At 37.7% G+C, this 144179-nt stretch overlaps 1 protein-coding gene across 6 annotated transcripts; it reads right to left on the bottom strand.

The window, feature by feature from the left end:
- Positions 1 to 42898: 42898 nt before the first annotated feature.
- On the bottom strand, positions 42899 to 114280 carry LOC131036591 (uncharacterized). 6 transcript variants are annotated; one of them, XM_059213793.1, is made up of 12 exons: positions 113917 to 114270; positions 93129 to 93201; positions 92535 to 92592; positions 92130 to 92220; positions 67588 to 67647; positions 67421 to 67484; positions 67220 to 67276; positions 66938 to 66990; positions 66710 to 66799; positions 43726 to 43796; positions 43204 to 43284; positions 42899 to 43104 (listed from the first exon to the last, which is right to left on the bottom strand). In XM_059213793.1, the coding sequence occupies exons 1-11, from the start codon at positions 114004 to 114006 to the stop codon at positions 43233 to 43235; spliced, it is 759 nt and encodes a 252-aa protein (XP_059069776.1). In that variant the 5' UTR covers positions 114007 to 114270; the 3' UTR covers positions 42899 to 43104; positions 43204 to 43232. The 6 variants fall into 6 exon arrangements, with proteins under 6 accessions (XP_059069776.1, XP_057824475.2, XP_059069777.1 ...); XM_057968492.2 differs by lacking the exon at positions 92130 to 92220 and having other exon boundaries at positions 92534 to 92592; positions 113917 to 114280; XM_059213794.1 differs by having other exon boundaries at positions 42899 to 43284.
- Positions 114281 to 144179: the final 29899 nt, after the last annotated feature.

Below are 144179 nucleotides of genomic sequence, written 5' to 3'. Positions count from 1 at the left end.
TTCAACCCTTAGGGCTTTTAGGTCTTCGAAAAATGTGGCATTTGTTCTTCAAAGATAGCAACACTTTCCCTTAATTATAGTCTTCTTTGAATATCTTTTTGAAGTAAAGAGATATTCAATGAATATCTTTGCACTGTTCCATTTTACTTATTTCTTCATCAATATGGGAGTTATGTTAATTGAGCAACAAGGTTATAGATTTCATGGAAAATCTAAGTGAACATCTTTCTTTCAATTTGCTACAAATTTGCTCTTTACTCTATCTCAATGATTGTGCCTAAGGCTTATTATACTCACATATGGATACAAAAATGTTTGTGAATAAAAACTAGAAGCATTTAATTTGACGTGTTTGTGACGCTTAAATGCATTAAAAAAAAAAAAAATTATTATTATAAATTTTTAATTTAATTTAATTTAATTTAATTTCTTCTCCCGTGCACTCAACTAACTAAATTTTACCTTTAATACTAATTATATCTTCACTTCCACCTCTCAACTGCCACTCACTTTTAGTTTAAGTGATCAATCAATTTGTCTATAATAATAATTTGGTAATATAAAAATAATAATATTAATTAAAATATCACAATATTATAATAATTTTTTATTTGGAATAATGAACAAATATGATATCTTTCAGTGTACTTTATGTATGTTCCTTTAAAGATAGTTATGCTAGTATATATGAGAATTCATATGACAAGTGCAAACAAAGATGAAAGTTGAGTTTTGTCCATGGCATGACACAAATTTTAGTGATACCTAGAGTTCCACCACTAACAAAATTAATAACACATGTTGCCTTTTAACTAGGTACATCCTAGGTAAGGATATAGATGATATTTAACATTACATTCTCAAGATTTGTAAACATAGAGTTCATTGCCCAAATACACCACATAATTATATTGTCTATCAAGTCTATGAGTTGAATCACATTGTTGCGAGATTTGAAACTAGGCCATCACCTATATGCTCCCACATCCACATAAGATTGCAATTTTTACATGTGCTTGACAATTTATAGTTTTCAAGTTTTATTTTGATTTGCTCAACATATCTATGCGGATTACAAAAGTTCTACAAATTTTGATACGATGCAAATGTTATAATTGAAATGCCCTTGGAAATATTTTCCACTCATTACATGTATCTAATTTTATTGATTCTATTATTAGGTAAAATGAGGGTTCATAGGGGTTCTCATTCGTAAAAATTCATAAACACAAATCCATTAAGGTGTTGGAAAACTTGGAGACTACAAAAACCAAGAAAGCTCAAGCAAACACTACCAAACCAATAGGTCAAGCACAAGTTACAAGCAAAAACCAACCACAACCTTAATGCTTATACCAACTATATAGCTGAAAAAGGCCAACTTAATAGTTTAATGGACTCAAGGATTAGTAGTAGTATCAAGGACAAAGGATGCTACAATTGCAGTAGCAAGAGGGTCAATTGAAGCATTAGTAGTAGTATCATCTTGAGAGGGGACATCCTCCTCCTGAGAGGAGCCCATAGAGTCAAAGCCCGAAGCATTGACCATCAAGTGGTCAACAATAGCATCTTTCCACTAGGTAGCAACACCTTTGTGTCGAGACAATAGACATTCTGAAGCAAGATGACCCATTGCAAAGCATCTCCAACAACGAAAGGGGATGCCCTCAAAATCCAACGGTTGAGTCCAAGGACTGTCCCCAACCATTAAAACCACACACCCAGGGAGGTGCAAAAATGTCAATATCGATTCAGATGTGAGCAAAGGTGGAGTGGCCCATAGAACACATGGCATCAACCTCCAAGAAACGACTGATAGAGTTACCAATGGCCCCATAAATACTCCCAAAAATGAAGGGGGAGATTGGGAAGGCGAACCCAAACAAGAAACACATTACGAGGTTTAGTAAGAGTGTTAAATGAAGTTGTCCAGGGTTTGACAGAGAGAGAGTGATCCCCCCAAGCCCACAACTTGCCCAAGATCAAATCTCGATCATGAGAGGAAGCAAAGCAAGCAATAAAAAAACCTTTCGCACAAGGAAAAATCTCAATGCTATGCGCGACCAAAGGCTTCCAAGAGTCACTTACCCAACAATGAAGGTCTAAGAGAGAACTTGGCCAAAAACCAACAAATCTGCACACTAGGGCACAACCTTGGTAGAAGTTGATGTTATCCACAACATCTTGTCCACAAACCACCACTGAGGAGGATTTGGCATAGGGAAGAGGTCAGATCCTCTTGGGGGGATGCACCACACATCTAGCCACATGAGCAAAGCTACGTCAACTAGCAAAGGAAGTTTTGGGAGCACGCACAACATGATCGCTAGTAGCATCAACAAAGGTAGGGGCCCTAACGATTAACGTAGGGGTACCCAACCTGTCCGCTTCAACAACGCCAAAAGCCGCAACACCCATGGTTGCACCCAAAGAAGGGAGAAGTGGGGAGGGAGGGGGTGGGGGTGAACCACTCAACACAAAAGTCTTGGCAGGGATAACTTGGGAATTCAAATGCACTTGGGCTGGAGAACCAGTGGCAAAGCGAGTCATAGCTTATACTGAAAAATAACATGTTAGCCATCTAAGTACAATGTCAACTCCTAGTGATAAGTGACTATCAGTTCATCATGCTTCTTACAGAGGGATTTTTAACATGCCTACTAAAGGCTTTGATGTAGAGGACTCTTGTATTTCTCAATTCATCAACCTTTAGGATTTCTTTAAGAAATTGTAGTGTGGCATCATTGAGGATTACAAGAGTTATACACAGATGTGAATCCAAAACATTATAGGGAGAATCCCTGGAAGATTGTCCAGACTACATCTTGGGTGTATTCTCAAGATTGTCTTGTGAAAAATTGAACACAAAAAGGGCAAAGGGCAAGGAAGTCACTACACCGGTTTCATTCTACAAAGCATGCTAGCACAAAACAAACAATTAGGACAAATAATTAAAGCACATAGGAGTGTTCCCACCCTAAAGACAAGTGGTGCACTATCAAACCAAATCACTTCACATAAGTCAAACATCACTTAAATGTTTTATCAAGGGAGTAGAAATCAAGAGAGGTCGCTTTTGTGGGAGGAGGAACGTCTACAAGAAGCATAGTCGAGAGGTTCTTCCATTAAGGTTAGCTTCCCAAGGATATTGTTGAGCCTCTAGTCTTTAGAAGTCTTTAACCAAACCACCAATAACAACTTAGGAGTCCCTTCAACAATTAACTTCTTACAAACCAAAGTAGAGGCCATCGTGAAGCTTTGCAGTAATGTCAAAAGTTTTTCCTCGTTATTTATTTTAGCTTCCAAAAAGAAAGACCCCCCTTCCTAGAAAATGCTTGAATGAGAGTGCACAACCCTTGCATCAATTGAGCTTGAGTTTCTTCTAACAACAATATAAAAAATCAATTTTATAGAAGCTTTCAAAAGAGAATTGCTATGAAGTAATTTTTTAAAGGCAAAAAATTATATGAAAACAACAAATTACAAAGCAAGTTTGTGAATAATAAAAAGACTCATAGCATATGAGTCCTAAAATTAAAAAAACAAAAAACAAATTGGTTGAATATAAACAACTAACATAAGAAATTCTACAATGGCTCTTACTCACATTTCAATTGCTCTCACTCTTTCTCCAATGAAAATCTCATTTTTGAATCAATTTCTCACTGCTGCGACTCTTACTACCCTTGTCATTGCTAAGCCTTTGCTTACACTTGGTGTCATTGTCAGGTCTACCTTGGCTTCTTTGATGGGTTTGGTGGCAGTTAGTGGTGATTCAAAAACTACTTTTCTCTAATAGTTGTGAGGGGTTTTTTCCCTGTGTCCATTCTCTTGTTGGTCGACCTCTCATGGTTGGTGTTGGGGTTCTCCCTCCAAGGCCTTTTTAATTTTTGGTGGGTGGAACTTTGCACGCATCTCCAAATCTGTCGTTGCCCTTCCTCTTAAGGGGAAATCTCATCCTCTTGCTTGTGTCGAGACCTTGATGTAGAGCAGGCCACCAACCTCACATAACAACCTAAATCAAACACCTACAAGGGCACATGTGACTCTTGATAGGAGATCTTTCTCCCAATTCACCAATCTTGCTCACTAGGTCTCTTAGACATAGACCAGTTTGGCTCAACTTGGTGTGGACTTCCTGATTGACTCACTACTTCAAGGGCAGACTTGCAAGGCATCTCAGGGCACTTGGACAACCATCTTACATGCATTGATTAGGGTCTCTAACAAGTTTTTAGATGAGTTGCTTCACAACCAACCAAATCTCCTAGTAGCCCTACTCAGAGCGTTTTCAAGGCATAACTTTTCGTACATAAAGGATCAAGATAAAACAAAGGCATTTATGGATACACATTCGACTTGTCTACAACATATCCACTTGGATCTAGGTGTTGTTTTAGAAAGTAACCCTCTGTTTTTGACTGGTAATCCACTAAGTAGGCCTAATTAGACCACTTTTACAAAACAAGTGCCAACAATTCAATTACCAAACTCCAAAGGTTGAGACACATCACTTAGGGTCCAAAGTTGCATATTCCAACACCTACATGCACCACCCAAGTATCAAACATCAAACTCTCACCTCTACATATGTTCACTAGGCCTAACACATGGAGATGTTAGCCTAATTTCTCCTAATAAATGCTTCAAACCCCACTTCCTGCAAAAATTATCCAAAACCCACTTGTAGAACCCTTAGGCCTTCTATTCCACCAAGTTTGGCAATTCACAGAGGTGGAATAGAGGTTTTATTTACATTTTTCTCTTCAAACCCTCAAAACTAGGTTTAAGGGCGGTTTTAAGAAAAAATGCCTATAAAATGCTTCAAATTTATGGAATTTAATGAGACCAGTGCCAAATGAAAGGGGAATTAGATAAATTTCAAACGCATCTAGTCTGGGGGTACAATTCGTTTGTACAAGAAAATACGAAACACTACAATAAGACCATTACTGGAAAAATTTGGAAATAGCAGTCATTAAGATGACCATAAATCCCTCAAATATTAACCAAATTTGATGCCACCAGATGAAAATAAAGGCAATTCAATAAAAATTCATTTCTAATCACTTTCAGACCACCATTAATCCGTACAGGCACATGGGAAGCAAAAGAGCAGCAAAAACCAATTCAGGTTGCAGGAATGCTTTATTGATTGCTTCTTCTTCAAACTTATCAAATCCACCAACCGACCCCATGGTCGATGAAACAAGGATATTTATATGTCTTCTCAACCCTCCAACATCCATAACTGATATTTGAACATGAACTAACCCCAAACTTAACAATTTTGCTCAATATGACAATTTGTTAAAAAGTTGCAATGGCAACTTTTGGCAAGACTTGTTAAAGGACCCTAAAAGGACCTCCTATGCCTCTAAACCATTACAACCAATCTTAAAGAGGTAAAATGGATCTTATTACATGACGAAGAGTTGATAAAAATAATATTGACAACTTTTATGCTCATATGACAACTTTTGGCATCAACATGTGAATATGCCAATCAACCTACTTCCTAATGCACCGATGTGACTCAAACAACTACCAAATGGTCCAAGGGACCTTATCCAATTCTCACAACATAAAAAACCAACATAGACTTTGAAAATGTTTGCGTCATGGAGGCATGCATCCATTAGGCGCTCCTACACTAGACCTCCCCTATTGTGTTTTGTGGCCAAGATGTAGTGAAAAATGTGGATTTCGACCAACATGGCAATTTGGTGTGTAGATTTGCTAGTCTCTGGCCTTCTCTCCTAGATCTATATCGTTGTACGATAGATCCTTGGAAGCCCTTGATTTCCAATAACATTGAGCTCTTCCCTTGCTTCATTCACTTCTTTTGATGGTCGTGACTTGGTGTTGAGCAAGTTGTGGGCTTGGGGAGTTAACTTTCTCTTGATCAAACCTTGGACAACTTCTTTTAACTCTCTTATTGAAACACTCACTATGTGTTTGGTGTGGGTTTGTCTTCCCAATCATCCCCTTCATTTTTGGGAGAATTCTTGTTATGAGGCCATTGGCAACTTTATCAGCCACTTCTTGAAGCTTGATGCTACAACTTCATTCATGGGTTAGTCTACTTTTTCTCACATTTTGATCAACATTGACATCTGTACGCCTCTCCCTGGGATGTGATTCTCATGGTTGGGGATAGGCCATGGACTCGATCGTTGAACTATGAGGGCCTCCCCTTTTGATATCTTAGATGCTTCTCAGATGGTGACTTAACTATGAGTTGTTCTCTCTCACGTTGTAAAGGTGTTGCTACTTTGTGGAAGGATGCCAATGGTGATCACTTGACTGTCAAGGCTTCAATTTCTTCTTCTGATGGCTCTTCATTGGCTAGTGATGATTCCTCCCAAGATGATTTTGAGCCTCTTACTGCTAGTGTGCTCTCCTCAAACCACATGGACTAGTGTGGCCTTCTCTGGTCATGTGCATTTTATTCTTGATGTTTTGGTTTTGTTCCAATCTTTGGTGATTGGTTGTCAACAATCTTCTTCAAGTGTTGACAAACCCTCTAAGGGGCTTTCCCCTCTTGATCCCAGTTGTAATTATGCTCTTAAGAATAGAATTGTCTGGACTATTGTTAGTTGTTGGCAGATTGGTAGTTTTTCCTCCCAAACACTTCCTTGAGTTGTGGGTGAAATTTCTTCCCACCCTTGAGGTGGGTTCTTAGTTGTACTACTAGTGTGTTGTTAAAGGGTTGTTTTGGCTTTTGTTTTGGTGACAATGGTTTGTTCGATACATGTTGTGAAAGGCCTATTTGACCTAATTTTGTAAAGGGCCAACAACCTTATTTTGCTATTTTTATAATAAAAAACCAATAAACATGAGAAGAACTCTCTAAATCCCATAGACAAGGCATAAACACTCGTTCCCTTAAACATTGTATATACTCCAAAAATTGGAAGTAATCTTTGCCTTTATGTTAACAAACTAGAGCAACACAAGCACTAGAATATCAACATACCAATAGGAATCAAGAATCAATAGAAATAATTGTAATCAGCATTAACAAAGAAACTAATGTTTCTACTCAAGTTGCTGACAAGACATTCCTTACTATTTTTAGTATCAAACTTAATGTAATGTTAATTAGAAGTTGATTTAGCCAAAAAAAATCAACAACCTCACTTCTTGTTTTCTAGCATGGTTTAACTTAACTTCATTGAAACAATGAATGAGGATGTTGATCTCTTTCTTACATGTGTTGATCAACCACTGTTGAAAGTGAGAAGGATCTTCTTTTAAAGTGATCAACCAAGATTTAAATTTAGATTTTAGAAATAATATTGATGAAATGCTTTAGCTTAGCTTCTAGAAGCACTTGGTGAATGCTCATATCCTCTAAAATTATTCAAACCAATACCAACAATAAAAGTAAATTCAAACTTAATACTACTATCATGATCACAAGAAACCTCTCCCACACCATTAACAAAGCTTTTCAATTGTATTGTTACGGTTGTAATAAGTTTCAAAACTTTGTGAATGCACATAGCTTCAGTTAAATATACAAATATTAAAACTCCATCTAGATTGGATTTGAAGATTATCGATCACACTATTTTATTGATTTTTGTTACCGATTTGATGCGATTGTACTAGCACACACCTTTTGTGGATCACAATTCTATAAATTGAAATATATGGTGCTTATCTAAGTCTTCGCATATATTTTTATATTTTTCTATGATTATTTAATTCTAAAAATACTAAATATTATTGTATTTGAGTTACTTATAGTGTTTCAATAATTCTCTATAATTTTTTCTTACCATCTTTTAAATATTTTGATATTATTTTTTATTATTAACTAGGATAATCAACTGCTATATAATTTCAAAGTGTTTCTATGTTGAAAGATATATGGTATTTTTGAAAGGAATAATGATTGAAGTCCTGATGGGATCCACTTAAAGGGGTTTGACTGAAGAAGGTTAGGTGAAACCCCCTTGGTAAAATTTCCTTAGATAGAACCCACTATTTAGCTTTGTATGATACATATAAAAAAAAACGATCTCTATTCAAAACATTAAGAAAAATAATAAATATAATTAGAAAAATCTTTTTAAATTCATTACACTTCATATAGATGTTCTTTCTTTAATGAAAAATGTTAAGAGAAATTTATTATAAAATAATATACATTCAATTTTTTTGTTTTTGATTATGACAAAAACAGGTTTTGAAGGGACTCAAAACCCTTTACATAAAAAAAGCTCCTTGAAGTCTCAACCAACAGTTAAGCCACCAAAGAACATAACAAAAAAAAAACTCCATTATAGAGATAAACCTCAAAATAACAAATGGGGCACAAACCAGAGAACCCTCAACCAGAAAGTTGTCCTAACATAATGAACATGAAAGCACCAGACAACCTAAAACGAAGCTGCAAAAAGAACAACCAACAACCAGCCAAAAACCAGCCCCCAACCAAGAACCATCAAGAGTTACATTTAGAGATACTCTTGTGGGAACAAAGAGTCATGTCAAAAGAAGGCTTAGAGAGCTTAGCTTTCTTGCCCTTGACAAAAATACAACTCTCTTCCACTTCCATTGCCTTATCATGCCAGTCTAGCGCACCATTATCCTGAGAAAGAATGCTTGTAGCCACTGTCTCAGAGATATAATCAATATTCCTCCCTATAGGCATAGCCTTATCAAAAAAACCACCAGATTTGATAGCCGGAATGTTATCACTTGAAATAGCACCCGAAGTAGCAACCTGAGACCCAATCACTCTCTCTTTAGGGGTATCAACATGAAAATCTTGCATAACTTCAACACCCCCACCATTTATGACATCCAAAGAGGATGCCTCAAGACCCTGTGATTCCATCGCAACCACCTCAGAAAAAATCCCATGGTGCTCTGATTTCTTCTCAATCATATAATGATGTTGAGAAGCACCTTTCCACCATGTAGCCATCAATGCCTTTTTCTCAAATCCATATTGTGCAGCCACATGACCTGTTTTAAAACATCTTCTACATCAGAAGTGAATCCCTTCATAATCCAAAGACTAAACCCAAGAACCCTTAGAAGATTTGAGTAAAATCTCAACAGGCAACCCTTTTAAAACATCTATTTCAACCAAAATACAGGCAAAGGTGGAGTGAAAAATATTAGAGGATTCATCATCCACCATTAAGAAATCTCCAAGGGCATCACCCACTTCCTCTAAAACGGGATTGACCCATAACTGAAGGGGAAGATTAGGAAGTAGAACCTAAATCGGGATTTTATTAAACGTTTCTGAAGAAGGGTTGAAATCAGAATGCCAAGGCTTAACAAACATATATCCTCCCAACTAAAATAATGATCACATAAGATTTTGTTTCCGTCCTGAGTATTATCAAACTTAGCAATAAAAAAACCCCTTAGCAATTGGAAAATATGAACTTTACCAATAATAAGAGGCTCCCACTGTTCTAAGATCCAGGTTGGCAGCTGAGGGAGGCTAGGCCATAAGCCCCTAAACCGACATATCACACCATGTAAAGATAGAACATAAGCGTTATGATTTATTTCCTCTCCAGTCTCTTCTTTCAAATTACCGGAAATCGCATTTTCAACAGGAATGAATCCACCATCAAATGGTCGTTTCCCTTGTTGGGATCTCGAAGCTTCTCGAGATTGCCTCTGCCTAGCAACAATGGGAGCACCCCCGGGAAGGGCATCCATGGGTTGAGGGAAATCCACTGATAAGGGAGGTGGGACAACACAGCCAGAGGAATGAGGAGGGCGAGTGAGGTCGTTACCATTCAAACTTGAGCGGGTAGGAAACTTCGTAAACAACCCCATCGTAGAGGTCACGTTCAAAATTTTTGTTGTACAATTTTTAAAATAAAAAATTAATAATAAATAATAAAACATATCAAAAAATATAACTATGCACTAGACATTGGATTTAACTATCTAATTCCTAAACATCATGGATTTTTTTTTAATGTGTAGTGAATGTTAGGTATTATGGAATAATGTCACCTAATAAAATTTAAAAAATTAGTGATAGAAAGTGTGAGGCATGTAATTTTTACCATTACATTTTCCCTCCACTTTGACTTGCAGGAGAATTACAATGAAGATATGGGTTAAAGTATAACACCCTCAACAAACATTATGATAGGCATGCAAAATATTATTAAAGGATAACAAACAAATGAACTACAGTAAGAGATGCCCCATAAATGAGGAAAGATAACATATTCTTGTCAAGCCTTGGGCAACCTCCTTTGACCCTCTTACCGAGCCACCAAATGTATGTTCGGTGTGGGCTAGACTTCCAAACTTCTTCTACAGTTTTTGGTAGTTTCATGTTATAAGACCATTCATAAACTCTATTCGTGACTTCTTGAAAGTTGATGATTCTATTTCATACATGGGGCATTCCACATTTTCCCACATTCTAGTGGATATTGATATCTCCATGCCTCTTCACAAAGATGTCGTTTCGATGGCTAGGGTTAACCTTGGCTATGATGGCCTCCCCTTCAAATGTTGTTCGTGCATCTTCATCAATCACCTTGCTACTAATTTTCCTTTCTTGCATTGCAAAGGCTCTGCTATGTGGTGGAAGGATATGATAATGAAAACCACTTAACTATCTATGCTCTTGATTCTTGGTTGTTGCTTTAGGTGTGAATTTGACACTCTCATACCCTATTGTAGAACCTCCTACCTTCACCTTGCAATACAACTTGCACTTGGCTCTAAACTAGCTCCAATCTCATGATGTGGATGGCCTCCTTTCTCCTCATTTTTCTTCTTCTGTTGATAGACTCCTCATAAGAGAATCCCCTTTCACTTGCATGGTTCTATGCATGTGGATGCTCCCTTTTTGTGTGTTGATGTGCACTCTATAGGGATTTCTCATCATCTTTCCCCTTGTAATTAGAATTTTGATGATAGTATTGCGCGAACTATTGTTATTAAGAGGAAAGGTTTTTCTTCTTCCTCTTCATACTCAAGTTGTGGGTGAAAGGACAACTTTCTCTTGACTTGGATTTGTCTTTTGGGACACTGGTGGTCCCTTCTCTCTCGTTTGTTTATAGTCTTGTTTGATAGCTAGGTTACAATTTTTTCTCTCTCTCTTGCTTGTGATGTTTATTTGTTATTTTTGACTTGTTTGGGCCTCTTTCATCCAATCTTTGAATAGGGTCAGGACACTTTTTTCCTACTTCTTTTTCTCTACTTCTTGATTTTTTACAAGTTATGAAACATAATATACTTTTATGAATAATAAAAAGAAACCCAAAACAACCAAAATAAAAATATAAGAGAATAAGAGACATGAAAGAGGAACACAACAAATATGTATCAATAAAAAAGGCTAAGCATGATCACTTAACTATCCAAGCTCCCGACTATTTGATGAATGGATCCTCTTAGGCTATTGATGATCACCTTCATTCTGAAGTGGTTTCATCTTGTTATATGGGCCCTACTGGGGTTCCTCCTTCTTTGACCTCACTACCTATTTTCTCAATTCCTTCTTTTCAGCTACAAACTCCTCTCATTGTGATGAGAGCTTCTTGTTGAAGTCTTGAGTCTTTTGAGAACCAAAGATAGGTCTCCTAAGTTGAGGATAAATCACAATTGTGGTGATTGGTACTAACATGTTGATTCCATTGTCATTAGAATATATGGGTGTATGGTTCACTCACATGTCCTACCAAATTTTGTCACCAAGAGGTTGGCATACTTAGAATTTATGTGTCAGTTGAATGAAACAAAGAAATTGCATTTAAAGGGTCAAAAGAAGGGATCATTTTTGGCTGCTAGCATGGTGCTCTATGACTTTGCTACAAATAGAGAAAGAGTGGATCAAATTCATTCAATTCTTAAAAATTATAAAATGAAGTTACAGAAAGTCAAAAACTTTGATTGTCAAAGGTTCATACATTAGGTGAGGTTGCAAATAAGGAGGTATGTCTCTGTATACTAAGTGTACATTGATGAAGATTTAATTAGAAATTGTCTCTCCTTAGGTGATTTGTGATAGGAGGAGAAAATGGGAGATAATACAAAGAAGAGAAGAACAAAGAAAAAAGAAAAAATTCAGATATAAGGGGACTTTTAATGATATTACTAATCCAATTGCATAAATTAATAAAGCATTGGAAAATTTTGAGAAGTTAGCTAGCAAGGCCCCTATCACCCACCCCCGGTACAATATGTGCAAAAGGAAAAGGGAATAAAGATTGTGGAGCTCCAATGTTCCCCTACACCGGCAAAGTCCCTGAACCAACAACCTAAGAGAAGAAAAGTTGAGCAACCAAGATTAGTTCACTATTCAATTGTTGAGGGTGAAGAATCTGAGGTAGTAGGAGAGAGGAATGTTCCTAAAGAACAAGAAGTGAATCAACCTCTACCCTCACCTTCAAGAGGCAAAGCTTCTCCACAACTAAAAAACAAAGTGGATATGAAGATGGAGGGAAGTAGGGATCACATTGGTGATATTGGAACTTTCGCTTGTGCACAATTCCTTGCATGTGATAATTTTGTGAAAACTCCTTAATTTTAACGTTTTATTATGAGAATAAAGGCAAACGTGTTTTTAACAAAATTGGACAAAGTCAAGATGGGTGTGGGTACCTCTAAGTATGAGGAGGTGACTACTATAGTATTGAAGCAAATGAATTTTGATACAAAGACTATCAATCCCGAGGAAGGAAAAAGTGGTATTCTCATTCTACCTGATTGGGATATAGCGTCTGCATTGGCCCTAGATGCAATCAGGAGGCATAATGATGAGGTTTTCACGACTAATGATGAACTTGAAAAGGCAATATGTGGAACTAGCTTCAATGCAAAACTAAAAAATCTGGCATCTAGGTGATGGCCCCTATTACAAATAAGCCACCTATGACAGAGGTCACTTAAGAGATGAGAGGGGAACTTAATAGTGAAAAAATTGTCTAACACTCAACTCCCCAAGCAACAACATTAGCAGTCCATGTTGTAATGTTTAGCTAAGCTGCCACCAAGAGTTTGCAAGAAAGACATGATAAATTACTAGAAGAGCATATCAAGTTGACATATGAATATAATAAATGTTATAAAAAATGTTGCTTCCACTTTAGATCCATGGCCTCTTAGTCTTGTGGTGTATAGTCCCCCCTCCCCTACAACCTTAATGGAGAATTGGAGGAATATTTGAGGACTTGGAAGAAGAAGTGTAAAAGGTCAAAAAGAGAGTAAAATGTAACTACTAATTGTACTTGAAAAAGTCCTCAATCATAGAATCAAAAGGCCAACTAACAGGCTCGAGCACACATATGCAAATTTCAAAGCATTATGTATAGCTCAGGAAAAATGCCAACACCATGCCCTAATGCTTAAGCTAGTAGTTGAAAGGTGGGAATGGAGGAACAACACATTGACATTAATGGGCAAATTTTCCCAATATGATCCCAACATTCCTCCCAGGCTTAAACTACATCACAAATGACATCAATAGTGTTGGATGCGAGTGCTTCTTACAACATATAAAGCAACAAATAAATTAAAATTAAAATTATTTCAAGGCATTTGACACATAATTGTTCCTAACATTCTTGATTAAAAAAAAAGAAAAAAGATTATAATCGATGGAGTTTTGATTTTGATTTATTGATTCCCACTATTCTTTCATTCATTGATTTAGATGAGGGCGTTGATATTGATATATTTAACAATGTTGTGGACAAAATTGTTGTAGTTGAGTTTGGTTTTGATAGATTTATTATAAAGTCAATTCTAGATGTTAGATATCAAAAGCACTTGCATAAGCTACAACACATATCAACATTTCAATGGCGACAAGCGATCTCGTACATATAGTGGCAAGAAAATTACTCCAATTCAATTCAACAAACATTGTAATACTTGGTATAGTCAACATTTTTGGCCATGTCATTAACTCATGAGTGCATTTTGAATTTTGAAATGAATGCAAATTTGATTTGTATTTAAAGTGGTCATCAAGAAAGAGTTTCTATGCCACATCATCATTACAAGGAGTCACATGTGTTTCAAGGTAGTTTTAACAATATTATGACTAGTAAAATTCTATTTTGTGACCAATGTATTTTCACATTGTCATGGATTTATCATTAACATCTCCAATGTCATTTTGGGACGAAGATCAAATGTTTATTTTCAATGGGTGCAACAAAGATGCCTTTTGACATATTACATTACAAAAAAAAATTGTCAAATGAAAATGCCACACATTTACATGGCTCTAACCTTGTTGTTCCCTTGTTTTATTAAAGAGAATTCCGAGCCATTTTCAAGGAATCAAATTCTAAAGTTTTTGAGGTCAAGTCTTGTCTTGTGAACTATTAGTTTAGATATTATAGTTGGAAGTATATTAGTTTGTCATTTGATGTTTGTATAGCTAGTCTTCTATTAGAATGAACAATGAATTCAAATAATTATATTACAATTGTCTCCAAAACATTGCACTGAAAAATATTTTGAAATTTAATGATCAAGTTTTGTTGGTTTCATCTATGTATTATTTGCGTGGTGTGTATCTTATTTTTTGCATCTTTACAAGGAAAGGATTAAATTTCTTGAAAAAGATATAAGGATTTAAGTAGAGTATTAGGGATCTAAAAAAAAATTATTGAGTAAATTTGGGGGTACTAGTGTAAGACATTAATACTTTGATCCCTATAATCAAAATCAATTTGCTATGTATGTGTTGTGTGCTTCTAATATTGGTTTTGTAACCTTGGATAAGCATCAAACAAGAATACTTGTCTCCATCAGATAGAATCATATTCTAAAGTGGAAAAAGCTCAATTTACTTTCAATACTTTCTTTTGTTTGAAGTAGGCATATATGTTCTCAAGACCAACAATTAGTATCCACCAAGAATTGAGCCACAATTGTTGAATAAACTATACTTTAATGGTCCATTTGAATGAGAATATTTTTGTTAAGCAAGACCTCATTTGTTAGTTGATGATCTATCTCTAGGTATTGTATAAGATCACCCTCATTGGTCTTGCATAGGAATTCAATCTTATATTGATTCCTATTTGTTGGCAACTACCTTGAAATATATAAGCATAAGAATTTGACAAAATCTTTAGAGGATTTCAAGTAATTTGTTTGAAAAACCAACACTTAGATTATCCTCTCTATGGATGTATCATGGAGGCTTTCTTGATAAAAAGTCTAAAAATAAATTCAAACATGTCCTTAAATACAACCACCTCATATGCAATTTGAAATGTTTTGCTGCCTCAAGTCAACATATAATGGCTAATAAGAAAGGATTGACTTGAGCCCAATTGGGAATTTGAATTTTAAAAGTCAAGGGTTTCATTACATATTGCAATTAAAAATAAAGTGAATATGTCAATTGAAGATCAAACCAACCCCTAGGGAAGTGAATACAAAATTAGGTAGGATTAAGACATATGATAGCTTTTTGTGTATAGACACACCACTTATATACTAGCCATTACATAAAAGATAACCTAGTGAAGTGAGCCCAAAGCTAATGGGAAAAGAACATTATATGCAATTTTACCCATTACAATTTTGTTGTACTTCAGGTAGAAAGTTTAGAGATAATTGAACGAGTTCTTCTAATCCCGTGTTTCAAGTTATCTTACTAGACTTAATCATAAAAAAAGGAATCCTTTAGATTCACACTATTGATTTTATTGAAAAATGACATTTATGCACTATCATGTATTGTGAGTTAAGTAGTGATCCAAATTATGTTGGAAATTTAGAGCACAATACACAATTCAAAGTGTATTAAAAGCAACGATTGACAACGCAAGTAGAGTACAATTTGACCATTAATAAAGTTGAACAAAATAGTTTTATTTTAAATGAGATCTCATAAAAAATTAGAAAACTTTATCACAGACATGCATTCCTTTTTCCTTATTCTAATGCTTCAAATTCACCTAGCTTATATACTTACAAATAAAAACCAAAAGACTTATCGAAACTAGTAAACTAGGTATCCCAACAAAAACCAAAAAGTCACCATAGTTGGTGATTAAATGTATGTGCTCCTTACAAGCTGATATGAATAGTTAGATAACAAAAAATTTAAAACAGACGCAAGTTTCATTATAGGAATTATTTCATTTTGGTGCTAAACTTTGCAAGGTCATAACTCCTAGCCCATTGGGAAAAAATTCAACCAGTTCAATGCATTAGAAATACCTCACAGACTACGACCTTGAGTTACCTAGAGAAACAACATTCAACTCTTTGCTAGACATAGGAAAAACTCTTATCCCATGTGCGAGATAGATAATACCTTTGACTTTGGGATCTATTAGGCCAAAGGGGACTTCATGAAGGTGTTGTGCTAGATACAACTAGAGAAAAATAATGTATACCTTAATATAAACTATACCTAATGCATAGTACCATAAAAGGTAAAATTTAATCTACTTTAAATTTATGTATTCATTATTATATGTTGGGAATGAAAAACTTTATATTACTAGAATCTAAAATACAAAATTGACAAATTAAGTTTAGAAACATAAATAGCAAAAAATAAGGAACTTGCCTTTGAATGTGGAAGGTTATCACTTAGAATGTCAACACATTATGCAAATTGTACGACCAAATTATCAAAAAACTTCTAAAAGATGCTTGAGTCTCAACTAGTAGTTCACTCAATCTACAAAACTAGAAAAGGTAATACACCAACAATATACCAAATAAAGAAGTAAAATAAATTGAAAGAATTAAATTGCATCTAATAAGAAATAAAATGAATAATAAATAAGAAAACACTTCCAAACCTCAAAGTAGTAAAGTACTATAGAAATATCAATAAACAAAAAGAAAAGGAAAATTGTAGCCAATGATAGAGAAATAAAAATAGTGTATGTATACTCCTATCCCTGCGTTTGCAAGTGTCAAAGTTGTGACTATGCAAGAAGTGAGCTTCAATGCGTGAGATTTTAAAAATGAAAAGTATATATTGAAATAAGGAGGCAAAATGAAGAGGCTAACAAGCACCTATGAAGATGACTAGAGGCAAAAACTCAGAACTAGTCATTGAATGAAAAATTGTCATGTGATGCTAGCAAAATACACAAAACTCCACATAGCACTAGTGTCTAGACATAGACCCATAACTTCTTATGTCAATCTATAAAAAAACACCTTAAGAAGCATTTACAATAATTTTAAAGACTAATCAAAGTTAACATTCAAATCACTAAAATGTGATTTAAAAGACCTATGAAATCTTCATTAACATACACAATACACATGTAGACATTCACTAGATACTAATCTACCCATCTTACTCATTCTTCGATGATTATACAATAAGTCACACATTTGGGACAAAACGTAGACCATTATAACACAAAATGTCTTTTACACTTAAAAAAATAGGACCCCAACAATCCAAAACTTCTTATCTTATTATTGTCTCTACAACCCCATTTTCTATTTCTTGAGTAGCAAAAATTTGTAAATATATCATTTGATGCCAAAGAGGAACCTTAGGCGAAGAGTCTTTGTTAGTTGCAACTATAGCAATTACACAAGTTTGCTTAAATCATAATTGCATTCATTTATACCAGTAAATGTCCAATAGTCATCTCTCTTCTAGTCACATCCATATCGATCCCTTTAATGGCCTCTTGGGTCACACAAGAAAACAACCTTGCAATTTTTTGCATGCAAGAATTTGACATAGATGTGGATGTTGTAACCTTTGACTAAATTGCAATATTACACCTTCAAAAGCTATGAGATGAACAATTAGGATCAAGCTAGAAGATTCTTTAAAGTAAAAAATCATCACCTCATTAATTGCAACATGGTCACAGTCATCCACCATCATTCAATTGTATTTGAATCCATGCCCCTAAAATAACTAATGGTTCTCCACAAGAAAATAATGATAAGGTATTTGCAAAGTCAAATCTAGGAATTGATGACATTCTAGGGGGAACTAGGGAGTGCAAGAAGCGACCTAGAGAAAAATGTAGAACTTTAATAGATTTGACAAGTCAATAAGAGGATGCAATACTTTTATGTAGAACCAATCATGGGAACATGATGAAATCGAGATCTTAAAATCAAGAACTCTCTAAAATTCCACAAGACGAGAAGAAATTAGCTACAAAGCATTGTAGGAATTTTGTAAAAAAAACATGCAAAATTAGACATTAGAAATGGATATGTGGGAGAAATTCAAGGCAATAATGTAACTTTGCAAGATGAGAAAAAACAGATGCAATAAGACTTTGCAAGAGTGGATGGGAGAAGTGGATCTTGTTGTGGGGGTCTAGGTGTTTGTATGTGCAATGAGATTTTGCAAGAATGCAAAGAAAGCTTGTGTAATAGGACCAACTTTTCATTTCTTTCCATATCTCATTCTTGACTTCCAAGTTGTTTTTGTATCTAAAATTGAAAAAAACCACCTCTCCTCACTTGGGAGAGACTAACATTCTTTGCCAAAAATGTCAATCAAATGAGATGCTCCCCAAAAATAACATCAAGATGTAGTTCTCAATGTTGTTGGTTCCAAATACCTTGTCAAACTCAGGATGAAAGAATTCACATGTATGATCAAGCAAGGAAACTATGCACCAATTTATGAAGGTGATAAGATATTGTTCGAATTTAGACTAAGCTAGGCCAAGGAGGTCTTCCTCAAAGTGTTAAGCTAAAGACAAGTAGAGAAAATGGGCATATTCCTTAATGAAAATTGTACCTAGAGTGCATAGTGCACCCCTATTTATTTGTTTCCAAGTGTTAGTGTTTCCCAATGTAAGGCTCTACAACTTCATAGAGCAAGCAAAACAACATGTAAAATGTCTAAGAATGTGATCATGGAAACTCCCAATGTTATTGTGTACATCTATACATGGTGGTGGATGAAATTGAATAAACACAAATATGGAACGAAGTTTACAATTTCATTGTTTTTAATATGTTGGTGATGGGAAGTTTAGCTTGAAGTAGATGGGTGTCTTATATCTAAGTGGGCAACAAAGTGACAAGTTTCATATTCTAAAAAATGGAAAAACTAAATCCTACTTTGTAACACTTTAATCAAGATGCTATTGAAAATTATATCTTTCAAACTGCGTGCACAAGCTAGCCTCTATACATGCAAGTAAATAGAGAGGTAAAAAATTGTAAAATATCAAAATGAATAGAACTTAGTAATCCATTAACATGAACATATATTTCTTATGTCAATCTCAAAAAAATAACTTGCAAGGGCTCTATAAGTATTTTACAACCACCTAGATGACAACCTAATTAGAGTTAGCATTCAAATCATTTAAATATGAATAGGAAGACCTATAAAATCAAACATACATAGCACATGAAAACATTTAATTGATACCTAATGTACAATTTTTAATTGTTCTTTGGGGATTAAGAAAATAAATAATGCATTTCAAACAAAACCTACATCATTGTAACAAAAAATGTCTTTCATGCTTTACTGGAAAGTACCCTAATGATCTTAAACTTCTCTTATTTTTGGCTTTGCAACTTATTTTTTCAGTTTCTAAATAATGAAAATCTATAAATACATATCATTCATTGTCAAAAAGGAGCATTGGAAGAAGATATATGATTGTTTGCAACTATATAAGTCGCTCGCTCCTATTCGCATGGCCTTGTACTAGAAAACATGTAGAATTCATCTATTTCCAAGTCGCATCCATATCAAGCATGGCCTTGTACCTTGCAATAGTTTGTTTGTCAAAACTCAACATAAAAGTGAACTTTTCCACCTTTGATCACACTAAAAAGAGTAACCCCATTAAACTATGAGATGAATAATTATAATCAAGCAAGAAGATTATTGGGCGATGAAAATCACTTACCTCATTAAAGGCAATATGTCCACCCTAATCCTTCATTGTTGAATTGCATTTGGATCCATGTGCTTAGAATAAATAAGGTTTAAGGGGGAGAAAAACATCATTGGGTAGCTGTAAGGTCAAATATGTGCATTAATGGGATTCAAGGAGGTTTTGGGAAGTGTAGGAAGTGACCTCGAGCGAAACACAAAAGTTTGATAGAATTTCAGAGGTCAAGAAGAAAACAGATTTTGATGCAAAATTGGTCAAGGAAACATGATGAAACAAAGGTCTTGAAGTTGGGAGCTCTAATGAAATTCCACAAGATCATAAGGAATGAGTGGCAACCACTATAGGAAATTTGTAGGAAAACCACGTAGAAATAGCCATTAAAAATGGGCAATTAGGGAAGTCCAAGACTCCAATTTCACTTTGCAACATAGGTCGAATGATGTAGGAAGACTTCATAGGAGTGGATGAGAGAACTATACTTTGGGATGAAGATCTAGGTGTTTGGATGTGCGGTGGAATTTCACAAAGGACGTAGGGAAACCTTGCAAAACATGATAGATAAAGTCAATGAGGTGAAGGAGGAAAAGGTTTGGATCTATTTTGATAGGTTACAAAGACAAAGAGAGATATCTAGATGACAACTGAAATCTAGCGTATAGGAAATAATGGAGTAAAGGAGAGAAAAGAGAATCCCAAGAGTTAATGGAAAGCATTAATTCAAACATGGATACCAAGACTATATTTTTTATCAAGTAAGAAATATCCAATCCCACAATATAGTGCAATAGAAAGGATCAAACCACTGCCAAAATTAGGACTTTTTTGGTACCAAGATTAGATTTTTTATCAAGTAAGAAATATCCAATCCCACAATATCGTGGCTTCAATAGAAAGGATCAAACAATTGCAAAAATTAGGATTTTTTGAATCCCACGATATTGTGACTTCAATAGAAAGGGATCAAAACATTGCCATATTTCAGGAAAATGTTGACGTTACAAATAAAATTCCTATAAAATCTTATCAATCTATGGAAACTAAAAACCTTCGTTGTGTTCTTTAGTTCTGGCCAAATAATAATTGTGCACATTTTCTCCAAATCCATATGCAACCCATCTTCAAATATCATAAATCTTGAGTATGTTAAATTAATCTTTTGAAGCTTCATTTCTCTAGTTTCACATGCAACTTCACTCCTTGAGCATGCAAAAATCTATTGCAAGTGCACAAGGAGTTCCCTCCTCATGTTGGAGAACTTCAAAATATAATCCACATATATTGTTGGTGTGAATTATCTCTTTTATCTATCTAGTTCATTTCTCTAGTTTAACATGGAACTTTATTTCTCAAGCATGCAAAGACCTATTAAAAATGCAAATGACCTTCCCTACTCGTCTTTGAAAACTTTAAAATATAATCCACATATATTGTTGGTGTGGATATGATATTGTCCAATCTTATGCTCCTACCTTGCATATATCAAGCAGGCACCCCTCTAGTATTGTAAAACATCCTACAATATCATCATCATGTTAATTATTGATTTGGTGGAATAATATTTTATATTGTTGCTTACTTTCTATATCTGTGGAGGTCATTTGGTGATGCAAATTAATGATCGTGCATGCTTACTTCAACATGCTATCAGTGTGAGTGATTCATGCTTTTCCAACATAATATCAAATCTTTCCATTTGCCAAGCCCCTTCCTTTTTAAGAGAGTTTCCATCATCGAGTTTTTTTCATTGTGATTTCAGATTCTATTATAGTCTTGTGAATACCTATTATGTTCTTCTCTTGCATTTTCATATAATATTGAGAATAAAAAATAGTTTACATAGAATTGTTGATTCTATATTGCATGTATGTTTTCAGTGAGATCTAATGATTGCAAAACTTTTGGCTATAGTGGCAATATTTTACGTTGTCCCATAACTTTCACGGGGCTTCAAAAAATCAGATTTCACTTTTTTTTTACTCAATTTGACCACCATTTGCAACATTGGCAAATAAGGGTTTGAAGCTTACATCTAGTGAACAACTCTTTTTCGAAACATTTTTGGCACAAATGAACCTTGTCATTGCGTTCAACAAACCTAAGAGACAAATCTTGACTATAAATTTGTCTATTTTCAGTAAATCTGTTTGAGGAAAAAAAATTGGCCGACCACGTCATATGCCCTCCCAAGAGCACAAGTATAATGTCATTATTTTCACTGGAAAAATAATAATTTATATTTCATCATTTATTATTTCTCGTCGAGCCAAATAATTTTGTTGTATCATCCAAAAACTTCCAAAACAATTTAAATCAAAAAATCTTGTTCAATTCACACCAATTTGTCTGGCATCGTTTTCTATTAACACACCTACCTTCTTAGAACCATTGCATGCAAAAATTGTTGATGATTTTCTTGAGCATTTAATTTCATTATTGGACAAGTTTCACTAATTTGAATGTTGTTTTATGTGGTCGACCTGTATGGGATGAGCTTTTCGTTGGCACTTAGTACCATTAGCCCTTGGCACTTTTTCTCATAGCTTCACTCAACCTTAGCTATGATCACTGCCCAATGGCCATCATCAACAGTGGTAGGCCTTCTTTCTGCTAGCCGCAACTCAAAGTCATATGGGTGTTCAAGGGCTTGGCCATTACGTGCTTAATTCATTTTTTTTGCCAACTTGGTCTAATTGAGAAAATGGCCATAATTTTTGCATATGATGTCATTTTTATTCAAATGAGATATTGTCCAAAAGTTGGTCCTGACCAATGGTGTAGGTATTTTCACAAAATAATTGTTGGTGCATTTTATAGTCTATTGAAGTCAAAAGTGTCTTTTTAGCTTCTGAGCTCATAACTTTTGATTAGATTCTCTATTTTTCATGATTCTTACCACCTGGGAAAGGTCTTCCAAAGCTCTTTGAATCTATCTACATTTTTCCATATTTTGCTCCAAGTATAATTAATACAATATTTTGTGTTTTAACACTTCAATTGATGACTTTGATGTTTTGGCACTTAGAAACCTTTTGTTTGCATGGGATAGTTAATTTAGGTTGATTCATGTGTATATACAACATTTTGTCCTTTGTGGACTCTTTGATCATTTTTTTTGTTAAGCACTTCTCATATCTAGACACACTAAAATAAAGTGCCACAGTCTTGTACATGTATTTTGGAAGGTTGTGCACATATGTTGTCGCATATTATTATACTTGCACTATTTTACAAAGTGTCATGGGGGTTTGAGTAGTACTTTTATTTTTTTCAATCACAAATTTGTCAACTAAGTATCCCTCCATGACAATAATGGATCTTAGTGATTCTTGCTTCATGCAAATGCGCCCTGTTTTTGCACACATTTTTTTCAATTGCAGATACTCTCTTCGTCATTTAAAATGTATCTTCTCGTTCATGCATTACTTGGTGAAAAGGAGTTTCAGTGGACTTTTCAAGCCTCTCCCTAATCAACATTACTGGGGGCATTATATTGTTCATGCGAATGCTTCCTTTGGTTCACTTTGGAGTAAGTTATGCATTTAGATACTCTTGCATTCCTATTTTGTGGCGGCAACCTTTCATCCTCTTTGATCAATGTCCTTTAGAATATTGGCACCTTTATTTTCAACTTGCATTGGTTAAATAGTGTCATTGAAATCACTCATGCAAATTCATGTGTCATTTATATTTTCAACTATAAAATGTTATTGCCTTTATTTTCCATTTATATAGAGTAGTGTTGTTGGGGGCTCTCATGTAGATCGGTGTCTTCTTGATCCTAATCATCATCATGGTCTCATATGAGCTTCGATTACAACACTATGTCAATTATCCTTGGACCAACAACTTCTTTGTGCTTTAGTGTTCTTCATGTTCCTATTGTTTTTAGGACATTGTTTTGGAGGGTTTTTTAGTCCACTTGTTTTCTTTCTTTTGAATAAAGCCTTGTTGTTGGAGGGTTTTATCTCATTTTCTTCATTTGTGAGAACGTGTTTCTACATGGGTACCTCATTAAGCCTTGTAAAGGACCCATCTTGCATCTTTGTATTTTTCCATTGGTTTTCATTCCTCCCTAAGTTGCACATAAGAGGGAGTGTTGCTATGAATAAGGTCGTTTACCCATCTATTTCACCTAGTGGGGCCTAATCACATGTTTTTTAATTCAAAATAGCAACAAAACAAGGGTGTTAACCCTATACAAACTCAAGCCAAACAAGCCATTAACAACAAGTCACGAAAAACTAGATCTCCCTTTTTTTTTCGCGATGTTGTCTGCCGCTCTAAGGACGTCTACCGCCCTAAGGCCGTCTGCGACTGTTGCTGCCGCCGTCGCTGCCCTAAGGGCGTCCACTGTTGCGAAGTCGTCTACCCTTAGATCGGCTGGTGATGTCGTCCAGTTCCCCGTTTCCCCCGGTGCGGCTGGTCAGCTTGGTGCTGTGTATGGGAGCTTTGTGGGGGTTTCGGATGGTGATACGATGCTTCCAGCGCCCTCTGCTGCTGATCGGGGTATCCGTGGCTCGGGGCCTATGGCTGTTTCTGTTTGCAAACCTCTGGTTTTCAAGGTGTCTGTTGATACTGACATGGAGATCCTCCACACTTCCTCTGTGTTTGAAGCTCATGGTCTGATCTGCAGGTTTCGGGGTTTTTGGCCAAGCCTTCCTCAACTACACACTTGGATTTCCCAAAGCTGGGAACCGATCATGAAAGGTTTAGTTAACATCTTTCCCTCAGCCAAGGTTTTTTTCATTGCTAAATTTGAATATGCAGAGGACAAATAAAAAATCTTAAGGATTAATCCTTTCAGCTGGGAGGACAAATATGTTTTGATGGTTAAACCTTGGTTCTCAAGCTTTAATCCATCTACTGATTCATTTAATGAGATTCCTATTTGGGTTAGGCTCCCCAACCTTCCCCTTCATCTTTGGGCGGATTCTCTGCTAGAGGAAGTGGGGGAGGCCTTAGGCGAATTCCTAATGATTGATAAGGAATCTTACCCAATTTATCATTCTACTTATGCTCATATTTTGGTTAACATTGATGTCTCTAAAGGGCTTCCAGTTGAGTTAGAGATTGAATCTTCCTTGGGATCTTGGGTCCAACCACTCGACTTTGAAGGTATCCCCTTTAGATGTCGAAAGTGCTTCCAGACTAGACATGTTGTTGCAGGGTGTGAAACAGATAAAAAGAAAAAAAGATCTGCTTCTTGGTGGAAAGGTGCATCCTCTGAACACTATTTTGTTAAAAAGAAAAGCTTCTCCCAAGTGGTGGCACAGGTTCCTCAGACTGAGGGTACGCCTCTTGTTTCTGGTGTTTCCTTGCCTCAGGAATGTGTGGATGCCTGCGGTGGCATCCCGAGTGATCGTTTGAAAAATGATGGATCTTCTTCTTCGATGGATGACCCTCCCGCATCTCAGATTGTTGTTGGATATTATGTTGTCTCTGCCTCTCAAGATGTTGGCTTTGTTCCTCCTGATGATGGGAGGTCCTCTATTCTGGACCCATCCTCTTGGCAAAAGACTGTTGCTAGGGTTGAGGAGGGATCGATTACTGTTAAAAGTAAAAAATCTAAATTGTCACAGTCCTCTTTTGATATGACCCTTCGATCCCATAAGGGTAGGTCAAATTCTTGATCCTTCCTGGTTGGGTTAGGGCTGATGGTTTTTTGCACCCTGTTGGTTCTTGGTGGGGGTTAATGTTGTTCCCTTTCTTTTGATTGGTTGGGCCAAATCTCTTTTATGTTCTGTTTCTTTGAGTGGTCTTTCAAGTTTATCTTTCGGTTCGGGTTGCAGGTCCTTCTAAAACATGTCTTGTATAGGGTTTCTAGTCCCTTAAAAAATTATTTTTACTTAATCAAAAACAAGTCACGAGACCACTGTTAGCAAAACAAAGGTCAAAATAGACCTTCAACGACAAACTAGCAGCGCAACTAAGAACCTAACTCAAGAGTGGGAAGAAATTTCAAACACAACTTGGGGAAGAATTCAGGGGGAGGAAGAATTACCTTTTTGCCTACGATAAACAACAATCCAGGCAATAATATTGTTAGGAACATCATTACAAGAGGGATCAAGAGGGGAAATCCCCTTAGAGTGTTTGTCAACACCTAGAAATGACTGATAACCAACCATAAAAGGTTGTTGCAAAAGAAGCACAACATAGGCAACAGTCTTCCCATAGGCAACAATATTCGATGGGGGTTCTACAATATCAATCTGCTTCCAGTGTTGTTTTGTTGGTGTTCTGCAACAACACTCTACTACTAATGTTGGTTGAAACTTTGAGGGGATTTCCTTGCTTGATCCTACTTGCAATGATGATCCTAACAATAGTATTGCCAGAAGTGTTGTTTTTCGTAGGCAGAAGGGTAAGCCTCCCCCCCCCCGAAAAAAAAACTCTTTTGTGTCAAGTTATGGGTGATTCTCCCCTCTTGAGTCGAGGTTATAGATTTTTGCTATTGTGTTGTTGTTGGTTTGGTCGACCTTTTACAATGGTCTTCTGACTTCTTGTTAATGGCCTCTTAAACCTAAGCATGTATAGGGCCAACACCCTAGTTTTGTTGCCTTTCATTTTTGCCACCTACAGACTGTTGTATACAGGGTCAACACTCTTGTTTTGGTGTTTATTTTAATAAAAAAGGAGTAAAATCTATACGGCCGGAGGAGGTCAGGCAAATAACAAGAAGTAGGATCCATGAGGATTGAGCAGACCACAACAACAGTAAGAGCCACAACCTCATCCTAGGAGAAGTCGTCATCAACATGTGAAGAGTAATCAAAATCGAAAGCATCAACAATGTTGTCCTCATTTTTGAATTTTCTAAAATGTGACAACCTATACAATTTTTTGCTTTAAATGTGCCATTTTCATGTCCAAGGCACGTTTTACGAGGTGCAAAAATCACATTTGTTAGTGTCAAATCATTGGGGGGTTCTTTGCCATCATTTTCCAAGTTTTCGTGAGTTTGGGTCTTCTTTTTCCTAGCTTTTTGTGCAATTTCGGGTTTCAAAGCAATCACTGCAGGTTGAAGATTTTACTCTTAAGGCATGCTTCCCAAGGTAAACTTTGTGCTTCTTGCTGGACTAAACTAATCTTCGGTCCATCCTTGATTCACGTTTCAAATTTCATCATATTTCAAATTTGTTTTCTATGTCTTTCCTACAATTTCGGATTTTTTCTTTCTTCCTAATTGCAGGTGGGAAATTTTCCTTTGATTGCAAGTTTTAATTCTTTGTTTTAGTGTTGTAGGGAAATTTTAAAACAATTACAAGTGCACTTCATTTAAAACTTGTCACTTGTAACTTCTTTTTATTTCCCAATTGCTTTTTATGTCTTTTAAGTCATTATAGAAACTTTTTGGACAAATTGCAAGTGAATTTAAAATTATAAGTTTAAAAAGAAATTGTAATTTCTTTTAGAAGTTCCTACTTAAGTGATTTTAAGTTGTAATAGGGATTTTATTTCCCTATTACAAGTTTTTATGTGTTGATTTTAGTTGTAATAGGGATTTTATTTCCCTATTACAAGTCTTTTTGAGTTTTTTAAGTCTTTCTTTTAAGTTGTGTTATTTTTACACTTGTAATGGAGATTTTATTTCCCTATTACAAGTCTCTATGTTCCTTTATGTTTTTTTAAACTTGTAATGGGAATTTTATTTCCCTATTACAAGTTGTTTTGCTCTTTCTTTTTGTCGTTTTTTTCCCTAAAACCCAAATTTGCCTTAGGATTTGAAAAACTGAAACAATTAAAACTTGTAAAAGGGTTTTTAAAACCCGATTACATGTCTTTTGCAAGCATTTTAAACTTGTTCCTTCTCTCCAAGAACCCGACCTGAGTTTTTCCCAAGAATTTCAAATTTGAATCCATTTCTTTTGCTTTGAATTCGGATTTGATGGTGCCAAGTGTTGAGAGAAAGAGGCGTGGGAGTTTTTGCTTCCATTTTTTGTGATTTTCTTGCCACATTTTTGCCCTTTCTTAGGTGTTTTGAAACAAGTACTTGTGGCCCTTTTTGCCACGTTTTGGACACCCTATCAATCCATATTTACAACATTAATGGAGGAGTTTTCCATTCCCTTGCTTCCATACGTGATTTGTTAGGCATATCGACCCGATTTTCTTCCTCTTTGGATGTCATTTTTGAAGGAGGAGGTTGAATGAAAATCCGTTTTTGGTTGCCAAGGGTTTTTAGCATGTCTATTTATGGAGCATTTCAATTCTTCCCAAGCTTATTTGTTTTGGTCTAGGGCCTTTGACCAAGCAAGGATTTGGGTTTCTAAGTGATCTTCCCAAATGGATAAGTTCTTTGAATGCAATTTGTAAATTTGTATGGTTTTACCCTCTTTCAGATTTTTCTCATTCATTTGATTTTGGGTTTTACAAATCTGATTGCAAACAAGATTTTTTCCCATTTTCCAAGTTTGCCATTACCGGTTGGTATCATCCTTTCCATTTTCCCCTCATGCCAAAACCCCATTTCATCCATTCATTTCACCTTCATTCATTTTTCCCACTTAAAGTCTACTTGCAGTTGGAATTTTAAAAACCGATTGCAGCTGTGTCTTCACTTGTAGTCAGCCATCCAGAACCCAAAATTGGTCCAAAATGCACTCAAAAAACAATTGAAAATGAGTTTTAAAGGTCCAAATACAAGTGCAAACTTGTAGTTACCCATTACACATGAAGTTGCATGTTTGTTCTCCATAATTGCAAGTTAATGCTCTTGTTTTACCACACATGTAATGTAGTTTCCCAAACCCAAAATTCACTTGTGAGCCAATTTTTGCATCAATTTATCCCTTCCCTTGCCAGTCTTGTTTGCACACATGGCCTACCAAATTCATGGTTGAGAGCATAGAATGCTTTCAAGACAGAGATAGGATTCTTATTTCAGTCTTGGAAAAGACTTCCCTCCCGAAAAGCTAGTACTACACCAAACAAGATCACAAAGATCACTAAGGATGCAAATTCTCATTCCGGTTCAAGATGTCTTCATCAATCCAAAATACTTCAAGCGACATGAAAATCATCACTGACAAAGGATGATGCAATTGGAGTCGTGTCTTTGGACACTTAAATTAATTATGCATTTGTAATTTTGTTTTGACAAATTACATGTAATGTCAAATTTGTAATTGCAAGTGTCACTTTACTTGCATTTTTGTAAAATGTATTTACATGCAAAGCAACTACAAGATGAGTTCAATTAGGACTATAGTTGGGATAAGTCATGGTGGTTGAGAGAATTTCTCTAGTTACTTAGGATCATCCTACCTTTTTCTCAAGGTTCCTCTCCTATAAATACTTGAGCGGATCTATTGTAATTTTTAATCTTTTGGCAATTCAACAAAATTTTGTCAAATTGTATGTGCACTCTAAGACTTTGAGCTTGGATGTAAATCAGATTGCTTTCAATAAAAAAGGCAAGTTGTGTTGAAGCTTTGTGCCAATTCAAGTTGTTATGTGAAGACATTTTCTGGAGTTGGTTGTGATTTTTGTTCTATTGTTCAAGAGGGATTTAAATTCAATCTTGCATACTTTGAGCTGCTCATTGCATTTGGAGATATAGGTTTGGTTTCCACACTTGGTCTTGCAGACTTTGAGTTGTTTATCACGTTTGAAGCTAGTGTAGAAAGCTCAAGCAAAGGGGGTAACTTGCAGACTTTGTGTTGCTTTTATTTTCTATGTTTGTGCATAAGAGCTTCATCATGTAGTTAGACTTTGAGCTCCTAATACTGTGCTTGGTTACGAGAAAATCATCTAAAAAGGTACATAGGAGAATAGATAGTTGAAAACATTGAGCGGAGGTCTTTGTGCCTTCATGGAAACTTTGCTTCCCTTTGTAACCCAAAAATCTTACAAAAAAGTCAATTTTTTGTATATGCTGTTATTTATTTCCAATTGCTATTACTTTTTTGTGAAAAGAAAAGAGTATAGTTTTTTCTTGAAAGAAGAAGAAAGATTGTTGTCCCACCCATATTAGATTAGCTTAGTTTGTAGATAGGGGGAGTCTTTCTTGAATAAGGAGAGTATCATACTCACACATTGTGGCTGAAACCACAATTTTGCACATCCCCCAGGTATGCAAAATTTTCACCAAACAGACAATTAAATGATCACTATTATCGTCCTTCCAAAAACTAGCAACACCCTTACAACATGACAGAGAACAATTTGTAGCTAAGTAACTAGTTGAGAAGCATCTACCATTATAGAAGGGGAGGCACTCATAATCCAATGATTCAATTGGCTTATCCCCAACCATAAGAACCACATACCCAAGGATAGACATAGAGATGTCAACGTCGATTAAAATGCAGACAAAAGTAAAATGGCCCATGAAGGAACTTGTATCGTCATTTTTCAAGAAGCTATCAATAGAGTTGCCAATGGTCTCATAACAAGAATACTCCCAAAAATGAAGAGGAAGATTGGGAAGACCTACCTACACCAGACACACACAGAGTCGTTTAGTAAGAGGGATAAAAGAAGTTGTCAAGGGTTTGACTAAGAGAGACTCAACTCCCCAAGCCCAAAACTTGCTCAACACCAAATCATGATCATCAAAAGAAGCAAAGGATGAAATAGAATAACCTTTAGCACAAGGGAAAAGCTCAATGATACTAGCAACCATAGGCTTATTTGTATTCCCAAAGGAACCTCAATGATATTTGCATGTTAAGTTCAGTTCTAGGAATCTTTTTAGAAAACTTATTTGTCCAAATAAGATCTTATCTCATTTGCTTCTTGTGTCCTAGGTCATTTAATATTTGATATGCTAGTTGTCTCACGTGATAGGATTAAGACGCATGTCATGATTTTATCTAATAGTATGCCCTTACCTTGCCTATATAAGGAAGGTACCTCTAGTATTGTAAAACATCCTACAATATCATCATGTTGTATTCTTGATTTGGTGGAATAACATCTTCTATTCTTGCTTCTCTCATCTTTGTGGATATTATTTGGTGTTGCAAATTAATGATCTTCGATGCTCACTTGAAAATGGTATAAATGTGTGTGATTCCTATATTTCTAACATATGCAACCACATGTTTTCCCTAAAAATGATTTTAAAATCTTGTCCATCAACCCCATCAATGGCATTGGTAAGTTGGTTCAACCTGTTGGCAACTTCGAGGAATTGATTATGTGTTGCATCGATGTTTGTCATTGATGTCAACACTAGTTGCTTTGGCTGTTTACCGGTATCCGGTTGGTCCCACTAGGATGTTTGGTTTCTGGTTGATAAGATCTTGTTGATCCAGTATGCTTTGATCTATGGAATTGGTTTGGATTGGTTATTCTTGTGTTCTCGAAGTGTATCACATTCAGTTGGTTTGGGATTTGATGATTCAAATGCTATCACTTGTTCTAGTAAGTGTTTTGTTACCGGTAAGGGTTTTACTGACAATGCTTTGTTGAAGATCTTTTGATATTATGCATAAGTGGTGTTGGTACGGCTTCTAGAAGGTTATCCAGATGATGTTGGTTATCATATTCATGTTCCAGTTGTTGGTGGTGTTTCAATTGGCTTATGGCAACCTATTATAGGTCCGGTGGTTATATTACTAGGTTATGGACCGGTTTCTGTAATGTGTTAAAAGATGTTCCTGATGTGTTACCGACGAGATTTAATGATTGGTTTACATTGTTTTCGACTTAAGCCGACTTGGTTGATCATTTGATTGCGGATTTAAGTTATGAATTTATTGTATCATCTTTTAGGTGGCCAACCTAATTGTTTACATCACGGGTTGGTATAAATATGATGTAAGATTTCTTTGTAGATCATGTATGGTATGGGTTATGGGATTATTTGTATGCGAACAATATTGTAACCATATGCAAAGGATTTGGTCGATTATGGGTGATGATATTGGGTTTGTGGAAGAGGTTTAAGTCCTCTGGTATTGAGCTTCATCGAAACTGTACTCAGGCATGGGAGATGCTATATTTGCAGTTCAATCTTCATTCTGGATTGTTGTCCCATGTTTTATGTTTTCAGTGAGACTCCTTTTTTTATTAGCAGTGTGCTCTACGTTGTTGGCCTTCCTGCATGTGCAACCCCCTTATTGTAATATTTATTCATCTCATCACTGGATAGATATTGTGGGTCTCCAATCCCCTCGTGGTTTTTCCTCCTTGAGGTTTTCCACGTATAAATCTATGGTGTTATGGTGTTCATCTTTGTGGTTGCATTGTTGCTTATTGTTATATGTTTTTATGTGTACCAATTGTTGAGTTGTATTAATAAGGTTAAATTTATCCGTTCCGGCATAACACTAATTCACACCCACCTCTCCTCCCCCATCTCGGTGTTCTTAGATCCCAACACAACCAAATGGAAATATCAACAATTCATGCAAACCCTCATTCATTTTAAATACCATCAACCAATGTACAAAAAGTCCATCCAATGTCTTTCTCATGAAACCTAACCAAATATATTAATGTGCATGTGTATTATTTTAATGTACAATAATTTCTTAAGTTTTATTTATTAATAGAATTAATAATAAATAGATAAGCATGTATCTTACAATTTTATTATTATTAAGATATTAAAAAAATCATCCGCCTTTCGCCTACAACAAACAACCATCCAGACAACATTGTCATTAGGAATATTCAAAGGAGACCATGTTTCAACAATTCTTCCATACTTTACCAAATGAGTCCATGTTTCAATAATTCTTCACTTGCATATTCAATTATGTCTTCTTATCAAGGCCCATCTTGTGTGTCACTTAAGTAATTGGAACCTAGAATATAATCCATACAATGAGTTATGTTATCTATTGGTCACAACTATATCGATATTCCCCCATCTATGACATCAACAAATTATTCAAAAGGCTTTATGAAACCAATGCATTCAAATGTAAAAATCAATGAGACAAAAAAATCGATATATTATTTTCATTATTGCTTGCAATGATATTGTGATTTGTGTGTATTTGCTCTACCAAATTCAACACTTACTTGTGCACTTTTCCTTGCCTTTTTTGCCTAATTTTAAGAGAAGACATTAAAATCCTACTTTACCGAAGTGTTGACATTTAGAGGACATTTAGTGTAGTTTCATATCATGGCCTAACTCCTATGTCGAATGCCATTTACAAGAAATCACTCCATTATGCATAGCATCACCAAAATACAATTCTTTGTTTGTATGCTCAATCAATGTGCAAAAAGTCCATCCAATGTCTTTCTCATGAAACGTGACCAAATATATTAATGTGCATGTGTATTATTTTAATGTACAATAATTTTTTAAGTTTTATTTATTAGTAGAATTAATAATAAATAAATAAACATGTATCTTACAATTTTATTATTATTAAGACATTAAAAAAAAATTATTATTTTTTAAATCAAGTTTTGTATCCTAGAATTATTATTTTTGTTTTGTTATTGAATGTAACCTTCAAATAATTTAATAAAAAATAAATAATAATCCATTAAAATGATTAAAGATAAATAACTATCTATGAGAAAAAAGAAGACCCTTGGGGCATATTGACCCATTATTAATGTCATTACATAGACAAATGTTGGTTATGTTTGAAATACCAACCACCTCATTAACAAGGGGCAAGCTATCAGTCAACGATTAATAGTGGTTGTGTTGGCCATGTGCACTATGCAAGTGATGTGTTGGATCTACCTTCAATTCTCCTTATTAATGGAAAATTACTCTTTAAAAAAATAAAATATCTTTAAAATGCTCACAAATTAAATGATGTTGAATTGGCACCCAAATTAATTGAAAGTGATGTAAGATTATTTTTGAGTTACAAATATTAGGCCAATAACCTACAAAACCTATCGTAATTTAATGGAATTGTTGACATGAAAAAGTTAAATGCAATTGCTAAAGTGTAAGTGAATGTAAAAGCATGCATATACTTGAAAACACATTGAAAAAATCATCATTTTGCAAAACTCAAACTATCAAACTTCCTAAAGAAATAGGTCCAAATGTGAAAAAGCGATAATCTCTACATTTTTTTGGAAAACGACATGATTTTTTCAACAAAATAGCAATTGCCTTAATAAGACCTAACAAAATATGGTTTATCACTACTACTCAAACCAACCTCCCATATTTCATCAAGACCTTATGATCCAAGATGTCTTTTTCAAGATATGTCGCTCACTTCCAAAATTCACTTGTATATGCCTAGATAATTTGTCCTTACCTTAAATAACTCAAGTAATGGCATTACATCACCTTTTCTTCTTCATTGCAAATAAGGTAGAAATACTTATGAAAAGCCACCTTGAAATCCTCCCACTTGGCAATTGGTAGCACTTTTTATAGTTCAAAAGAGTGCACATAACTATCATGCTATATAAGTGTGAGCCTAGACATTTTCAACCTTGCAAAAGAGATTTTTCGATTCATAAACATTTTGTGAAAGCTAAAGTAAACCTCAATTTGAGAAATACATCGACCAAGCTTTTCTACACTAATATCACCATCATATATTTAAATATCAATCCCTACTTCAACTTGAAAAACCTCTCCAATATCAACTTTTGTTGACCAAACTCAATCTTTTTCCTACACTCTTTTGGAAATCTCATCTTTCCTATTATCTCAATTCTATCAATCTTCTCTTTAACACTAGAAAACCTGCCCAAATCTACTTCCAACCTTCTAAAATCTACTTTCTTTGTTCCGCTCAATTTGGGCTCAAACGACAACAATTTCAACAACCACTTGCTCCAGTTAATGATAGAAACCATATTATCAACAACTAATACATCCCTCAATCACAAGTCATTCAAACCTATTATGGTACCTCTTGATCTATAAATAGGGAGGATGCTCCTCACACATGTTCACTAGCAATGGATATCACTTGAGAAAACCCTAAAAGCACCTTTGAACATTATCTTCACGGCTAACAATAATTAAACCTACCATGTACCTAGTTCAATCAAACTTGCAACATTCCTAAAAAAGCATAACAAAGTTAAACAAAGATGCAATAAGACAACACAATTTAAAACACATTGATTATAGATGAAAAAAACCCTCCAACAATGAGAAAAGTCAACTAAGATTGAGCAAAGCTCCTCTTGCCCTTATATTTTAGTATTTTTATGAGTGATGTAATGCCCTAAGGGATATATAGAGCTCAATGATGGTCTACACTAGCTCCCAACACATGTATTCAATCTCAACAGCTTTAGAACATTGCTCTTTCAGAAGTTAGTTATTAGAAAATGAACTCAATGAGGTTTTCAATGAGGATTCAAGAAACTTATGTATTACACAAGTAATTGGTAAAAAATTGAATGAATTAACAATGAGCAAACGCTCAATAAATAGGATTACAAAGAATTACAAGAGGGCAAGTTTCTAAAAAGAAACTGCCAATACGATCGAGCAAGATCTTATTAAGATATTTACACTAAGTTTACAATATTGAGCATTAATAATAAAATAATAAAGTATTATTCTAATACCCTCCCTTAATGCTCAATCTATCAACTACACCAATAGACCCCCTGAATTTTATTAACTTATCTGGACTGAGAGGTTTGGTGAAAATATCTGTCGACTACTCCTAGGTAGGAACATACAGCAACTGAATGGATCCGTCTTCAACCAATTGCCGAATGTAGTGACAATGAAGTTCTATATGTTTGGTTCTTTCATGGAAGACTGGATTCTTGGCAAGTTTGAGAACTCTCTGATTGTCCGAAAACAAGCGAGTCAGACCTACTTGAGATATTTGCATATCTCCAAGCATCCGGCGAAGCCAAACTGCCTCACAAGCTGCCTTAACAACTCCTCTATACTCTGCTTTTGTCGAAGAGAAAGCCACTGCCTGCTGCTTCTTACTAGTACAGGTAACTGCACTAGATCCCAAACTGAACACATATCCAGAGGTTGATTTCATGTCATCAACTGAACCTGCCCAATCTAAATCTATGAACCCACTGAGTCTAGGATCATCACTCCTAGTGTAAAGAAGTCCATAGTCCGAGGTGCCTTTCACATAGCGTAGGACACACTTCGTTGCTACCCAATGATTAGCCCTAGTGGTCGTCATGAAGTATGAGATGTAGCTCACTGCAAAACTGAGGTCAAGTCTAGTGCCAATGAGATAGATGAGACTACCCACTAGTTGCCTGAATTGTGTTTTATCTACTAGAGGAGAATCGGACTTGGCTCACAATTTCAAACCAATCTCCATAGGTGTGAAAGCAGGTTTGCAATCCTATATTTGAAACCTGTCAAGCAAGCTTCTGGCGTACTTAGACTGAGAAAGGAAGATGCTGCTATCAGTCTGCCAAACCTCAACACCCAAACAATAATGAATAAGTCCTAAATCTGTCATATCAAAAGTGTTGCACAAATCCTGTTTGATTTCTGAAATCGAATGTGCTAAATTCCCAATAATGATCAAGTCATCCACATAGACAACAAGAAAGAGAATGTCATTACCAGAGTGTTTGATATACAAATTATTGTCTAATGGACTACACTGAAAGCCATGAGCAACCAAGTATTGATCAATTTTTATGTAACATGCTTGAGGAGCCTGTTTAAGTCCATAGAGTGCTTTCCGGAGTCTACACATGTGCGGTTCTGAACCGACAACCTTGAAACCAGGAGGCTGCGTCATGTAGACTTCTTCCTACAATTCACCATTGAAGAAGGCACTCTTCACGTCCATCTGATGGACTTTCCAACCATACTAAGCTACAATGGTGAGAAGAAGACGAATAGTACTCATCTTGGCAGTAGGAGCAAAAGTCTCCTCATAGTCAATGCCTTCTCGTTGTGTGAATCTTCGAGCAACTAATCTAGCCTTATAATTATCTAAGGTACCATCTGCATGATACTTGACCTTATATACCCATTTATAGCTAATGTGTTTCTTCCCTGGAGGAAGATCTGAAAGAACCCAGGTGTGATTCTTCTAAAGACTTTGGAACTCAGCATCCATTGCCTGTTCCCACTCTGGAATCCCTTTGGCCTCTACATATGTTTGAGGCTCATAGATATTGTGGATGTTAGCCATAAGAGCAAAATTAATTGTGTTTTGTTGTTTGACCTTATTTCTGGAAGGTCTACCCTCAATGAGCTCATCAGGATGAAGAGCACTGATGGTCTTAGCCCACCATGTAGGCCGAAGAGTAGATGTGCCAACATCATGAGCTGGAGGAATAACTAGAAGAGGAAGCGGATCAAGATCAGGAGTAGGAGGAAGATTAGCATCTTCCGAAGGAAACTCAGGTAGTGCATCATCAAATACAAAATCTGCATCATCCCTCCCATCAGGTGAACAGAATGGAAGATAGATACCTAAGTCGAAAGCCTTCAAAGATTGATCCTCATAATGTTGTTGAGACGAGGAAAGCTGAAATGGTCCTCGTTCTTCATCAAAGACAACATCACGACTAAAGATAAGACGATCAAAGTCTACATCAATCAGTCGGTAAGCCTTATGGTTGTCATTGTACCCTGTAAACATGATCTTCTGACTCTTGGAATCCAACTTAGTGCGCTCGGCATCAAGAATCCACATATAAGCTAAACAGCCAAAAACTTTCAAATGGCAGATCCTAGGTTTGTGACCAGACTATGCTTCCTCTAGAGTCTTATTTTTAACAACATGAGTGGGTGACCTATTAAGAAGATAGACTGTTGTGAACACTGCTTCTACCCAATATTTCTTAGGAACGTTTCTATGTTCCATCATAGACCTAGCCATTTCTGTAATGGTGCAGTTACAACGTTCTACAATGTCATTTTGCTGAGGGGTGTATAGTGTGGTTAACTAACGTTTTATGCCATGTGTATCACAGAAAGTAGAGAAAGCAGAAGAACCCCCCGCCCCCATTATCACACCTAAGAGTAATAATAGAAGAACTAGACTCTTTTCTACTAAGGCCTTAAATTTCTGAAATACAGTAAACACATCTAATTTTTTCTTAAGGAAATACACCCACATTTTACGACTGAAATCATCAACAAAAAGAAAGAAATACCTGCACCCAGTAACAGAAGTAGTATTCATAGGACCACATACATCAGCGTGGACCAGCTGTAGTACCTTAGAGGCTCGTCATGAGTCACCATCCTTGAACGGTGTCTGGTGCTGCTCCCCAGCCTGGCAAGCTTCACAAACGCAATGATTCTGACTCTGAATATCAAGTAGACCATGTACTAAGTCTTCCCGAACAAGCTATGAAAGATAATGAATGCTCAGGTGACCATATCACTGATGTCAGAGACTATTGATAGATGAAGATTTAGCTGGGAAGGCATGCTCAAGAGAATCGCCTGTATCCACAAGTCTATATAGACCATGATCCTTAGTGCCATCAACTACAGTAGTGCTAGAAGTACGATCAACAATCGAGCACTTATGTGTATCGAAAACGACATCCAGCTAAGGAGAATGCCGCATAATCTGACTGACAGAAAGGAGGTTAAGTTCCATACCAAGAACATAGTACACATTGAGGAATATGAGATTCCTCCCTCCAAACTGTATCTGAACGTTGCCCTTGCCGACAACAGTGTACTCTTCACCACCTCCAAAAATAACTGAATCAGTGTAGGGAGAGTACTCAACAAACCAGTCACGCCTATGAGTGAAATGACGAGAAGCACCAGAATTAATGTACCAGGTAGAAGACTCCACATGATCTGCAGGTCTTTTAGCCATGAAGGCATAAAAGGTACTCTTTTTGCTCTGTGTGCTCAGCAACCTTGGCTTTAGGCTGAGACCCTCCCTACTTCTGTTGCTCGGAAGCCAATCTGGTACGGCAATCTTTGAACATATGACCAAATTTGTGACAGTAATTGCATTGCATCTTCTTTTTCTTGGAACCATCCTAAGATTGAGAAGAGCCCTTCTGCTGAAAGGACTGGGATGATTGGGATTTGTCTTTATCCTTGTGAAAGGATTTGGCAACAAAGGCATGTTCTGAGGAGGTTGAAGTAGCACTGCTACCAAACTGTTGTTTCCAACGATCCTGCTGCAGAAGTTTGGTGCATAACTATGGAAATTTTAGATCAACATTACTAGAAGTAATGTTGAGAGTCTCTATAAAGTGCTCCTATAGTTTGGTAGACTTTTCAGAGTGATGACTACCATATCCTCTTCCTCCATTTTCCGACCAATAGCTTCGAGCTGATCTCGAATGTCCTTAATCTTTGTAAGATGCTCCTATAAGGACATGCGTTCATCCATCATAATGGAGAACAGCTGATTCTTCAGAAAGAAAAAAAAAAGCTCGACTCTTGTCGGATGTCTCATGCAACTCCTTCAGATGCTTCCAGATTTTTGCAACTGACTTGCTAGAAGGAATTTGAGGTAGCTGGTCATCTGTAACTGAGAGCTTGAGAAGCATAACAGCTTCTCGATTGCGGTCATCAAACTTGTCTTGGTCAGCTCCAGGTGTTTGAGGATGGGACTCCTCATTAGTAGAAGTAATGTTGAGAGTCTCTATAAAGTGCTCATACAGTTTTGGTAGACTTTCAGAGTGATGACTACAATATCCTCTTCCTCCATTTTCTGACCAATAGCTTCGAGCTGATCTCGAATGTCCTTAATCTTTGTAAGATGCTCCTGTAAGGACATGTGTTCATCCATCATAATGGACAACAACTAATTCTTCAAAAAAAAAGCTCGACTCTTGTCGTAGGTCATGCAACTCCTTCAAATGCTTCCAGATTTCTGCAACTGACTTGCCAGAAGGAATCTGAGGTACTTGGTCATTTGTAACAGAGAACTTGAGAAGCATAACAGCTTCTCGATTGCAATCATCAAACTTGTCCTGGTCAGCTCCAGGTGTTTGAGGACGGGACTCCTTATCTAAAACAAGATTACCCAGGCGGCGATATTCGAAAATAGTCAGCATGAGCTGCTTCCAAGTATTATAATTTTTCCCATTAAATTGTTGACTGCCTTCCAACATCAAGTTGGTCAATGACACCATCTTGCACGTTTCCCAATGCACAGAAAACGAAAAAACTAAGAGATACTGGCACGAAATTCAAAAAAATTGAATCCCAATGCAAAAATAGAGGTAGATGCAGGTACAAACTTCAAAAAAATGAAGTACGGTGGGCACGAATTTCAAAAAAAATCCAACTGACCCAAAAAAATCTGAAAACAACCCAGTTGAGGTCTCGAAAAAACCCACCAAGAATCTGAAGTCGAAATTTGGATCCGGTAAAAAAATCCAAAGTTTTCGTAAAAACCCTAGCCGTAGGAAAAAAATTCTGGGAAAAAATCATAACGCCACCATTGATGTAAAAACACAAAAAAAAATGCCACCTTATTCTTGACGCAGGGCAAAAGTGGAGCCCGAAGCAACAGTTGCAGAGGCAGCAAGGGACCCGCATAACAGAACGCGATGCGGCGGAAAACAAAGCTCGGCGACGACGGGGAAACAAAACACGGCGGCGGAGTGAAGACAGAACTTCGGCGGCGGCAGCAAAGACCAGAGAACAATAACATCCGCCACCAATTAAAAACGACGCGATTTTCTGCAAGTCACGATTTTCTTCAAAAAATCCCCCTGCAATTTTCTTCACAAAAAATGATCTGTGAATTTTTGTTGAAGAAAAACTCGAAAAAATCTAAAAATTTTCAAAAGGAGAAAAAATTCAATACAGATTTTTTTTCGAATTTTTCTTTAGACGGCTCTGATACCATATTACGCAAGTAATTGATAAAAAAATTGAATGAATTAACAATGAGAAACACTCAATAAATAGGATTACAAAGAATTAAAAGAGGGCAAGTTTCTAAAAAGAAACTGCCTATAAAATCGAGCAAGATCTTATTAAGATATTTACACTAAGTTTATAATATTGAGCATTAATAATAAAATAATAAAGTATTATTCTAATATTATGGCTCTTCAATAACCTCCATGCACTAAGAATGGAATATCAAATGCCAAAAGAAGGATTTGAAACACGCCCTATTCTAAATTTTGTTTATACGATTATGTTTCTTCCCCTTCCACCAAAATAACAATTACACATCCATGAGGGTGATCTTGTGTTCACCACAATATTCGAGCATTCATAGTGATAACCAATCATTCACCATAATATATTTCAAATTGTCAAGGCGATCACACTTTCATACTTATACAAAGTAGTGATTTTTACCACAAGTTTTAAAGTTGACTTTCATCACAAATTTCATCACAACCCCACATGCAACTTAGCACATCACAAGTGATGAAATACATGAAGTTAATGGATAAGATTACTCAAAATATAATGGTAAAAAGGACCTTTGTGATCCTTCAACTTGACTCGAATTTTTGGATTGACCTAAAAAACACAAAGCAATAAGAAGTTTTGTTATGTCAACACCTAAAATGAAGATGGTTATACCATATTTTGATGTAAAATAATTGGTGGATGCAATTAAACTTGTTAGAATAGTGAGATATTTAACTCAATCCTATGTGTAATATATGTACTTGAACAACATGCCCCTACACACACAACTACCTCTCTAATTAAAAGTTGAAGGTTTTGCAAAGGGTCAAGGGGTTCAAGCAAAAGTGGGGAGGTACTATAAAGTCAACAAAGATTCCAAAACAAAGACTCAAAAACACTCTTTTAGGTTTATTAATAGACACACATGCATGAGGAGTTGAACTAATGAGTTTTATAGGGATTTTACAAGTCTATAGGGATTGCCAAAATGCTAAAGCGAGAAAGTGTGTTCCACATGTACTTGTGTTGAAGATTACTACATACTTGTGCCTCTCTTTGATGGTGCAATTTTTTTTCTTGCCAAGGTTTCCTCTCATATATTTGATGTTGTGTGTTTATTTATCATGATTTGTTTATTCTATTTGCTTCTATATAAATCTCTTGATGATCTATTGTTGCATTAATATTATTAGATTTGCATATTTTAGAAATACTAACAATTGCAACAGTTTGTCGTGTTTTAACAACAAACCTATTGTGCATGAACTATGCCTTTTGTTTCAAGATAGTGCTAACTAGGCATATCATTTAGTCCCTTGTGATTCATTAGTTTGCCTTTCCTATTATGAATACACTTACAATTCATACACAGGTTGATTTGTTGTAATACTTTGCATGAGAAGAGGTTTTGTCTTCTAATTTCATTTTATCAACAAACGGATATAGACAACCCACCACAAGCAAGTTAGAGTTAGGTAGTCCTTGTTAGAGAAGCTGACAAAAGCACATAGCTTTTGGTTTTTGACATCCATGCTGGATAATGTGCCAAAAACTTATTCTAATGCTGTTTATAGATTTGCTCCTCCCTTAAATAATAAAAGAAAGTTTAAATGAAATGTGTCCTCTCAAGCCCATTTATAAAGTTGCAAACCTAGCACGTGTGTGCTAAAATTTCAGTTGCCACAAACAATCTCAATTCTAATAAATGGTAGTAAAACCAATCACTAAATTGTACTCAAACTAAAAATTTAACTTAAGGCCTCAAATAAAAATGATTAGTTTACTCTTAGATGTAGTTTCATCTTGAAATCGGATATTATAGATAGCAAACAAGGAAAGAAGTCTACTCCATTCCAAAGAGAAAATCACAAAAAGTTGAACTATACTAGTGTGTTGATAATGATGATTTCTGAGGTCCAAGTCTAATAAGTGGTTTAAGTTCTAATATATCAGGAGCATGCTCCTCCAGAGATGAGGGATATCAATATGAAGATGAAGAAATCATTTAGAAATAGAATAGGAGACTAAATGAATAAGGGTGTGACTATATTACATATACTACACGTGGAAATGGAGATATAGTATCTATACCTAATTTCTCTGCTAACCATAAGATTTGAGTATATCATCTGGTCAAATTGTGGCCAGGGGCATCTGTATATCAATGACCTGAGTATGTTCTACTTGACATATATACCATATTGGTTAGATATCTACCATTCAACTATTCAACAAAAGGAATGATTGAGCAATTGCAATTTGTTTCAATTTTTTAAAATGAGGTTTATAGGAATACTTTTCACTCAAACTAAAGAAATGAAATGCATAGATGATAGGCAATATATAAAGAAGTGACTGGTAGAATTGCTTGTTTTGCTGGAGAAAATATTATTTTACAATCACAAATCAGTACACCCACTACAAAGTTTGAATCACATTTCAGGTACAAAATGAGGCAGCTTTAGCTGCCTCAACAAATATGAAATGCACAAAGCTCGCTACTCTGAAACAGTTCCAGCTTTAACTAGCTAATTAATTTCAACTGCAAACCTATTACCAGCAGCAGGAAAGAATGAATCATGAATTGGTGTGTCTGATACAAATCTTGAAACACATTAACTCTGAACAAGATAATGCAGCTTTACTTGCCTCGGTGAACAGGGAGCACATAAAGCTTGCTAATCCGCAAAAGCCCCAGCTTTGACTAGTTGATCTATTTCAGCTGCAAACCTATTCAGAAGCCAAAAGCCAAAAAAACAGAAGGAGGATGATATGTTTAGAATTTTAGTGTAAATTTTAGAGTTTTAGTATAAGTTCCATTAAAAAAAATTGAATCATCAAGAGATATACCTGGAAGTTCAATTAACTCCGAGTTCACAATTTCTCTTAATTAAAATTTAAGATTATACTAAATGAAATATATCATAGAACATGCTTTTACAGTCAATGCATCTGTTCCTTGCTAACACTCATTTCAGCATCAAATTATTGTGTTCTAAGCTCCTCTGAAAACATAGATGAATGTTTCAGAGAAGCTCTTGTGCTTTCCTACATTCTCTATCAATCTATGTAATATCAATTTTATAATTATTATCAATTTCTTTGACTACGGCCATATGTCTCATGTTAGATACTTCAGTGATATCATGTCAGGTTAGTAAGAACACTTGCCTGTGAATGGGAAATCCCATTACATTGAAAAAACACCCAAAGATGGACTTTACAAATGTTCCCCCGATTCCCTGTGAAATGTCACAGACAAAGGTATCTTAGTTTTCTCATTTATTTTACAACTTACAATTTCAAAGAGTTCCAGAAAGATAGCACCAAAAGTACTACTAACAATCAAAATGTGTGCAGCCAAGAACCTAATAATGAAATAAATAACCATAAAAGCTCAGAAAAATGATTATTATACTGATACATATGTTAGTCTTGAAATAGAATAAACAGACAATGAAAAATATATTGATTTTAACTTAATACAAAGTCGTGTTCATTAAAAAGGCATAGAAACCACCCTCCTTAAACTGCCAACCAATGAGTATCCTGTCATTTGCCTGAAATTGGCATATAGCGACTTAAGGTCATTGCAAGAAAGTAGTTTACAAGGTCCAAGCAGACAGTCAGTAAAAAGAATCATGATTGATTGCTAAGAAAGTTCCCAAACGAGAATCTTTAGATGAGAGCAGGAACATTAGGGAGAAAAGCAATATAAATATCAAAATGGAGAGTAATTAAGACTCTTGTCTAAATGACAATGGGGGTGCAACATATGTATTTGAGGAAGAACCATAAATTTGGAATTTCATATCGAAAGGGACAAATCTGCAATAAACAACTCCAACCAAAAAATTGATTTTGCAGCACATGCATTCTAGAATGCAAATATTCCTTGGAGAGAAAATGAATGGATTTGAAAACTCGAGAACAAGCCTTGAATGCAAATATTTCTTGGAGAGAAAATGAATGGATTACAGAACTTGAGGACAAGCTTGCACAGACCCCAATAAAATTCTGAAACATGTAAAAGACCACAACAAATCTACAAGATAATTGCGGCAAACACTATTTTTGTCCCTTAGGGCTGAAACTCAATCCCACACCTATCAGGATACCCAAGTTCAAAACCTAGCAATGGTGTTTGTTGTGTTGTAAACACACACGCCCCATTGCAAATGGGAACCCCCTTGTTTTAATTTTGCTTAGTTGTTAGTCTTAGGTGTTTGCTCAGTTTAGCTTAGCTTGGTAATAATTTCAAAGTCTCTAGCCTTAGAGTGAGGAGGGTTTAGTCCTGTCAGGCCTTGATGTTGGTTGACGAGCGAAATTGTGCAATGAACTCTTGTATAGAAGTGAACATCTAGGATGAAAATCATGAAATTCCGATTTGGAAAGTGACAACACATGACTTGAGGATTAAAATGAATGAATGAAAGAAGAAAATTTCCATTAAGTAATGACAAGTGAAATTTGGAAATTGCAAGTTTGAGATGAGGATAATGGGAAATTCCAAAGTGAAGATAAAATATGAAAAAATTCCAAGGAATGAAAGTATGAAGAGGGGATTTATCCAAAACTTAACAAAGGAAAGTGCTTAATTTTTCATGGAATTTGATGGTGGAAATCCAAGCACGAAGTGGATTTCCGCTAGGAAATCCACATCTAACATGAAATCCCGCCACAAAATCCATGGTCAAACCCAAATCCCACCCAAGAATCCTTCTCTAAGTCAAAATAACAACCAACAATCCATGTGCAAAAGGAATTTCCGCTTGGAAATCCTAGCATGAGGTGAAAATCCGCTCAAGAATCCATGACTACATGCAAATTCTGCCTTGGAATCCACAAGCAAGGTCAATTCCCGCTGGAAAACCCAGACCTAGGACAGAAATTCGCATGGAAGAAATCCACATACATGCAAGGTCAATCCCCGCTGAAAAGAATGAGCACTCGAATTGTCTATATAGCGCCTTAAAACGTGTGAAACGTGTGAAAACAAGAAAGAGGCCAACCTGGATTGAGAAACAAGAAATTCCCTCCAAAATGCGATTTTAAGATGCAAGAATTCATCACCAAGAAGGCCAACCTGAAGTGGAGAGGGTTTGGAATTCAAAAAATGAAATAAAACAAAACCTAGCTGATCCCTTGTCAAGAATAAGTGATTACACAAGAGGCATATAAAAAGTGAGATTCAAACAATCATTTCTACATCATTCAAAACAGATTCAAGAACAAATTAAAGGAGCAAAAGTCAGCAAAAAAAGTGCAGAAGTAGAAGTGAATAAGGAACAGAAAATCAAGTTTGTAAAAGAAAAATCATTGAGAGCGTGAATTTGTGCAATAAAATTGCAAGTGCAGGGTCCAAAATTGCAAGACAACCTCAAACTTCCACCCCACATTGCAAGGCACCCTAGTATTTTCGCTTAACAATGCATGAAGAGGTGAAATCCGTGCTCAGCAATGCATGTATACCCCTTATTCCCACTCAACATTGCAAGAGGACCTTCTAATCCTGCTCAAGGTGAGTAAGAGCAAGTGAAGGCAAGATGAAAACAATCCCAGCAAATTTAACAGCAGAGCAGAAGTGAATAATAGCAAACAAGTGCAAATTTGAACATGGGAATCCTGATTTCAAAGCCAAATGGTGAAAGAAAAAGAGAGCAGTGCTTAAGGAGCGAAGTCAAGCAGAAATAGGTGTGGATTCAGTGCTTGAAAATCAGATTCAAGGCCAAGTTTCTAATGTGGAGAGGGAAAACTTTGTCAAAGAAAAACCAGAACTGGAAGGGCTGTGCTTGGTTTTTGAAGGAGAAAGAAAGAAAAGTTGACATTGAAAGCTGGAGCAGGTTGATATTGTGAAAAAAAAGGACATCATCTTTGGAACATAATACAAGTTAATCACATACAGATCTAGGCGATTCCTCATCATTTTTAAGCATCTTTCAGACCTGAAACATCATTTTCAAAGAAAATAAATGTGTTACTTCCAGATTATGGGAAGGATTTGTGAAGCAAATTTCTGTGAATTATTGATGTTGTTTCACAATTTTCCATTGAAGATTAATTTTCATGCAATATCCTTTAATTCTTGAATCGAATTAGGAATCCAAGGATATAAAACTTTCATTCTTCACTTTAGGAATTCCAGAATTAACATAAGGTTTCATTCATAACTTTGATCCAAGGAATTTTCTTTATTTTCAGGTATGATTGCAAGGAGGACGACGGAGAATGATAAAAAGATATCTCAACAATGCAAGTGAAGTCAAAGTCAAGGATTGTCATGAAGAAGCATGTTAAATGCAAGGAATGGGCATGCAAAAGATAGGACAAGAAAAGCATTTTGAGAAAACTACAAGTTTTCACTCTTGAGCAGATAGTTTCAGACTAGTTAATCAAAGTTAGAAACTCATGAGGCGAAGATGGAGAGACTTCTTTATGATGATATAGAAGTGGAGTTCAAACAAAGAGCTAAGTGAAAAAAGAAGAAAGTCTATGAGGCATGTCAGAGCTGAGGTGGCGCCTACTCACCTTCACCAATCAAGCAATCTGAGGTCAACATGTCTTGATTCATCAAACCTGACTCATCCAAAGAAGAAGAGATGGACGTGTAGAAAGACATTAAATGAAATAATACAACTCATTTTCTCATTGGTTGACATTAAATGTATGAGAAGTTAGTTATAACTAACCCCACCTTAGGGTTTTATTGTTTAAGCTTGCTCTTGACTTGGAATCAATCTGGGTCTTTCATTTTGTAACTCAAGGTCTGTAAAAGGCTTGGCCTTTTTATTTGTAAATAGGAGCAACGTCACCTACTACCACCATATTGCTTGGCAGCATTCCTACCTATTGCCCTACTATTCTATAGCGAGAATTGAATAGGATAGTGCCAGGAATAGTAGTAGAAGTAGTAGGAGAGGAGATTAGAAATTGTTGCCAAGACTATGTTGAAATCGATATATAATTTTCATTGAAGATATGGTGGATCTTTGTATGGGTTTCAACATTTTGCATGGTTTCTACTTCTCAATATTTAGTTAAAGTTCATTTATTTTAATGGAGAAATGTGAAGATATTTGATATATTCCTTGGTTCATACCATTTGTAGTTAGTTGATTGCGAATCGCAATGTATGGTTAGTCTGAACCTCATTTTGGCAATAGTTCGATTGTGGACGTTCATTTGGATTGCGCAATAGTTCGATTGTGGATGTTCATTTGGATTGCGCCAGCATTGGGTATTTGGATGGATGTTTACAATATGAAAATCTTTCACTATCCTTAGAAGATTGCACTCTTTCTATGGGATTGTGAGCTATATCTGGTTAAATAGAAAGTAGTTCCATAAAGAATTCATCTATCCGAAGAACTATCGATTATAATCATTGTTCATAGGTCTAAGATTAGTTTCCCTAACCCTGATCCTTTGATCTTTGTTTGGTAGAAGTTTAAGTTAGTTTGGGAAGGAAGCATCACTTCAATTGCTAAGTTCCAGTTGCTTTGTAGAAGTGTCAAGCATAAGTCCCTTTGTGAGAACAGAAAATCACATCATTTCACTGAGTCTATCCATTGCAACGTCAAGACCTGACAGTAGGGACCTTGGGGTGATCTCATTTGATCATATCTTTAGCATTTTGAGGTTTTGTTGTTCAAGAGAGGATAGAATACAAAGTGTATTTTATTCTGTGTTGGAGAGTCACACTTACCAAATTACAGAGTTGCCGGAAACTCCTTTGTCCCTCCCTGGGAACGCGTTTCCCCTTATCCGTTCCCGTTTCTGAAACGGATATGTATCCGATACAGCCCAAATACACGTCGAATATTGTACCCACGCATGCCCAAAAATACTTGATTTCCAACCATGCTAAATACTAATGTGATTTGATTTTTAAACAAAATTGATGTAAATCTTCCTAAATTTAATTTTTTTAAACTTCATCATTTTTTTTAAAAAAAAATGGTATTAACAAAACCTACACCAAATGAGAAAGACAAATGAAATGTTTTTCTATTTCAGTGACCCATTTTTTGGGTTATCTTCCAATGCAACTCTTCTATTTTTGCATATTGTAAAATGTTAAATCTACTTATCATTATTTATGTAGCAATTATGTGTCTATATTGCTTTTGAAGTAATGAAAATCTCCTTGAATAACTTAGAAAATTGTGTTAAATATGTGTATGTGTTTTTTATGAATGACGTGTCCAGCCGTGTATCCATATCCAATACCGTATTCGTATCGGATACCATAACCGTGTCCATGCAACTTTGCCAAATTATCCTGGTGACATAGAGATTACACCTAATTGCAATGGGAATCACCAACCTAAATGAATAAACAAAATCCTATTAGTCTAAGCAAAACTAGAACATCTTATCTCAAGCTAAAACCTTAGAGCAGCAACCTAGCACATTTTATATTTCCTTACCAATTCAGTTCCATTTATCTACTGTCTGTAGAAAAACAAATTGAGAGACAGATTTCCCTTGTGCAAGCCTGGTTGTATTCCACTAATGCTATATCTTGACACAAGAATCTTGAAATTGTCATGCTTTACACGCCTAATCAATTGCTCTAAGCCATTTAGATTTCTTGGGAGAAGTTATGGTTGGTGAAAATCCTATGTCTTGCTTCAGCGCCACTGAAATTTCCAAACCCTTAGTAGGCTTCATTGCATACGAGCCAAAGGAATTGACGGAAACAAAAATACAATATCAAAAGAAAGAAAAGATAAATATATATATATATATATATCAAATTATTGGCTTGGGAATATGTGGCGGATAACTCCACTGGGGCTATGAACGCTCGGCTGGCAGTGGAGCAATATTCGTGGGAATTTCAAAGACAACCTCGTTGGAGCTATGGATGCTTGACTGGCAATGAGGCAATGGCTCAGATGCTTTTGAAGTAGACATACCATTAGCTTGCCATGACTGATTCTAAAAGTCTAGATGGTCTTGTGAGATGGCATTAATCCACATGCACACACTTGAGCAATCTCAGATGAATGCACTTTAATCTAGGTTCTCACCCTGAAGTGTTTTTCAACACTTCCCCCATGGATTGGTTTTTTTATCTTTGAAATGTTTGGGAACATTTATTCGGGTGGGGGCTAGATGTTGTGACGTTTTCACACATCGCCCCATTGCAAATGGGTACCCCCTACTTTTTAGGTCCTCTTGGTCTTTTGGTTTTGGTTTATTGGGTCTTTTCATGGCAGTCTCTTCGGTCTCCTCAATTTGCAAGTGTTTTGGGTGAATTTGAGAAAATTTGGCTAAGTTTGGAACTTGTTTTGCCTATTTTAGGGTTTCACCCTTCAGACTTAGATTTGAGGACTTTTCCTTAGGGTTTTGGAAAAACTTAGCATTGCATTGGAATCAGGACCCTTCAAGGAACCTGCCAGTGAAATTTGAGCGAATTCTAAGCAACTTTCTATTTTTAGAAAGTTCCTATTTTTTAGGGATTTCACTGCCTCCCGGATTGTCTTTATTTTGCCAAAACAAAACTTACTATTTTTAGCAATGTCTATTTTTAGTAAGTGTCATCCCACCCTGATTTGCCCTAATATTAATGTTTTGAAGTAATTACTATTTTTGGTAAGTCTATTTTTGGTAGGTTCTTCCCAAGCAAGGGTCCTGACACTAAAGACTAAGTATTCCTGAACATTTGTCTATATCCGAAAAGTGTGAAAAGGCAGCCAGGTGATCGAAAAATGATTGTCTGAATTCATTCCGTAAGTGGAAAGGCATTGAAAAATCTTCCAAGTCTGGCAAAGAAATCCACTTCAATCCAAGATAGCATCCCAAGTCTGGAAAAGGGTAAAATTGGCCAAGTCTGGCAAAATCCAAGAGAATCCTTACCTTGGCAGTGAATGGCTTTAAAAAGTAGGTGGGCGCCAGATTGAGGTCATGGAGGATTTTTCCTCCATCCCCAAAATTCTATGACTAGGTAGTTTTGGCGCTCATGTCAAGGATTGGGCGCTAGATTTGATCAAATTTCCTTCTCTGTGTGCTTTTAGCGCCCAAGCATCAAGGGGAGCGCTAGAGCTAGGTGTTGGAGGAATTTTCCTCCACACCACATTTTCCTGCACTATATGGATTCAGTGCCCAATTCAAGCAATTGGGCGCCAAACTGAGGGTCAGGAGGAATTTTCCTCCTTGGCCAATTTTCCTTCATCATATGGTTTCAACGCCCAAATCAGAGGAAGAGCACTGGAATGGGGTCATTTAGGAAACGCAACTAAAAGTGAAATTCCTCCAAGGCATGCAATTAGCACCCAGATCAGAGGGGGAGTGCTGGATAAGGGTAAGGAAGTAATTTTCCTTCCAGATAGACTTTACTTCACAAGGTCAAATCCACGCCCAAGGAAGGAAAAGGGGTGCCAAAACAGAGGTATGGAGGAATATTTCCAAAGATAAAAAAATCCTCCATGGGGTCAAGATAGCGCTCTAGCAAGCTGAACGGCACTAGGCAAGGGCAGGGAAAGAATTCCTTCTAAGCATGAATTCCTCCAGGACATGAGAATCGCACCCAAGGATGAGAAAGGAAAATCCCCTCAAGAAAGAAGATCGAAAAATCCTCCTTAGGCGTGGAAATTTCACCCATGATGAAGGAATTTCAAGGCAAAGGTAAAAATTGATCAAGGGCAAAGAATTTTCTCTCCTGAACCCCAGAACACAAATTTGAAAAAATTCCTAAAAAATAGGGAATGTTGAAAATTGATGAAAAATCTCCATTGGAACATGAAAAATTCAAAAACTCAATAAAATTCCTCTCAGATAAAAATCTCTCTGAAAAAATTTTCCCTCTCCAAAATTTCCAAGCATACAGGTATCCTTCAAAAGTGGAATAGATTGTTAAAATTCTTCCAAGGCAGGAAAATCTTCCAAAATGTCTTTTGTGAGCCCAGACTGGAAAGATTCTTGCAAAGGATGAGTTGGCGACATGCAAAGAGAATATTCCATATTGTCGATTATAATTAGGTAGGAAAGGCGGATTCCAATTGCCTTAGGCAACATTGGAATCCGCCCAAAGGTCTAGCCCCTCCTTCAGCGTGTAGGGTTGGGCCCTCTCTCACGGCACTTAATAAATCTTCACGCCACACCCAAGATAGCATGCTCCAACAAATAGGGTCGACCCTATTCTAACAAGGCATTTCGGTAAAAAGAAATATTAATAATTAAAAGCCACCAATTAAGTAAAAGCCGACTCAATTAGTCTTTGCACTCCATATAAATAAAGGGCATCTTCACCTCATTACACACACAATCAGTACATCCTTCATGTGAAATATCCATCTGCTAATGATGCGAAATACACATATGCCTAATGATGCGAAGTACATTTGGTTAATGCGAAGGCTGAAGAAGGAACTTATGCGAATCATACCTGCCATTAAAGGAACAAACATCAAGTTCATACTGTCACAAAGGAGTGCGAACTGTCCCAGAATCAAGGTGCTAGGGTTACTGATCAGTTTCAAGCATAAGTGCAGACCTAAGATGCACTAAAAGTGCAAATCTAGGGTATGAGCCTGAGTGTTGGTTGGTGTGTTTAAGGGGTAGACCTGATGCACATGAAAGAGCAGACCTATTGGTGATTTCATCAGCCCTAAGAGCAAACAATTTAGACATCTTCAAGTACTTGAGATAAGTGTTGTAACCATTATATGAATATAATCCATAATCAGATATGAGGATCTTTTCTAGCTGGGTTTTTCCTCCTAGGAGGTTTTCCCAAGGTAATTGTGTTTTGTTCTTATTTGTTCATTTCTATGCTATGCCTAAATCTAGAAATTTCTAAGTTTTACAACAACCAATTTAATTAGAAATTTTGATTTCTAAGTTTTACATTAATCTAAAAGTATAAAATCTACATGGTATCAGAGCAATAGGATAGATCAACTTTCAGATTTCAAAATTTAGTACTCCTTTATTTCTAGATTGTTGTCTCATTCACAGGTCAGGTCAATGGGGCTGAAAGTTGAAGATAGGCTTGATGAAAATCTCAATTTTGCTGCATGGAAGGTTTGGATCATGTTGGCTCTAAAGGAAGAAGATCTTCTTCACTTCATAGAAGCGAAAGAGCTAACTGAACCTACGAATGCAGCTGAGCTAAAACAATTCAAAAGGATGCAGTCAAGGCCAGGAAGCTTCTCATTGATTCAGTTAAATACCACCTAGTCACCTCCATTGCCTCATTCACTACTGCAAGGGAAATGTTCAGTCATCTACAAGGTACCTATGAAATTAACAATCTCAGTAGGGCAATTACTTTAAGACAGCAACTACTTAATATCAAAATGTCAAAAAAAGATTCTGTTATTTCCTATTTTATGAGAATTTCATAACTAAAGAATCAGCTAGGTACAATTGGACATAACATGGAAGACAAGGACCTTGTTATGATTGCCCTAAATGGTTTACCACACTCATGGGAATCTTTTATTCAAACCATAAATGGTAGAACTGAGTTACCTACCCTTGATCGCCTTAAGAATGATTGCATTCAAGAAGAATCATGCCTTATCACAAGAGGGCAAACCAAAAGTCCTCATGTAGATGACCAACACATGCTTGCAACCCAATGCAAGAAAAGTGGAAGTTGGAAGAAGCATTATCCAAAAAGAAATAGAGAATTCAGACCACCTACTTCTTAGCACTCTTGGAAAAAGCCAAGAGATATCTCTCGTGTTTGATGTTTCAGATGTAACAAATTTGGTCACCATGCTAAAGAATGTCAGAATGATCCTATTCAAAGAGAAGCCAACCTAAATGAAGTCTCAGGACAAAATGATGACTTCTTATTCATCTCTGCCCTGTCAAGCAACATACCCACAAACATTAATACATGGTTGATTGACAGTGGTGCTTCCAGACACATCACAGGCTACCGTGATCATCTTTCAGACTTAGTAGAAAAGGATATCAGTCTTCACGTGGTAATTGGTGACGATGCTCAATCTTCGGTAAGAGGTTCTGGCACTACTTTAAATTTAGACTCTGATATTTCACTTCACCTTAGTGACATATTATTTGTTCCTAGAATTAAAAGAAACTTAATTTCCATTTCTGCTCTAGAAGATAAAGGTTATCAAATTGCATTTTCTGAGGGAAAAGTACTTGCTTGGCCTAAAAAATCTAGTTTTAAATCTACTCGTGTAATTGGTAATAGATATGATAGTTTATATAAGCTCTCCACTAACCCTGTTCAAGCCCTCATTAATGAGGCTCCCGAATCCTGTGAGCTATGGCACAGAAGACTTGGACACTTACACTATCAAGCACTTCCCTCTCTTGAAAAGTTAGTCAAAGGTATGCCTAAACTCAGTCAAACTCATGATAATACTTGCAAAGGTTGTGCTATGGATAAAAATGTTAAAAGCCCTTTTCATAAAAGTGAAAATAGAGCTAAAGATAAACTAAAAACTTGTTCACTCTGATTTATGTGGTCCTATGTCTATAGCATCTCCTAGTGGATTTCTTTATTATGTAATCTTCATAGATGATTTCTCTAGGAAAACTTGGATCTACTTCCTAAAATCTAAAGAATCTGATGAAGTCTTAAGTAAATTTAAAGAGTTTATGGCATTGACTAAAAACTCCTCTAGTAAAAGAATTAAATGCTTAAGATCTGACAAAGGAGGTGAGTATACCTCTGGTAGTTTTTATGATTTCTGTATTGAGTCGGGAATTAATAGGGATTTTTGTGTTTCATACAATCCTCAGCAAAACGGAGTTGCTGAAAGAAAGAATAGAACTATTGTTGAGGCTGCAAAGGCTATGATTCATGATCAAGACTTGCAAACCTTTCTATGGGCTGAGGCTTCTAGAACAACCGTATATATTCAGAATAGATGTCCACATCATGTTCTAAAGAACATGACTCCTGAAGAAGCCTTCACAGGATCCAAACCGAACATCAGTCACCTCAGAATTTTTGGAAGTCCTGTTTATGTTCATGTGCCCAAGAAAAAGCGAACCAAGTTGGAGCCCTCCAGGAAGAAAGGCATGCTCGTCAGATACAGTGAATCCTCCAAGGCCTTCAGGATCTATATTCTTGGGCAAAGGTATCTTGAGGTAAGTAGGGATGTTACGTTTGAAGAAGATATTGCTTTTAAGAAATCAAAAGGTTCTTCTATTATTGATGAAGCTAATGACAATCAAGATATGAATGTTGATACTAACCCTGAGATTCAGAGGAAGCCTGTTGAACCTCCACCTCAAGAAGAACATAATAATCCACTAGAGCCTATGAATCCCCCTAACATACCTAGTGACATTGTTGTTACCAAAAAGAGGCCATTTGGGCAAGAAACACCATTCAAGAAGCCGAAAGATTTGCTGCTCCCAGTGGCACCTTCCGAAAAACCAAGAGACCTCAAGTATTCTCCAACTACGTTGCATTGATGTGCAATCTCATTGAATTTGAACCTTGCAATGTTGAAGAAGCCTTGAACCATCATGCCTGGAAGCTTGCTATGGATGAAGAGTATCAATCAATCATCAAGAATGATGTTTGGGACATTGTGCCCAGACCCAAAGGTAAATCTGTTGTTTCCTCTAAATGGTTATTTAAAATTAAAAATAATGTTGATGCTAGTATTGAAAAATATAAGGCTAGATTTGTAGCTCGTGGTTTTTTCTCAAAAGGAAGGCATAGATTATGAAGAAACATTTGCTCATGTTGCTAGATATACCTCTATTAGAACTATAATAGCTATTGTTGCTGTTAAAGGTTGGAAGCTACATCAAATGGATGTTAAGACTGCCTTCCTTAATAGTGTCATTGAAGAAGAAGTCTATATTGAACAACCTGAGGGTTATGAGATTCAGGATAGAGTAACTCATGTGTGCAGATTGAAGAAAGCCTTGTATGGTCTCATACAGGCTCCTTGTGCTTGGTATGAAAGAATTGATAAATACTTGTTAAGTTTAGGATTTTGTAAAAATGATGCTGACTCTAACATCTACTTTAAGCTATCCAATGATGAAATGCTAATTCTAGTTCTATATGTGGATGATTTATTTCTTACTGGTAAAGATGAACTTATCATTAGATGTAAGAAGAACTAGCTTCAGAATTTGAAATGAAAGACTTAGGTCTAATGCATTATTTTCTAGGTCTAGAAGTATGGCAAAGGTCTAACGAAATTTTCCTAGTCAAGGAAAGTATACTATTGATATTTTGAAAAGATTTAGAATGATGGATTGTAAACCTATGTCTACTCCTATGGAATCGAACTTAAAGAAGTTAAGTGTTTCTGCAACTAATTCTGATTTTGAAGATCCATCAAAGTACAGGCAATTGATTCGATCACTAGTGTATCTAGTTAACACTAGACCAGACATATGCTTTGCAGTGAATGCTTAGCCAATTCATGAGCATGCCCAAACATGTTCATCTTGTTGCAGTCAAGCATATCCTAAGATACCTGCGAGGCACAATTGGTTATGGGCTCAAGTATCCACTTAACACTTCAATAACCTTGGAAGGTTATTCAGATGCAGATTGGGTTGGAAGCATCAAAGACAAGAAAAGCACTTACGGTATTTGTTTCAGCTTAGGATCCGCAGTGATCTCTTGGGCTTGCAGAAAACAATCCTCAGTTGCACTAAGTACTGTTGAAGCTAAGTATATTGCAGCAAACGTAGATTCTAGAGAAGCAGCGTGGCTTCGTAAGCTTCTTGCTAGGCTGTTTGGTCAGCCTTGGGATCCTACAGTTATTCATTGTGATAATCAGAGTTGTATCAAAATGTCCATCAACCCAGTGTTTCATGACAGGTCAAAACATGTGAAAACTCATTATCACTTCATTCGAGATATGGTGCAAAGAGGCGCCATTCAGCTGAAGTATGTCAACACTGATGAGCAGGTTGCAGATATTCTTACCAAGCCTCTGTCCAAAGCGAAGTTTGTGTACTTCAGGGACAGACTCGGTGTTTTGGAAAATGAAAGCCTAATTAAGAGGGAGTCTCAACCTCAATGATACATTGTGTTGTATCAAACCACCCTCTGTGGGCAATGCAAGGTGGTATTGTAATCTTCTCAGGGAGAAGAGTAATTGTTAACCATCCTCTGCGAGCAATTTAAGATGGTAGAAAAGTTCCTCTCCACCCTCTGCGGGCAATGTAAGATGGTAGAAAAGATCCTCTCCACCTTCTGCGGGCAATGTAAGGTGGATCCAGTCTATCCTTGTGTGCGAGCTGGAAGATTATATTATGTAGTTCCATTATATGCTCGTGTGCAAGATGGAAGACTACAATATTCTGATTATGTAATCCATTCTTTGCTTGTGTGCAAGATGGAAGATTATGGTTATGTTTCTCCTCCCTAATTAAGAGGGAGTGTTGATTATGATTAGGTAGGAATGGCGGATTCCAATTGCCTTAGGCAACATTGGAATCCGCCCAAAGGTCTGGCCCCTCCTTCAGCATGTAGGGTTGGGCCCTCTCTCACGGCACTTAATAAATCTTCACGCCACACCCAAGATAGCATGCTCCCACAAATAGGGTCGACCCTATTCTAACAAGGCATTTCGGTAAAAGGAAATATTAATAATTAAAAGCCACCAATTAAGTAAAAGTCGACTCAATTAGTCTTTGCACTCCATATAAATAAAGGGCATCTTCACCTCATTACACACACAATCAATACATCCTTCATGCGAAATATCAATTTGCTAATGATGCGAAATACACATATGCCTAATGATGCGAAGCATACATTTGGTTAATGCGAAGGCTGAAGAAGGAACTTATGCGAATCATACCTGCCATTAAAGGAGCAAACATCAAGTTCATCCTATCACAAAGGAGTGCGAACTATCCCAGAATCAAGGTGCTAGGGTTACTGATCAGTTTCAGGCATAAGTGCAGACCTAAGATGCACTAAAAGTGCAAATCTAGGGTATGAACTTGAGTGCTGGTTGGTGTGTTTAAGGCGCAGACCTGATGCTCATGAAAGTGCAGACTTGTTGGTGATTTCATCAGCCCTAAGAGCAAAAAATTCAGACATCTTCAAGTACTTGAGATAAGTGTTGTAACCATTATATGAATATAATCCATAATCAGATCTGAGGATCTTTTCTGGCTGGGTTTTTCCTCCTAGGAGGTTTTCCCAGGGTAATTGTGTTTTGTTCTTATTTGTTCATTTCTATGCTATGCCTAAATCTAGAAATTTCTAAGTTTTACAACAAACAATTTAATTAGAAACTAAATTTTGATTTCTAAGTTTTACATTAATCTGAAAGTATAAAATCTACAAATATTAATGAAACACAACCAGGTAAATTATAAATGACAGCGAGGTCCACTTGCATGGCGAGAATCTATTGAATGCATGGCAACATGGTGGCACATTCATTGTTGGAATATTTGACCAAGTTGCGGCTGGGTCAACGCATGTAGAAGTACTGGAGCATCTTTTTGCATGTAGCCGTCGCATTTAGGAGATGATGGAAAGTGGTGCATTTAATGCACAGTGGGCACCATTTTGGGCAAGAAAGAATTTATTGTAAATGGGCATGATGGGCATTTTATGTTTATTCCCACCTTGTTGCATCATGTGTGTGGAATCTTTTGGGTCAAACCCTAATTAGGGTTTGCGTGTAATCAAGGCTAGAGGTCTATATAAGGGGATGACCCCTCCATTTGTAAAGCAAGGAGATTTGTATGAAATTGTTGCGATAAGCTTTTTGATATAATAACAGTGATGCATTGTTCTCTGATGGTGTTCACTTAAGTTATTTTTCAAAACTTGGATGGTTTCACCTTCCTTAGTAGGAGAGTAGTGCTTTGATTTCAATGAGAATGTAATGGTGTTTGATGAATTTCCATTGTTCATACTTTTTGCATCTTGTTGATTATAAGTTGCAGTGTAAAGTTAGCTTGAGCAACTAAATTTGTGCTAAGTTCGATTGTGGATAGTCTTTTGGATTGCGTTGTTTTGGGTATTCAAATGCACTTTCTCGATGTGAAAATCCTTCAACATCCTTGGAAGATTGCACCAGTTCTTGTGGAGTTTTAGTTAATCTTGGCGAAGCAAAACTTGATTATTTGGAATTCATCCATTAGAGCATTATCTATTGATATCACTACCCTTAGGAGTAGATCTAGATCCTTCTAACCCTTTCCCCTTTAATTTCAGTCCATTCCAGTTCAGTTCGTTCGAAGTAGAAGCATCACAAAATTGCTATATCCGATGATGAAGTCCAACCATAGCAAAGAAGTAAAAGAACGATCCAAAAATAAGTCCCCTTGGATTACTAGCATATCATATCAAGCCAACTGAGTCGCATCCATTGCATAATCAGAACCTTGGAGTCAATTGTTTGAACTTATTGCAATCTTAGCATACAATTGAACTTTGATCAAGAGAGAGTAAAGTGACCGTTGGAAATCTTTATTTTGTGTTGTGCGTGGACACAAAATGCACGTCAACAGGCGCCATTCACCACCAGTCTAGGCTTTTGGAGCAAGGCCATCACTGCGCCAAAAGCCTAGACTAGTGGTGAATGGAACCCAGTGGCATTAAGAGTGGGGTTTTCCGTCCCACCAAAGTGCTAGTGCAGGCCAACCCCCTCGTGGACACGTGGCTGCCCGAACATGGGCGGGTCCCAGCCTTGGGCACACGCCCACCGGGAATCCGCACCACCGCAGCATTTAAGTTGGGAGATCACAACCCACCACGCTCCGCAGGGCTTGTCCTCGAGACCTTAGCTCTGATACCAAGCAAGGCCACCACTATGCCAAAAGCCTACACTGGTGGTGAATGGCACCTAGTAGCATTAAGAGTGGGGTTTTCCATCCCACCAGAGTGCCAGCACAGCCCAGTCCCATCGTGGTCATGCGGCTGCCCAATCGTGGATGGGTTCCAGCCCTGGGTACACACCCAGCGGAAATCTGCACCACCGCAGCATTTAGGCTGGAGCATCACAATATATCAGCTTAGCAGAAAGGCAGTTTCTGGGAAGAAGCTCAATGGAGAAGACCAGTTGGCTATTGGCAAGCTGAACAGTCTTTTTCTTTTCAAAATGGATTTCTGAATCTTCCCAATTCAGTTTCTACTGTTCAATGGGTTTTTAAGAAGTGCAAAAACTGCTATTCCATTCCACATGCAATGATTTCTGCCAGTGACAAATCTCTATTGAAAAGGGAATTTCTTCTCCTATCAATGTCAAGGTTTTTGCCTTCTTTGTGAAAGTGTACAGAAAGAGCTTTTGCTGAAGTAGAGCAGCATGAAGATTACAATGCAGAGAAGTTTGTAATATAGAACCTAGTCTAGGTAACCTTGTTCCAATTGATAAATGGAATCATGACCCAGTTTTTTTTTCCCTGGAAGACATTCCACTTAGCTGGGCAGATGTTCAGGATATACACCTTTCAGATGACTGCACTGATTCAATTTCAAAGGATCTTGGCAGCAGGTCCCTTGTTGATCTGATTAGGATCTATGACGATTACAGACGAATGCTTATAGCAATTACATAAGTTAATTCAAAGCTTTAATTTGAGCGAATTAACATAATAATGCTTAAATGAACAAAGCATAATAAAAGTAATGAACTGAAAGAAAGAGAGTAGAAAGATAGAAGACAAAACACAATTGATAACGGAGTTTGTCCGCGGGTCGGACTACGTCTCCGGGTCCTGCTCCAATAGGGGCACCGATCCAATTAGCTCCAAAATCAATTACAAGTGTTACAAGATATTCCCTTCAAGCACAATGGCAACATTATTCTCCAATGTGCAGGAATAATCAACAAGCCTTCAAGTTCATAATCTCCTTCTCCACACCTGGATGATTTTCAAGGGCCTAATACCCCCTTTTATACATAAAATTAGCCATAATTGAGCTAAAACCACCAAAACCAAAAAATAATCCCCCTTGGGAAAATAATCCCGTACATATCCTCTTTCCATTTTATGGTTTGGATTTTACTCCATTATTAGGGTTTTGTTTTTAACAAATAACCTTATTTAAATAAGGTTAGCGGTTTAACATAATGTTTAAATACAAAATATGCCAATATGGTTTCAAATGCTATACATAGCACAACGGCCGCCCGAAATTTTAGGAGGCCAATGGTCAAGGGTTCAAACCCCACTGGCTTCCTTTTAAGTAAAAGGCGATTCGGATAAAGATTAAAACAAAACTGCCGCCTATAATTAGAATGTTCAAGTTGAGGTTTAGCGGTTAAGCTGGGGAATTAGTTCCAAGTTGTTATGGGTTCGAATATCTCCACCCATTATCCATTTTTTTTAATAAAACAACATGCAAACTGCCACGTCAGCATGATGACGTCATGCTGACGTCATCAAAAGCATGCTCTTCCCTTCAACCTTCGAACTGCCATAACTTCCTGTTGACGTGTATTTTGTACACAGCCTAACACAGAATAAAATACCTAAGGGTATCTTATCCTCTCTTGAGAAAATAGTCTCTAACTGCTGAAGATTCGCGTAAAGGATCAGTTAGGTAGACTCCAAGGTTCTTTGATGTAGGGTCTCTACGTGTGGACAAGCTCCAGTGGTATGATGTGATTTGCTGGGATCACAAGGGGACTTACATGTGATGATTGAACTTCCGATCTGCTTTGCTGGACACAGGCTCTGACTAACTTAGATTTGAAAAAAATGAAAAAAGGATAAGGGCGAAGAGAGGATCTAATCCTAATACTAAGAATGTAGGAGCAATGACTTGATTTTTGATGAAACTCTAACTAGATCTTGTTTTGACATCAATGGAACATCTACACAAGGCTAGTGCGATCTTCTAAGGGAAGCTTTATGATGTTCAAATCATCGCCGCAGGCATAGACACCATCCAAGTTGATGCATATCAATGAAGAGGCAACAAATTGAAATTGAGCTTAAGCTGAACGATTCCAGTTGACTACACAAGGCAAGTCTGCAATCAACAAACTGCTAGTAGTATGGATATACGAATTCCACCATCAATCAATCACATTTCCTCCATTCATCTAATCATCTACCATCTAAGATTGAAGACTCAACAAGAAACCATGCAAATTGCAAGAAACGACACACTTCACCATTACTTCAATGAAAATGGAGTTTGTTTACAATCAATGGCAACAATTTCTTGCCTTGTCCTCCTATTCTACTCTAATTACTATTCTATCAACTATATTCTAACTCTTCCAACTATTTACATGCTATCTCTAACTTATTGCTAATTAACCTTTACAAATGAAATGCCTGGGCTTATATAGTGCCCACAATACAATTTGATGGCTTAGATCAATTCGAGATCAATGGCCCAGATTCAACAATGAAAACCCTAATTAGGGTTTGTTACAACCATTACATAACATTTAATGCTTGACCAATGAAATAATTGTATTGCTTGGACACATGTCCCTTCTAGAAAAATTGACCAATGGATAGCCGGGGTAGGTACATCGGAGTTTGTGCCACCTTCCATGAGTTAAGTACATTGAATCTAGACATGCTGAGGTGGACCTCACTGATTGGAGAAATGATGACTAGGACGCCACCTCATTTGACACTTGTAACTTGGTAGATATTCAACTTGATGTCGTTGAGAGGCTATCTTTAATTAACTCTTGTTCTAACTCCTTTTGTCTTTGATGTGCAAGATGATGATGTACCTCGCCTTGGAACGCTGGATTGAAAGAGGTCGCCCATGTCCTGGCTTGATCGCCTGGCGAAGACCGTCCTTGATCCGGCTTGATTTTCCTTGATGAGATCTCCATTTGATGCCTACACAACATTTCAAAATTAGTAACATGATTTTGCAATACATAACATAAATTAGAGAGCAAATTTAGGAAACCTAATGATAAGTCCTTTATTAATCATTTCCTAAAAACGACTATTGAGCTATGAATTCAAAATTTCAAAATTTAAGGCTATGACGATCAAAATTCAAAATCAATAAAACAAATATCGCCATACCTCAGTTGAGAGCTAACTCTAGAATGCAAAACAAGGAATTTGCCTAGGCAAAATCAAAATTAGATGGCTTCAACGTGATCTTCTTTAAATGAACAATCCCTTTATCAATTCATCACCCTTGAGGATATCTTTGACGTGGTCTTTGGCAAGTTCGCCCAACTTGAGACTAAGCTCGCACTCCTTTGATGATGTCTGCGCCCTCCTCTTTTATGACAATTTCGCACCTCCTTTGTATTCTCCAAATCGCATGCTAATGAAGGATGTTAAATGATGATTTGAAATGAATAAACCACCTTCCCTTTATAGGCGCTTACCTTCATATTGATCTTAGGCCGACTTTGGTAAATAAGACAAATTTAAAATAAACTTAAAAGGCCGACCCTTGTAAAATGAAACAAATTTTAAATCAAGCGCCCCATTTGATTTTTTATTAATTAATAATTAATTATTAAATGCCTTTATTATTTAAATTAATAAATTTCGATTTTTATAAAGGCAAAAATAATTAATAAATATCAAGCGCAAATTTTAAATGCCATTTTTAATTAAATTTGCAATCCATCGATTTTAGCATTTAAAATAAATTTAAAGAAATGTGTTTGAGCGCCAAATTTTTGAAAATGAAATAATACGTACCTCATCGCCCTGGTCCCTGACTGAGGGACAGGAGCGATCCATCAACTTGGTCTTGATCCTTGCATTTTTGACGTCCAAAATCTTGATCCTTACGTTCAAATCGGCATTTTAGTTGGGTCCTTCGAGTTTGAGTGTCTTGCTTGTGCGAACAAATGCCTTTTGTGGTGATATCGCCCTGGTCCCTTGGAGAGGGACAGGAGCGATCCAAATATTTTCACTTGAAATTCTCCATTTTTTATATCAACTCCTCCTTCATCACCTTTTAGAAGACGTTTCGAACCTTGTGCAACTTTATTTTGCCGTGATCTTTAAAGGATAACATGTGTCTTGGCAAATATCGCCCTGGTCCCTTGGAAAGGGACAGGAGCGGTCCTCATAATTTCTCCTTAATCTTGCATCTTTGATCTTTAATCTTCATTGTAGGGCGAATAATAACATTGTTTGTTCATTCTATGCTGGTTCCATTTGATTTTCACAAGGCATTTTGATGTTTAAAGGATCATCGCCCTTGTCCCTTGGAGAGGGACAGGAGCGATCTTGAAGCTCTAGCCAAAATGCGTCACCTTCCAACCTTTGTTCCTCGTTCATTATCTTTCAAATGGCGTCCTCGATCTTGCCCACCCTTGCATTGTCTTGATTTTGAAGGAGCATGAGTGTTTTAATAGAAATCGCTTTGGTCCTTGTCCAAAGGACAGGAGCGATATAGGCTCTTTATACAAATTGGTGATCGTTTAACGTTTGAAGCCTTTGTATATCATCTTCTAATCATGCCTCGGACCTTTTACCACCTTGCAAAACCTTAACTTCACGTGATTTTTGAGAGATTTGGCCAATATGATAAACATCGCTCTGGTCCCTTGGAGAGGGACAGGAGCGAACTTCAAGGTTTTGGGCTTGTTCTTGCGTTCTTCAACTTGCCATTGCTTTCGATGCGTAAAATGAAGTCCCTTGATTCTCCTTAATCACTTAACACTTGATAAACTTTCCAAATCTTGGCCTTTATGGAAATATCGCTCTGGTCCCTTCCTGAGGGACAGGAGCGAATTTAAGCATTTCGGTCCTTTGATGGCATTTGGTAATCTTCAATTTATCTTCAATGAGTTCATTTCATCTCCTTTCTTGCCTTCAAACATAAACTTGACTTGATCTTTGCCCAGATCGTACCTTATGAAGAATTTCGCTCTGGTCCTTCAGTGAGGGACAGGAGCGAATTTGACCCTCTAGGTAAAAACTTGATCATTTCATTGTTTTTGATCAAGTCTGGATGCTCTATCATGCTCATTTCGTCCTTCACCATGCCTTTGATGTCTCAATTCGTCCAAACAAGGTCAGAAATGACTCCACTAAGCATTTTCGCTCTGGTCCCTTGGTGAGGGACACGAGCGATTCGCCTTGGTCCCTTGGAGAGGGACAGGAGCGCTTTTCGCTCTGGACCCTTGGAGAAGGACACGAGCGAAATTTGACTTTTCGCACTCTCTATCAGGATAATTTTTATGGAATATAACATTTAAGTATAAGAAAGATCTTTCTTATACTTTAAGTTATATTCCCTATATACTTTCAGGATGTTTGAGAGTGGTTTCAGACCTCCAGGGGTTATATTGCAAAATCTAGTTTTTGGAGGTTTTTCAGTTTCCAGACTTAGTCAAATTCAGGATCAGGACATTCCAGACTTAGCCAAATTTCAGGATCAGGACTTTCAGACTTAGCCAATTTTCAAGATCAGGACCTCACTCAAGCCGGACTTGCTATCCTATTGATCCCCTGGGCGACATTCAAAATGCAAAGGCTAACTAGCAAAACCCTAAAAACCTAGAAAACAAACCCTAAAAAGCAAAAAAAACATGGGTCCCCATTTGCAATGGGGCGATGTGTGAAAACGTCACAACACTTCCTCATACGGACTCCGTTTTTTACGAAACAAACGTCGTTGGAAAGCTTTCGACGAGCTCTTTAATTTGAAACCCATTGTTGATCACTTTTGGGATGATTATTTTTTACCTTTTGACAGCCTCCATACTTGGTTTGACCAAACTTTGACCGGCCATAACTCGGACGTATGGACTCCTTTTTGGCCGGTTCAAGTTGCATTGGAATCAGGATCTCAAGAACTTTATCATGATGCTGATTTTTGGAGCTTTGGAGATACTTCAATTTTTTGGTGAAAATATCCCCCGGATCACTTGTGTGTAGATGCATGGAGAAACATCTGAAATATCAGGAGATTGTTCATTGGATGAGATCAACATGGAGCAATATTGTGAATCCTTCTCTATCTTAGTTAGGTAGGGGATTCTTCTTTGTTCAGTTTTCAGACTGCTAGAATCATCATTTTATGTGGAATAATGGCCCTTGGTTCTTCAGATAGGTTGGTGTAATTGTGAGCCCCTAGATACTGGGTTTTGATCCTGTAGTTTGCTCCATCACCAAGATTCCTATGTCAGTTTGTTTGTATAACTCAACATTGTGAATGAGAGATCCTGATTTGATTTAACGGTTGGTTGAGAATGTGGAAAATTTTGTTAAAATTGACAAACAGAATGACAACCACTAGAACAGATTTGGGAGGGTTTGTGATTTGGTTGACATTTCTCAGCCAATCTCTCAAGATATTATACTCATGGGGATCTTGGACCCAATTTGTGATTTTTGAAGGGCTTCCTTTCAAGAACTTTCACTTCAACATGTTAGGGCATAAAATCACAGAATGTTCCTCTCAAATTTTCTCTGGATCCTGTACAGTCCATCTGCAGAAATGGATTCAAAAATTTGTAAGTCCTGACATAGATTTCATCCAGAGAAATCATGGAGACCTTCTGGTAAAGAGCAATAGGGGATCACTTTTCCCCTTCTTCAGTCGATGGCAAGGAAGAGGGCAGTCGGCCTAAAGAAAATTTCTTTAAGAAAAAAGACACACATTAAGTTAAGGTTTTGAATCTTCAAGTAGATGGAGGTCAATAGAGAAGAGACACAGGATTTCAGGGAGTTGAAGGATATGAAGGATGCAGTGTCTCAAGATTGTAGGGAGGAAGAGGAATACTAATTAGTGATCACAAATATTTTTTAGAAAGTGCAGAGGGAAGAAATCAGAAGCTGAAGGACTGCAAACAGAAGCCAGGGATTCAACTGGAGATAAATCCTAGTGGATTATGGAGGCTATTCTTTCCCATAAGGGAAGGAAGCAGTCTCAGCATGTGTTTAATCTTGCATCTTGGTTCACCTATTTCATAAGGATTAGTAGAGCTATTGAGGGATCAGCTTTTACTACTTTCTTGAGCTATAGAGTCAATGTAGTTGGTGTGTCTTTTCAGCATTTCACTTGTTTGATCTTGCCTGGTTCTCTTTGGTAGGGTGCCTTTTTACATATCAGAGTGTTGTTCCTTAGTTTTACTGGATATATCTCAGTTTCTTTTTGTTAATGGGAAAGGGCCCCAGTAGATTCCATCACTTTACCTATCCAAACGAGAAAAGATTCTCAGTTGATCTCCATACAGACTTTCAATTTGTATCAATTATTTTCATTAGCATGTTCAATAATGAGAATTGTGAGATGAGCTTATTTTGAATACTTAACTTGAATGCCATAGGCACCAGCCTTATCCATGGGCTCCCCTGAGTTGACATATGCATTGATTGCTACATCCTCTATATTTGCAAACTCTACCTGGGAAAGTTCAAGGACTTTAGCTCTTGATTAGGATGAGGTATTCCCACCAAAAATCACACAATATACTAAGATTAAGATTCACAAATACAATTGTTATGTATGATTGCAATTCAATTGCCAATGAAAGAAGAAAACCTTTGTTTCCTCCCAGAATGTTCGCACCACTGGTGGGTCCCCAATCTTTGGATCTTCATAGAATCATGGACATTGTCAAAAATTATTTATCACGCAATTGATAGTCAAATATGTAGCTAAAATTTTGTAATTGGTATAAATATGAAAAACCACAGGAACTGAGAAGGAGAGAAAGAAACAGATCATATCAATATAAAAAATGATCAAAGAAGGTCAACAGACTTATAAGTAGTCAGTTGCATTAGTGAGGGAACAAGCAGAATAAAGAGAAAAGATATTCACCTGGGATCAATGGAGAAAGCACAAGTGAAACGCCAGTATACACCTTATGTTCACATCCTATTCCACAAAATTTTAAAGATTACCAAAGAAATCAATCCTTTATGAAGTTAGATCAGAATTACAAAAGCGAAATCCTAGAAGAAGGAACAAGAACATCAGTATTCACAAAAGAATCAAATATGTTGCACAACAGAATAGTACCACTTAAGTTTGAAAGCATGTTGAATGCATCCTTTTCATCTTCTGGTTTTTCTAAGATTTTTCTCTGACAAATATACACAAATAATTATGACAAGACTAACATGATGCTAAATGGTGCTTCAAAAGAAAGAACACGCTCAATTAACAGGTGAAAACAGCAAACACACATGTAGCTCAACTACTGTATCTGCTCCAATAACAAGGTCTGGTCTCTTGCCACCAACTACCTGAATATGAATGGAAGAGTCATACATTTCAGTTTTCTTGAAAAACAATAACAAAACCAAGAGCTGATACAAAGAGTAAAGACACATAGTACATGCAATATTTAAAATATACCACACTTCTGAACTTGTTGATATATGCACCTATAGATCATTCTCTGGATTTTTCATGAACTGAAGCCATAGGTAAATTACATAGAATACACAAAAAGAAAAAAAGTAGCGTAGCTTTGGCACATCTACCATAATTCCCTTGCAACTCAAACAAGAAATTATCAAATAAATTGTCAATTATTAATAACAACAGCTACAAACATGAGCATGGTAAGAACTCAGCACACAAAAAGTTTGGTAAGTTGAGCAGAATTCATACCAAACACTAAAAAGACAGAAATAGGCATGTCCACTTGAAAGAATTTGGATGTTTATGTAAGAGTCACCTTTGATTTGAATTCTGATCTCAATGTTCGATGTTCATTGGTTTTAATTAAGTTTTACACATCACATGAATGATAACTTGATAATCTTTATGTGCTTCATGGAGATGCCAAATGTTCTGAAAGAGATTATATTGATACTGGAGGATGGTGGTACACATTTAAACTAAAAAAAAAATTTATAAGCCTTTTTAGTGAAAGGTTGTACAAGTAACTTAGATGAGGAAGCTTCTCTTTGATAGCATAAGTTCATTCAGTGGAAAGGTATTTTTCTGAGTTCAGATGACGTGGAACAAGATTTCTTAGAAAATTGAGAATACGAGAAACTTCTTATAGTACACAGGGATCAAGAAATCTACAAAAGTGAGTTGATAAATAATGATACTGAAGTACTATTTTTGAAGGATAAATTTCAATCCCTTGATGAACTAAAGAAGAGTAACACCAACATAGCTAGTGATTTCAATTCAGAGCAGAGATATAAAGATATGGAGAAAACTAGTGGAGATAACTAATTTCAGGTATAATTCCCGATTTCCAGTTAAGGAGAAAATGTAATGTCCCCACTCTAGCAGACTGACCAAGCATATGTGCGTTAGCCTAGCTCTACATGGTCCCGAGGGCTAACGAAGGGTTTAAAGGGATCCTGGAGTGTTTTGGCCTAGTCATTTCCAGTTTGGGCCAAAACGAAGTTGATTTACTTAGTTTCAGGCATACTTACTATTTTTAGTAAGTCAGCAGGACACAACGGAGGCTAGTTTTGGTGATTGGATTTGATACTCCTTGGCGAGAGCTTTCCGACGAGCTATCACTCACGCTATTTGGAGTCCGATTGCTAATATTTTTTAATGCCTGAAGTTTTATTAAAGTAACATTTAATTTAATTGTAAAATATTAAAGTGTTACTTTAATATTTATTTTATGGAGATATGTGTAAATCAAAGGGGCAACCAAGGGAGACATAAGTGAATATTTTAATATGTTTTATATTGAACATGTTTTATCCCACATTGTTTGAGTGAGTTGGGTCGCCCCTTGGAGAAAGAATAAAAGGGAGCTTTTGTGGCTTCATTGGGCATGTTGGATATGAGAAGAATTTGGTGTGTGAGTTGCAGATCCGTTCTTGGCATTAGAGGACGTCTATCCTCTCTTGTGACATTCTAGACGTCATTCCCTTGGGGTTTGGCCTTTGGAATCCTTTGCGATCAGCTTCATTTACAGGCAGATTGGGTGCATTTTTCAGCCACAGGCAGCAGCATTATTTGGTTGCATTTCCAGCTACAAGCAGCAGCATTATTTGGTTGCATTTCCAGCTACAGGCCGCGACACTATTCACGCGGGTACTAGTCACGCGACACTATTCACGCGGGTACTATTCACGCGACACTATTCACGTGGCACTATTCACGCGGGTACTATTCACCTGGCACTATTCACGCGGCACTATTCATCTGGCACTATTCATGCAGCACTATTCATGCAGCACTATTCATGTTACTGTAGCAGCAGAATTAGAAACTTTTGTTGGAACATTATGTCAAAATGCTGGAGTATTTAGTGAGTTGAAAATAACCTGCTTTGTATTTGAGTTTGTTAATTCCGGAAATAATATTATAACAGCAGTAGTTCAATTTCCAGCTTGCCTATTATTGTAAATTCTTTTTAGTTCATGTTATGTGGTTTCATACCTGTGCAAAGACTTAAAACAAAAAAAACATTGAAACATTAAACGGAGGAATAAGGAATTGGCTGCAAACTGTTTGACTAAATTCCTATTAGCAGTGGGGTTAGTTTTTGGGCATTCTAGGGTGCCCATTACAGTGGTATCAAAGCAGAAGATTCTGCCATCTTGTGGGAAACTTTCACCAAAACATATTGCAGAAATAAAACAGGTCCAGAATGTATGATTGAGCATGCGACAGGGGCATTATAATTTTCGCAATACCAGGGCCAGACAAAATAGAAATCCGGATAGTCAGAGTGAGCAGTCTAGTTCATCCATGCAGGTGGACATAGAATCCAGTCATACAGACATAGAGGAAATATTCTTCGATCAGGACAGCAGTATGGGTGACCGAGATGAGAGGAATATCGTTCCAGATCAGGGGGAGGTAATGTTCAGACAGTTACTGGGTACGTTAGAGCAAGGGCAGCGTATGCAACAGGAGCAGAATAGGCGAATGGACATGATGTTGCAGCTTATGGCTAGACAGATGGGCGTTAATATTAATCCAGGTGATGCCAACAATGGAAACAATAACAATGGGGGAAACGATAACAATAGGGGCAATGATAATAATGGAGGCCGAGGCAACAACAATGGCCCTGAGAATAACATTAATGGTAATAATGGACATGGCAACAATGGGATTGAGGCGGATAACTTTAGACACATTGCACACCCAGCTCGAACAACGAGCTCGAGACCTCTTCTACCCACCTTTCCACCTAGGGATCCGGTTCAACCAGTGAACGAACCGCAGATTACTGAGTTACAGGGTCAGTTCAGGAGGGACTGGGAGGCCAGTGGACCCGAGTTTCAGGCGGATATTTCCCTCAGAGATTATATGGACTTGAGGATGAGACATATGCCTAGAGCAGGAGGGAGGAATCAGAATTTTGAGCTAAGAAAGAAAGTTGGAAAACTTTCCTTGCCTTATTATGATGCTTCAGGGAAGATGACTGCACGAGCTTGGGTGCAGAAGGTAGATACATACTTACAGCTTAATCCTATGCCTGAGGAGGAGGCTATCAAGTATGCGGCTATGCATTTGGACGGCGTTGCGCATGAATGGTAGCAACATGGCATGGTGACTCTGGGGCATAATCAGATTACATCCTATGAGGAATTCACAGAAAGATTGATTGAGAGATTTGACACTAGGGATCCCGAGTTACATTTCAAGGAGCTAGCACAGTTAAAACAGACAGGTTCGGTGGATGCTTACATCGCCGAGTTTCAGCGGTTGTCTGTACTTGTTACTGATATCTCTCCTAGGAGATTGGTGGTGTTATTTTGTGATGGGCTTGCTGATCCATTACGTGGTTGGGTGAAGGGACATGATCCACTCACCTTAGCAGAAGCAACTAAAAAGGCACGAGATTTAGCCCCTTCGGTATACAAAGGAAAATACCATTCAACAGATTCTTCCTACCGCAAGGACAAAGACAAAAAACCATTTCAGAAAGAGTATAACAAACCCAAAGAAGGATCAAAAGGACTAGACAGTGAAACCTTGAATGAACTTCGAAAGAAGAAACTGTGCTTCCAGTGTAGAGAGCCTTGGGACTTATCTCATAAATGCCCTCTCAAGGCTAAGGCAAATCAAATGGAGTATTTTTCAGCAGAGGAGTCAGAGTCAGAGGGGGAGGATCAGCACTCCAATTCAGATGAGAGTAGTACTACAGAGAGGAGCAGAACTGTTGGGGATGACAGATCATTGGCACGGTTAACCGGGGCTCAGAAGGCAATCACCTTTAAGGTGAGAGGTACTATCCAGGGACAGAAGGTGATTTCCCTTATTGACACTAGGGCTACGCATAACTTTATTGATACACAGTTGGTAGCCAGGAGAGGCTTACAGACAGAGGAGCATGATGGTTTTAGAGTCATGGTGGCTAATGGCCAAAAGCTATTATGTACTCAGAAGGTTTCGAATCTTCACATTAGATTTGGAGATGGTTATGAGTTGGAGGATGATTTCTATGTTGTGGACATGGGAGATTACGACGTCATCCTTGGTATGACATGGATGGCATCGCTGGTTGAGTTCACTTTCAATCTAGCGAAGTTGGAGATGAGGTTTCAGCATGAGGGTAGGACTGTTGTGCTCAGGGGACTTTCAGATGGGAGTTGCAGGGTAGTGTCTTTGAGGAGAATGGAGAGACTTTTTCGACATAATGACATAGAGTGGGCAACAGAGTGCTTAGTTATGCCAGCTTCACCGGAGCCTCGAGTGAAGAGTCATCCACCAGATATACAGGAGATACTTGACAGGCATGCCAAGGTATTTGGTGATATTCCTCATGGGGTTCCTCCCGATAGGGGTGCAGAGCATGTTATTGAGCTCGAGGAGGGAGCCAAACCAGTGATGATCACTCCCTATCGTCATCCTAAGAAACATAAGGATGAGATAGAGAAGGCAATTAAGGAGTTGTTGGAAATGGGGCACATCAGGCCAAGCAAAAGCCCATTTGCTTCAGCAGTTGTCTTGGTTAAGAAGAAGGATGGAACAATGCGCATGTGCATTGACTACAGGGCCTTGAACAAAAAAACCATTAAGAACAGGTACCCCATTCCGCGGATAGATGAGCTGATAGATGAGCTACATGGGGCATGTGTATTCACAAAGATAGATTTGAGATCAGGGTATCATCAGATCAGTATGAGAGCAGAGGACATTGAGAAAACAGCTTTTCGGTGTCACTATGGTCATTTTGAGTTTCTGGTTATGCCATTTGGGCTAACCAATGCTCCTGCTACTTTTCAGAGTTGCATGAACCAGGTGTTTAGGGGGCAATTGAGGAGATACGTTTTGATTTTCTTTGATGATATTTTGATCTTTAGCAAGACATGGGGGGAGCATTTACAACATCTTGAGGAGGTGCTATCTATTTTGGAGAGAGAGTCCCTGTATGCCAAGGAGTCTAAGTGTGAGTTCGGGATGACAGAGCTTTTGTACCTTGGTCATATTATCAGTGCAAAGGGAGTTCGGGTGGATCCTGAAAAGATTAGAGCTATTGTTGATTGGCCCAGACCTACGAACCTTACTCAGCTTAAGGGGTTCTTTGGCTTATGTGGTTTTTATAGGAGATTTGTTAAGGGGTTTTCTCAGACAGCTGCTCCTTTGACAGATCTTACTAAGAAGGGGGCCTTCATGTGGACAGAGGCAGCACAGAGGTGTTTTGAGCATTTCAAGCAGGTGATGTCTTCGTGTCCAGTTCTAGCTCTACCAGACTTCACGAAGCCCTTTGAGCTTCATTGTGATGCATCGGGTGATGGGATTGGAGCAGTATTGATGCAGGAGAAGCACCCCATTGCTTTTGAGAGTAGGAAGCTCCGAGGTGTGGAGAGGAGCTATTCTATTTATGATCGTGAGATGTTGGCCATCATGCATGCCTTGGCCAAATTCCGATCCTACTTGGTTGGAGGGAAGTTTGTGATCAAGACGGATCACAATAGCATAAAGTATTTCATGAGCTAGCGAGACTTGAATGACAGGCAGCAGAAGTGGGTCACTAAATTGCAGGCTTATGACTTTGACATTGAGTTTGTCAAAGGGAAGAGGAATGTAGTAGCTGATGCCTTATCCAGAAGACCTCACATTTGTGCTCTTGCAGAGATTACAGGAGATTGGAGGGATAAGATTATAGCAGAGTATGTCGGGGATACTTGGGCGTCTGGTTTGATTTCAGGTACTACGCAGGATGATCGCTATGAGGTGATAGATGGATTGATCAGATTTCAGGACAGAGTTTACTTGATTCCGTCATCACAGTTGAGAGAAGCGATACTTAGGGCATTTCATGATGCACCTACAGCTAGGCATCCGGGGGTCTTCAAGACCTATAGGTAGATCCGAGAGCTATTCTCATGGAGAGGGCTCAAGGATGATGTTCAGACGTATGTCAGGGAGTGTGCAGTTTGCCAGCAGAATAAGGGAGAGCACACGTTCCCTGCAGGTTTACTACAACCCTTGCCCATTCCAGATAGGAAATGGGAAAGTATTTCAATGGACTTTATCACTGGGTTGCCACGAGTGCAAGGGAGGGATTGCATCTATGTGGTGGTAGACCGTTTAACGAAGTTCGCTCACTTCTTTGCTATTCCGTCCACTTACACAGCAGCACAGGTGGCAGATCTTTTCTTCAAAGAGATATTCAGGTTACATGGGCTACCTAGATTCATTGTCAGTGATCGGGATAGTAAATTTATGAGTATTTTCTGGCAAGAGTTGTTTACGTTGTGTGGCACAGATCTTACACCCAGCACTAGTTATCATCCGCAAACAGATGGGCAGACGGAGATTGTGAATAAATGGGTGGGGGGATATTTGAGGAACTATGTGACTACACAGCAGAGGGCTTGGGTTAGATGGTTGCATATGGGAGAATACTGTTACAACACTACATATCATATGTCCATCAGGATGACACCCTTCATGGCACTTTATGGTTATGAAGCACCAAGCTTCATGGATCTGGTTTTGGGGGACAGCAGGGTGCCCAAAGCGAAAGACTTATTGCAAGATAGTCAGGATATCCTGAGAGTGCTCAAGGAGAACATACAGCAAGCTCAGAATCAACAAAAGTTGTATGCTGATCAGCACAGGGTAGAGCGCAGTTTCGAGGTAGGGGATATGGTATACTTGAGGCTACAGCCATATAGGCAGTCATCTCTCAAGAGGAGCGGGGCAGAGAAGCTGAAGCCTAGATTTTATGGTCCCTACAGGGTGATTCGCAGAGTGGGCGAAGTCGCCTATGAGCTTGAGCTTCCAGAGGGCAGTCGAGTACACAATGTATTTCATGTGTCTAGGCTTAAGAAAGCTATTGGTCAGAGTGTAGTACCTTCTGCAGATTTACCCCCTTTGGATGAGGAGGGGAAGCTCGTGTTAGTACCTGAGGCTATTCTGGACACCAGAGTGAGAAAACTCAGAAACAGGATAGTGAAGGAGTATTTGGTCAGATGGAGAGACCTGCCGGAGGAAGATGCTACATGGGAGAATGAGCAGGTGATACAGCAGGCTGGATTGAGATTGCTTGAGGACAAGCAATTTCAAGGGGGGCGGACTGTAATGTCCCCACTCTAGCAGACTGACCAAGCATATGTGCGTTAGCCTAGCTCTACATGGTCCCGAGGGCTAACGAAGGGTTTAAAGGGATCCTGGAGTGTTTTGGCCTAGTCATTTCCAGTTTGGGCCAAAACGAAGTTGATTTACTTAGTTTCAGGCGTACTTACTATTTTTAGTAAGTCAGCAGGACACAACGGAGGCTAGTTTTGGTGATTGGATTTGATACTCCTTGGCGAGAGCTTTCCGACGAGCTATCACTCACGCTATTCGGAGTCCGATTGCTAATATTTTTTAATGCCTGAAGTTTTATTAAAGTAACATTTAATTTAATTGTAAAATATTAAAGTGTTACTTTAATATTTATTTTATGGAGATATGTGTAAATCAAAGGGGCAACCAAGGGAGACATAAGTGAATATTTTAATATGTTTTATATTGAACATGTTTTATCCCACATTGTCTGAGTGAGTTGGGTCGCCCCTTGGAGAAAGAATAAAAGGGAGCTTTTGTGGCTTCATTGGGCATGTTGGATATGAGAAGAATTTGGTGTGTGAGTTGCAGATCCGTTCTTGGCATTAGAGGACGTCTATCCTCTCTTGTGACATTCTAGACGTCATTCCCTTGGGGTTTGGCCTTTGGAATCCTTTGTGATCAGCTTCATTTACAGGCAGATTGGGTGCATTTTTCAGCCACAGGCAGCAGCATTATTTGGTTGCATTTCCAGCTACAAGCAGCAGCATTATTTGGTTGCATTTCCAACTACAGGCCGCGACACTATTCACGCGGGTACTATTCACGCGACACTATTCACGCGGGGTACTATTCACGCGACACTATTCACGTGGCACTATTCACGCGGGTACTATTCACCTGGCACTATTCACGCGGCACTATTCATCTAGCACTATTCATGTTACTGTAGCAGCAGAATTAGAAACTTTTGTTGGAACATTATGTCAAAATGCTGGAGTATTTAGTGAGTTGAAAATAACCTGCTTTGTATTTGAGTTTGTTAATTCCGGAAATAATATTATAACAGCAGTAGTTCAATTTCCAGCTTGCCTATTATTGTAAATTCTTTTTAGTTCATGTTATGTGGTTTCATACCTGTGCAAAGACTTAAAACAAAAAAAACATTGAAACATTAAACGGAGGAATAAGGAATTGGCTGCAAACTGTTTGACTAAATTCCTATCAGCAGTGGGGTTAGTTTTTGGGCATTCTAGGGTGCCCATTACAGAAAAAGAAAGAAGAAGAAAAAAAAAAAGAACAAATGAAAGAGAATACGAAAGATTAAACAAATGAACAAAATAAAGTAGAAAAAAAAAAGAGGAAGCCCTAATAATGGTTCAAAATAAAGCAGAAAAATGGCTCTAGAATTTTATTCATAGCTTGATCTGTAAACAACTAGAGTTATACCCCTAGCAATCACCAACTTACAGATTTTGTCTTGTTAACACTACACCACAATTTCAAACACACTATTCCCTACAAAAACTAATTTTCATACAAATGTAACATGTTCATTGAATCCATATCAATATGTAGAAAGCAAAACAGAAATCAAGAATGCAATAAATACAAAAGAAAATGAACAAAGACATACCATGCACCTTAGAGAAACCCTTAACTGGGAAAATCTCAGGAAGAGCAAGTTCAAAAGCTTTTCAGTCCATTATTTTCTACTCCACACAAGTGTACACATTTCTGTAGGGCAACAATAAGTTCTTGCAAAGCAAACAAAAAGCTCGCATATTGAATTTACTTCATATCAGAGTAAGTAGAACCAGAGGCTCAAACACATTAATTAATCAGTTATCTTCAACTTATGTGATTTGACACAATATGGCTTTATAAAGCCTTTCAACTTACTAATTACCCAAGCCATCCAACTAACTAATATTATTAATAATTAACATCTATTTAACAAATTAAAATTAACATGTTAATTTATTTTTTTAAATATATTATCACATACAAATATTAAAATGTCATGAACTAATTTCTAACATTCCCCACTTTAGCGTTGAACTTGACATAATAGAAGGAACTTTCTTTTGGAGGCGCATTGATGGTCGGACTTTGTCGATCCTTGCCTCTGTCTTCTACCGATGAGATCCGCCCCCCTCCCTACCCTCAATGCAATAGCTTCAAATCTCCTCGGATGTTGGCTTCCACCAATAATGCAACCAATAAATTAACCACCCCACCTATTGTACACATATTTTGAAAATAAAAAACTTTTCCCCCTATTTTCTGAAAATTCTTCACTTGATATGCAATTACACCATTATTACTCCAAAAATACATTTAGCTCTTAATTATTTAATATATAATATTGCCTAATTACAAAGAAATTCTCAAAAACAAATATCCTTACACCTCCAAGATTGAAATATTTTCAAACTCAATTAACATTTGCTAAAGGTGTGGATATACCAGATTGTCAAAAAGAAGAAATAATCTACAATTGTAGTATTACATGCGACCAATTTCTTTGAGGCATTACGTTAAACAGTTCATATACCTTGTCTATGCTTCCACATTTTTCATTTTATACATGCCTCCTTGGCCAAATTTCCTGTATTCTTCATGCTTTGACCAATGCCTAGGCCCCATACCCTATTCCTAATTCCCATTTTTGCACGTCTACGAAATCACTGCCAAGGGTTGTGGGGATCCCGTTTAAACCTGTCATTGGTGTTGTACGACCCCTACTCTTTAGTTTATGGTCCATCCTTTCCCAAGGACTTTTCCTTACCTAAGTCTAATCCTTCCTCTTTACACGAATTGTCTAATACAGTAAACCATGTGATCCACAATCTAGGGACCTTGAAACAAGCTTTTGAGGCACAACACAACCTCACCAAACAGTTTTATGTCAAAATTAACAGACTCATCATTAAGTTGTCAAGGACGGAGAAGAAACAGGATGACCAAACACAAATTCAGCAAAAGGTGGACGCTAGAATCTTGTAGAACTAGGAAGTCATCCCTCAAGTTAACAGACCGATCAATGGTTGCAGTGAGTGAAAGGTTAAAATTGAAAGCTTCGGAGAAGAGTTTTATAAGTGGAAAAGGAAATGGAGACTATAAAGGAGAATCCGAACAGGGTTATAGAAGACAGTAAGTGCACCATTCAGAAAAGCACAATGTGAATCAAGATCCTGATAGAGAAGCTGAAAAATAGTGATGAAATTTTGGAGATTCCCTTTTCAAAGGTGAAAGCTATTGAGGCATGTCCCAATACTAGAACGAGGACCAGTAAGAAAAGAAGCTATGAGGAAAAAAAAAGAGTGGTAGGATGTTATGGAGCTGCATGATACCTTTTACAAATAGGAACTGGAAGCTGCTGAAATTCTTAAAAAGGTTGTCTTTGGTCCTTTATCTAGTGCTGTCTTGTTTTGTTTGGTCTTCAGTGCAGCTAGCTGCTGTTTCGCTGTTACTTTGCTGACGTTTTGTTATGCTTAGCTTGTAAATGGTTTCAAGGCACCTTCAAAACCTGTTTTACCCCTTCTATCAAAAATAACATAGTGGAAAGTTCTATTTGTCCAATATTTGGTTCAGAAAACTTTCCAGTTCAACAGGTAATAAAAAATGGCATTTCTAATACAGAATTCCTTTCAAATTTGAATAAATGTGGTTCAAAGATGTACAATTTCTCCATTGGGTGATGAAATGGTGGCAAACCATGACAAAATTCCCAATGACAATGATGTACATTTTCTTCAAAAAGTTTTGAACACTCAAAAGTGTGCTCAAACAATGGAACAAAGCATCCTCTGAAGACATCTTTTCAAAAGGACTTTCAGAATCTAAATGAAATAGTGATAAGGCAAGGAATGGAATAGATCAGTTACATGCAAGAGAAGGACCTGATAGCAGAGCTAAAAAGCACACAAGCAAAAGAAGAAGTATACTGCAGGCAAAATCTAGGGAATTATTTCTGCAAAATGGAAAGAAAAACACAAGGTGCTTCCACAACAGAACCATGGTTCAGAGCTCTTACAACAAAATATCCCTTTCACAGAATAGTAATTATTGGTGGGGATCAAAATAGTCGAAGGAATGGAGTCTTTTGGTCATTTGCAATTTGCATAGGACACTATTTTGTTTGGCAAAGCTACTGTAATTGAAGATATGAATATCAAATTAATTCTCAATGCCTATTTTAGAAGCTTCGGGACAGCAGATAAATAAAAATATTACAGCAAGGGAACTGGGCACCCGTTAAGTACCTCAGAATACCACTATTCCCTAGAGCATGCAAATCAATTTTATGGGCACCTCTAATTGAAATTGGTGGATTTGACACAATTGATTTTTCTATCAATTTGAACACCTATACCTTTGATTCAAGTTATCCCTACAATGTTTTCAGACCATTGCAAACATGATTCTCAGTTCACGGAAGTATAGTTTCTGCAACAGTGAAATACAACCCAAACCAGCATTTCCTTCCTCCCATAGTTTCAAGACTTCTCAATGGGCGGACAAGGGCATTGACACCATGGTCCACCTACATTGAATTGATTTTCACATCATACCTCCTCAATAAGAAGGCTTTTGGTGCCCAAAAGCTCAATTACAACAAATGTGGGAACTTCTTCCCCATGACATCCTTCAACCAAATGAACCATGTTTTACCCAGCTCTTCTTGTTCTACCTTCTCCATAAGTACACCATATTCTAGCTCCTCTTGTTCATTTGGAGCTAAGACATCTATCGAAGGTAACACAAAATCTTCCTCTCCATCTAGCATAAAAGGTTCAAACAATCAAAGCTTCTATAAATTGAAAACCAAGTACATCTTCATATACAAAGAAACGTGAAGTATAAAAGTATTCACCCCCACTTGCTCTACAATATGGAAAGAACCATTCATCATGGTTTTCAGCTTCTTAGCTGGCTCTTGAAGTCTCTCCTAGTCCAAATACACCCAAACCCTGTCACCCACTCTATGCCAATTGTGATGACATTTGTAACTAGCTTGAGACTCCTTGAGCTGTTCTTGTACACAGAGGTGCATCTACTGCGCCTTATCGATGAACTTCTCAGCCTTCTGTACCTCTAAATATTTGTTTTCCAACCTCTCCTTTAACTGTCCCAACAAAACATCAAATGAACTAGGAGATAGCTGAAGGATGTCACAAAAGGTGAAAATATGTTAGATGAATGAACTGCCCTGTTATAGAACTGCTGAATATACACCAACTTTTCATCCCAGCTCTTGGAGCACCTCTAATTACACCGACATAACAGCTGCACCAATGTTATATTCACAACTTCTGTTTGACCACCCATTTGAGGTTGGAAGACAGTAGAACGTTTGACCAGGGTATTCACTTTCTCAAAAATAACCATTGCAGTCTCATAAAGTACTTTCCAAAAGTCTAAAATGAAACTAAACATTCTTAGAAAAGGGCTCTGCTGCATCACGCCCAGTTAGAGTCCTTTAGTATGCAATCAAAACACGTCTTACTAAATCTATCCAAAATCATAGAGATAATCATCCATCACCGCCTATAATGTCTTGCTGCATCTGTTGGGATTAAAGTGACTCGAACTTAGAGTCCTAACATGTTAAATTATTCAATTAATTTCTGCATATATTGTTATATCTGTTGGTGTAAATAATTATTCATCTTGGATATTATTACACTTTACTTAAGTTTACTTAGGAAATGCATTTCATAGTAGTTTGGGTATGAGACACTTGGGTGTTTGTGCCATATTGGGATAGTGTGTGTAGGAGAATTTCCACCTTTTGTGGACTTATCTTGTTGTTACATTCCACATTCAGTGGGTGATCCACCTCATGTGGACTATTACCCACCTCATGTGGACTATTATATTGTTTCTCCTACCTACCCTTGTTTCTTATTGAGCCACATGTCATGTTTGTGTGCTCACATATCCATATAGCCTTGCCTATATAAGCAGGCTCATATTTATTGTATGTAACGATTGATGATCCAGTTGATCAGTATTTTCATCTTGATAGAATACAGTTTATTTCTATCATCTATTTTGTTCTCTCTTATTTGTGCTTTCCATTGCCTCTACATCTTGGCAAAATCTCACAATATCCTATGTTTCTAACTTCCTAATGTCATATCATATTTGTGGGACCTTTTGATAAGGTAGCATCCTACATGGAAGATGATCCTATGACATGGATTCCTATTTTCTAAGAAGTTGGTGCCCACTTTAGAGGTCCTAAGTTTTAGGGGAACTAGTGTCACAAGATGCTATGTTGGGACTATGACAAGTTTCTATTATGACCATGGCAATAACTAGTTCAATGGAATAATCATGAAGAGTTAATGTTTAACAATTGGCATTTATGGTGGAGTTCGCTTTTGACAAGTCGTGTGAGTTAAGGAAGGCACTTGTTCTTGGTTATGGCAGTTTCTATGTCAAACATGCATTACATTATGTAAGGTGACCGTTTTGGATAGATAGGTGTTAGTGCTTTGGATGTTGCTATGTGCAGAATGTCATGCGAATGGCAAGTTGTTGTTTTTGACATCACTTACGTCTTAGGCATGAAAGACAGTTTTGGACAATTAACAAGTTTGATCAAAACTCTTTGCTATGCAAAAAATACTAGCATTTATGATTATTAATAATTTATCTTGATTTAGGAAAAATACAAATAATACTAGCTATACACCAACACATTTAGTCTATAGCAATAAAGTTTTCAGGATAGACTATTTGTCTTACATCGTGAGATTTATGATTCAATGCACCAATAAATAGTGATGTGTTCAGCAAAGTGTTGTGACCATTTCACACATCGCCCCATTAGAATGGGGACCCCCTCTGTTTGCTTTAGGTTTTGCTTTCCCTTAGCTAGTTTTTCTTTTCTCTCTGCTTTCTAGGTTTTTGAGTGAGTGAGTGATTTGCCTGGGCTGGCTAGATTAGGGCTAATCTCTGGAAGCTCGTTTAGGGTTTCTTTCAAGCTAAGTCTAGTCTTGTTTTTGGGAGTTGATTAGTCGTCTGACTGGAACCTCAAGTTTGCCATAATGAAGCATGCCTTTCAGGAGAGTCAAGTTGGTTAGATCAAGGAGCAAGGTGAATAGGTCTCAGGTCAGGTTAGGTCTAGATTGAAGGTTTTCTTGTTAAAGTCTTGTTTGTTTCCCGGTTTGAGTCAGTTGAGCAGAGTCAATGAAACAAGGGAGTTGATTTGATCAAGATTGATGAAGAATGAAGTAAACTGAGGTAAGACCTGGCCTTGAATATCAATTTCGCTCCTGACCCTTCCAAAGGGTCCAGAGCAAAAATCATTGTAGACCTCCTTTTCTTCTCATTTTTGGCTAAGTGTTGCTTTCTAGGGCATGTTTGAGGGTGAATTGATATGTTTTGCCTAGGGATGGAGTTGATTGATTTTTGAAGAACAAGATTGTTGCCTAAAGGAGAATTTCGCTCTTGACCCTTCCAAAGGGTCCAGAGCGAAATTCATCATAAACCCTATTTCTTACCTTGGATAGACTTGCAACCTTGTTCCTAGCTTGGAAAATGACCTAACTTTGCCTTATGAGGCGGTTTGAAACTTGAAAAGTGAGCAATATAGTTTGGAATGAGATTTTCGCTCCTGACCCTTCCAAAGGGTCCAGAGCGAAAATCTTCTTAAAGCTCATTTCTCGCTAACTTTGGCTAAATTTTGATGTGCAGGGTAACTTGGAAGGAAGGTTGGACATTCTTGTCACCTTTGAAGATTTGAAAGCATGAGAAAATGAAGAATTTTGGACAAGAAGGGAAATTTCGCTCCTGACCCTTCCAAAGGGTCCAGAGCGAAATTCCCAAAAGCTCTTATTTTGCATTGAAGAAGGTCAAGTTTTTTGACATGGATGGAAGAAGAATAACTTGCTTTTGCCTCTTGAGGTTTTTTTGAACTGAAAAAATAAAGGATTTAGCCCAAATGGAGAATTTCGCTCCTGACCCTTCCAAAGGGTCCAGAGCGAAAATCTCTATAAGAGACATTTCTTGCTTGGTTTGGTCAAATTGAGGTGTCCAAGACATGATGAAAGGAAGAATGAACATATTGAAATCCTTGGGCATGTTTAGAAGTTGTGAAAATGAAGGATTCTAGCTAGGAAAGGAAATTTCGCTCTTGACCCTTCCAAAGGGTCCAAAGCGAAATTCCTTGTAAACCTATTTTTAGCCTTTCTTGGACATGAAACTTTATTCCTAGCACAATGAAACATGAAATCCTACCTTGCAAAGAAGTTTCAAGTTGAAAAAATGAAGATTTTTGGTCAAGATTGAGAATTTCGCTCCTGACCCTTCCAAAGGGTCCAGAGCGAATTTTCTCAAAACTTCTTTTTGCTATCAAAGTTTTGCTAAGTCAAGTGTGGGATAAGGTAAAATCAAGAAGGAATTGCCCCTGGGAGTGACTTGAAGTTGCAAGAAATCATGAAAGATGAAGGAATTGAGCCTAGAAGAGATTTTCGCTCCTGACCCTTCCAAAGGGTCCAGAGCGAAAATCCTCAAAGTCATCTTTTCTTCCAAATTTTGGACAAAACTAAACTTAAACAAGGGTGTGAGAAGGCATTTGGTTTGCCTTAGAGTGGATTTTGGTTGCTAAGAAGGAAAGTTTTGAAGCCTAATGAAAATTTCACTCCTGACCCTTCCAAAGGGTCCAGAGCGAAATTTCTAAATTCTCCTATTTTCCTTGCAATTTAAGACAAGATTTTGGTTTTCATGACTTGGAGAAAAGTGAGGCAAGATGTTCTATGCCTTGGAGGTGATTTGAAGATGAAAGGATGGGAAAATTGCCCTAAAACCTGATTTTCGCTCTTGACCCTTCCAAAGGGTCCAGAGCGAAAATCCTAAAACCTATGTATTCCTTTCAAGTTTATGCTAAGACAAGACTAGACCAAGGTAGAAATTGCCCTTGAGACCACCTTTGAGTTGATGTTGGCTTCCAAAAGTGATGATTCTAGGTCAGAGGAAGATTCTCGCTCCTGACCCTTCCAAAGGGTCTAGAGCGAAAATCCTAAAATCCCCTATTTTGCCTTGCAAAAACAAATCAAACTTGGATTGGGTGAAAGAAGAGGACTATTTCCTAGCCTTGAGTGGTGGATTCAAGATAAAATGATGGAGGAGTAAGCCCAAGCAAAGAAAATCGCTCCTGACCCTTCCAAAGGGTCCAGGGCGAAAAACCCTAAAGTCACCTTTTCCTCCAAAATTTAAGTAAAGCTAGGCCTGGACTACAGTGAAAGAAGCCATTTAGAATGACTTGGAAAGATTTGGACCTTCAAAAAATGTGAATTTTGAGCTCAAGAGAGAATTTCGCTACTGACCCTTCCAAAGGGTCCAGAGCGAAATTCAGGATAGGTCCTGACCCTAGCTAGGTTGTTGAACAAAATTGACCTTTTTCGCCTTGTGAAGATCAAATCAATGATAGCAAGTTGAGAAGTGGATTCAAACTGAGCAAGTTTTGATGAATTGAAGTGAAGGAGACTAGAAAATTGACCTGAGAAGTGAATTTCGCTCCTAACCCTTCCAAAGGGTCCAGAGCGAAATTCCCAAAAGGGTGGTATTTCCTTCAAAATATTGATGAGTCAACTCAATAGGTGAGATGAATAGATCCTGGAGATTGTCTTGGAGGAGGTCAATGATCAAACTAAGGTGAATTTTGACCTAAAAAGAGAAAATCACTCCTGACCCTTCCAAAGGGTCCAAGGTGAAATTCACATTTTTCACCTAATTTACTCATGTGAAATGCTAAAATTTGAAATGCAAGACTTTGATTAGGTCAAAACAAACATGAGCTCGCCTTCCGGAAGATTTTGGAATCAAGAAAACAAGGTACTCAAGTCCTAATTAGAAAAATTGCTCCTGACCCTTCCAAAGGGTCTAGGGCGAAATCATCAAAAAGCCTATCATTCAACCTTGTTAGATTGAGTCAAAGGCAAGTTACAATATTGTGAAGACAAGGACATCGGAATTTGCAAATCTAGATTGTGAAGATTTTGATTTATGAAGTGAGCAAGTCGAGATAAGGGGTTCAAACCATCACTTTGGATATTTTGATGCCTAAGGAGGAAAGAAGCTTTATTAAGCCTTGATCAAACCTTGATATTCCTAAGCTAGCCCATAATTTTCATTAAATTCGCCAATTTCAAGACATTTGGGAAGCTAAATCAAGTTCACATGAATTAAGGCATTTGCAATTTAATTAATTAATTTTTAAGCCTTAAAATAAATAAAAAATTCACCTTTCAAGCCTTGAAATTAATTTTAAAATTTTAAAAATTAAGGTGAGCGCTCAAGCCTATTATTTTGTTTTTTTTTAAGCAAGTCGGCCATCCTTTGAAAGGGATTTTGATTTATTTTATTGCTAATTTGCTAAGTCGACCTCATGGAGAATTAGGGTGAGCGCCCTATATAAGGGAGATGTATTGTAGCAAATGTAAATCATTCATTCAATTCTTCTCATGCGAATTTGAAGAGCAGATTAGAGGAGCGAATTCTACCTGATTTAGAGGCAAATTTCTTGCTAAGTTGGAGGATAATTTCCAGAATTTGCTAAGTGTTTGGAGGTTAGTGGAAGGCGAAGTTTTTTGAAGGCTGATTGAAGCATAGTTCATCCAAAGGAAGACCAGAAATTCAGTCCTTATCCAACAAATTCTGATCTCCTTTTATTCATTTTCCAAGGTTGATAGTTAAGCATTCAAAGAGGAGGTATGAAGAATCAGATTTTTGAAGTTTTTATTCAAGGTTTATTTTGATTTCCATAGCAATCTTTAAAAATCTAAGTCTTGTAAAATCTGATTTCCATTCATAATTAATTTGAAAATTCATAATTCTTGGATTTATCATGTCATTTTCAAATTAATATCTAAATTATTCCCTTGAAAGGTCTTAGATCTTATACCTTAAGATATTATGCTCAAAGCCTAACTTTAATCTTTTGTGTAGGCATCAAATGACGACCCCCAAAGCCGGAGGATCTACTACTCGGCAGGCTCTCATCAAAGAAGATCAGAGGAATGACGAATTGGAGACCAGGATCGTGTCCAAGTGGAGTAATATCGGAGACACCAACCTAGGAAACTTCAATGTGAGGAAGTTTCGAGAGGCCCCCTACATCGGAAAGCCATCACCTGTTGCGAGGAGGATAATTGAGAGTGGTATCATCAAGGTTGCAAGTTTCCCTCCCGCAGTCAAGTGTCATGAGTTGATGATCGAGTGTGCCCGCCACTATGATTCACAATCAAGGACGATCGTAACTAAGGATGGGACTATCTTAGCCTACCTTTCAGAGGAAGCTATAGGCGAAGCTCTTCATCTTCCGGACCATAAAGACATGATCTACAAGAGCTTGGAAGGAGCGAGGTCTATCTATGAAGATGATCCTGAGTCTTGTCTGAACTTCATCAACAAGAATTGGTTGCTCAAAAGTCGACCTCGCCTAAACAAGATTCCCAATACACCGCATGGAATCGACTTCCAGGAGGAATTCAGGGACTTGATAACCTTTCTCAATCGAGTTAGAGGTGCTTCTCAAGCTTTCTTCTTCGACAAGTGGATGTTCTTCTTCGTACAAGTGATCGTCCAAGGAAAGGGAATGCTTCATTGGGCTAGAATCATTAGCAATTGTCTGGACGTGCAGTTGAGAAGGCTAAGACCCACCAAATCATTCCACATGAGCTCATATGTTATATATGCCTTGATCAGGAGTTTCGAGTATGCAGGACTACCTCACAGAGGAGTTATTGGAAGAGGACCCGGAGAAATAAGAGTTTGTGACTCTTACATTCAATTGCATCATCCACCAAGGAGTGATTACAAGCTAGTCAATGACACCTTCACGATGTATATTACTAGGACATTGCAAGGAGGAATTCATAATCGACTCTCTCCGGATGCTCAGGAGCTTGTGAAGAAGCATGGTGCGTGGTTCATTCAGTTTCCGAAATTTACATACATCAGAGTTCATGGATGTCCTTCACCTCCCTACATGTTGCCAAGATATCCTAAAAACAGGATAGTACTACTTGAGGTGACTAGGCAGTTGGCAGCTTATGCAAAGGCATCAAGACATAACCATGGAAATGGAATTCCCGTACCCATCCTACTAGGAAACTCAGTGGAGGTGTGTCCTAATACTCTGACCGCAGAGGATGCAGAGAAAGAATTGTCTTTATATTCATTCACACCTTTTTCTTCAAGAGAGAATTTCGACCCTCATGGTCATATGGAAGAGACAGTCGGAAAGAAGTACAAGCATGAGTTTCAGGTGGACGACTTTTGGATGAATGTCCCAGATGATTTAGAGGATAAAAAAAAGATGCATTCCAGGTTACCCTTAGATTTCATCAGGAAATGCAAAATTTATAGAGTTGTTGATCAAGCCCAGGACAGTGGTAAATACCTCCAATCATCTTATGAGAAGGAAGATAAAGGAGTGAAGGTAAATTGGAATGAGCCAGAGGTTTTAGACCTAAGAGTTTTGATGGCTCCTGTTTTAGCTTGCACTCGCAGATGGGTGGATGTACAACATCAGAAGTTAAAGGAAAAGAATGTATCCATGACATTCACCTTGGAAACAAGACCAGAAGAAGGAGAGGCAAGTGTGAGTGAGAATGCTTCTCATTCCAAAGGATCGAAGAGGAAAGAAGGACCTAAGAAAAGAGAGCCTTCCAAGAAGAAGCAGAAAGTGAATCCTGATCGTCCACCAAGCACATCTTCTAGGCATGAAAAGCAAGCGAGTCAAGGAGAAGATCAGAGGCAGATAGTGTATGAAATTGATGAGTCTATGGAATCCATGGTACAGAATAATGAACAAGGAAAAGGACAAACACCTCAGCATTCATCAAGTCAATCCCCTCGGGTTGGTGCTAATGAGCAACAAGAAGAAAAGTATGATGATGAAGCAACATCTCCTTTCAAGGAAGATGGACCTCTACCTAAAGAAATACAAGTAAGGGAAAGAAGATCTATTATTCCAGATTGGCTAAAGGAGAGGTTGACAAGGGTAGTTGTGGTCGAAGAAGAAGATCATGTATTTGACTTGGAGAGCCTTATAGGAAATTCTCAGGAGGTGGTAGAAAAGAAGAAGGCCACAAAGATGTCAAAGGTAATTAGAGATGAGAAAGGATCCAGAAAAGTGTAGGTAGCTACACTAGTGGTGGATAAGTATGAGGATGAGATTCATGCAGAAGAGTATGACCTAGAAACATTTGAGCTTGGTCCACTTACCTCTGAGCAAGCAATGGAAGAAGCAACTGATTCATTTGAAGCACTTAAAGACAAACTCAAAGAAGAAGTGGAAAAGAATAAGAAACTAGAAAGAGAGGTCAGTGCTTGGAGGAATTATTTTAGTCATCTTAATCAGCCCTTGAGACGTCAGGATCCAGCAGTATCTCCTTTACATGCACTTCCTCTTGAATCAGTAGACGATGCAAAGAGGGTGAAGAGCTTGGTTCAACTCATGAGTTCTTGGATTGATGAATCTTACAAGGTAGCTATTGAATTTGCAACAAGAATGATGAACACAGTTCATCGATCTATCCAAGTTCTTGAGATCATCCATAATCTGATAATAACCGTAGATGCATTCACCCACACTAGAGATGTTATCATCCCGGTCTTGCAAGTAATAAGAGGAGCACCAAGACGGATTCTAGCACAAGAGAAGATAATGGAAGGAGGAACTCATAACCTCCTGCAGTGGTCAGCTTTGCTCCAGATGAAGGAAGTTCTTTTCGAAGATGTCAATGCCAAATGCAGCCGAGTTGAAGGCACCATCCATCCAGTCCAAGATAAGGTGTTTGAGGTGTTGTGTACCATCCTTGACCGACGAATTGAGGTTGAGACAGAAGTGGATATTCAAGAGTTGGAAGACAGAATCAAGGTCATCTTTTGCAAGGAAGAAAACATCGTCACAGAAAGGCAGAGAGATCAGATGTATGCTACTATGTTCCTGATTGAGAAGACCAAAGAACTTGAGCCTGGTTGGGAGACAACTCTTCTCACTGCTTTTGATCGAGTCCTTCACTTGGAAGAACGAAAGAAGAACCTTCCTGGGATTCCTATTGCTGAGATTGAGGGAATTGTGTCCAGATTCATTGAATACGCTAGAAAAGAGCATAGGAAAGGGAACAAAGTCCTAGATGAAAAGTGGTTATGAAATGATGTGGCAGCTTAATTCCTATTGGTCTATGTCTCCTCGGTTTTTGTGCCAAGTTTTTATTGGCTATGGTTTAATAATGTTTATCTAAATGGGGACTTTTTTGTAACAAACCCTAATTAGGGTTTAGGTGTCAGAATCTCAGCCATTGATCTTCTTTCGATCTGGGCCGTTCACTGTATTTGAGGATGCTATATATGCCCTCACTCATTTCATTTTTAGGGGTTAGAGAGTTTAGAGTGAAGAAAGTTAGAAAGTTGGAGAGAAATAAGTTATTGTTGTAGAAAAATTGAGTAGTGAAGAGAGAAATTTGAACAATTGTTGTCCATTTGGTTATGAGATCAATAAAATATTGAAGTTATGGTATTTTATTGCAATACTTGTGGCTATCTTCATGATTGTTTATCTTCTTGAATCACTTTCAATTGAAATAGCATTTAAATTTTAAGTTTGAAGGACGAATTGTTGTGCTTGATCTTTGATAAGATTCACATTCCAAACCACTAGCTTCTTACTGATTAAAAGAACGCCTTGTGTGGTCAACTGGAAACATTGAGATTGATTAAGAATTCAATCATCATTAGAAGTATTGATATGTATCTCCTTGATGGTATCTATATCCTTGATGATTTGAAAGTTATTGAATCCCCTCAGAAGATCGCATCAATTCCAGTACAGTTGTAATCTCTTGGCAATACTGAAATTGGTAGAATCTTATCAAGTCTAGCCTTCATTGAGTCATTCTTAGGATTAGTTTAAGTATCTCTTCCTTGAAACCCTTATCTTTTGATATTTTTGAAAATCTGTCAGCATTAGGAAAATCCCGTTCCCTCATTTGAAAGGAAGTAGCACGGACAAGCTTTCTCTGAAAGTACGTAAGGCCCCTTGAAGAAACAGCAAACACAACGACCATTGGTGCTTATCCACAAGTAGAGATACTACAAAGCAGAACCTTGAAGTCATCCCGATTGATCCTTTTTGCGACATCTTCAACATTCGGAGACTTTATTCAAGAGAGGATAAGATACCTCTGGGTATTTTATTTTGTGTTTGGTCGTGTACAAAATACACATCAACACAAAGATAGGATCCTTAAAGTTTTCTTTTTCTTTTTCAGTGATGGAAACAACTAGATTGCATAGCAATCAACATCTCTACCTTTAAATAGTAGATTACAACGTTATGAGGGAGAATATATCTAAACCAGAAGTCATCCTTAAGCTAAGCTACTATGAGTAGCGGTAACCAATCTATTGAAGTTACCCAGGGGTCGAACCTGGCCCAACCGCACCTTAGGGGAATTGGAACCTTGGTGGATTGTGCAATCAAGGAACATACCATCATCCTCACCAATTGAGCTACAACTGACATTTACCAAATGAGTAACTTCAATAACCACATTATCTTCCAAAGTCCCTAAAAGTGATCCCCTTTATATTAAACTCCATGGCCATTATTATTGTCTCTAATTTGAATTTCACCATAGCAAAATGTGGTTGTAACTAGGAAAACAGACATAAGATTCATAGAATATGAGTTAGCTAACCACAAAAACCAACAAGTTATGAAAATGAGTCCTAATATATTCAATAAAGGAATGAAGACGAAATATTAAAACTAAACTGCAAACCAAAGCATGTATTCCCTTCATTGTTCCTCCATTGGCTTTCTTTCTCCTTCATATTTGATGTTGATCTCACCTACAAATGCAAGTGTGATACAAGCAAGATGATAGCAAAATAGAATGAAATCGACAGTGTAAGGATACTCGAAATGTGGTTGTCGAAATTGAGCAAATGAGAGCTCAATTTATAGACTTTTGAAATCACATTGAACGGACAAGATCAGCTCAATCCGATGGTTGAGATTTTGTGCAAGAATGAGTTAAAAGAGAAATTGCTATTAGAAGTGGAGAAAAAGGTGTTAAATCAAAAAGAAAATGGAAACTTTCCATTTGGACTCAAAATATTCCATTTAGACTCGAATGAGGTGGAATTAATAATTTAAAATTATTAATTCCAATCATAACTCAAATTATCCAATTAATATATAAAAATATTAATTCTGACATCGATAAAGAGGGTAAATAAATAAATATAAATTTATTTATTCAAAAAGGGATATGTCAACAAAAGAGTTGAATAATTATTTAATTAATCAACCTAGGGGAAATGATTTGAATAATTTAAGATATCAACCTGATTGTTGAATTAGGTCCTAATAGTGATGATTGATTGGCTAATAATTAATTAAAAAAATTAATGACACTTGACTAAGGTTGACAACAAAATAGGACAAAGATCGAAAAAGACCCAAGATTGATAATGATTTTGATAAGACTGATAAGATTGATTGATAAAGTGCCATGAAAGGCTAATAGAGTGTCACAGAGGACTGATTGAAATTGATTGATAAAGAGGTTGATAATTAATGACTGATTAATTATCAACAAAGAGGGAATTAAGTCTAATTGTCAAGATGAGACCAATTCGAATGATTCGAAAATGATAAAATGCCAATCCTTATGATTTAGGACCAAATGTGAATGAACAAGACTAATTAGGGTTGGATTCGAAATGAATTGAAACTAGAGGAATGACACAATGTCAACATATGATGAAGATCAAATGCGACATAGAATGTTAAAACTTGAACCAGAATATAGAAAAACTGAGAACAGAAAATAAAGAATGAAACACAAATACACAAGCCCTTATCCTAGGAAAACCCTCCACCTGAGGGTGAAAAACCCAGCCCGCACAAAATGAACTTTATTATATCTCAAAAAAGAATACAACTGATGATAGTCTCAAATTACTATCAATCACAATAATATGAGTTTGATTCTCTACAAATCAATTATAAGAATGAACTCAGATGATACATCTCGCATACAATCTAAAAACCTTCATATAACTGAAAACTCTGGATGCAGAAGGAACACGTAATATCTCTGATCTGTCAGACACAATCACACGATTTTTATGAAAGAGAGAAGCCGATATTGAAACTACCGAAGAAGAAGAAGACGAGACAAGGAAGAATAATCAATATAACATATTGGAGTTTCCAGTGAAGAGTCACACGAAGAGAGAGGGAAAAGGCACGGACAGTTACATCTGCACCAACAGCCTCATCACCTTCGCCGACAGCCACATCACCTTCACCGACAGCCATAGCAACATGAAGAGTCACCGACAGCCGTAGCAACATGAAGAGTCACCCACAGCAAACAAAGCAAGAAAAGAACGGAAGCTAAAGAGCCAATACTAGACGAAATAAATAAGGAACACTGCATTGATGATCTCTATCGCAGCTATATCTTCAACATAGAAGACATGTTAAAAATTAGGTTAGCGACGTAGGAGTGATGACCAATTTTGAGTGTCTACAGTGGGATTATACAAATAAAAGTCTTCCTACAAACCAAATTAACATGCTGCTACCAACCAGAGTACTATTTGTCCATTTAGAAATGGACCAGGTAAGAAATTCAATGATAAAGCTTCTTATACCTGAAGCATGTTCCTTGTAACATCAATAGCCTTGCACATAGCAGTTTCTGCAGCATATTCTGCATTAAGAACAATACTAGATCAGAAGTTACTTAAGATGTGTCTATTTTAATCCAGATGATGTGTGAAAATGACAAACTGCAGAAATCACATCATACTTGCCCAAAAGTAAAGCATGCATTTGATGTTATGAAAGCAAATTGCTGGCTAAAGTAAGATGTGCTACAGTAATTTGGAGATTTATCAAGCAAAAGCATTAACTCGTGTACAATTTTTTTACTGTTACGAGGCAAAGTCTTTATTTATGCTTGACATATCATTTAATTCAAGTTTGCATTATACAGCAGAATTTTCATAGTGCCTGAAGATATTATTAACATGTTTAAGATCAATAAATGAGAACATTAATAAAAATCCATAGTTGCAAACAATCAGATTTATTTCAGTAGAGCAGGACTTAATTTATGTTAGAAATCTAGCAGGTTGCTAATAATAAATGATTTTCTCCAAATATGTGATGATATTCTAGCTGCTTGTAAACCTTTGCTCAAGATGCCAAACCTTTTACATAAAGTTGAAAGGGAACAGAAAGTACCACCAGGATTGCTATAAGCTGATTTATCAAGGTTCTCAGCAAATGTCGATGGAACAATTTCTATTTCAAGGCCCTGCACATTTATGAAAAACAATACATTCAACTCGTCTACTTGGTGCAATTTCAACCACTAACTTGAAATGTGAAATAAAGATAAAAAAAATATACAGCATAAAAATGTAGGGATACTTTACAGAAGGTAAATTGAATAAGATGAAAGGTAAAAATCATATGCTGAAGTTTGAAAAACAATTGAAAGAAGGATTTTGATCATGCTGGATGTTTGGGCAAATAAGATGTGACTTATGTAATCTCTACTGGAACTATTGGCACTCAATTGTCAGTAGAGCTAGGCCTAGATGTATACTAGAGTTACCTCCATCAGCAATATAAACACTTGGTTGACAATGGAATAACACCTAAGCAAATAAGTAATATACACATCTACTTAGGCTATAGACACTTGACCAGCATGTTACCTATGTTGCACAAGGAGAGAATTGGAAAATGCCAATTCAACAGCCAAGAATTCAATTAGAGCGTGGTAATACCTTAGTGTAGGTAAATGAAAGACAGATTAAATCACAAACTTAAGGTCCTTTCAAGAAGATCTATACAATGTAGCTCACTATGGAGACTTGTCACCGGATCTACAATGACATTTGAGATACCTTGAGGAAAGAGGGATGTCACCAAGAAGTTGAAAATTATATAAGGTTGTTAGGGTATCAATGACTAAATCAGATATATTCAAATGTCCTCGGCAACCTGCACATCAAAAGAAATCTTTTAAAGGTGAGTTTTATTTGAAAACTATGTTACCCCAAGTTTCCATGACAGGGGACAGGGGGGTGTGTTTCAGGGACAGGACAGCAGGGAGGCCATTTTTGGGGGAAAGATGAAGGGAAATAAAGAAAAAGAAAACAACAAGGGTAAGGGAAAGGATGTGGAAAGATCCTCACATCCAAAAAAGGACTATCAAATGCTTGAATTATCATAAGTTCAATCATTATACATCAAACTGTCTAGAGTCTCTAGACAAAAAGAAGAACTAAGGTAAGAAGCAAAAGGGGGAAGTGGCAACCTCTTCAAATATCACGTGAATGAATTTGTTGATAAGTTTAGGAAAAAAAAATCAATCGTATCTTGTCTTTCTACCAACATGTTTCTGCGTAATGCTTGGTCTGTTGACAACGGGGATTCTAGGCATATGACATCAGCAAGACAGTATTTTACCAACTCTGGAATACAGGTTGAGATTGGTAACGATGTCAAGTATCTAATAGCGAGAATCGGTACAAGTCTCTTTTACGTATTAGTCAAGTAGCTCTTTGGAGTTTGATGATGTGTTGTTTGATCCTAGTCTCAAGAAAAAATTACTTCTAGTTTTAATGATGGACGATAAGCCCTATGCTATTAAATTCAAGAATCAACAAGTTCTTACCATACCGAAAGGATCATGCTTTAGTAGTGGACAGGTAATAGGTGTAACAGATGGAAATCTATATAAGTTACAAGGTGTGCTAGTTCAAGCTCTAGTTCATACTAGCGAATATGTAATCACAAAGCATTACCTATTCTATGGAAGATTGTCACAAGACTTCTATAGTTCAATATCAAAGACAGGGAATATGTAAAGGATGCACACTTGGCAAGAATGTCAAGGTTGCTTTTCCAAGCAAAAAGCATTCATCTAAAGGAGATTCAAGGCTTAGAGCAATTAGATGTGTTTGGATCAATGTTAGTGGCATCAATTGTGAAAATCGTGTATTATGTTGCCTTCATTGATGACTTATCTCGCAAGACATGGATCTACTTCTTAAAGATCAAGGTTGAGGTCTTTAGTAAGTTTTAGGAGTTTAAACCTCTAGTCAAAAATTAGATAGGGAAAAGATCAAGGTCTTGAGATGGGACACTGTAGGAGAGTATACCTCCAAGGAGTTAGAGGGTTTTTACAAGAAAGGGGATAAAGAGGGAGTTGCCAATTCTGTACAACCCACAACAAAATGGGGTTTCAAAGTGGAAGAATTGATCCATACTAGGGGTTGCTAAGGCCGTGATTCATGACTTGGACTTGCCAATGTTTCTATGGGTAGAAGCATGACTTATAGCTGTTTGTACTAAAAACAAGTGCCCACATGGGATTTTGGGTGACAAGACACCAAAAGAGCATTCAACTGTGTAAAGCCAAAAGTGAGTCATTATTACACCTTTGGTTCCAATTTATATCCATATACCTCCTATAGGGAAGAGGGCCAAGTTGGAACCTTCTAATAACAAAGGATTTATTTGTGATTACAAAGACACTCCAAAGGCCTACGAGGTCTTTATTCCATAGTAGAGAAAGGTGGATGTTAAGTTTGAGGAAGATTTTGCATCCAAATAGACAGAGATCTTTCCAGTGACAAAAGAAATAGGAGCAAGAAACACCAAAGGTTCAGCCTCAATCTCCAAAGGCACTAGTGGCTTCTAGTTCAAGCCTTCAGATGAGGAAGGAGAAATTCCAGCCCCTGAGCCTCAATCTCCAAAGACACTTGTGGCTTCTAGTTCAAGAAAACCTTGAGATAAAAAAGGAGAAATTTCAGCCCCTTCTATCCAAAGAAGTCAATGGTTCGCACAAACATTGAAGGATGCTCAAGAGAATGTTGAGACTCCTAGGAGCACATTCAAGGAAAGTAGGCCTCCGAAGAAATTTCCTAACTACATAGCATTGATGAGTAGCGTCATAGAGACTTTCAGTTTTTAGGAAGCAAAAGATCTACAAGTAGCTGATAGATTGATGCAGAATTCCTAGGGGTATAACTTAACAAGTATTTAGATCAAACAAAATAAACTAAAAACAACAGCTAAACCCAAATGGCTTACTTGACCCCAAAGTTGACACATGGTTGAGTAAAACTAGTTGTAAGAAACCCCTATATAGCTGATGTAATTGTGCAAGCATGACCCACACAAAATAAATTCATTTAAGGCTCTCTTAAGATTAATTCCCTGGTTATAATACAAGATCACAAATGCACAATAGATTCCCAAACTATTGACTAATGTTTTCAGTTTGTTTTGATGGTATGGGATTGGTCAAGTGGATCCAAAACCGGTGCCTATCCAATTGGACCACAAAGTCATAGGCAACAAGAAGAAAGGGAAAAAATGGAAACAACAAACAATCGATCTGTAATGTCCCTTGTGAACCTCTTATGATTTTGCCAAATATAGAGTCAATTATGATTATAGTTTTTGAGGTCTTGCTTAGGATTGTATAGTTGAGGGGTTGATATGAAGGCTTACTACAATACTTGCATACTTCAAGAGTGACTCTAATGAGATAAACAAGTACCAAAGCAATGAGTCATCAAACAATTAGATGTTAATATAACTAAACTTATGTAAGAAAATCTGCTATAAATATTAATATTTAGTTCCCAAGAGAACACTGATCTGATCTCCGTTATAGATTCCAATTGACAGTCAAGAAGAGAGTCAGTCAGGTCTCCTCACAAATGAATAAGAGGCCTGCCGAATGGTGAATATTATGGCAGACTGGTTTCCTGAATTGTACACGAAATAATGGAATTTCTTATCTTTATATGGATCTTCATCTTATCACCATTTCTGAATGCGATCTTGTGATCATGCAATTTGAGTAGTAGAGATCCAATTATATAAAGAATGGTATTTGTATATGAATCGCCCTTCCTAGATTATATCTTTGCAATCATGCAATCTTTACACTACATCTAATCCTTACACTCTTGGCTCATGCGTCCTTGGCCTTGTAATTGGGTGGGCAATTACCACCTCTACTTGGCTGCACTATAGCTCTTCTTCAGCGCTGCAATTCTGAAGTGAAGATCTATATAAACAAGTCTACCCCCTTCTTGAGAATCCATGATCCTCCTCTTATATCCCACGAATGGGCATGATGTGAGGAGTTGTATCTCCAACACCCATGTCTTTTGTAAACAACTTAATTTATCATGTCTTCCACCTAATCGGATCTTTTGCTAGCAACATCATTAAGAACTAATTAACTTTGATCGATTTAATTTCTCCCTTCTTGGTCAGTGATAGCCTTCATCTTAATTATTTAATGTGTATAATGTCCTTGGATTGCTAGGCCTTAGGATGATAGCCTTATTCTGGGTCAATTTTCTTTAGCAATTGAATGGGGTTATGACAGTCTCCCCTCCTTGGAATTACTTGCCCACAAGCAATCTTGAATCGTTATGTCAATACCCAGGTCCCAATTTTTATGATTGTCTTCAATCTTATCACATGATTCCGAAATGGCTTCTTTATCCAACTCAAAAAGCAAATTATCATAGGTCACGTTAGCTTCAACCTCAAACAAGGGATTATTAACAAGCTAAAAGTTATCCTTGTTCCCTAAACCAAACCTATCTTTTTCCTAACTTTCAGTATCTGATTTCTCTGGACAACAGTTCAATTCATAAGTCTCATCTATGTTGTCCAATTCCTTAATCTCATCATTTCTTCCTTTCTCTTCTGGTTTTTTGAAGTGTTTAGTTGCTACATCTTGATCTCTGTTTCTTGTAATGGTTGTTGACCATATATCAATTTAACTTTTCTTTGTTTGTATAAACCTAAGACCTCGTGACTGCTAGCTGCCAAACTCTTCAAACTCACCTCCTCCGGCAAATCATCCTCCAAGGCCTTCAATGCTATTGGTTGAGATTCTTGAATAGGTGACTGTATGTGCGGAATTCTCGATGCAACATTTGTATCACAATTCTTAGTTTGGAAATTCATCTCTCGTTCGTCTAAGTGTCCATGCCTTTGTTTGATCTTTTGTAAGTTCTCTCTTGCTTGAAAAGCCATCATCTTGGCACATTTAGCTTTCTCATTCCACCATTCACATAGTCGTAGAGTCCTCTCCACATCTTCAGCACTATCCACTAGTTTCCCTAGTTCTTTGCTTGCCATTGCTTCCTTAAAGATTTTCCTCATCTGCTTGTCTTTATCATCTTCTGAATTTTGTGTTTTTGTTGACTTTTCTCCTTTTCTTCTCTCTTCTATTACCCATAACTACATTTTCCCATCTTTCAATGCCACGGTTCTTTGTTTGTTTCCCTCAAAGTGATTAGAGCTGTCACACAATGCATCTTCTGATTCTATTTCATTTGAAAGATTTCTTCTCTCGTCCACAACAATTGACTTATCGATGGATACCATGTACTCCTCAAGAGGTGAAGAAGAATTATGATCAAAATCCTTATCCCTAAGTAGCTTCAAATAATCTGATTTATGATCACTATATTCAACCCCTTCAATGCTATCCTCAATGCATGATTCTTGAGATGGAGTAATAGCAATCTTAGGTTCAAAGGGTACTTCACATGCATTATTCTCCATAGGGTCAATTTGGTAGTTGAACCAAAAACCTCCCGTATCATTGAAATGAAAGAAGTCATTATTTATAGCAGATGCGATGCCATTATCATTGTTAGTTTGCTCCTCATGCATCAACTCCTCATTAGTGGCTGCCTCATGACCCTCATGAATCCAAGTACCCATTTTATTTGTGATAGAAGAAACGTATGAAGGTTTAATTATTTCCTCATTTTGAACCTTCTGAAATGATGGTAGAAGATTTCGAGAAGTTTCAGGCTTATTATTAGCAGCCTTCAATTGTGACAACTGGATAGGTGTTTGGGCAATCTGTCTGTTTCACCTTTCCTATCTGCCCTTCATAAAGCCACATGAAGAGAACAAATGATTATTACAATTCTTGTAATATTTTAAAATGGTGTCACATTATCAAATGCCCAATACATTCATATCAGCAACCATGACAAGTGAGAACCTTAACAAAAGTTTAACATTCCCCTAAAGATATACAAACAATTCTCGAGACATTCTCTGCACAAAACCCAATATAATCTATCCTTCAAAGGTTTCAAATCATTATCCTTTTCTGTAGCTAGACATATCATAACTGTAGCCCTAGAAAATACCTACACCTACAAAGTCTAGAGCCATCACAAAAGAGCCAATTACTTTTCAAAATGATCAAAAATGCTCTTTAAATAACACCAAGGCATCAAACCTAATCACAGCACTCTAGCAGATTTAAAATGAACAATGCAAATATAATCCCACTCAAATGGATGCCCAAGATGAGGAGATGTCAAAGAAGTTTATTAAAAGTAGCTAGCAAATATATTTGCAATAATGGTGGGTAAGGGTTGGTAGAGAATAAATCTGCAATCGCATTTGTCGCTTTGCATTTGAAAATCCAAGAAAAACAATTTACAAGCTTGACACTTCATTCCAACACTTTCAATATCTAAACGATCATTATATTCGGTACCCTACCCATCTAACAAAGTAGCCTTTCGATAAACTTTTAGTTTGGCGAACTTTAATGAAGGCATCTCTTTCAACATCTTTTGCTTTCGCCCTATTGGCACTTTCGAAACACATTAACCATTTCAATAATTTGGCAAGTTTGCAAACTTCCAAACTTGGCGAGATTTGAATCCATTTTCCCTCTCTCTCTTTCTCTTCCTCTTTCTCTTCAATGCTTTGTAATTTTTTCCTTCCCTTTGTGTCGCTCAACAAGTTTCCAAACTTGCAAACACACCAAAGCTTATATCATCTTCCTTTGTCAAGGTTTTAGGAGGTTCGCAAACTTGCAAACTTCATAACTTTTACAATAAAAGCACAAAGGAAAACTCTTATACTTAGTCAATTTAAAGTTTTGATAACTTAGGTGATTGATATTTTAAGGAGACATTTTTTAACATATACACCCATTTAAGATCTCTCGGATCAGTTACAAGCAATGGGTCAAAGATGACTAAGATACACAATGAACACCCACCTTTCTTTGTGGATATGTGTGCTTTTATTCTCTTATAAACAAAAATGTTGACACCTATTCCTTGAAAAAAAAAATCAGATCTTTGGGATCAAACCAAAAATAGACACAACAAAACACAAGGGGTGGAGTAGAACATCTCACACTTTATCATGATCAAACAAGAATCATGACTGCACAAAGACACCAATGTATATACAAGACAAAACATGATATGTACAAAGGAAAGACAGCAGTTTGCAACCAATGACATGGACACACATAATCATTGAAGATATAGCTACAAACAAAACTTAAATACACTTGTAGTTTAGACCCTACCATAGTATCCTACCTCTTTACAATTTCACACTCCTTTTCGGGCCCTTGATCTAGTGTGCCTTATCCTATGTTACTTCAAACTTATTTGGGCTCTATAACATCCTATCATTGTGAGTATTCAAACTAGGACATGATTTAGCATCATAAACCCCAACACTCATGACTCCCCTTCTGGAGGTCCTATTTTGGTGGGATTGGACACCTGTAAGGACCATGGTGCCCAAATTGGACACCTATAAGGACTATGGTACCCAAATTGGACACTTGTAAGGACTATGGCACCTAGCACATGTCCCTCCAAAATTTGAGTTGTTGTTAGTCTCGGCCTTCCCATTTGCAAATCTGGTCTCAATTTTGTATATGACTGTTGGAAGTAGGCCTAAAAGTGAAAATACCTTGAGAACCCTATATAAAGGCATCATCTATAATTCATTTGATCATCTTTTCATCATCTAGCAATTTCATTCACAAGCATTCCTAATTCCTTCAAGAGTAGATCTGAGTATGAACATCGAGCTACATCAGTCTATCTTCAAGTATGTTTTCATAATGGCTTTTGTTATGATTTATCATCTTATTGCATCAACATTTGGAGGACTTATCCAAAGAGCACTGGCTTTTATTATGATTTATCATCTTATTGCATCAACATTTGGAGGACTTATCCAAAGAGCACTGCATCACCGCCATTATCAATCTTGAGGTATAATCTTATGAATTCAGCATTTCATTTCAGATTTAGCCTCTCCCCTGCCAAGGGTAAGCTCTCTTTTCTAATTAGTCATAGTTGTAGTGGAAGTTAATTCCTACCAAGGGTTTGACTTAGACAAACTCCTATACAACACAATATTTTCCCTCTTTTCTATGTGCAGATTACAGATACGATAGCAAAAAGTTGCAATATTACAAAGTGCAAATTGATACAGATGGTTCCAAACTTTGAACAGGCAAAAACCCTTGGACTATGTCAATTAACACACTCATCCGACACTTTTTGGCTGAATTTGGGAGAGCATGATCTGTAAAGCATCTTGATCTGTCTTCTAATTTTTTTGCTAATGCAAGCACCTCCATGACTAGGGCGCCTAGCACACTTATGCAGCATTTTCAAGCTCAAATTTCAGTTACAGATTCCCTTCTGTATCTTATTTCTAAATCTGTACTATGTTAGCTTTTTGATCTATTTCTATCTGTTTATGCTAAATATTGTCAATTTCCTAGCAATTTACCTAGTCATTTCTTATTCACATCAAATCATATCAAACACAAAAGAGGAAATAATCATCCATAGCATACAGCTCTCCTTTGGAACTAAAGTTGGATCTTGGCAGCTATTTCCCCTAATGAAATTGATATTGATTTAAGATCTTAGTTTATGTCTCTAAGCTAGGACCCCATTTCCCATAATTTCACCTACAAAGAAGATCCATGGCATAAAACCATGAACAAGCTGCTAGTAAATGCTTACATCTATCAAAGACAAGTCAATTGAAGGAGTTGATCTCCCTCAAAACAATATTGCATTCATTTTTAAGCTGAAATAAACATTGATTCTTGTATGCATGTTCATGCAAATTGGCAATGCTATGATCATCATGCTAGAAGTGAAAAACAATGTTATATAAGCATGGCAACAACAAGTAGTAAGAGTCATTATCATGCTCAACCATTTGAAAACACATACCTACACTGTCCTCAATAGCATGAAGCACACCTTTGTAGTCGACAGTTATGCCAGATTGTTAATAAGTAGCTATTTTGTAGCCGGAGTATTATTTATGTAAGTATTAGACAGCTAGTGTAATCTTGTTATTAGATCCTAATGGGTAGTTGTATTGGCAATTCCTGGCTATTGGTAATCTTAACCAACTGTCACGAAATATTTATGTACTCATTTGTGTCTCAGGAACCAGTTATGATCTTGTACACATTGCATACAGTAATAAACGACATCTCTTTCTAAAACTCTTGTATTGACATTGTTAAGTTATGTGACTTTATATTATGCAAATGATATCTCTATTTACTTTGCATATTAATTCATAAGTTCCCTACGAGAGTAAACATTTTGTCATCATCGTCGATATGAAACCTGAAGATCTAAGCCATAGAGAGGCAGTATGGCGATAGGCAGTTTGGTGATGTAATGGGCCGACCATTTGAAGAAGTATTGGAAACTAAAGAAGAGGAAGAAACAATCGAGGACAAATTGACGCAAGATCTGGTATACTTGTGGGAAGTATCCATCAATCAATACATTCAAAGGGAGGCTCTCTAACGAGAGGTCCCTGAGAGCACCATCCAAGACAACCTAACAATGAACGACGTGGTCGACCACCTTCTTCGACGACTACCAAGGCACGTACTTTCATTGACCTTCAAGATCTTTGGGAGGAAAGGGACCGAGAGAAACGTCGGCAACAAATACAACGGTACGTACTACAAATAATAGAGAGGGAGGAGAGGAATTGGTGAGGAGATCTCTCCAACTTAAAGAGCAAAGTGAACGATGACGATGGATATGAAGAATCGTCAAGAAGTCACAGAGTCCAACAAGAGTAAAAGTAGAAATGTCAGTCGAAGAAGTAGTGGAGAGAGACAACCATCCGACAAAGGAGACACAACACCTCGAATGTGGAGTGAGTGGGATGAAATTGCCAGGAAGCTACCACTACTCGACGAAGTAGACGAAGATCTTGCTAACCAAGTAAATAAGCAATCTATACAATCAATGTTGGACGAAGACTCCAAGAGCGAGTTCACAGAGAGTAGCTCGTTTGTACAATCGATACACGACAAAAAGGACGAAGGAAGGAACCTCAAGAACGAGGTTGCCGAAATATTTGAGAACAATCGGCATTGCATCGAGAACCTATTTATAGCAGAACAACCGAGAATAGGGGGCCTGAGTTGAAGACCCCAATGAGGGGGGAGTTGAGAACCAAGGAAGGTAACCAAGGTACAAAAGACATAGACAGTGAACATGTAGAGGACTCACATGTGGCCAAGAGTGCAAGTGAAGCACCTGAACATCGAGAGTAAAACAGTCCAATCTGGTCCTTGGCACACAATACACACCGATTGAGAACGATGGTGACCCCCCTAGCAAGTACAAGTGTTGACAGGCATAAACTTCCCAAGTTCACGAGGAACGGATCAGAAGATCCTATAAGGCATTCATTGTAAGACATGTGAGACTATATGGTTGGCACACAGTCAAATTGATAAGGACTATTGGTTAATGTCATTTCCCACAACACTACAGGGAGTGACCATTGACTGGTTCTCAGACCTGGCAGATGAACACACGACATCATGGAACAACCTAAATAAGGCATTCCAAGAGGAATTAAATTCCAAAGGGATGATTATGAGATTGCTGCTGAAATTTCTAACACCACACAAGGAAAGCATGAGAATGTGCGGGCTTACAATCATAGGCTCAAGGAGTTGTTGGGTAAGATGGAGAACTAGCTAACCGATAGATTGAAAAAAGGTGGTTCATTGAGGGATTGATTCCCTTCTTGAGGAAGAAAATGAAGGTAGGACCTCCGTCCTTGTATGATGATGCTTACAATCGAGCGATGGACATCAAATGTGAGCACAAAATGTTGCAAGGAAAGAAGAAAGCAAGCGACAACGAGAGTACAGAGGACAGTAGCAGTAAGGAGGAATCAAAAGTACAAGCCTTGAGAAAGGACATGTTGCAAATGATGAAGGAATTGAAGACTGAGAAAGAAAGTCCAAAGGAAAGCAAAGAAATGTGGTGCACCGACTATAAAGTAGAAGGTCACACAAAAATGACATGTCCAAAGAAATTGTTTTGCGACATCTGTCAAGTACTAGGACATTCCATCAAGGAATGCTCGTACAACTTAAAAGCAAAAAGCACACAAGTGCTCTTTGCTCAAAGGGAACAAGCAACTCTGTTGATCATACCACCAAAATCACTTGCCAATTCCAATGCATCGCCTAGCGGATACTATAACAGGCGAGCAAATAACAACCGCCACAATAATAATAGTAACAATGGTGGCTCAAGAAGCAAAATACAATACAACATGAAGGGGAGACCCATGATCTAGTGCCGAAAATGCAATGAATGGGATCACTTTGCCCGAGAGTTCCAAAGCGATCAAAACAACTTAGGCATTTTATGCAAATGGTGTGGAACCAGAAATCATGAAAATGTCAACTACTTGAAGCAAAAAGGAGTGAACATGGAAGAGCCAAACGAAGAAATACTGACAATCACCAGGTAACAAACAAAGAAGACAATATACCTAGATCCCCATACGGAGAAGAGATTTCGGGAAGCCAAAGCTGATGTGGAACGGGCAATGGCAAATAGAGCCTCAAATGAAGCCACCAGTACTCCATTGCGATCGAGTCTAAAAACAATATAGTATGACAAATGTTGCAAACAACAATACTTATAAACGTAACAAACCTTCTACAAACTATGCCACAATTGAAAATGGCGATCACTAATATAGTATGTGAAGACACAATTGGTCAGAAACAAGGTAAATCACAAGAGGAACCAATGGTGAAACCATCAGGTGAAGGTAACCTAGCCAGTGACCTAATGTTACTAATAGTGAGCATTGGGAGGAAGCCAACCATTGTCAAGATGGAAATAATGGGGTGGTGTTGTGACGTATTCACACATCGCCCCATTGCAAATGGGGACCCCTATTTTTTTCGCTTTGTGGGGTTTTGCTTTCTGGGTTTTAGAGTTTTGTCTGTTAGCCTTTGCTTTTCGAGTGTCGCCAGGGGGATCACTTGGATAGCAAGCTCTGCTTGAGCTAGGTCAACTTGGTGAGTGATGAGGTCTGGAATGTCATCCTGATCTTCAAATGCCCTGAAATTTGGCTAAGTCTGGAATGTCCTAATCCTGAACTTTGGCTGTCTAGAATGTCCTGATCCTGAAATTTGACTGTCTGGAAAACTGAAGAATCCTCCAAAAACTAGATTTTGCAATATAACTCCTGGAGGTCCAAAACCACTCTCAAACATCCTAACAGTATATATGGAATATAACTTAAAGTATAAGAAAGAAGAAAGATATATTCCATAAAAAGATCCTGACGGAGAGTCCAAAATGTCAAATTTCGCTCCTGACCCTTCCAAAGGGTCCAAAGCGAAATTCTTGAAAACACTAATTTCTCCCTTAGCCAAAGTCAGGATCAAGATGGAGATGCATGAGGAAGTATCTAAGTTTGCCTCCCAAGGAAGATTAGAGTTTGAAAAATCAAGAATCAAGGTCAAAACATGATTTTCGCTCCTGACCCTTCCAAAGGGTCCAGAGCGAAAATCCTTATAACTCTTGTTTTCTTCCTTATTTTGGCTAGGCGTTGGCTTGATGGAGGATGAATGGGTATGTTTTTGCCTTGAGAGGGAGTTAGAAGCTTTGAAAAATCAAGATTTTAGCCCAAAAGGAGAATTTCGCTCCTGACCCTTCCAAAGGGTCTAGAGCGAAATTCCCTATAAACTTCATTTGCTCCCTTGTTTTAGCTTGAAACCTTGCTCCTTAGATGGAAAACGATCTATATTTGCCTCCAGGAGAAAATTGAAGTTTGAAAAAAGAGCAATCAAGCCCAAATTGTGATTTTCGCTCCTGACCCTTCCAAAGGGTCTAGAGTGAAAATCAACCTAAGACTCATTTCTTGCCTTATTTGACCAAATTTTGATTTGTAAGGCATCTTGAAGGGAAGAGTGGACATGTTTGGACGTTGGAAATGTTTGAAAGCTTTGAAAAAATGAAGGATTCTAGCCAAGAATGAGATTTTCGCTCCTGACCCTTCCAAAGGGTCCAAAGCAAAATTCCTTGCAAGCCTATTTTTTTGACCTTGCTTAGACCACAAACCTTGTCTCCTGGGTGAAGAATGATGTTTTGTTACCTTCTAGAGAAGATTGGACTTGAAAAGATGAAGGATCAAGTCAAGAATGAGATTTTCGCTCCTAAACCTTCCAAAGGGTCCAAAGCGAAAATCCTCCTAGACCTCATTTCTTTCCTTATTTGGCCAAGTTTTGATGTCCAAGGCATGTTGAAAGAGAGAATGGGCATATTGAAACCCTTAAGGACGTTTGAAAGAGTTAAGGAATGAGTGTTTTAGCCAAGGAAGGAAATTTCGCTCCTGACCCTTCCAAAGGGTCCAGAGCGAAATTCCTTACAAGCATATATTTTTAACCTTGCTTGAGCTTAAAACCTTGTTCCTAAGGCGAAGAGAGAGGAGATTTTGCCTTGCAAAGAATATTGGGATTGAAAGAATGATTATTTTGGTCTAGAAAGGGAAATTCACTCCTGACCCTTCCAAAGGGTCCAGGGTGAAATTGTGCAAAACCTATCTTTTCCCTTAGTTTCATGCCAAATCTAGTGTGGATCATGATTAAAGAAGTCCTTAGGAATGACTTTGACTTATCAATGATTATCAAATTTGAAGGAATTGGGCCAAAAAAGTGAATTTCACTCCTGACCCTTCCAAAGGGTCCAGAGCGAAAATCTTAAAACCACCTATTTTCCTTGCAAGTCTAGTCAAACGTTAGGTTTTCATAGCTTGGATGGGTGCGAGGAGACATGTTCTTGCCTTTTGAAGTTAATTGGTGTTGAAAAATGATGGAAATTAGCCCAAACCAAGGATTTCGCTCCTGACCCTTCCAAAGGGTCCAAAGCAAAAATCCTAGGATCACTTACTTTCTTTGCAAGACAAGTCAAAATTTTGATTTTTATGGCCTAGATAGGAGTGAGGCAATGTGTCCTTAGTCTTGGAGGTGAATTCAAGTTGAAACGATGGAGGAATGAGCCTAAAACAAGATTTTCGCTCCTGACCCTTCCAAAGGGTCCAGAGCGAAAATCCTAAAACCCATCATTTTCTCCAAAATTTGTGCCAAGCCAAGCCTAGACCTAGGTAAGATAAGCCCTTAAGATTGCCCTTGAATGGATTTTGGCCACCAAAAATGTAGATTTTGAGCTAAGGCAAGGATTTCGCTCCTGACCCTTCCAAAGGGTTCAAAGCGAAATCCTAGATAGGTCTTGTCCCTGGCCATGATTTTGAGCGAATTTTCCCTTTTAGGCCTTTCGGGGATCAAGCAAATGTTGTCAAGTTGAGAGATAGATCCAATTGAGGGAGTCAAAGGGAGACAAAGTGAGAAGAATGGAATTGAGTGAGGGAAGACAAGCCAGGAATGAATTTCGCTCCTAACCCTTCCAAAGGGTCCAGAGCGAAATTCTTCAAATCAACTATTTTTCCCTTGTATGAGGCCAAGACTTGGATTCTTAGGGCGTGGTTGAGGATGGAAGGATGTTATTTAGCCTTGCAAGATAGATTGGAGTGAAGAAGACGAAGGATCAAGCTTAAAACTTGAATTTCGCTCCTGACCCTTCCAAAGGGTCCAAGGCGAAATTCACAAAATGTCCTTTTTCCTTCAAGATTGAGCTAAGCCAAGACGATGATCAAGGCAAATTGGGCCTAAAGATGGCCATAGGCATGTGTTTCAATAGGTTTTGAGTCCAACAAGTAAGGATTTTGAGCTAAAGAGTGGATTTCGCTCCTGACCCTTCCAAAGGGTCCAGAGCAAAATTCCCCAAATCACCTAGTTTGCCCATGAGGAAGTTCAAGTTGTGGATTCCTAGCCTTTGGTGAGGAGAAGGATAACGTATGCTTACCTTGGAAGGCATTTTGGAGTAGAGACATGGTGGAATTTGTCCAAAAATGCAAAATTCGCTCCTGACCCTGCCAAAGGGTCCAGGGCGAAATCCTTTTGAAACTGCTATTTTTCACCTTGTTGGGGCCAGGCAAGGAGTTAATTGTGAGGTAATGTCGAAAGGAGGTCTAAAATGAGCCAGGAATGCAAAATTCGCTCCTGACCCTTCTAGAGGGTCCGCGGCGAAATCCTTATAGGGCATGTCCCTAGAAAGAATATTGAGCAAGCTTCATTTTAACATCTTCTTGTTGATGATTTAAGGTAGAAAGTGCTATGTTGAAATGAATTTATTATGTGTCCTTAATCATCTTTCGGTTTGTCTTGCAGTTAAAAGAAGACTGAGCCAAGACAAGGATGACCTTCTCCAGTCCAACACCAACAAGGACGACCTTCTCCAGTCCAGCATCAACAAGGACGACCTTCTCCAGTCTAGCATCATCAAGGACGACATCTTCCAGTCCAGCATTCCAAGGAAAAGTACACCATCCATCCTGCACATCAAAGACAAAGGAGGTTAGAGCAAGGGTCCGTTGGAGAAGCAGACAGTTTCAGAAGAGTTAACTAAAGTTAGCTTCTCAGCATCATCAAATTGAATATCTACCAAGTTGCAAGTGTCAGACAAGGTGGCATCCTAGTCATCACTCCTCCAGTCGGATTGGTCCACCTCAGCGTATCCAGATTCAATGTACCTGACTCATCAAAGATGGCACTAACTTCGATGTACCTACCCCGGTTATCCATTGGTCGAATATTCCAGAGAAGACATGTGTCCAAATAATGCAATTATTTCATTGGCTAGAATTGAGTTGTTGTAACAAACCCTAATTAGGGTTTTCATTGTAAAATCTCGGCCATTGATCTCAAGTTGATCTGAGCCATTGAATTGTATTAAGGGCACTATATAAGCCCTGGCTCCTCATTTGTAAAGGGGAATGGTTAGCTAATAGACAATAGGGAGAAAATAGTTGATAGTCGGTGAATAGGTAGTAGAATAGCAGATAGAATAGCAATTAGAGTAGACTAGGAAGAGAAAACAAGACATTGTTGCCTTAATTGTAAAGGCTTCTTTTTCATTGAAGATATGGTGAAATATGTCGTTTCGTTGCAATATGCATGGTCTCTTGTTGAATCTTTATTTTAGATGATAGATAATTAAATTGAATGAAAGAAGTCGTTGAATGCACCTATGTGGAATCCGTCTAATCCATACCACTAGCCTCTTACTGATTGTAAGTGCGCCCTGCGTGGGCAACTGGCATAAAATGAGCTTAATCTCTAGTCGTTACACGTCTATTGCTCATGCATTAACTTGAATGATGATCAGTATCTGATGGTGTCCGATTTGAATATATTTGAAGCATCCCCCAGAAGATCGCACTGAGTTGGTGTTGAATTGTTCAACTTGATGGTGAGACCCAGCCCAGTAGGACTCCACCTAGTCGTTCATCCATCTTCTCGCATTCTAGGTAGTAAAGTAGACTTCCTGAACCCTGCATCTTTTGTCATTTGTTTGTCTTCCAGTTAGTTAATAGGACCTGTGATTCCAGCAAATCAAACGTTTAGGTCGTGAAGTGTAAGTCCCCTTGTGATTCCAGCAAAATCACATCATACCACAAAGAGCTTATCCACGAGTAGAGAACCTACATACCAGAACCTTGGAGTTGCCTCGACTGATCCTTCGGCAAGATCTTCAGCAGTCGGGAAACTTTGCTCAAGAGAGGATAAGGTACCTTTAGGTATTTTATTCTGTGTTTGGTCGTGTACAAAATACACATCAACGGGTGGAAGCTCACAAATACCATCATCGACAAAGGGTTGAGAGTTAATGTGTTGCCAAAGGACACTTGGAAGTGCCTTGGGAAACCAACACTCTGGCCACCAACCTTCCACTTGGTGGGTGCCAACCAACATGGCATTAAGCCATTGGGAACATTGATAGCAAGTAACAATTGGGATGCAGTACTTTTTCTTGGACTTTGTAGACATCCCGCTAGAGAAAAAGGCATATGATGCATTCCTTCGGAGAGGTTGGTTGATAACCACAAAAGCCAACCACAATTGGAAGCGGAATACACTGTCGATCAAGAGTGAAGGAAGTACGTCAGCAACCTCAGGAATCAGGCAGTGAGTGAGGAATTGGCATCCTACGTTCCCCCTAGAGTACAAAGAGTACAAGGAGGGAGTGGCACAAGTGGATGACACGCCAACTCGTCATTTTGAAAGAGGCAAGATAATGAAGCATGAAGAGCCGAGTGTGAAAAAGCTAAATCTTGGCAATGAAGACAACCCGAAGGTCATCTTGATAGGCGACGACTAGGACCCTGTACTTAAGGCAGCTGCATTCAAGATATTCATGGAATACGAGGAGACCTTTGCCTAGACATACAAGATAATTAATGCTGAGCATTTGACTCAATGTGGGATATTGGACTAACTTATCTAATTAAAAATTTCTGCTTCTTTTGTTTAAGTTGTTTTTTATTTTTTCTAGTTTAGTCTGCAAATGTTGCTTTTTATATATATTTGTGGTAGTTGTCTACCTAGCTGCACCAAGTTTTGAGAAAGTTTCTGGCATCCTTGGAAATGTGTCCATCATCCCCAAATCCACCCCCATTTCTAAAACTTAGATAAGTACTAAAATAGTAACAAAAGTGACAGTTAAGGAATATGTTATGAAGCCGCACAATTTAACTTCTTACAAGATAGGTTTTGATTATGTTGATGGACATTAGGTGTAATTAACTTACTAATACTTACAATAATGCTCCTTTTAATTTCCTCATCGTGCTAAAGATTTCAAGAACCAAGATTATAGGTTGCCATAATAAAGAATTGCTAACACACCCAAATTCCTAATTTGGGACCACTTCTTTAACTTCAACAAAAAATGGTTAATTTTAGATATTGCAGTTTCTGGATTAAACAAATTAAGAAAAATTGCTCAAACACTTTAACCCAGAAAATGCAAACTCTAGCTTTATGGACTGTGGAAATTTCATGTCAATTTTTCCCAAATCTCTTAGCAATTTTTTGTTTACTTACTAGTTCCGTTATTTTTCCCTTGCTTTCTAGGTTGGGTTTTCTCTGTGAATACTTGGCTTTTTATTTGTGTATACTTTCTTTACTGTTTTGATCACCATATATTCAATTTTATTGAGTTGAGTTTCAGAGGCTGAAGTTACTACAGATCTAGACAGAAGTCCCCGAGAGCATGAAATTTACATGCACCACTGATTGGAAGGTCATGCATCTGTACATTGGGATCATATGCATCTGCAGAGGTTGGGAATTGGAATAAGAATTATGATGTTTTATCAGGCATAGAGGTGGGAGGCTTGCAAAACTACAGAGAAGGTTTTTTCCTATCTGATTATCAGAGAAAATTACTTAGGAAAATCATTTACGAATTGCAGAACCTGAGACAGAAAGAATAGCCAGTGAAGGAATATACTGAGGAGCTTTACAAATTAACCTTCAAAGATGTTCATATTAAGGAATAAAATGAGAATGTATCCAGGTGTCTAAACGGTTTAAAGATTCCTATTCGAGTTAGTTATTTTGCATAGCATGTATTTTGTAGAATGTGTCATTAATTAACCAATTTGACCAATAGAGTTCAGAATTAAGGTTGGAATAATTTCAGTATTGATGATTCTGAGGGCATGAGTGAGGAAAAAAACAGGAAATTCAATGAAGACAAGTTTCAGTATTATGTGTATGCATACAAGGATCGTGGACTTCGAGATAGATTTGTTGCCTTTCAGTAGCATGTGAATTCAGTGATTTAATAGTTTTTTGTGGGCTAAAAGGGTTCAAGTTTTCATGATTATTCATTTTCCTTCTGCCTTTCGCTTTTACTGTTCACAAGATTTTTCATAACTGTCTCGAGATTTGATTCATGAAAACCAGTCCATTTTTTTATGGGTTTAGACTCTTAAGAGTCCCATAACTCCAGTTACTGTAAGCCAAAAAGGTCATTTACAAAGGTGTTATTGGAATAAGGGTGAATAAAATTATAGAAATATGCAATTCAGTTTGTCCAAAGAACAAACCTTCGTGAACAATATGATGCTGCCTTAAAATGCTAAAAAATTAGACAGCTTGAGATTTGAGAAACTAGCAAATCAAAAGGGCTTTCACAAAAGAGGCCAATGTTCAAATCCCCAAAAAGACAATTCCTAAACTCATTATCAAATACAATTTAGCAGTTCCTATCTAAAGAATGGTTGTGTAATGGTTATGGATACTGTCATATACAGAGGACTCAAGTTCAAATTTCACATTGTGTCTTCAATTACCAGTTGCGTCTCAGATTTTACCAGTCAAGACATAATTGTATTTTTTATCAGTTGGGATGAGCCCTATGTGATAAATCATAGGGTGTTTTTATACTGTTAAAATTTCGAAAAGAAATAAAGCATGAGACCATTTATTTTAAGGGCAGGTCCTCATGCAATTGCTTATTTTGACTAGTTATCACTGTCAAAGTTTTTAACAGTAATTTGTTGAGCAGTTGGCCTTATGAATTTTTAATTTCACTACTTATTTTTAAGATGTTATCTTAAATTTTATTTTTTTGAAATATATAACTATTTTAAATTATTGTTTTTTCCTCAGTTAAATTGTGAAAATAATTCAACTGCATAATCCTCCCAATGAAAATTGAATACAAATAACATACATTTCAAAATAGCTTGAAATTCTAGAATTGAATGTTGATCATCCAGGAGAAGTCTAACACCAGTTACATCAATAATTCTAAGAATGTTCCCAATAGAGTGTCTAATAACGTAAAAAATGATCCCATATCTACATTTGAGAGTTTTATAAAGGAGAGTTGGATTTAATCTAAGAAGTTGTGGGCAATTGCAGGGCCTGTAATTTTCACCACTTTATGTGACTATTCAATTGGAGGCATTTCACAAACCTTTGCAGGACAATTGGGTACTGTTAACCAAGCTGCTGTGGCCATAGGGAACACGGTCATTTCCCCACTTGTTTTTGGAATTACAGTAATTGCAAAAAAAGAACACCCATTTTTTTTTTCATCTGGCTGTGTTCTCTGTCTTGAAATTTTACTAAGTGAATAGAAAGATGAATTTTACAATATGCTTTTAGAAATAAGTAGGGAGCATACTGGGTTTTGGAACAGCCGAACAGTACACCGAAAACTCATGAACTTTTTATTGTATTCTCTCTGTATTTTAATAAGTGAAAAGAAGGGAAATAAATTTATGGAGATACCTGATATCTTGTTCAATATGCAATTACTGTTTATTTTCAGCCTTCTTTTTCCACGGTCTATTTTGAAATCACTAAAATAGAAAAAAATACAGCTATTAAGTTTAAATAAAAAATACACTTATACAGCCACATAAAGACGTGTAAATCGATTATAACATACGACGGCCTTCTAAAAAAGACTCATATACCATGTTTTTTTTTGGCTTGATCCTGAACTAAAAAATAGCATTTACCTTCTACATTGTCCAAAATTTGTACCTTTCAGTTTCGACCTCATGACCAGCTTAGAGCCTAAACAAAACCTTACCAATCCAATTACACATAAATTCGAATGTGGCTTGACCCTGAAGTAAAAACGACCTTAAACTTATATTCAAAATGTACCCTTGCAACCTTAAGACCAAACCAGATAATAAATCAAACCTGACCGATTCACGTACACAAACACTACAGAAATTTGATAATTATGCCCATCAAATTTGGCATCTCCTAATTTCGACCTTGTGAACAAAGTCAAGACAAATTTAAAGAATACAAAATGAATTGACTTACCGCATCCAATATAAGGTGGAAAAAAATATGCATTCAAGCGAATGGTTTAGCCTAGCATAATTAAAAATCTATCAAAAATTTGACATTTTCTAATAAGAATCCGATTAGGTTTATGGAACTTACTAGACCTCTTAGCAACTCAGCTCTTCGTGGTGACGCCGATGCCAGTATAATTCTCTTTGAAGAAAGCAAGGGCAAATGCTGAATCAACATATTTTTTACTATTTGGATCTGATTTTAAGTCTGCTGCAGTTCCGACTTCTTAAAAAGAGAGAACGATATACCTACTGTGATTTAAGCGCCATTTTCTCCAAAAAGATTTGTTTTCTAATTTTTTAGGCGAAGGTTATCGGCCAAAATCAGCCCGCCTCAATTTTTTGATTTAAAAATCCTATCCAAAATCTGTGCTCTCCACGAAACATATATGCATAGGCCAAACTTCTGAAGTCTTCCCTGCTGTTTGATTCAAATAATGAAAACTGCATATTTTGCGCTTTTTTGGGGTTTTTAATGATAAATATATATTTGTTATATTTTTTTTAAAAATGGTATTTAATTTATTAGTTCTTTTTTGTTTCAATGATAAATATTTATTTGTCATGATTTTTTTTTTTAAATTTGTATTTAATTTATAAGTTCTTATGGAGAATAGTTATGCATTTATTGTATTTAAAAATTTTCATGAGTTAATCAATCATTATATAGAATTTAAAATTTTGAACAAAATTTCTATAATATGTATTTAATTGTCTATAGTTAGTTTAGAGTAGATAAAAGTAGAGGAAAGAGAGGGAGAGAGGAAGATGAAGAGAAATAGTAGACGGGGAGATAAAAATATAAAGAGAGATAAAGAGATAGACAAATAGAGGGTAGAAAGTAGAAAATAGAAAAGCATTGACATGATGTCTCTTTTGATCATGAAACATTAATAGTTCAATTGCTAAAAGATTGCGAAAAAAATTCTTTAATTGTTTTTATGTTAAGATAAAATTAAGTTGTAATTATGTCATATTGAAGTAATGAACTTGTAAGAGTTGTGGTTTCAAGTTTAAAGTTTGCAAACTTAACACTTTGTTTTTAGATTACAAGAATGAGATATCATGAAGATGAAGATAGTTATCATTATGTTACTATTCATTTATTATGTTTTGACTATTTTGTAATGTCATACTGTTGGTGTAATTATTTATTCATCTTTGATATAATTACTGTTGACACTTAAAAATAATTACTTTTAATTATTTTTAATTCCTCACATAATTAATTAATTGATTATGTTAATTCGAATTCTCTTCAATATTAATTAAATATAATTAATATTGTCACTATAGTATGTGACTGATTTATTTAATAAATCAATCCCTTTCTTTATTCTTCTAAAAAATTAAATCCTCACAAATCTTCCTCTTGGCTAATTAATTTCAATTAATTAGTTAACCTACATGGTTCCTACAAATCATCTTCTTAATTCATCATTAACCTGATAAAGTCTTCTAGAAACTCCCTAAACTCACTTAACCTTAATCTTCTAATTTTTAATTCCCTCCACTCCTTCTCTCTCCTAATCAAATCCTTTTACAACTCCTAATCCCACCTAACATTTCCTCTAATCCCCTTCCTAATGAGTTGCTAGTGACTAATTATCATGATTAGTCACAAAGTCAACCCCTTGTCCCTTCCATCCAACCACTAGCTTTAAATGCTCTTTTCCTAAGTGAATGTGAGATTTTCAAAATCTCACATTCCTCTAGGCATCCCCTCTCCCAAGGAATTTTTAATTCCTTCTTATTCATCCAATCCCTATGATTATCCCTTTTTGGAGAATTTTTAATTCCTCCTCTCCATTCTTCAAGGAATGTCACATCCCTTGCTCCTCTCAAGCCACATTGGGAAGCCTTCCCAATGCACCTTGCTCCTCTCAAGGCACATTGGGAAGCCTTCCCAATGCACCTTGCTATTCTCAAGGTACCTTGGGAAATCTTCCCAATGCACCTTGAGGAGTGTGAAGACAAGAAATGCCTTTAAGGCATATCTCTTGGTCTCCACACCCACTCTTGGGCCTTATGTGAGCTCACAAGCAATCCTAACCCTTCATCTTGAATCCATCCTAGCCATCCATTATTCCTCTCCCCTTCCTATAAATTGAGGACTTCATCCCTCCATTCTTCATCTCCAAGTTTGATAATCTTATGATGTCCTTTTGAGCCTAGGAAATCATCTTGGAAACCTTATCATGTTCAAATCATATCTCATCCACACTTGATCATCTCATCCTTATCGTCTTCCAAATCCATTCCATTTGTGCACAACATTGGAGAGCCATCCACATCAAGCAAGCAAGAGGAGCACATCAAGTGGAGCATCACCAAGGGGCGCCTTCACTTCATCAAGCTCAATCTGAGGGAGAGGTATAAGATTTTGTGAGGTATATGCATCTTATTCATGTTTTTATGTGTTTTGGAGTTATGTCTTTGATTTCATATGATTATATGTTTGACTTGCATGTTTTCTAACTAAATCCACTTCACAAGTCTTTTCCCTTTTTCATTTTGGCACGCTCGGTGGGACCCACGTCCCTAAGAACTAATGTTTTTTATGAGTTTTTGTGAGTTGTGAGACGCAGGTTCCGGAATAACTTGATCGCAAGAAAAAAAAAAATTGGGGGCTCTGTATTTCAGCGCGAGTGCCTTGGCTTCGGCGTGACCGCTCTGTGCATTCTCCCATCTCCTCCTCATTCTTCTTCTTTTATCTATCTTCTGTTTCTTTTATGTTTCTGTTTCAGCACGACAGCTCTGCGATTAGCACGAGTGTTTTTGTGAAAATTTGAATTCTTGTTATCTGCTCTGTTTAATTCTTTTTTTTTTTGCTCTATTTAATTCTATTTTTTTCTGCTTTGTTTAATTCTGTTTTTCTGGTCTGTTTAATTCTGTTTTTTCTGCTATGCTTGATTTTGTTTTTATCTGCTCTGTTTAATTCTGTTTAATTTTGTTTAATTCTGTTTAAAAAAAAAAAAAAAGAGAAAAATTTATTCTATTTTTTCGCCATATCTGCTTTATCTTCACTCCATTTCCCTTCAAACTTCACTAGATCCCCCGCATGGCCATTTTGCACATTTCCTTCCTAGGGGACCTTGTCCCAAAATCCACTTTTTGCCATAACTCCTTCCACTTTTACCCAATCACCTCCAAATTTTCCCACATTGTCTATCTCCAACTTTTGCTTCTTTGTCCCTCTTGGACAAATTTTTCCATTCCTTCACCTCTCCTCCAAAATCCTCATTTTATGCTTGCCTGTCCCTTAGAAAGTGGCAAAAACCTAGTCAAACCCCATTTACCTATCAAAGCTTCCTCCAAATCCACATTTGTCATTAGTAAAAAAAATTGTATTCGTGCTTTTCTACTTATTCCCAAAAATTCAAAAAAATCAATATTTTTGTCATTTTGTTGTCTTTTGCAAGACGCTTGTTGAAGACTCCATTTTTCAAACTACTAATCAAGTTGTTTTGTAGGTTGCCTAGCTGATTCAACCAAATATTGTGCATTTATTTAAATTAGGCACCTAGATATTAATTAAAATGGAATGAACCATTGTCTTATATGTCTTTAAGAAAAGCGTAAAGGTAGGAGAGTATGCTCTCGTCTAGCTAGACGATCAGAAATCCAGACCCTCCAACCTTTTCTTGTTTGATTGCATGTTTACCTTTAGCGGGCCTGCCCTCCCAACTTGCTCTCTGAGAAGGTAAGAGTGGAACGACCCAAGTGAGTACACTCGAACCTGGGGTTCCCAACTCACTATAATAAATAGGCCATTAACTACGAAAGGGTCAATGGTTGGGGCTATATGAGAGTTCACTCTCAAATTGGGTGCTTAGTGGGATCTTAGAGATCTCAATCACGTTTGCATGACTACTAAGTTCTTGGTGCTTCGTTGGGCGATAGGCCTCAATTGCGTTTGCGCAACTTCGAAGGGTAGCTCCTAACGGGAAGACTTACTAAACACCTTGTTCAAAGTGGCCAAAAACCTTCTAGTCATTGGTGCAGGAGGTCAGACCTCCGAAGCAGCCCATATTTTTACAGCCCTTAGTAGAGACACAAATTTTTCCATGAGGAGTTTTCATGGAAATTGATGCTTGGTTGCCCCGAGAAGTGAGTGTCGTGGAGGGGAGCCAGTGGGGTCAAGCATCTAAGTGTCCGCTCTAGGTAAGCGTAGCTGGGAAACCGATTGGGATCCAATGACTATTGTTCTTGCCAACCTTAAGAATGTTGTATGCGAGCATGAGTGTCTTTGAGATAATATGCATTTGATCATTGTGTTTGCTTTGTTTGATACATACTTGCCAAGAGAAGACTAAAAACACATCACTATCCCCAAACACTTTGCAAAAACACTTGTCAAGACACAAACAATTATCCAAGTCATTACCCACACAAAATCCAAATTTGCGTCAAAACTTCATCCGTCCTATGTTTCATAAGCCTAAGAGAAAAGCTAAGAGTCCATCCTCTCCATCAACATTCAAGATTGTCCTTTGAAACACTAACTATCGTCCAAATCAGGGTGGTCGTGTCCCTTCATATAACTTGTCATTCGAATCTATCCTCCATTGAGTCGTGTTCATGCCAAGAACAACCTAGTCATCAAGTTTCTTATAAGCCATCACTATCATACCTCCTCTATCAATCATCCTCAAATTTCCTAAGGACTTAGCACATTAAATCAATCTCCCACCGTTATCAAATCAATTATCAAAATCCAAATCCAATTCAACCTCACGTTAAGGTTACATGCCTTGTGAAGTTTCATTTAGACCTCATCATTAATCAATTGGCTCTCATGCTTGAAGAAGAATCCTCTCCAAGTACCTTTTGCCTAATCCTTTTTGAGTCGATCAAGACTCTTAACTCACGTCTTTACTTTGCTTAGGGTCATTAGTCAACCCTTGGTGTAAGAGAGGCTTTTTAATCATCATTCCCAGGTCTAAATTCTACCCAACTTGGTCATTACCTTGCTTGTGGTTTCATCCACCACCTAAAATCCTCATCCAAGGACTAAGGTGTCAAATCCTAATCAAATCCGGGCTCTAATCTCACCAATCAACAAAATCCCTTGTCATAAAAGACAAAATCCAAAATTCCACAAATATCTTACTAAGTCCTTTCATCACAAATTTCCTCCTCCAAACTTTTCTAAGGTTATTCGTGTATGGTCACAACTCGATCCCAAAAGAAAAAGATGGTTGAACAACAATATGGCATGTCGGACATTAGTGTCCTATATGAAGATCCCACACAAGATCCTACACAAAGTGGGCAACCTAGCAATCAAGATCAAAGCCAAAATCCTAACATGGTTAGCCAAGATGAACTCTCTCTGAAAGTGCAAACTTTCCTAGCAGATTCTTATAACCAAGAGATGATGGAAAAGTTTATTCAACAAAATCCTACTGCACTTCTGAAAACTCTCCTTGAAAGTGGAGCTCAAAGCTGCAATAGATCCACTCTCACCCAACAACCACAAGGAGACCTCGCTCCCACACAAAGTGTTGCACCTATTATTCAGACTCAATCAATTGCAGCCCCATCAATCATCCAAGCTCAATCAATGCCATCTGTGGCACCTTCCATCATAGTCTCCATCCCACCTTCTTCCTCCTTACCATCTATACCATTATCAAATCCGATCTCATCTATTCTCCAACATGCTTCTGTGCCACCTCCTTCAGTTCAACAGCATATTTCTATTCCACAAACATCCCTTCCCGCCAACAATGTCGCAAGTTTTATCCGGGCCGCACTCAATCATGTCACAACAGTTTGTGGACCGCAACCAACTATCACACAAATCCCTGTGACATCAGTCTTCACATCCCACATTCCCGCCTCCTCATCATATCAATATATTGGTGGTGGTGCACCTTCTTTGGCTCATCCAATTCTCGGGGCAAATACAATTCATCATTATCAAAGTCCACAACAAGACCTCATCAAAGAAATTCAAGACATGAAAAATATCATCAAAGACATGAAAGAAAGGACTAATAAAAGAAAAACTTACTCATTCAAAGAGTTTTGCCCTTGTCCTTATGACCCGTCTATATTAGTTGCACCCTACCCCCCGAGATTTGAGATCCCCAAATTCACCAAGTATGAAGGCAAAGGAGACCCCCGCGACCATGTCCGAGAATTCCACATCTTATGCCAAGAATTCTCCTATAGTGACCTTTATCTTTGCAGACTCTTTCCCAAGAGTATCACGAGAGACGCCCCGACATGGTTCTCATCTCTACCACGAGGTTACATTGTCTCCTTTCCAGACTTGGCAAAAAAAATTGTGGCCCACTATACTTACAACATGGTTAATGATGTTTCTATGATGGACCTATGCAATACAAAACAAAGGCCCGGAGAAACCTTTGCCAATTTCCTACAAAGATGGCGGCATCTTATTAAAAAATTCCAGTGGGACATGCCAGAACAACACCAAATTGAGCTATTTCAAAAGAACTTGGTGCCTGAACTTTCGAGACCCTTAATATCCCAATGTATCAAATCCTTCAAAAAATTAATCGATAAGGGCCTCGCCCTCTAACGTGTCTTGATGGAGGAAGGAACCTTGAAACATTACCAAAAGTCAACACAAAGTTCTCCCTCTTATCATAACGACAAGCCAAGATTCTGGTCTAAAAACAAAAACGTGGTCAATGATGGTGTAACTGATGCAAAGCGGGTCCAAACCGTGGTCGCTCCCCCAAAATCCAGCACCAATAATCATCAATTCAATAATCAAAACAATCAAAATCAATCCCAAAAACCTCACAACAATGTCTCAATCCAGGGACAACCACCTCGATCGAATAACTGGAATCCAAGAGACTTCACTCCTCTGCCTGAGCCTATTAAAATGGTGTTTCAAAAACTTGTCCAAGCAGGTGTAGTGGTTTTTCCAATCACTTGCCCGTTTGACCCCAATCAACCTAAACCAAGATGGTATAATGAAAATGAGTATCGTGAATACCATCGTATCAAGGGACATGATACACAAAAGTGTATGAAACTGAAGATCTACATACAAGATCTCATTGATAGAGGTGAGATTGAAGTAGCAAATGCAAAACCTGGTAATAACAATGACAAACTCAAAATGTACCAGGAACCCTTCCCGAAGCATGATAAAGGAAAAGGCTCATCATCTAATGCAGTGGGTTATGAATACGCTAATCACATAACCGGCTTTGATTTTTTAGTAGGTCTCATTGAACCTGTAGACAATCATATCAATGTCATAACCATCCAAGGAGTTAATCCTCCTTCTTCCCAAAGCAAACCAAATCCTGCTAGGATAGTCATTCAAGGCGCCACGCCTTCCACCTCCCATTTCCAGAATGACTGCAATGTAACTACACGCCGAGGTAAAGTCACCGTCCAAGGAGTCCCTCCCCCACCAAATCCACCGCCCATGTCTTCCACCCTTCGATATGACCTCCTAGACCAACTTGGGAAGACCCCCGCTCAGATCTCCATTTTGGAACTTCTTAAAACTTCCCCAGTCCATAAAGAAATTTTGGAACAAGTCTTTCTCGAATCACGCGTTCCTGATAACATCAACGCAACCCAATTCCAAGCCCTCATTGGAAACCTTGTTTCCAAGCAGCACCTTATATTTACCTCCAAAGATATGCCCGCAGATGAAGACTATGACAAACCTTTGTACATCGAAGCTCTTATCCACAAGCACAAGGTCAAACGTATCCTGATAGATGGTGGATCCGAGCTTAATCTGTGTACATACAAATTAATAAAACAATTGGGACTTTCTGAGGACCTGGTAGACACATCAGGAAGGATCACAATAAAGGAATATGATGATGCGGAAAGAGTTTCAAAGGGCATGATCACCTTACCTCTTCAAGTGGGCCCCATTACAATTGAAACCCCTTGCCAAGTACTAGATATTGATCTCCCCTACAATATTCTCCTTGGTCGGCCATGGATTCACTCCTTGAAGGTTGTACCCTCCACCTATCACCAATGCATCAAATTCCCCTTCAATGGAAGAGAGATAACTATCAAAAGTGATCCACAATCCTTCCAGTATTACAAACTCCCAGAGGAAAACCATCCATATCATTGTCCATTAAATAGACCCTTGCCAACACCTCCATCTGACACATCTAATGTTGCCTCCACATCATCCCAACCAGATAATCAAATCAAGATCTTGGACAATGGTTGTGGAGAATACAAATTGGAGGATGTCTTATTAATAGGCAACCTCCCTCTCTCTCCTAAGTCATTTGGCAAACCAAAAGAGATAAAAAAAAAGGACCCAAAACTAGTCATGCAATGCCAAAATACCACCTTCCAGCAATGGGACCCACTTAATGAGGAGAGCCTTGAAGCAGATGTCTCTTCCTGGTTGTACCGGGAAGAGGATGATGATCCAGCAAGAATATCCAAAAAATGTACCCAAAAGCATCTGCCATAGTTGAAAGAATGGGTTACAAAGGACACGGCCTGGGACCAGAGGAGAAAGGAATAAAAACACCCATAAATCCTATCTCCTACAGATACAACAGAGGCTTGGGGTACACCCCAGTGCCTAAGATTACTATCGTTGGTGCCCCTTCTTGTCCTTCTTCGGATATCGAAAGCGCTGACAAAGAGGAATTCCACGAAATGTCTTATGAATACGAGAAAGATATCTTCTTTGAGACTTACATCAATACCATCACCCATGTAACCCCTCCCACTTCACACGAGCTACATCTTGTCCATCCTGAACTCATTGATTGGGGCCAACGAGACAAACCCACTTTAAATATCTGCGTCGACGATAATGCTCTCATTGCTCGCTTGACGGTGCGAAACCTGGAAGATTGTAACAGAATCGAGGGTATTCAACTACACGAAAAGGGATACTTTGGTAGTCAGGTCAATGCCCTTAGCCACAAAAAAAACAATAAAAGGAAAAGACATGATTCCCTAGGTGAAAACCCCCCTAAGGCACCTTTGGATGAACAAAAAATAAAAACAAAGGGCGTATCTGAAAGTGAAAACTTGGAAAAGGCACTTGACGATGAGGGACTTGACTTGCCTACCATTGGTTACCTTCCATAGGAAAAATCAAATTTGCTAATAGAAGAAACATACAACATCAACATGGGCACCGAAGTCATTCCGAAAAATATGCTCATTGCCAAATCCCTCGTAGAAATAGAGAAACAAGACTTCATCAACTTCCTTACAAAGGTAAAAATTAATTTTGCATGGTCCTATGTCAATATGTTAGGGTTGGATCCTGCCTTGGTGGTTCAAAATCTTGTTATCCGCCCAGATGCAAAACCTATAAAACAAAAACTGCACAAAATGCACCTGCATACTGCTCTCCTAGTCAAGGCGGAACTCTAAAAGATGTTAGATGCAGAATTCATCAAACCCATAGACTACACTGAATGGGTCTCTAACATTGTACTTGTCGGCAAACCTGTCAGGAGCATCCGCATCTGCACAAATTTTCAAGATCTAAATAGAGCTTGTTCTAAAGATGATTTCCCGCTCCTCAATATAGACATGATTGTGGACCTTATAGCACGACATGAAATGCTATTGCTAATGGATGGGTTTTCCGGATACAACCAAATCAGGATAGCAGATGAGGATCAACATAAAACCACATTCACAACACCATGGGGTACTTTTTGTTATTGGATCATGCCTTTTGGTCTCAAAAATGTTGGAGCTACATACCAACGTGCCATGACAACAATTTTTCATGACCTCTTACACAAAATTATGGAGGACTATGTGGATGATCTGCTAGGCAAATCTAAGACAAGACAAGAACACATTCCCATTCTAAAGCAGATCTTTGAAATATTAGAAAAATGCAAACTACGCCTGAATCCCAAAAAATGTGTGTTTGGAGTCACATCGGAAAAATTATTAGGATTTGTGAGATTTTGCCAAGATCAAGGGCACAATGAAAAGTATTAAAATAGAGACAAAAGAATGACAAGAACAAACTGTATTCTCATCAATATGAAAACGATCAACTGGATTCACCAATACAATGAATATAGGTCTGCTTATATAGGCAAGGCCATATGGATGTACGAGCACACAATCATGACATGTGGCTCAATGAGAAACAAGGGTAGGTAAGAAATACTAGGGGTAGGTAGGAGAAATAATATAATATTCCACAAGAGGTGGATGAACCACCGAATGTGGAGTGTAACAACAAAATAAGACCACAAAAAGGTGGAATTTCTCCTACAAGCTCTATCCCTATGTGCACACTTCCCTAAGTGTCTCAAATCCAAACTACGAAGAGATGCATTATCCTAAGTTAACTTAAGTAAAGTGTAATAATATCCATAATGAATATTTATTTACACCAACACCCCCCTTAAGTGCAACTTAGGGGAATGAAGACTCAAGTCAACAATTCAAGATGGGTCTCGGCTACTAGGCCATGATAGGTACCCATGTACAATATGCAAATGCAAGAAAAACTATGCAATGCAATCTCTCACAAATAGAGAAAGGGAGAAAACCTAGTGGGAAAAAACTCCCCCCCAAAAGAGAGATGAATGTACAAAAGACTCTAAAAGAAGATGGACAAAACCTCAAAGAGGAAAAAGTCCCCCCCATAAGAGAGGAAGGAGAAGTCAGCTGACCCCCCCTAATGACACATCCTGCACCCCAAAGAGAGCTCGCAACTGTTGGAACTTACTCTCAGTTAAAGGTTTGGTGAATATGTCAGCAACCTGCTCCGCTGTAGGACAATACTACAAATCAATGACCTGCTCCTGAATCAGCTCTCGGATATAGTGCATATGAATCTTGATGTGTTTGGTCCGCTGATGCTGGACCGGGTTCTTCGAGATAGAAATAGCACTCTGATTGTCGCAATGTAGAACTGTCGGTCGTGGAGTGGTGAACCCAAACTCTGTGAGAATCTTCTGAAGCCAAATGGTCTCAGTCACTGCGTTAACAATGCCTCGATACTCAGCCTCAGTCGAAGAGAGAGCAATAGCATGTTGCTTCTTGCTCTGCCAACAAATGGGGCTTGAACCAAGGTGAAAACTGTAACCAGAAGTAGACTTATGATCATCAAGATCGCCAGCCCAATCGGAGTCTGTGTAACCAACCAGGCGAAGTCCTGTGCCTACTGCATAGTGAATCCCATAGCGATGTGTACCCTAGATGTAATGAAGGATGCATTTGGCGGCTTTCCAATGAAGCTCATGTGGTTCCTTCATGAAGCGGGAAACCATGCCAACTGCAAATGAAATATCAGGGCGTGTATGGGTCAAGTAGATGAGACTACCCACAAGCTGACGATACAAAGTGGCATCAACTGGTGGAGAAGAACATCGAGTCTCAAGCTTGACTCCTGAAAGAAAGGGAGTCGATGCGGGCTTACAATCAGCCATATGAAAGCATGCAAGTAGATCAAGAGTATACTTGGGCTGCGATAGTGTAATCCTGAAAGGTGACTGTGAAATCTCTATCCTGAGAAAGTAGTGCAAAAGACCCAAGTTAATCATAGCAAATCTGTCATGCAAAGCAAATTTGACCCTACTAATGATGTATGCGGTACTCCCTGTAATGATCAAATCATCAACATAGAGCACAAGTATCAAGTGAGAGTCATCCTGTCGCAAAATATAGACATTCGGATCAGAATGACATCTAGTGAACCCTGCAGAGAGAAGAAAGGAATCCATCTTGGCATACCAAGCCTTGGGGGCCTTCTTAAGGCCATAGAGAGATTTCCTTAGTCTGAAAACCAAGGAAGTATCCTGGATGAAACCCTAGGGCTGCTCCATATAAATCTCCTCATCAAGATCACCATGAAGAAAAGCACTCTTCACATCCATCTGACGTACAACCCAACCATGAGTTACAACAATAGCAAGTGTCAAGAGAATGGAGTTCATCTTGGCTACGGGCGCAAAGGTCTCAGTATAGTCAACACCTGCTACCTGGGAGAAACCTTTCATAATAAGCCGAGCCTTGTACTTATCCACACTACCATCCGCTGCATACTTGGTCCGATAGATCCACTTACATCGAACCATTTTTTCTCCCCTTAGGGAGATGGACTAGATCCCATGTGTTGTTCCTCATCAAGGAACTATACTCTTCCTCCATAGCTTGGTCCCACTCAGGAACCCCTGATGCTTCCCGAAATGTCTGTGGATTGGAAGCAGTAGCAATAAATGCATGTGGAAGATCCTGATGCTGTGATTGAGTTATTTGTGTATTTGAAGGATCCCCAACAAGAGAACCCGCAGACTCAATTATCTGTCAAGCCCAACGAGGTCTAGGTGGAGGTGGAGAACAAGGCTCCTCAACTGCAAGTGGACCCTATGGAGATGTAACCCCGTGAGTCGAAGTTGAAGGAGTCTCATCATCTGAATCACTAACATCACTATCCACAATGGAGTAAGGTGGAGGAGGTAGAGAGGCTAAGCTAGGAGAGATTTCCTCAAAGTGAACACTCCTCTCAATGAACACCTCATGTGTCTCAGGATCCATCAATCTATATGCCTTAACACCCTCAGGATATCCAACAAATAGGCAAGGTCGACTCTGTGGTTCCAATGCCTTGCGTTTCTACGGAGGTATGCGAGCCCATGTTGGACACCCAAAGACTTTGAAATGTCTCACAATCGGTTTCCTACCAGCCCAAGCTTCAAAGGGAGTAATACCTTGCAAAGCTTTGTGAGGAACCCGATTCTGGATGTGTGTGGCACAACTGATAACCTCGGCCCAAAAAGTGGGATCAAGAGAACGTGCATGAATCATACAGCTAGCCATTTCTTTGAGAGTTCTATTCTTGCATTCTGCAACTCCATTCCGCTGTGGAGTGTATGCTACAGAATGTTGAAGATCAATCCCCTCAAATGTACAAAAATCCTCAAGTCTCTTGTTCACATATTCTCTTCCATTATCTGTACGAAGAATCTTCACCACTTGCCCAGATTGCTTCTCCACACGAGTCTTGAAGTCCCGAAATCTGTCAAATACTTCACTCTTATGAATAAGAAAGTAGACCCAAGTGATGCGGGAGTAGTCATCAACGAAGGTGAGGACATAACAAGCCTTACTAAATGAAGCTATTGTAAATGGACCTGCTACATTGTTGTGAACAAGTTGAAGAACTTCCAAAGCTCTCCAAGCTTTCCCCTTATCAAACTTTTCCTGGGGATGCTTGCCCATGGAATAACTTGAACATACACCCTCTGAAAAACTGATTCGAGGTAGACCTGTGACCATGTCTTTAGTGCTGAGCTGTTGAAGATAGCAGTAGGTGAGGTGACCAAACCGCTCATGCCATAGCTTACTTTCAGAATTTGAATGAGTAAGCAAGGCCCTAGAAGGTGAACTTGGCACAAAGTGGGAGAATGAATAAAGCCTTGAGTTGTCATTGACTTGTCCCACTGCTACCAAGGCATCATCATCAAGTTCCTTTACCACAACTGAATCTGGTGTAAACTCAACCTTTTTCCCATTCTCATAGTGAGTGATTTGGTAGATAGAGAGAAGGTTGGTAGACAAGTTAGGAACATAGAGAACATTCTCAAATGTTCCATCATCCATGTCAATTGAACCTTTCCCTTCAACCTCTACTTGTGTATCATCACCTATGAAAATGTGAGGTACCTTAGATGGCTCCAATGAAGAAAACTGCTCCTTTGTAGAACCCATGCGATATGAGGAACCCGAGTCAAGTATCCACTACTGTGAAGAACTTGTTGTAGCCACAAATGCTTGCCCTTTTCCCTTAGACTGTGAGGAAGAGGAAGGAGATGAATCCTTCTTTGTGTAGGCAGATGGCAAGTTGATATTGTTTTTCTTAAGAAGATTAGTTAACTCATCAACTTGCTTTGTGTGGCATCGATGCTCATCATGACCATACTTCTTGCAATATGCACAAGTTGGCTTATCCTTCTTAGGTGGTGTCCCCTTCTTGGAAGAGGATGAAAAATCGCCTTGTGATGGAGAGGATGATTGTCCTTTTTCTTGCTGTGGTTGTGACTTAGATTGCTTCTTCTTCTTGTTGGAATCTTTGTCTTGACTTCCTTGATTCCTTTGATTAGACACCAAAGCCTTGGACTTTGAAGACTTGAGAAGCCCCATGTTAAACAACTTAGATTGTTCCAATATCAACATTTATGTGAAAGCATCAAACGAAGGCATAACATAAGAACTCCCCATTGTCAAATGATGAGTTTGGAAGCTAGACACAAATGTTGCATATTCTGATGCAAGCTTGTCTAACAAGTTGAATATCAACTGAGCATCCTTTTTGTCAATTCCACAATCCTTAAGCTTTGCTCTTAGCTCATTTGCTTTGGTGACATAATCTTAGATTGTATCAAAACTCTTGGGATCCAAGTTGGTGAGCTCATTGTCAATCTTATAACCTCCGATTTCATCAACTTAGCCATACAATTTCTGAAACATATCCCAAGCATCTTTGATTGTGGTACACTTCTCAATATGAAAGACGAGGTCATCTGATACATACTTGCGCAAAGTTCCAAGAGCCATGCAATTCTTAGTGAGTCATTCTAACTTGGCATTAGGATCAACCTTAGGATCAGATGGTGCTGCTATTGTTCCATCTATGTAATGCGTGAGACCTTTTTCCATTAATTTGCTCCATACTTTAATTTTCCATGATGCATAATTATGTGGAGTTAAAGGTGGAAATTTATGAGGACTCATTGCAACAAAAATGAAAGAGCACAAGGAAAGAGAGGCACAATCACACAAGACACCCCCCCAAAAGTGATGTTTTGGCACTTTATACTTAGTGTGTGTACAATGGGCCACTTGCAAAAAATGACAAAGTGGATTTCTGATTTCATTTTTACAATTGCCTCAATAGGGCCAAAAGAGACTCAAACTAATAGTGCAAGAGATCTGAACTAAGATCCAAGCAATTTACAAGTATCAAATAGGACAAATAAGACCAATATCTGAAAGTATAATGTCTACTTAAAATATCTGAAATCTTATCATAGATTATGAAAGTAGATAAAAAAAACAAGCACTTTCAAAAAAATGGCACCTGAAAATGAGGTCGTATGAGCTCAAACGAGGCCTTTGAAGTTGCAGAATTGAGGATTCGACAGGTACAGCTGAGAGAATCTAAAAATTATGAAAACCCTGTGCACCAAAACTAGAAAATAACCACACCACTATGAAGAGCACGAAAAATTAGCCCAAATAAAAAAAATTGCACCAAAAAAGGAGCAAAATTGAGCAAGTTATGGGTCTCCAAAGTTGACCCAAAAATCTAAACTGTTCAACGGAGAGGGGTCTAAAAATTTCCAAAGAAAATGCTAACTAGGCATCGACTGGGTGCTGACTGTGCGCTGCTGACTGGGCATAAGGTACGGATCCCAAAAATAATTTTCAAATTTTTTTATTTTTTTATTTTTTTCAAAAAAAAATTTCAAACTAGAAAATAAAAATAAATATATATATATATATAAATCCAAAAATTTCGTACCGTACCGTCCGAATTGGGCAAAAAATTCCCTCCACACCCAAAAATCGATTTTCGCCCAAATAGGTCGAATTTATACTCGATTTTTATTGAAACGGCCTCTCGGACGCAATGGTGAGGTCGAAAACGCTCTAAGATGCCTCCAAAAAATGCAGTCCCTCAAATCCAAAAATAGAAGCCTTCCACGATGTCTCCAAAAACCAATCAATGAAGCCCCAATGGCTCTGATACCATGTGAGATTTTGCCAAGATCAAGGGCACAATGAAAAGTATTAAAATAGAGACAAAAAAATGACAAGAACAAACTATATTCTCATCGATATGAAAATGATCAACTAGATTCACCAATACAATGAATATAGGCCTTCTTATATAGGCAAGGCCATATGGATGTACGAGCACGCAATCATGACATGTAGCTCAATGAGAAACAAGGGTGGGTAAGAAATACTAGGGGTAGGTAGGAGAAATAATATAATATTCCACAAGAGGTGGATGAACCACCGAATGTGGAGTGTAACAGCAAAATAAGACCACAAAAGGTGGAATTTCTCCTACAAGCTCTATCCCTATGTGCACACTCCCCTAAGTGTCTCAAATCCAAACTACGAAGAGATGCATTATCCTAAGCTAACTTCAGTAAAGTGTAATAATATTCATAATGAATTTTTATTTACACCAACAGGATTCATTGTTTCCCGCAGAGGCATCGAGGTCGATCCTGCAAAAGTAAAAGCTATCATGGAAATGCCTCCACCAAAAACTCTTAGACAACTGCACAATCTCCAGGGAAAACTCCAATCTGTTAGATGTTTTATTTCATAGCTAGCAGATAAGTGCCATCCATTTGCACACCTCCTACGCAAGGAAATGAAATTCAAATGGGATTGCTTATGCCAAAAGGCCTTTGAGAAACTAAAAGAATATCTAGCATCACTTCAAGTGTTGATGCCTCCTACTCCTGGAAAACCCCTTATTTTGTATATATGTGCTACTGCAGTGGCATTGGGAGCATTATTGGCACAGATAGATGACCAAGAGAAATAACATGTCATTTACTACATCAGTCGAACACTAGTAGGATATGAACTCAATTATACCCCCATTGAAAGAGCATGTTTGGCATTAGTGTTCAGCACGCAGAAACTACGACACTATCTGCTAAACAACAAGACAAAATTAATTGCTAAAATTGATCCACTTAAATATCTCTTGTCAAAAGTTGCTCTCACTGGTAGAACCACCAAATGGGTCATGCTCCTAAGTGAGTTTGACATCGAATATGTGAACAGAAAGGCAATCAAGGGACAAGTCATTGCAGATCAGTTGGCTGAAGATCCACTTCCAGGTGACCATCCTATTCTCACAGAATTACCAGATGAGTTCATTATGACTGTTTCCACATCCTCCACATGGCAATTATACTATGATGGCTCCTGCACCTAAAATGGATCGGGGGCAGGAATATTATTGGTCACACCTCAAGGAAATGGCATCCCCAAATCATACAAGATAGCCTTTGCATGTACCAACAATATAGCAGAATATGAAGCACTCATCATAGGTTTGCGCTTGGCTATCCACTGGAAAATAAAGGAATTACATGTCTATGGCGATTCCTAGCTCGTCATAAAACAAGTCAATGACGAATAGCGGACAAAAGATGATAAACTCCTTCCATACCATACCATGTTTGAAGATCTTAAGCAACATTTCATGACAATCAAGTTTGATCAAATTCCACGAACAAACGAGAGGGCTGCAGATGCAATGGCCACCATTGGCTCCCTCCTTCAAATGCCAACACATAGTCAGAAGTGCGAGTTTTTGGTTGAGCAATTGTTTATACCGACATATGACCTACCAGAGTCTGAAATGGTGTGTGTTCTCATTGGTCCTGAATCCCCTTGGTACCAAGAAACCTTCGCTTTCCTCAAAGACAACACCATTCCCCCACATCTCACCAAAACCCAACAACAAACATTCATTCGTTGATGCGCTCGTTACACCATCCTTGGAGACACCTTGTTCAGAAGGCATTTTGATGGTTCCCTCCTAAGGTGTTTAAATAAACAAGAAGCATAATGGGCATTACACGAAGTACACGAGGGCATTTGTGGGGCACACTTAAGTGGGCTCACATTGGCTAAAAAACTTTTAAGAACATGATACTATTGGCCTAAAATGGAAGAAGATGCATACAACTATGTGAAGAAATGCATCCCTTGCCAACAACATGGCGACAAGATTCATGCACCGTCACAAGAATTGAAGCCATTCATTACAACATGGCCCTTCTCGCAGTGGGGGCTCGATCTCATTGGGAAAATCCACCCCTCATCTTCCAACGAACATAAATTCATTATCACTGCCACCAAGTATTTCACCAAGTAGGTAGAGGCCATCCCTCTTACTTTTACCACTGGTAAGCAGATATCCAAATTCATCCTAAACTATCTAATCTGCCGGTATGGCATCCCAAAAGTTATTATCACAGATAATGGGAAACAATTTAAAAACCAAGATGTCAAAGAACTCTGCCAAAAATTCAACATCCAACATCACTTCTCCACCCCATATTATCCCCAAGGCAACGACCAAGCTAAGGCTTCTAATAAAACCTTAATCAAAATCCTCAAAAAGACAGTCAATGAAGTTGGTCGTGATTTGCACCTCCAACTCGATCCCACTTTGTGCGCCTACCGCACCTCCATCTGCACCCCCACAGGCGCCACCCCTTATTCCCTGGTCTTTGGCTTTGAAGCCATCCTTCCCCTTGAGATCGAGGTCCCCTCTCTAAGGGTATTGTTGCAAGACATCCTACCAGAGGAAGAATACAAAATTGCTCACTTACAATAGCTAGAATTGTTAGATGAAAGGCACCTCAAGGCCTTGAACCATCTCCGGGTATATCAGAACCGCTTGCAGACGAGTTATCACAAAAGAGTCAGAACCCGGGAATTCCAAGTTGGTGATCTTGTCCTCATGGAGAATCAGAAAAATCTACAAGAAAGAGAAAAGAAAGGCAAGTTCGAACCTAATTGGCTTGGACCATACGTAATCACAACAAAATATGGATCAGGAGCTTATCAGTTGGCTACTCCTCAAGGCGATCCTTTGGATGATCCAATGAATATCATGCACCTCAAAAGATTTTATGCTTAGTCATCAGAAAGTCTTAAATTGTAAAAAAAAATCAAAAAATCAAAACAAAAAAAAATCATCCATTAGTGAGAACCACCTTGTGGTGCTATGGACAAGTACCTTGGTGAAAACCTCCATGCAGGCGCCAAGGTAAATAACCAGATCCATTGTCTATCCGATCGACACTGCAAATCACCCACCATCCAGTCCACCCATTCGCAGCATTCCTTCTCTTCCGCCTCCTAATAAAACGCGCGTATGATGATGAGTCTTCACCTGAGTCATGAACAAGGAATGTCCCATTAAATTGAGCTTCTATGCCTGTCTGTAAACTTCAAGAAGTCTTGAGAAACAATCCCAAATCCACTAGTCACTCTCCAAAACCATAGAATCACTTGCCTAATCCAAAAGCCCACTTTGCCCTAGGGATGACTCCTTCCCTCGCCTGGCAACCCAATCCTTCATCCTATTTGTACTCTTGGCAAGAGGTATCATTTGGTCGCAAGGAAGTGACTTGTTAGATTTTGTTAGATCTTTTCATTTAGACTTGCATCTTTTGCCCTACGACTGCCACTATTTACGACTGGTTGGGTTCTTCCATATCCAGGTACGTTATGATAGGCGCATACTGGGGCATATTTCATAGTATGGCGTGTTTTGGATCCCTCTTGTATAAACCGGCGACCTGGTACTAGTGTTTATCAACACTTACCTTCTCGTGTACAAGAGGTATCAATGTGTTTGAGGGTTTCCTTGCACGAACCCACAACTTTGTATCAGTGTTTCTTAACACTTGCATTGTTGTGTGCAAGAAATTCTCGTTTGTCTACAGAGTTAGTCCATGCCCTGAGTTTCTCATGGCATCCTGATTTCTATAATTAGTGGTGCAAGCCACTCAGGGCAACATCAAACTAGGTTGGCTCTTCACATTTGTTGTGCATAAAATCTCACCATCATTCCATCAAATCCTAAACTCAATAATCCCATGGAGTTCTCAATTTCCCCCACTTCCCATCTATTCCATATTCTTCTATCGAAGATCATTGTGTTATTATTGGCATATTCCCTCTTTTTATTAATTCATTCACATCATGTAGAGTGCATTTCTTAGACAATCATATTTTTTTTTCCACAAAACATTTACCATGTAAGATTGCATCACATAAATAAAAGATACACTCATCCATATAGCATTACATTCAGACTACATCATAAATCATTCACTTTATACATAAAGCATAAAAACACTCATCCTGCATCCAAAAACTATGTCAGCAACACATCATAAACATACATACATAAGCATCACAATAAATGCTACACATCATCTGTCACCAATCGAATCATATATATATATATATATATATATATATATATATATATATATATATATATATATATATATATATATATATATATATATATATATATAAAGAGGAAAATATGTTTGTCATGATACAATGACCCCTCATTGGGTCCGTTGTGGCGTATATGGGCCCCCGTGAGTGCCCATCTTTCCCTGCAGTCTCGCCTCTCCTATTCTTCTTTCCAAATTCTTCATGACTGCTTCATATTTCTTCCTCATTTATCCCTTCCACCCTGATTCTTCTTCCTCTTTTTTTGAGAATTTTTCGTCCTTTTTTCGAAAAAATTCTCGAGGGGGCATACACCTCCAATGCTTTACTCTGGGACATCCTTTTCTTCTTCTATCTTCTACACATCTCCAAAATGTAGACACTTAAAAATAATTATCTTAGTTATTTTTAATTCCTCACATAATTAATTATGATTCTGATCATGTCTTATACAGGATGAATCCTTCCTGAAACCAGACGTTGTGCTTTGATCATGTCTTATACAGGATGAATCCTTCCTGAAACCAGACGTTGTGATCAGTCATGTCTTATATAGGATGAATCCTTCCTGAAACCAGACGTTGCGCTTTGATCATGTCTTATACAAGATGAATCCTTCCTGAAACCAGGCGTTGTGATCAGTCATGCCTTATACATGATGGATCCTTCCTGAAACCAGATGTTGTGATCGATCATGTCATATACAGGATGAATCCTTCCTGAAACTAGACGCTCTGATCATGTCTTATGCATGATGAATCCTTCCTGAAACTAGACGTTATGATCAATCATGTCTTATATAGGATGAATCCTTCCTGAAACGAGACGCTCTGATCATGTCTTATATAGGATGAATCCTTCCTGAAACCAGACATTGTGATCAATCATGTCTTATACAGGATGAATCCTTTCTAAAACCAGATGCTTTGATCATGTCTTATATAGGATGAATCCTTCCGAAACCAGACGTTGTGATCAATCATGTCTTTTACAGGATGAATCCTTCCTGAAACCAGACTAAATCTAGATCTTACCAATCGAATCAAACAAGATGTTTCAATCTTACCTACCTGAGCCATCAAGCTCATACTAGAATTTAGTAATTAAGAGCTGAGGCATCCTATCAAATCAATATCATCATCAAAGAAACGATATTATTAATTGAATCAACGCGTCATCACACCTCGCTTCAAAGAGGGGCAAAATGTAGACACTTAAAAATAATTACTTTTAATTATTTTTAATTCCTCACATAATTAATTAATTAAATATGTTAATTGAAATTCTCCTCAATATTAATTAAATATAATTAACATTGTCACTATAGTATGTGACTGATTTATTTAATAAATCAATCCCTTTCTTTATTCTTCTAAAAAATTATATCCTCGCAAATCTTCCTCTTGGCTAATTAATTTCAATTAATTAGTTAACCTACATGATTCCTACAAATCATCTTCTTAATTCATCATTAACCTAATAAAGTCTTCTAGAAACACCCTAAACTCACTTAACCTTATTCTTCTAATTTTTAATTCCCTCCACTCCTTCTCTCTCCTAATCAAATCCTCCTACAACTCCTAATCCCACCTAACATTTCCTCTAATCCCCTTCCTAATGAGTTGCTAGTGACTAATCATCATGATTAGTCACAAAGTCAACCCCTTGTCCCTTCCATCCAACCACTAGCTTTAAATGCTCTTTTCCCAAGTGAATGTGAGATTTTCAAAATCTCACATTCCTCTAGGCATCCCCTCTCCCAAGGAATTTTTAATTCCTTCTTATTCCTCCAATCCCTATGATTATCCCTTTTTGGAGAATTTTTAATTCCTCCTCTCCATTCTTCAAGGAATGTCACATCCCTTGCTCCTCTCAAGGCACATTGGGAAGCCTTCCCAATGCACTTTGCTCCTCCCAAGGCACATTGGGAAGCCTTCCCAATGCACCTTGCTATTCTCAAGGTACCTTGGGAAATCTTCCCAATGCACCTTAAGGAGTGTGGAGACAAGAAATGCCTTTAAGGCATATCTCTTGGTCTCCACACCCACTCTTGGGCCTTGTGTGAGCTCACAAGCAATCTTAGCCCTTCATCTTGAATCCATCCTAGCCATCCATTCTTCCTCTGCTCTTCTTATAAATTGAGGACTCCATCCCTCCATTCTTCATCTCCAAGTTTAGTAATCTTATGTTGTCCTTTTGAGCCCAGGAAATCATCTTGGTAACCTTATCATGTTCAAATCATATCTTATCCACACTCGACCATCTCATCCTTATCATCTTCCAAATCCATTCCATTTGTGCACAACATTGGAGAGTCATCCACATCAAGCAAGCAAAAGGAGCGCATCAAGTGGAGCATCACCAAGGGGCGCCTTCACTTCATCAAGCTCAATCTGAGGGAGAGGTATAAGGTTTTGTGAGATATATGCATCTTATTCATGTTTTTATGTGTTTTGGAGTTATGTATTTGATTTCATATGATTATATGTTTGACTTGCATGTTTTCTGACTAGATCCACTTCACAAGTGTTTTCCCCTCTTCAATTACACTTTACTTAAGTCGACTTAGGTACGTGCATAACATTACAGTTTGCATATGAGACACTTAGGGAGATGTGCTACATTGGGAGTGTGTATGTAGGAGAATTTCCACCTTTTATGGTGTGATCTTATTGTTACTTTATCATATCCACTATCATGGAGTGATAATTCCACCTTTGGTGGGTGATCCACTTCATATGGAATATTTTACTATTTCTCCTACCTACCTCTACTTACCCTTGCATCTCATTGAGCCATGTGTCATCATTGTGTGCTCTCTTAACTCTTAGCCTTGCCTTTATAAGAAAGCTCATCATACGTTGTATGTAATTCTTGATGATCCAGTTGTCTTTTTGCATCTTGATAGAAATATAGTTTATTCTTGTCATATTTTATCTCTCTTGTTATTGTGGTATCTATTGGTCTCTTTGATCTTGGTTGCTTCAAGCATAATCTGACATGGTATAAGAGTGGTTGGAGCGCCATTGCATAGCCTTTGGAGAGATTTTATTGTGTCGTTAAAGGAGGTCAAGAGGTAGATATGAGTAGCAGAATCTCTTAGAGGCATCCTAGATCAGATCCGACCTCACCATTGTGTTCGGGTGGCCATTTCCATGGATTTTGACTATAAATTCGCCTATATTGGGTGAAAATGGACTTTGGGGCTTTGGAGGAAAAAATCAGTCTATTAGATTGTACGGTATGAATTTTGCAAAAAAAATAAAAAATAAAAAATTTATATTTTCTACAAAATAATTTTTATTTCTATATTTAAAAAAAAAATTCGCAAAATTGTAATTGCAAATTTTTTTTTCCAAATCAAAATTATTATTACGGGGATTGTACCCCTCCTCTGTAGTTGTACTGTGTGGTGTATCTCTGCAGGGTTATTCGTAGGCCTGTACAGATCTGGGACCACCAAGTAGCCCACCGTCACTGGTCCCACTGTTGTCCTTCCAACCACCATACCTCCGGGCTTCGTCTCCCCCATCGACCGCCCACTGCTACTATGTTCCCAGCAGTCAACCGACGTCGGCTACCCCTCCTCCGACAGGCCCGATGTCTCCTTAGCCTATCTGTGTTCCTGACCACAATGGTCCCTACCGACAATCAAGTTGTCATGAGTCCCTCCTACGTCGTCGACATCTCTTGCACCCTGCCACATGCGCGCCACATGGCAGTCCATCACTAGCCCACACGGCATATACTCTGCGAAGCCAGCATATTACTATACCACCACCTCAATGCCACGTAGGCAACTGAGTCATCACCACGTCATTGGACACGTCGACTATCCGTACAGTCCAGTTAGCACCATACTGCCACGTGTCAAAATCTAGTTCGTACACATCAGCAGGTTCGTACAGTTAACAAGTAGGGTGGTGAAGTTCTGGCGATAGCCATACAGTCGTCAAATATAAGCTCATAGACTTCTGACATCATCATTTTTGAAAAAAAATTACCCCCTCTCATTTGGCTTTATGTTTTTGCATTCCAACTTCAAGAGGCCATATCTTGCTCATATTTGCTCCTTTTTGGGTACAATTTATTTTGAAATGGGCTATTTTTTCGTGTAATTTCACGTGGTAGTGTTATTTTCTAATTTGGGTGGACGTGTTTTCAAAAAAAAAAAGTTATTAGTGATTGTACCTGTCCAATCCTCATTTCTGCAACTTCCAGGACTCCATTTGGGCTCATACGAACTCCTTTTTAGGTGCCTTTTTTTTAAAGTGCATGAGTTTTTGTCTACTTTCATAATTTGCTATCATCCTGCAATGATTTTGAGTGAAAATTGTACTTTCATCCTATGGTCATTTTTGGCCAATTTGGCACTTGTATTGTATAGATCTATCTGTTTGGTCTTTTTCATTGTACTTCTAAGACTATTGTGGCACGTTGTAAAACAAAATCAGAAGTCCACTTTGTCATTGTTTATGAGTGGCCTATTGTACACGCACTACATATAAAGTGTCAAAATCATCATTTTGGGGGGGTGCTTTGATTGGGTGATTTTTTTTGGGGGGGGGGTGTCTCTTGTGCTTTTGTGTTTTTTCCTTTTGCTGCTATGGGTTCTCCTAATTTTTCTCTCTTAACTCCACATAATTATGCCACTTGGAAAATTGATGCATGGAGTAAACTTATGGAAAAGGTGCTAACTCATTACATTGATGGAACTATTGTTGCTCGCACTGATCCTAATGCTCACTTGGATTGGCTCACTAAGAACATCATGGCAATCGGTACCTTAAGAATGTACATATCAAAAGATCCCATCTTTCATATTGAGAAATATATTTTAATTAAGGATGCTTGGCAAAAGTTTCAAGACTTGTATGGTCAAGTTGATGAGATTAAGGGATGTCAAATTGATAGTGATCTCACCATTCTAGATCCCAATAACTTTTATACTATACAAGATTATGTCACCAAGGGAAAATATTTGAGGGCACAACTCAAGGATTGTGGCGTTGATAAGAAGGATACTCAATTGACCTTCAATTTGATGGGCAAACTTCCACAAGAATATGCAACATTTGTTTCTAGTTTTCAAACCCATACGATGACAATGGGTTCAAGATACACAATGCCTACATTTGATGCTTTCACCGACATGTTAATGATGGAACAAACTAAGTTGATAAGCATGGGCATTCTTAAGACTTCTAAGTCTCTAGCATATGTGGCAACTCAAGGGAACAAAGGAAATCAAGGAAAGGACAACTCAAACAAGAAGAAAGGGCAATCAAAGTCTAAGGACAAAGTACCACCTTCTCCACAACAAGGAGATTCATCCTCTTCCAAGAAGAAAAATTCACCAAAGAAGGAGAGACCTACTTGTGCCTATTGTAAAAAGGTTGGTCGTGAGGAGCATCGTTGTCATTCTAAGAAGATTGATGAGCTCATACATATCCTAAAAAAGAACAACATTGATTTGCCTAATGCCTACAAGAAGGAGAATTCATCACCTTCCACTTCCTTTCAATCAAAGGGGAAAGAAAAAGAATTTGTGGCCTCAACAAGTGGGAAGACTCACTCTTTTTGGGACAAGAAAAGGACAAGCTCTTTGTGCTACTACAAGTCATGATTCGAGGAGATGGCTTCTAGGTTCAGGGGCTTCTCATCATATTGCATCTTCGTAGTCTATGTTTTCTACATTTGGGAAAGGATCTATTGCCATTGGGGATAACTCCTTCAATGATGTGTTGTGTGTACCCCATTTAACAAACAATCTTCTTTTCATCTATGAAATCACACATGGGGCAATGAGGAAAACTATGGAGTTCACACCTGAGTCAGTTGTCATTAGAGACTTGGAGAGTAGAGCTATCATTGCGACTAGGGTTGTAGATCATACAACTCGGCTATACTCCTTTTCAAATTTTGTTCCTATTGATGATGATGATTCTTCACATGATGATTTAACATATGATGATCACACTTCTTGTGATGATTCAGATTTTGAGGAGAACTTTGGGTACTTGAACTTGGGGATTCTCACACGTGATCTCATTCTTGAGCCTTGAATTTCATCTCCTCCTATTGATATCACATCACCTATTGCACCCGATGATGTGGATAGGGCGACAATTTTGCCTTCTTGTGATTCAATGCAGCAGGATATACCTCGTTTTCTAGCTTCGGTTTCTTGGGATGACTACTTGACATACATTGCAGGTTTGTTTGTGGAATCCTACATTGCAGCCTTGGGAGACATCATTGATGATGTTCATCTTCTCTTTGATGAAGATGATCCTTCTTCGATTGTTGCTAGGGAACACTCTAACCCTCTTGTTCATTGATCATTCTTTTCAAGGTTGACATGATCGTAGATTCTTATGTGTAGTAGTTGGAGGATGTCTCTTTATCTTTAGAGGAGACATGTGAGTCTTTGGATATTGTTCTACATTCATCTCCACTAGATCTTGGAGTGCCTTTTTTAGCAGTGTGGATTAGTACACCACCTTTGGAGGGGGTAACTTTCAACATTGACATGGGGACACTTGAGCAGTTTTCAGAGACTTCATTCATCATGAGTTTTTTTCCTACATCTTCCCTTCGTGATTGGGGAAACTTCATGGATACACCTTTTGTTTTGTTTCTTCCTAAAGGGAGGAACATTGTTCGACATTCATGGAGCAATTTCTTCATTTGATTTTGAGCTTCTACCATTGGTGCAGATTCTACATTGAGGGGGGGCTACCTAGTCTCTCTTCTTTCTCTTCTTCTCTCGTATGGGGGGGACATTTTCCTCACATGGGGTTTGGTCCTTCACATGCTTCTTTGAGAGTTCTTTGTATAGTTTTCATCTCTCTTTTGGGGGAGGGTTTTTTCCCATTGGATTTTTCTCTCTTTCCCCGCTTCATGGGAGATTGCATTTGGATTTGTACATGGGTAACTAACATGGCCACATAGTCGGGAACCATCTTGCATTTCTTAGTTGCATTGTAGACTTAAGTGCATTCCCCTAAGTTGAACTTAAGGGGGGGTGTTGGTGTAATTATTTATTCATCTTGGATATAATTGCACTTTACTTAAGTTTGCTTAGGTACACACACAACATTGTAGTTTGCATATGAGACACTTAGGGAGATGTGCTACATTGGGAGTGTATATGTAGGAGAATTTCCACCTTTTATGGTGTGATCTTGTTGTTACTTTATCATATCCACTTATTGTGGAGTGATAATTCCACCTTCGGCGGGTGATCCACCTCATGTGGAATATTTTACTATTTCTCCTACCTACCCCTACCTACCCTTTCATCTCATTGAGCCACATGTCATCATTGTGTGCTCTCATGTCTCTTAGCCTTATCTTTATAAGCAGGCTCATCATACATTGTATGTAATTCTTGATGATCTTGTAGACGTATAAAAATGACCATATTCCTAAATGAATATTTAATGTTCATTTTATTCTTATTCCTCTATTTAGTTAAATCTAATTTAATTAAATCACCCAGATTCCTCTATTTAATTAAGTAAATTATTCAATTTATTTATTTAAATTCACTTAAGCCCTTTACATCATTTAATTGAATAAATCATTTTATTTAATTAAATCCCTTTTCTATACTTTTTAATTAAATTTACATTTAATTAAATAGTTTACCCCAATTAAATAAATCTAATTTATTTAAATCCCCAATTTGCAACCAAATTGAAATAAAGCAATTTATTTTAATTAATCCTATTCTCCCTCGTCCACTTGAATTTTCCTACATCTCGCACTTGCATCCTAACCCCATTCCTAATTTCTTCTAGAATCCATCTAATCATAATCAATTAGCCTGAACCTATCCATTATCCCTTTTCCCTAAATTTGAGGAGGTCACTTCTCAAATTTGGAGTAAAGTCTTCAAAAGGCATCAAAGCCTTTATGCCTTCAACAAGCTAACTTGTTGAATACCCCCAAATTTGGAAGGACTCTTACAAATTTGTCCCCAAAGTCTTCAAACCATTAATGGTTAACTAACCCTTAGTGGCATGGTTAGAGACTTCTTGACTAACTTAACCCTCATTTAACCCAGGGGTCTCATCAAGCATTCATTGCTTTGACCATGGTTATCCCTTTAACCTTTGCACGAGAGTTTACCCTTTGGGTAAAAGCTTTATCCATTGGATAACCCTAACCTAACCTTAACCCTTATCTTCTAAGGTAACCATGAGGTCTTCTCAAGCATTTAATGCTTCTTACATCTCCTCTCAAGCAGTCTTATGTTGACAATTGTCACCATTTCATTGGTGAAAATTTTAAACATGGATTGATAACTTTCAATCCCGATCCTTTATTAACTCCTTCAATCCTGACCTTCCATTGCCCTATTTTTACTATAAATAGAGCTCTCATTCCTCCATTTCAAAGATCATCCAAGCTTTCAGTATCTCATTTGTGCTCAAATTTATCAATACATCTAGCTTCTCTTTGTAATAGGAATCAATCTAATAAACATTTTAGAGTATTTCCTTTATCATTAGCTTAAATCATTAACTAGTATATCATGTTAGGATAGTATTGCTACTAACCTTGTCATCTTATAATCTAGTTTACTTCATTTGTAAAATCATGCATAGATAGGATGCATTTCATGTTAAAATTAATCTAAAGCATCCCTCGTTCTTGCATTCGTCATCCCTAAGTCACTTTGCTCAGTGATCTGAGAGCAAAGGCATTGGCTCGAGGGACCTTGTGAGATAGAGAACCATGGAACCTACCTTGGGAAGTTGAGTCATTCTTCATGACTCTATAACTTGCACCAAGAAGTCTCGTGGGTGTGTGGACAAGTCCCTTTGAACATATTTTTCACATTTTAAGTTTCATTGACCCGCTTTTCCCGCACACAGATCCAATTGATCTTTTTTGCATCTTGATAGGAATACAGTTTATTATTGTCATATTTTATCTCTCTTGTTTTTGTGCTAGCTATTGGTCTCTTTGATCTTGGTTACTTCAAGCATAATCTCACACATACTATAATGGCTCTTAAGTCTACTATATTACTATTTTGCTATAATATATGTTTATATTATATTGTCATGCTATTATGGTCTTTAAACTATTTTGTTATCATTTGATTATCACTCTTTAAATATTAGATTGATATATGGCATGCTATAATTTACACTTAATTTAACATATAATATTATTTTTGTTGTTACTTTAAAATTCAATACAATAAAAAATTATAATCATATAAACAAAATTATTTGATTAGTTGATAGGCTCTCTGTGCGGGCTTTTGCCCACTAAAGTGTCAACCTTCCGGCGAGGAGCGTTTCCCGACAACTTTATGGCTAGCCCTTCTTTCCTCGACAATGACAAGACAACTTATGCCACGTCGTGTACTGGATAGGCAATGGCAAGACAACGAGTTCCATGTCGTTTGTTTATGTTTTTGAGAGGCACATGGCGGTGAGGTGATACGATACCTACCACGTCCTCTATTGATATCTTCAGGGGTGACGCGAAGAGCCTACATTAAATGCGGCTAAAGACTTGGTTGCTCTCAGGCGTGTTGTGTGTACTTGAGGCTGCCCTCAGGCATGTTCTGTGTACTTGGGTAGTGTGTCCATCACTTCTATCATTACGAACGACATATGACCATCATTTATTTTGGGTTTCCATTCTCAGCATTTTTATCTTTGTTGTGGTCGCACACATAGTTCATAATTAATTTTGGGTTTTCATTGTCTGGAGACTGTTTCTGTTTTCATTATGTCTGAGATTATTGAGGGTTTTGGTGGGTTTCAGTGAAACAATGGTTTTTGGTTGTGTTTGGTTTAAGCAGTTGTTCGTACAAAAGGGAGGTAATTGTTTAGAGTTGTTGAATTCAAGTACCTTTTCAATTTGGCATTCTATGCTTCTACTGTGTGCATTTTTATTGTCTATGTTTTCTCGCCTATTTTTCGTGTTTATCTCTTGTAGTTAACATTTTTGAGTTGAAAATTTAGTGTTTGGTTCTGCATTATTATCGAAGTTTTAGGGTTTCGATATATACCTATGATTAAGTCATATAATTTTTTTTTGTTCAATGTGTTATATATATATATGGATTTCTTTTAAATGGTCTCGTAGTTAATGAAAGTATATTTCAGGCTCGCAACATTTGTAGGCTTTTAGGCTTCCATTATGTGCATCTGTTATGGGTTATTTTTTTTTAGGGTTTCAGGGTTGCACTATTTGCATCTGTCGTGGACTCTAGGTTTCGATCATTTTTTTATGAACGTGCATTTTACGTTCTCCGTGTTATATATTTCAATATCTCTGCATTACTCTCGTGGTTAATGAAAGTTCATCTTAGGTTCTTTACGTTTTTTA

The sequence above is a fragment of the Cryptomeria japonica genome, chromosome 11, assembly GCF_030272615.1.
Source record: "Cryptomeria japonica chromosome 11, Sugi_1.0, whole genome shotgun sequence".
Taxonomy (NCBI): Eukaryota; Viridiplantae; Streptophyta; class Pinopsida; order Cupressales; family Cupressaceae; genus Cryptomeria; species Cryptomeria japonica.
The sequence above is the reverse complement of the archived record's forward strand: the minus strand, read 5'-3'. Positions and strand labels throughout refer to the sequence as shown.

What these genes read in the sequence shown, in the direction of transcription:
- LOC131036591 (XM_059213794.1), bottom strand. Translation starts at nt 114,006, where the DNA reads ATGTTGATTCAGCATTTGCCCTTGCTTTCTTCAAAGAGAATTATACTG. An exon ending in CTGAGTTGCTAAGAGGTCTA is followed by an intron (nt 93,202 to 113,916) that starts GTAAGTTCCATA and finishes ATAAATGTGCAG; the next exon opens with GGCCTTGAAATAGAAATTGT. An exon ending in CTGTTGGTGCAGATGTAACT is followed by an intron (nt 67,648 to 92,129) that starts GTCCGTGCCTTT and finishes ATTCATATTCAG; the next exon opens with GTAGTTGGTGGCAAGAGACC.